We start from the raw sequence: 144,179 nt of genomic DNA, 5'->3' as shown, positions 1-144,179 counted from the left end.
GCATCCAAAGTTAAATCTGGTAAAACTTATTCAATTTATATAAAACTACTCCTTGAGGTAGAATTGATAATTATATCCACTTTTGTTAAGTACAATATTATAAGTTTATAGAATTATTTTAAATTATGAAAAAGAATAATTGATCCATATCATCAAAAATATAATCTCCAAAAAAAGATACATTTTCAGTATATTTCACTATATCACATGAATTGCACAACAACAACAACGGCAAAACAGCAGATCTCTACTTACCAAATTAGTCACCGCTTCATTGCCGAAATCCAAGAGTGACTCTCTGAAATAAGCAAAGTGAACATGGTGAACATGTTATCAAATTGTCATATTGTAAATTGTGAATTTACATGATGTTACTAAGTATACGTAAAAATATCAATAATATGACATATTCAAGATGAAGAGAAACATATATTACTATTAAGTAATTACATGTATTATAAAATTTATAATACTAGAACACTTATCAACACTCTGTTAGTGTTAGTGTCAGTGTTACCTTGGTACTTCCTTCCATTCTTCGGTGAATGTCTTCACTTTGGATTCGTTCTTCTTTTTATCCTCTAATGCTGGTACTTTGACTTCCTAGAAAAGGGATTAAGAAAATAATAGCTTACGTCGTTTTTTGATAGATCTTTAATGTTATGAAGCATACCCTTACCACAAATAAATGTTTATTTATCTTCTTTTTTCACACTTAAAAAGATTATATATTTAATGAAATGCATTATTATGATTACATTCAAAGAGAATTTACGTGTGAAATTGTCAGAATTGTAGCCTGTGTTATTGTATCATTATTACACAACCATACTAAGATATCTCTATGGATCTAAGCGAGGTATATATGTACCTTCATTAGTATTTCTTGTTTTTCTACTTCTTCTGCCCAATTGTAGCTAAATTTTAAGATTCCCAGCTTTGTATCCTAAAAAAAAAAACAACATCAAGAATGTATTTTAGGAAACCTTAAAAAAAAATTAAAAAGCCATTTTTGGAGATAACCTTTTTCTAATGTCAATCCTATTTGATACACTCCAACATTATGGTCTAGTTATTCAATGAATTTGTATAGCAGAGAAAGATTTTTTTAAAAAAGTGTACTTTTTGAAGCATTTCCTCGACATTTTTACACAAGATGTGTAACTTTTGCCAAACTACTTACCACGTCATTAACGACTTCGTCCCCGAAATCTAACATAACATCCATGATTTTCTACAAACAAAACGACATATCTTTAAAAACATTGCACTTACAGTAGAGAAAAACATGCAAGAAAAGCAAAAATTTTAAGCCGTGATTTTTACCTCTAATATGTCTGACATCTGCATCCACTTTTGTTGTGGCGATAATTGTTACGTCACATCGATTATTACGTTCAAGTTGTGTGTGTTTTTATGACGTCATACACAATTTTTGTGCAAATATTTTTCACGTTGAAATCATGAATAAAAGCAAATATTTATTGATACTGTATTTTTTGATTTAAAGCGACTTCTTCATATGTCAATAGTGTCATTTTGAAATCTGAAAAGGGCAGCAGAGGACATTTTACTTGTGCGGCTTCTTTTTAAGCATCGAAAAAAATCTGATGATAACCAGCATTTATGATTTTTAAAAATGAAAAATTATTCCTTAGAAAGGAAATTAATTGACCTCCCAAAAGCTACTGTTAAAAGTAGATCCAAAAATTAGGATAAATTAGTAAAAAAAAAAAATAAAAATTCTCCGCAATTTTAAACTAGGATAAATGGATAAGTAGTATCGATAAATATTTTCATACGCCAAAGGGCTGAAGAATTAATGTGCAATGCTAAAGAACATGAGGAAATTTTGGAGAAATTCTATGTATAGCGTAGGGACTTTTTGGTAAAATTGTGGACATGTAGACAGGTGGACAGGTTGACAGGATGACAAGTCGACGGGTTGACAGAATATTATATATGCAAAGAAATTTTATATACTCACTCTTTACACGGTCCTTTTGTTTGGTTGATCTTTCTTTGGTTGGTAAGATAATGTAATTGTTTCGTTGTAGCCATGACGTCACAATGCAAGGCTACTTACATGCAGTTACGTCAATCTCCTGTGAAGAGTATTCGTTCTTTAATAGATATTAGTGTCAATGTGAATGATTTATTTTGATAGGGATGCCATATCATATCCGTTCAACATTTTTTTGTGATGATACCAATCAAATCGTACTTTGCATAGATAATGAAAACTGACTACCAATGGATTTCCAAAGAAAACGACAGATCTGAAGACAATCAAAGGAAAAAGGGTTCCATTGTCTTAAGGAGTCTCTTAGAACTTAAGAAAAATGTTTTGGGATATTGAGAAAATTATAATGTATAAAGTGGAAATAACTAATTACTGGGTTTATCTAATATTTCATTTTCAACATACGGTAGCAGCAATTTTTCCTTAGGAATAATGCTCAAAGACAACGAAGTATTGATGAACAGACATCACTGTTTTCTTAATTCATAGGAAAATACATATAATAAAGAGTTCAATTAATTGGTCATTGCGATATAAATTGTTACATGGCCGTAGGAACCGGGGGCACTGGAGGCCGTGCCCCCCCCCCCCAATAATTTTGCCGATATATAAAAAAAAATATATAGAAAACTTAGCTACTATATTCTTGTGTCCCTAAATGATAACGTTTGATGACCTTTTTTTTATTCATTTATTTATTTATTTATTTCATTTTTTATTGATTTATTGATTTATTTATTTATTTTGCTTGTCAAGAAATTTTGGTAGTGAATAGTACCCCCCTCCCCAACCGAAAATGTATGGTTGTGCCCCCTCAAAGTGAAATTGCTTCCTACAGGCCTGTGTTAAGAATTCTTAAATTGATCCCAAATTGAGTAATACCTGTAAATTTCAATTTCTTTTATCTAAGATCTAAGGGCAGATCACTCATAACTGAATAAATTTGGATCATTTTGTGTTTAGTGTAGTCCTCTCTCTCTCTCTCTCTCTCTCTCTCTCTCTCTCTCTCTCTCTCTCTCTCTCTCATCCTCACCAGGGCTCTAATTGGCGACTAATTTAGTCGCCATGGCGCCTAAAAATTATGATTGGCGCCTAATTTTTTTCTATAAGTCGGCAAATTGACTTGGTGATAGACAAATTACTGAACTATAAACATTTTGAATTTTTATATATAAAGAGCAGAAAAGAAGTTTAAAAGTTAGAAATTGACATGTCTCTATATAATGACTAATATCAGTTTTTAAATTGGTACCTAAAAAAAAATTTACCTGGCGACTAAAAAATTTCATTGGCGACTATTTTTGTTATTAGAAGCCAGTTGGCGCCTAAATTTTAGAGGTTACATCATGTACATAGAGGCCTGCCCACAATGTCAAGGTTTTGTGATTTCGGGACTCCACAAAACAGGGTTTGTGTGGAGTTCCCGAATCGCAAAACCTTGACATTTTGAGGATCTCTCTCTCTCTCTACTGCTGTATGATTATATTATTGAGGAAAATTCTTCGAATAGGGTTCCATAAAAATATGTTCAAAGTCTAATTTTTGTGGAAAAAAATATATAGTGAGGTACTGTATGTTTATACCACAATATATGTACATGTACCACAATCAGATTGCGTCAGGGACCTGCTGTATCTGTTAAGAATATTCTGGGATTCTCTTGAATGGAGTATGCATTAGTTTTAAAAAATTTATTTCTTTATGGTATGTACATTCCTTATCTATCATTTTCATGCATCACTTTTTCTGAAAACGATATATAAGTTGTACTTTGATTAATTTCATTCATCATCTACATTTTTATTTTATTTTCTCTGAGTGGAGTCCCACCACAGAGACTTTTACTTAATGATTACTCCTTGCGGATATGACGTCAGTGTACCTATAAATAGCGATGTTAAATCAAACAGCATAGTCATTGGTCACCATTTAGTACTCGTCTAAGGAAAGTGGAAAAGCTTGTGTATTATAGAAGATGGAGTTTCCAGACTTAGGCCAAAATTGCCATGAGAAAACTTGTAAACAACTGGGTATGTTATTTGAAAGCAATTTGTCCCATTTGTACGGGAAAATGCAAAACGTTACGTAGATATATACACACTATACGGATATGCCAAACACAGCCACTAACACACTGTAACAGACTAATATATCAAGATATATAGTCCATTAAGTATGTATACAAGAATGTTGGAAATCATACAACAGCATCTAAACATTGATATTACTGAACTGACAGTGTGTACATGAAAATGACTAGAGTCTATCTTTCCTTTCAGATTTCCTACCCATGAAATGTGATGCTTGTTCTCAGATATTTTGGTAAGTAATTTAACAATGTTATTTAAATGACTTGTTGTCCATTTTTGGGTCCAGTCAATTGATTATGTTATATATAATCCTACAAAGGTCCACCTTTCCTTAAAATTTTGCCAGAATTTCTCAAAGTTACTGTAGTAAGTCTTAATCAGTATGAACATGGTGAAAGACAAATGATACATACAGACTTATATGGTTGCATAAGTATTTGAATCTATTTTATAATCACAATGGAAACTGTATACACAGTTCCCCTTTTTGATTTGTAAGTAAGACTATCTTCTGTCATAACCATATTTTATTTTATCAATATCAAAATGATAATTATAAGCACTGTCAATCAAAATTAATTTTGCTTGGTATTCATATGTCTTGTATTCTTTTGTAGCAGAGACCACATACACTACAACACACACAACTGTCCAGAATCATACAAAAAGGTGAGTGATAATGCCTCATTTAAATGAAGAAATATCAGTCCAGCTCCATGCACTTCTAAACTTAAAAAATTAAAAAAAATAGTGCTCTTCAACATTTGTTTATATATTTTGAATTAGGATAACCAAGTACCTGTTTGTCCATTATGTAACACTCCAATCCCTGTGAAGAAGGGGGAGATGCCAGATGTGGTAGTAGGCCAACATATAGACCGAGATTGTCAATCTGATCCCGCCCGCAAGAGGAGAAAGGTATGATGTGTCTCCATAGAGTCAGCTAGTATCCCATGTGTAGTTTTAGTATAAAATAAGGCTTAGATAGTTAAGTTATCGTTGACATTTGGCAGTCGCAGATAGGAAAAATCTAGCAGCTAAATTAAGGGTTATCAAAATAATCCAGGCTATGTTCAGTTTATGAGAACTTAAGGCTTTTGGGTGAAGAGCTTCAATCTGAGAATTGTTGTGATTTTGTTAACTTTTATGTTTTAATTAACTAGCTTTGGCAGAAAAAGTTGCATCAAGTACAATTGTATTTGTATACTTGGCATTCAAGAACTACAACCATAATATTCTTTGAGATTGAATTCATACTGTATGCCTATAGTGACTCTATCCTTAACCACTAATTTCTATGTGAATAAGTGTCTTTAATTTGAATTTTAGGTATACACTAACAAATGCTCATACAAAGGCTGCAAACAGAAAGAGGTATGGAAAAACTAAAGCTTACACCTACATAGCACTTTATCAATATCTATCCTAAATCTATAAGATTTGTTAAAGTACATGTACTTGAAAAAAGGAAAATACAATGTGTACCTGAAGTTTATGAAGTAAACTTAAAAAAAAATTCATTCTAAATATGTTATACTTTTCATGCTATTTACAGTTGGTTCCAGTTTTATGTGAAAAATGTCAACAGAACTTTTGTCTGAAGCATCGCTTTGAGTCGGATCACAACTGTAAAGGATTCCAGGACACGGGGAGGGGGATGTCTAGGACGGGGTAAGGGGAATAGCAAAAGTTGATATGTAATGTTAACGTATTTGTCGCAGCGACATAACAAAATACGGGAGCGTAAAGGATCTAATTTTAATTAGATTGTGCAAATGAAGTGAAAACATTTATATGTATATGTTTCTCTGAAATTTTCAGTACATTATTTTGTAATGGAGCAAATTTACAGGTGTATTCTACTCTTGATATATCTTCAGTAACTGTCATACATCTTTTTCTGTACGAATTTAGAACAAACAATAATAATGAAATGCATTTTTTTCAGTGCTGCGGCTATATTTAGAAATATGCAGTCTTCCAGTAAGCCGACGACAAGTGGTGCTAGTAAACCGATGACAAAACCTCAGACCACATCCTTATCACAACTGGGCAGGGAACTAGACAGGTGGAAATCTATAAAAAGTTTCTTTAGTAGTGTGTGTATGAAAAAATAGCAGTAGAATAAGAATTTCATTGTAAATTATATATTTTCAGTGAGAGAAGACAGAGGCAAGCCGCAACAGCTCAGTCTGTTCAGGGGGGAATGGTAAGTACATTACATTCTATTATTGAGAATGATTTTTTTTTAAAAATTCTAAAGATCACATTCCCTTCCTATAGCTCCATTTGTAGTTATTCCATGTAGCAAAATAGGATCTTTATATTACATATAATATTACATTTAAGATTGTGAACAATTTGTTAATCTATCTTAGAATGTAATTTTCTACAATTGATGTTTTTTTTTTAATGAACTCTGCATTTCCATATACCAGACAGAAGATGAGGCATTAGCACAGGCAATTCAACAGTCTTTGGCCAATTCATCTCAGCCACAGCCACCCTCAAAACCGTAAGGACAAAAAAACATTGCAGTTTTTCTGTTAAACCAAATTTATCCCCTCTCAATGAAGTGGAGGGGATATATAGTGAAACTTGTCTAATTCGGATGTTGTGTAATATGAAATCTTGCCTAATATGATTTTAACTTTAAGTCATTTTCAGTTAATGCAATTTTTAAAAATGTTGTCTAATCTGCCTTTTTTCTTTGGAATCAATGGTGTCTGGATAAGACAAGTTTTACTGTAGTAACATGCCTGTGTGTGTGTGTGGGGGGGGGGGTGCATAATGGAAGTTACACAAGTAATGATTTACATGTATTTTGGGGGTCGATGTGCTCCGTTTTCCTAGGGAATGCTCTGTTTTCACTTTACAGTGCGCTTCTTATAAATAAATTTGAAAAATTCAAATTCTATTATTAAAGTGATTCTGATTATACATAATGCTACATGTAATTCAAAGTCTATTTCACTTTGTTTTGCAGACTAACACAGCAGGAGAAAGAGGACCTACTTTTAGCTCAGGCCATAGCAGCTAGTCAGGAAGAGAACCAGCGAGAGCAAAGGAGAAGGGTAAGTCTAAATGGTCCCTAACTGGACACAGAAGTCTATATAGCTGCATCTTTCTCTGCAATTCTTTTTAGTAGACTGTAGTGATAAATTTTAAAATATAACAATTTTAATAATTGTTTCACACATAAAAGTGGAAGGTCAGAGACATTGTTTGCAGAGAGTACAAACATTCCCTTTTCATTATTTACATGAAAACAAACAAAATCCATAAATCAGCTAATGCTTTATACATGTTATTTGTGAATCATGTGTGAAAAGATGTATATTTTCCTTTCCTTTTTACAACAGATGCTGTTGGCAGCAAGATAGAAAACAGGTTAGAATTCAGCCTTGTCTGTTTTCTATTGTAGCAAGAAGCCGCTCAGCGTAGAGAAGCAAATAAAACATCATGTCAGCTATCTTGACGACTACAACATTTTATTCAGGAAAACTGTGTTCTCTTTTTATTATGATTGTTAACATATTTAATATTTTATATTATATTATTTTATTGTAATATTTAGGTGGTCATCTTGAATAGAAATTGTGAAAGTATTCTTGTATTTTAAAAATGCATACTTTTTATTATGGTAAGCTATTATTGCACTAGTGTGAAGAATAATAATTTTTAAAGATACATGTACATACATGTACCAAAAACAATTTTCTTATCTTGCACACGGAAGAATTTATACATGGCATTTTTTTATATTTCATTCATCTTAAATCCATTAAATTAGGAAATTTTAGTGGTGTAAGAAATAGAGACTTGAATATGTTCCCAGAAACTTTACAGTTAAAAAAAACTTCATGTATTCCTAAAACTTCTCATAAATTATTGACTGTAAAGTTACATTTACCCACTTTTCAGCAAATTATTTGGCTTCATCAAACAGAGAGTTGTTTAACCAACCAGATACATGTATCACTTCTTTAGTGAGAGGGGCACCTACATGTATTTAAGCGCAGACATTTGAATTTTGGAAGAAAAAAATTGTTATATTTATCCTCTGGGATTTACATGTATCTTCTCCATTATTTTTTACGCTTATGCAAATGGTTATCAGACATTGTTGCATTAGCATCAAAGGTTTTTAATCCACTTTTTTTGTTAAAAAGGCAAGATGACAGAATTATATTTATTAAGAGTCTTCATTTTCATGAGCCTTTGCATTATTAACAGATCAATTTCAACCTGAAGGTGGTGATTTCAAGTTTTTCTTTGTTTTGTATTTTTAAAAAGATCAGCAAGATATGAGCTTAATATAGTATGTGTTATATTAACACAAAGGTGGAAATTATAGTTCATAAACATTACTATGATTGGTTTTGATTAAAAAAATGTCAGTATATTGACTTATCAAAATATTGTATTGTACGCCTTCTAAAAATTTATTTCAATTTTTTGTCCTATTTCAATACCTAATATACATTTTAATTGTTGAATACATCTGGGTTAAGAGCTATGTATGTTCATGACATTGTTTTTATTGTTGACTAAATAAACTATTTTAAAGTGTTTAATTTTTGGTTTCTTAGCATTTAAATGTACCTAAAGGAAAAACTTTGAAGGTGGTTGAATAAAAAGGGAGATTATTTTAAGGTAGAGGATTGCATAATTTAAAGATATAACTTTTCACAAGCATGGGGAATTGTGCCAATTTATTATGTCATACATAGATAATGTCTTCATCAAAACAAGATATTGACTTGCACTTGCTAAAGCATTTTTATAATGTGATCAACAAGACAAACCTGGTTTATAATATGTATTTCTTTTGTATATATAACTCTACAGGTAGAGCAAAAAGGGAGTCCTATCATACCTACCGGTACTTCTTTCTCCAGATTAGTACCTTAAGTGTGATAATCTTTAGCATTGGTGATCATCCTCATTTCATTATAAAGATCATACTTGGAGATCAGAGTTTAAATGGGAAGGCATCATAAATTTATCTTCCATACTGACAAGATTTTGGTGCCTGCTATCATTAAACTTAAGGATATATGCAACGTAGTTTGAACTATATTGTCTTTTCCCCTGGAGTTGAAGAGTTCCGATACTTAAAGGAACCATGTGCTACATATTAATGTCTATATATGCTGTTCTACACTTCTTCTAAAACAAGTTTGGATAAACAAAACATCTAGAATATGCCTTTCGTAAATTTGGTATATTTGAATTACCGGTATACAAAAATTTCCATCAATTGATATCTTTTCAAAACCCCTGGTAATGCATGCTGATTTCTTGTCTATGAACATCTGATGGCACTATAATCTTAAATTAAGAATATCTTGAAAAATTCTCAGTAGGCAAGGTACGTTGCGTATGTCCTTAACAGAGTTAACTACCGGTATATGTTAGTAAATTCAACTGCAAAGTCCAATCAGATGGTTTTTTGCAATTAATTAGAATTAAAATGCCTCATGAATTGATTTTTATATCAACATCTTCAAAGTGATTCTGAGGTGAGCATTGTTGCCAACAGTCTAACCTCCAAAACTTAAGAAGACACAATTTCCTCTGTTACTGGAAATGTATGTTAAGTTTGTAATTTACTACAAAAGGATTCTTTATGATAATATTTTCAGTATTTCCATGGACTTCTAATGCATATTGTACTCATACTTAATATACAGTCAAACCTTGTTATCTTGAACTCAATGGGACTAGGATTAAATTTTGAGATATCTGAGGATTTGCAATAAGATGTTAAAAACATAGTGAAGTTCAGCTGTATGTGCAATACATTTAACTCAACGACAGACACCACCGAGAACACCATTAATGTTATTAACAATATTTATTATCCAATAGTTTTTATCACATAACATTTTTTTATAACTGATTTTAACAACCATCCTCTTTCATTCACAAAAACCTTTACAAAATGAGATTGATGCATGACAAATTGCATACAATTCTTGTCTGGTCGTTGACTTTTTTTTTTGTTTAAGTTGACCAGAAGTTACAGATTCACATATTAATTAAATGAAAATTGCAATCATTTCAGAAATATACAATATGAAACTTCATGTCAAACAATTTTATAAATTAACCCCCCCCCCCCCAAAAAAAAAAACCCAAAACTTTTTTTGAAAAAAATCAAAAATACAATGTACTTATTATTAGTGCAACTGTCTGTATGAAAGTTAGCACAATAATTAATGCAAGAAATATGATCTGTTCTTTAAAAACATCTGCCTACAGATAAATCAGAACATATAAAAAATGTATTGCACAGAGACTACATGTACAAAAGTAACAGAAACATAAATACAAGTGTACGAAAAGTCTTGATTAACCATTCCAATTTAATATAAAAATGAAAAGCTTGAATTATTTCAAATTGTACGATTAAATTTTTAAAAAAATAATGTTTGATTTCTTTCTCTTCAAGAGTATTGTTTTAAAGTTACATTTTTTGTGTATCTACTGGACTGATTAAGATGAAAATGGGCGGAAAGACAACAAACATATTTATATGATAAACAATGTTGGACGCTCAGAATCCCTTTATGTAGATAAATGTACAGTAAGACATGGTTACAGCAAACATGCTTATAAAGAATTCATGCTTACAGTGAAGTATTTTCATTCCCCATAGTTTTAAAGCATATTATAAACTTAAAAAGATAGAACAAATTATGTTTATAACGAATCAAAATTGTTTAATGTCCCTAGCATTTTGCTATAAGCGTGTTTTACTGTATCTCATGATATAAAATCAATTGAGATTAAACCCTGTTTAAAGCTTTTCTGAAGAATTATTTTGGAACATTCCTAAATTTTTTTCATTCATAATGGATGCATCTGTGAACATTTTCATGTGACTACAAGAACTGATTTCCACCATGAATTCAGGACCAGTTTAGGAACATGGAACCAGTTTATGAACCTCAGGACCAATTTAAGAACTCTCACACAGTCAGTTTTTCAGCTCCTATATCCATGTTGTAGTATTATTTGAGTTAATTTTTCATCCTTTGACCTTCTGGCATGACACAACTAGAATGAAAAAAAAAATTAAATGACTTAAAGATAAATATAAATTAATGGGGTGATACCTTCAGCAGATCACCATGGTTATCCATAACTTTGTTTTTCTTGTATTTCATTGTAATTCTAGTATATACATGCATGTACAATTTGTTATTTCTTTGAATAGGATAAAAAGGTTTGTTAAACTGTATACAGCTGAATTTCGTTATCCCGAACGTCTCAAATAATGTATATCACTTTTTATTTGCTAGAACTTAATATTTTTGTCTAATTATGTGAGTCTGTCTGCTTGTGAAATTTTGTTCTCATGCTTATTTTTATTAGCAAAGATTATAATATAAGCAATAACAAGAATTCGTGAAAATTTTGTCTTGCTTCTAAGTACCAAGTACCCTATCTCACAAAAATTTGAAGATCTACAGTACCTAGGATATGTCAAAGAGACTTTAAAGCCCCAACCACTTTTTCTTTACATATTTTAACCTTTATATCTCAAATCATTGGATATCTCAAAGTTTTAGGTCAGTCTCATAAGGTTTGAGATAAAGAGGTTTGACTCTATAAACCATCGTCGGATAACCACGGGTGATCTTGTCTTTTACTCATCACTGATGAGTAAAGAACTAGATCACCCATGGGTATCCAACAACGTCTATAAACATGTTACTACTGTAATCGCTACATGTGTGTTCAATCATATATTACATCAAATTAATTTTATGTATGTAAATGTATGAAATTTTCATTTAATTACATATATAATATATCAGTGAATATAACTGCATCAAAGACTACATGTCTTATCACACAGTTTAATGAATACATGATACTTACACTTCTTGTTTGAATAAATCTCTGTTTAAATTCCTCTACGTCCATTTTTTCTACAAAAAAATATTTTGATATGCAAACATAAATTACATGTACTAGCTCTTATCATTAGTCAATGGAAGCTAAAATATTTTAACAGTCTTTCCAAGTTTGGACTTTTCCAGCCCTTTGCACTGCCATGCTTTTTTGATTCAAATTAAAATCTGCCTGTGATAAGTATGAATTCACTAACTGTCTAAAGAAGTGAGTTGATGAATTTCATGCACATACTATGCCTGACATTTTCTTTTATTAATTGTTGAAACTAGAATTAGGATTCAAAATTTTAAATAATAATGTTTATATAGATTTGTCTAGGAACATCAAGACTAGAATTTTGTCTACTACTCGTATGTTATCATCAATATATAAACTCTATGTGACTTAGTTTGGGGTACCATGAAATGGGGAAGAAATGCAAATCAGATGATGCTCTGGCCCATGAGTCCCCTTTCACATTTTTAAAATCTAAATCTTTTAAGTCTTTAATTACTAAATGCAACTCACTTTCCAGGAACTGATCCACAATGCTTTCAGATTCCTCTTCTGCTTCCATTAGTGCCACCTTGAGGTTATTCTGGATCACGGAGGGGTGAAAATCCTCAGATTTGGTCATTAGTCTCCTCTGATGTTGCTCAAACTCTTCTTGTGTTTTTTCATAAAGGTTGTTCTACAAATTATAATTCATATGCAAAGATGAACACACACAAACACAAGTCATTCTCTCTCTCTAAAAAAGGAAATATTCTGGTTTCCAATGCCCTGAAAAGGCTACTATCAAATAAAAAGACATATACCCCAGTAGACTAATTTGTAATGCCCTAAAAAAGAATAACTTCACCAAGTATTATATGGGCACAATACCTTTTCTGAAATCCATTGCCTGAGTTGTTCCAGTACTGGTTTATAACTTAAATTGCTTCCTGTAAGAAACATAGTATCATGTTTTAAGACATCTATATTTTCATAGTGATCCTCATATTTTTCCAACATATTCTTATTTTTCACAAAAAAAACAATGGACAATGGCAAATTGAACAAGCACTCTGAGAGTATTGCATTAGCAATACTAGTCCCCTACCGGCAAGTGTAATCTGGTTCCCGTTAAGAATTGAAAATGCCATAATTCCGTCAAAAATTAATGAAGCGGGACGAAATGCAAACTTGATCTATAACTAATCAAGGTAAAGCCACATACCAAAAATCAGCTCAATATCTACAAGCGTTTAGAAGAAAATTGCGGAAAACCCGTAAAAATTGAAAAGGCCGTAATTCCGTCAAAAATCAATGAAGCAGAACGAAATGCAAACTCGATCTGTAACTCATCAAGATACACTCACATACCAAAAATCAGTTCAATATCTGCAAGCGTTTAAGAAAAAAGTGCGGAAAACCAAGTGGGACAGACTGACAGACAGACAGACAGACGGACGGACGGACAGACGGATGGACAGACTCAGAGGAAACTTATAGTCCCCTCCAGTTTCACCGGTAGGGGACTAAAAATACATGTATATGCAAATACAGTAAAAAAAAATAAAGCCCTTGCTTCTTTATATTTATCAAGGTATCTGAATGCCTTTTGACTACTCACTAAATAAACTGTACAAAGCAACTTACTAGCCAATTCAATGCATTCACTGGAAATTTTCTCTCTTTCCTCCGCAAATTTTCCCACTTCTGGTAGTGTCTGGATCATTTCCAAAATTTTGTCTTCTTCATCTTGTAGTTCATATAATTGTGTAAGGCTGGAAATAAATGTTAATTAATAATGCATTTATGCTAATGACCAAATGATATTTTTTTTTATTATCACAGTGGTAGCTACAATAAAATTAACAAAGGTGAAAAAAAATATCAACTTCAAGGTCAAAGACAACCCACTCCCCCATCCTTAATCTGTGCCCCACTATTGACATCATCTATTTGTCAGTAGGTCAGATTGACATCATCTAGTTGTCCAAAGATCAGGTTGACAAAATCAAACTGTCAGTAGGTCAGGTTGACATCATCTAGTTATCAGATTGCCAGGATGATATAATCAAGTTGTCACTAGGTTAGGTTGTCATCTTCCTTGTCAGCAAGTCAGGTTGAGATTAAGTAGATGTCAGCAGGTCAAATTGACATCACCTAGTTGTCAGTAGGTCAGATTGACATCATCTAGTGATCCAAAGATCAGGTTGACAAAATCAAGCTGTCAATAGGTCAGGTTGACATCATCTAGTTGTCAGATGTATAATCAAGTTGTCAGTAGGTTAGGTTGTCATCTTCTGCTTGTAAGCAAGTCAGGTTGAGATTAATTAGATGTCAGTAGGTCAGATTGATATCACCTAGTTGTCAGTAGGTCAGATTGACATCATCTAGTTGTCCGAAGGTCAAGTTAACATAATCAAGATGTAAGTAACTCAGGTTGTCATCATCTAGTTGTCAGTAGGTCAGGTTGACATCATCTACTTGTCAGTAGGTCAAGTTGATGTTTTCTAGTTGTCAGTAGGTCAGGTTGCCATCATCGAGCTTCAGTAGGTCAGATTGATGTTATCTAGTTGTCAGTAGGTGGGGTTGATATCAAAAAGTTGTCAGTAGGTAAGATTATCATCATCGAAACGTCAGGTTGACATCATCTAGTTGTCAGTTGGTCAGGTTGTCATCATCTAGTTGTCAAAAGATCAGGATGTCATCATCTACTTGTCAGTAGGTTAAGCTGACATCATCTACTTGTCAGACAGTGATACATGAAAGTAAAGACTATCAGTGAAAATGTTCCATGAGAGGTAAATGTAACTGACAAACCTTTTAGTTTTAAGATCTGGAAAGGCTGTAAATACATCAGGAACTCTACCTAAAGATACTCCATCCTGCTAGAAAGCAAACAAATAAAACTTGTCAAATTCTGTCCATGAACAATGCTGCAACATTTTTGTTTATGATGGAAATTATTATCTTTCATTGTACCTCTGAAGAATTTTCAGTGCCTTGCATTGGTTCTGGTTGGCTGGTTCCATACTGAGCACCTGGTGGCTGGTAGTAACCCGCCAAACCCCCTGAACTAGAATAACTAGACATTGAGGAAGTGGACGGGGGAAATGGAGGAGGTCCCACTACACCACTGAAAATAATTAAAGTAGGGATGTCCTTCATTTATTCTTTAAGTGTACAATAGAAAATAAGCTAATGAGCTATAAATGAAAACAAAATATTTGAACTGTTAACCTGATTTATTAGTTTCCTTTGAGATATTTAATTAGAAATAAATTACTCCTTTGAAAATACTTTTCAGACTTTCTTTCTGCTTTGAGCCTATCAAAAATTGTGCAAATATTCAATTCAAACCCATTTTTGACCAAACAGCACATTTATTCCACAAGTTTTCTCATAAATATTTTGTAAATATGGGACATGTACAATAGACAAATTGAGTTTTTTTTTTTTTAATTGACAAATATTGTAAAAAAAAAAAAAAAAAACAAAAAAAAAAAAAAAAACATCATAATAATTAGTAATTAATCTGAATCAAACTTCTTTCAGGGTTAACATGGCATGAAAACTGTTGAAACTTATGACAAAGTATTGTATCTATGTGTTCATAAGACAGGAAAAATATTTTTGAAAAATTTTCTAGCTGTTGGAATGTTCAAGAAGAACTGGTACTGTTGAAACTTAAGGTAAAATGTTGTACCTCTGTGTTCATAACACTGTAAAAATATTTTTAAAAATTTTCAAGTTATTGGAACGTTCAAGAACTGGCACTGTCTGAGGATAAGTTGCAAACAAGTGTAAATATATTGGCATAATATAGCAAGACCTGATGCTTACAAATTATTTGACTGTAGTTGAGGAGGATGTGACTTAAATTCATCAATGATGGACTGAACTACTGCAGCTAGACTGGAATGCATGGAAAACTGAAAAAACACATTAATGCTGATTACAATGCTAGTACAGAAATTGATTACAAGGCACTTTTCTTTTTTTCTTTCAATAAAATCAATAAATAATTATTTCATCCTCTCATGAAAGAATACCTGTTAAATGAACTTACCGATGAGAGATTTGGACAGTTGATAATTTTTGATGTTGAGTCGACCCATGAGTGATATACAGGGGGATGAACAGATATTGAGGGTGGATCTTGTGGAAAAAGGGGAGGAAGAGATCTAAAATATAAGAAAACATGACAGTTATCTCCTATTTTGCTCAATGTACATGCACCTCATTTATGACATCAGTTTCAAATGTATAATAGTGCAGATATACATATCAGTCTGACATGTAGAGTTTATTCAATTAATAATTTTATCCTTCAGTCTAAATTGAGGGCATTTTATTGATTGTTCTTTCATTAACCTGCTTTTCTCCTATGGACCTGGTTTAACAATAATATATCCCATGTCTTTGCCAGTGGAAAATAATCTAAAGGTTTTTTTATGAATGCTAAAGATGGACCTGAATGTGAACATAGTGGATAAATTGAATGTTGATTAAATGTGTTTAATATGTCCTTAACTTATGCAAGATTATTTCAAACAATTAAAAGTGTTATTTCCACCCTACCACACTTGCAAACAATTCTGCATCATTATAAATTTGCCCAAAGACAAATGTGCATGTTAAAAGACAGATAGCTCTGTCTCTTTTGAATTTGCCAAATGATAACAAGGGCCATTGGGCAAAAATAAAATAGACAAAAATCTCCCTTTATAGAGTAATTTTTTGATTGGAATGTGGTAGTGTGTGATACACAGCTTCCTACTAGCTTGGGCTAGTGGGTTATCCCTTTAACTCAATTGATTGAGAACTGGACTGGCATGCCAAAGGGCCTGGGTTCAATCCCAAGTGGAGCACAAACTTATCCCTTTTACATTTGGCACCTATGTTAGGATGGTATTCTCAGGCAGGCAGAAGTGTTTGCCCCACAGGCACTGGCACTCCAAAGAAGATAAGGACATCTCTATCTCTGGAGGGGGACAAACCTGTCCTGGTTACAGGAAGTCTTATATGAATTCAAAAAGTTTTTAATAATTAATTTAGCACATTCATATAAGGACTTCTCTATCTCTGGAGAGGGACAAAGCTGTGCCTGTACAGGAAGTCTCTTGAGAACTCAATAAAGTTATTTTTTAATTTATCGCTTTCATATACAGTTGAACTTCAGTTTCTCGAACACATATCTTGAATACCATGGATATCTCGAAGTCAGTTAAAAGTCCCAGCTACTTTTCCTTTGTGTATTTTAATCTCAGTATCTTGAATGCCTGGATATCTCGAAATTTTTTCTTGGTCCCATCGAGTTCAAGATAATGAGATTTGAGTCATTTGACTGTAGATGTGTATTTCCTTCAACTTCTGTTTATCACTTTATGATTGCCAAAATCAAAATGAAGTTAGGTACCTTACAATATTTACATTTGAAAATATTTTTGCTTTAATAATTAAGACACTATTTTAGCATGTGTATCTATCACTGTAGAGACACAGTTTGTCTCAGCTAAGACCTCAACTTTACTATAAAGTCCTAAAAAGTCGATGTAATTTTTCAGTGATATCATAAAATAAATGGGCTGATGTGTTCGGGATTCAACTTATATCATTTTGAAAAAATATTAAGATATTTTAGAAGATTATAAATCAACAATTTTATTATAAATAGTCACAAATGTAAGTATCAGTAATAAGGTATCATTTTTAAACATCTATTGGGATATCGATACGGGTTGGTACTTGGTACCTGATTAAATCTTCCATTCAGCCCTTATGACTTTATGGGATTTTGCAGTACCACACGACTTACTTGTACTTATATACCAAGAAATATGTTTTAATTAAAATGATACCTTATTCTTACTTGCAAGTATATGTATCATAATCTAACTGTAGCACTTGAGGGCCTGTTTTGATCGAAACACAGACTATTCTATGCTGCTTGAGGGTGACTCCAGTGGAATATTTCAAAATAAGTAGAGTGAAATATGATTATGTTTTCGGAATTAAACATCATGCACATATAATGAAAATGTTTAAGTAAATTCTACCAGGGACCTATATACTAGTATTGGTATGTAGGTCCCTGATTCTACTTACACAACTAGAGTTATGTTGTTGTTTCCTGAAACGAATGTTATTCTGTATTCTGTATTTGGTAGAACTTCAATTGGACTACAACAAAAGATTTATTGTTAGTACATTTTTAAAATAAAAAAAAAAACAATGACATGTTTTTTGAAGAGTACGTGTTTCGTCATTTTTATTGTATTCCATACTATGAAAGTATGAGTCATGAAATATTTACAAATTATTGGTTACTTACTTCAGATTTGCTTTCTTTAGAGAATCAATCTGTTTTGTCCTGTGGGCCTGTAGATTTGTTTGTGATGAAGATGTGTTTTTGTTTTTATTTCCAAAGATCCAACTCATTTTGTATATTTTGACAGCTTCCCTACGTCTACGACACAACTTTTCAGTTTATTTTTCAGTCTGCCAAAATGAAAACAGGAAGTCTATGAACGTCATCAAATTCTGTGATAGTCTGATTTCCGTTTGAAAGAGCATGCGTGAAATTTGCACCTTGAAGACTTGACCATTATAGAAAGAAATGTAGACGCCTCAGCACTACTCACTGATTATTTAATTGCTCCTGCAGTTAAGCACAATATCTCGAATATAGATAAGTGTAAGTAATATAAACTGTGAACATTAAATCCAGTGTCCATTCAAGAAAAAAATCGTTTTTTGTATTGCATGCATGTTGTGTTTGGTGTCGGGTGGTTACGTTCCGATTCCGTGTTCGACCCGCGTGGTTACGACCCAAGTGGTTTCGACCTACTCTAATATATATCCCTACATGTCAATACCTGAGTACAGGGGTATACACTGTGCGGTAAACAAATGGATATCCGGTAGTTGTATAGTATATGGCTTCAGAGATGTGCGTGTCAATAGGTAGTTGTTTCCGTACAGTATGTGTAACGTTAGTCAACATGCAGGTTTCCTAACATTTTTTTCTACTATCGCGGAGCATGAATGTTGATAAATTTGATTTAGTAATGAATTGTATTTGAACAGTTTTCCATAAAAATTAATCAAATACTTCTTCAAAAATACCGTGATCACATATGCACTGTCTAAACAATGTACGTTTCTCCAAATTAAATTACATACGATAATTAACACAAATATACGTGGTCAATATAAAAAAAAAAGGTAGACGAAAAAATAAAATGTAAAACTTTTGAAAGTGTTAATTAATTTCGTTCCGAAACAATTAATTGTTAATTAATTGCTTTGGAACGAAACCACGCGGGTCGAACATGGATTCGTGTCGAAACCACGCGGGTCGAACAAGTCATCGGAACGTAACCACCCGCATTCTTGTGTTTTACTGAGCGTGATGAAATTTAAAAACATGTAATGTTCACTGGTTAGGCCTACACAGAAACAAAATTTATCAAATAGTCAAAGAATATTATTGCTGCAAATGGTTGTGATATTACATTGTTTTTATATTGCTAGAATTAATATTTATCAATACAGAAGAACCAATACTAAGTACAGTACTCAGCAGTTTTTGTTTGTAATAATGAATGATTTCCATCAAGAAGTAAGGTATCAATTTTAAACATAATAGAAATGTAAATACAGGTTAGTCATGTGATCAAATTTTATTAATCTGATGATTATATCTAACCCATATTCATATGCCTATATGGATGGTTAAAATTAATTGTTTATACCATACCTGCCAACCTCCAACATGGAAAAAGAGAGTCATATGACCCTCTTTAAAAAGTAAAAATTCAGGTCATAATGTACTGTCACTACATATTTATCATGATTATATATTTATCTTTGCATGTATACAATAAGCACTTGTGTATTTAAACTTATTTTATTGAAAAGAAGTAAATTACAATGGCAAAATTTGAGTATCATGAATTTAATTCATTGATTAAATTTACATGATAAAAGGGCATTGAAGGTCTCATTGTTTAGTGTTGACCTGAAATAACTGTGTATTTCTGAATGCCCTTTCAGTATCTGCATTGCTATTTGAAAGAGCAAGGGAAGTTCTAGCTAATTGTGAATGTATTCAAAATCGGGGACCTTTAAATGTCACTGTTCAAATCTTGGTTTTGGACTTCAAGATAATTTTTTATCTCGAGACGTAAAAAACATTTTAGATATTTATATGCACGGTCTCGTACTATCGTCAGTCACTTTACTTCATTTTCCAAGATTCTTTGATATGTACAATTTTTGTACATAAATATTAATTTTCTTTCTATTGTTGTTGTTTCTGCTGGCCCTGATAACAATCTTGTTCTACCAGAAGCCATTTTATAATGACTTTAAACTTCAATTTGTCAAAATGTCTCCCAGATAATTGTTAACACCTGTTCTGGTAATCTACAGATACATAGCCTACTGTATTTTTATAATCATTGACATTGTTTACATATAGAGCCAAGTTTGGTTGATAACTGGAAATGACATGTGCAAACTAAATTACAAATCAAACCCAGAAATTTTATACAGAGATTTTCGGGTTGCTCAGCAAAAATCGGGTGAAAAGCATGACCCGCCAAGTCATATAAAATATTTGGGTTAAAGGTCGGAAAATTGGGTGTAACCAAATGACATCGGGTATGTACACATGCAGCTGAGTTAACAAATACTTGTATTGTTACAATTATCTTAATCATAATTTTTCAAATCTCAGTTGGACACAAGTTGAATCTGTAAACACATTGACCTTTTGTATCCACTGTGAGATCGTGTAAACTGTTTATAACTTCACAGTTATGAAGAATTTGACAAGCTGATTATACCCAACAAAATTATGGTTCAAAAAATTGAAAAAATTATTAAAAAAAAAAGTAATGCCATCTACCACAAACTCGTTCCATCCCTAGTGATACTTTACCCAACTGTTGTCATAGGTCTATTCTAAAATAACCCACAGAACCCCACCAATAAATATTATCTATTCAACACTTTTAAAATTCTTGGGGACAAAAGATTGAATCTTGGCCAATGGATTTCCAAATTAATGTTTTGCAAGCACTAGGTTGTATAACTGTTCCGTCAATGTTCTGTTTCTCCTTTTTTATGAAGGATTTCTTGCATCTTTTAGGAATACAAAATACTGGACCTACAATACCTTTGTTGTGGATGACGAATAAATTTTAATTTTAGAACCACTTTGAAGCATAAAAAATTTAAAACTTATGTTTTTATGGATGCTATTACTGTAATTACATATGAATTTGGATATTATATAGCCCTAATGATCATGACTGAACAGACAGAACTCCTGTTTCGGTGGCTGCTATCTCTAAAGATGTGTACCAGCATTGCATTCCTGAATTAGTTTTTCTAAAGTACTTTGCCAAAATGTTTTATCTTTGTCTTACTAATGTCTGAAATCTAATGTTTTCAGTCATAGTTAAAGGCATCTCTGATATTCAGCAATATTCCTTACGTCAGAAAGTCAGAGGTTTACGTGTTTGCTTTATGATTGAAACAGGAGTTGGAGGGCAGATTTTAAGGTATTTACAAAAGAAAAAAATGTTTAAATCTCATTTCATTGTTTAGGAGAGGCGTAAAAGTAATCTAGAAGTGTTGGAAGGCGGGGTTTGGTAGGAGCAGATATGCTGATATGCCTTCGGTAGCACAGACTGAGTATGGCATCAAGGATGTCTGGAACAGCAATCTGGAAGAAGAGTTTAAAAAGATCCGCCATGTCATTCAACGATACAGATTTGTTGCCATGGTTTGTTTTCTTTAACCTTTTATTATAATATAGAAGTTTTTAGTACTTTCCAGTCCAAAAATCAAAAATAGCTAGTCAATAAAACTTACAGTAATGCTCAGATCTTCATGTATGATAGTACATTTGACTACTTTGTATAATGTAGTATGATTTTCTTTTTGTCATTGTTGGGTGCACCCAGTTTAGAATTGGAGTAATTATGAAAATGATTAGACTGGGATTCTACTCAAATTTGTTGTCATCTATGGTCAAAAATCACTATTACTGCTTTGTATTAATATAGTATACAAACTTGATAATTATGCAGTGTAAGGTTGATGGGCAGGGCTCGACGTTAACGCTTGTCCGCTTCAAGCGGCTTGTCCGGTACCAGTGAATAAAAAATACGGACAAGTGAATATTGCTGGGCACTTGTCCGATTGGACAAGTGCATTTATATGTAAAGAAATCTCTTAATATTGAAAAGAACGACTGTTGAAAGTTTACCGGTACTTTAAGACGGAAACAGTACATAAAAATTGAACTTCGATCCCGATATAGATCGCTATGTAATTGAGAACACTCAATCGGGATCGAAGTTCACTAATTGCATACTACTGCAAAGGCATGGAACTGATGAAGTTTGGATTCTGTTTTATGTTGACAGCATTTATGTTGTCATGACAGAAAGTCTAGATAAAATTTTGTTTTATGTGTTTGTTGTATATATAAATAACATCATGCACATGTAATGGACTTTATTTTTAGTTTTTCAGTTAAGTATTAGACCTTTATTGAAAATTGACAAGTGAAGTTGAAGTTCGGACAAGTAAATGTCTTGGTCACTTGTCCGAATGGACAAGTAGCAAAAAAAGTTAATGTTGAGCCCTGATGGGAAAGCAGCAGTTTATTTGGCTACCAAGGGGAGGTAGAGTAGAGGCATTTGATAATTTGGGGTGAAGTTTAAATACCAGAGAACATCTTGATGTGATTTATTTTTCCACAGGATACAGAATTTCCGGGAGTTGTAGCACGGCCTATAGGAGAGTTTAGAAGCACATCAGACTATCAGTATCAACTTCTTCGATGCAATGTAGACTTACTAAAAATTATCCAGGTGGGCCTTACTTTTATGGATGAAAATGGACAGACGCCATCCCCTATATCTACATGGCAGTTCAATTTCAGATACAATTTAACGTAAGTATTAGAAGACTAAAGGGATATGGTGATGATACATAATTAGAGAGGGCAATAGAAATGAAATCAAAGCATAGATTTAGATAAATATTACATTGATAAATATGAAACTATTATTATAATATTTCAGAGAAGAAATGTATGCTCAGGAGTCAATAGACTTGCTACAACATTCAGGCATTCAGTTCAAGAAGCATGAGGAAGAAGGCATAGATGTGAACGACTTTGCTGAATTGTTAATGACATCAGGAATAGTGCTAAGTGACCAAGTCAAATGGCTTTCATTTCACAGGTAAAAAAATTAATTTATGTGAAAAAAATATTCCTGAACAAACTACGTCAGGGTTTTTAAATTAACTTGAAATCTTTACTAGCAATGTGGGCTACTAAACCTACAATTCAAGGGGCACACATCAAAATTTATTTGCACATAAATTATCACACCTTTTGTTTTTTAATTCATAGGCTTCATGTTGAACTTTTCTATCTCTTTTAAGATTCATGCACAACTTATATAAGTTTGAAATGGAACTCTTCTATTACTGAAGTTGATATGGTTAGTCAATAATAGATGTAGAGCACATAGCATGCTTTCATTCATAAACAACATCGGTAATTTTTGGTTTTCTTGGGCTTACTGATCCCATAGATGCCATGGCACATTGTGTCTATCACAATCACCAAGATGCTTTAAGTAGAAGTGCTTCTTACTGGAAATTATAAAGTGCTTTACTGATTTCGATATTTTTCAAAAGAAAAATACAAAACATTTGGTCAAAAATTGGATAACTCGTAGATCGTAAAATTTCTTATCACCGTGTGGGCAACTTGATTGTAATTTAAGTAGCAAACATGAAAAATTAGTCACAAATGGCAAGTGGGGGACATGTAATTTCAAACCCTGTGGTTGAGAGGTTTGGGTTGGGATTAGGATGGTACTATGATAGTGTTTTTCAGGTTAGTAGATGATATCAAAGCTTTGTTGAATAATATTTGAATTGGACTGTTTGTCTCCAATATTTCATTTCATATTTGACAGATCCCTTTTTATAAGTTCTTTAGGTTGTTAATGCATTGATAATGTGTTCAATCTGTCTGTAAACAGTTTATCAATTATGCAATAACTCCTTCAGTTTTTGCCATTTCAATAAAACTTGAAACACACCTATGTAGGTACATCAAAATAAACAATCCTGATAACAAATGTATGAGTATGGAGCCATCCTTAATGAAGTTTGGTTAAATTGTTAAAAATTGCCCCAAAACCTGGTAATGTATTTCTTCAGACATGTCTGAACACACTTCTGAATACACTTAATTTAAGATGTGGGTAAATGAAGCATATTACCATTCAAAAGACACATGTACCTTTAGTATGACATGTTTGTTTTTTGCCAAATAAAGAAAAAAAATTACCTCTAGGAAAACTGAATTTTTTTCCCCTCTTGTACTAAAATTGTTAGATTGGTTAAATTATTTTTGATGTGATTTTTCAGTGGTTATGACTTTGGTTACCTCTTGAAGATTTTAACCAATACACAGTTACCAGCGGAGGAGGTCGATTTCTTTGAATATCTGAGAATTTACTTTCCGAACATCTATGATGTCAAGTATCTGATGAAGAGTTGTAAAAATTTAAAAGGAGGTTTACAGGAAGTTGCAGAACAGTTAGAGGTAACATACATCACAATTATTAATTAAAAATTTAAGGTAATTAAGGGGGTTGAAAGTAAATTATAGATGTATTACAGTACCATTGTTGTGACTTTGTAGATTACAAGGATCGGCCCTCAACATCAGGCTGGAAGTGATAGTTTACTAACAGGAGCTGCTTTCTTCAAAATGAGAGAGGTAAAGTTTTTTTGTTTTCTTTATTTCTGTTACCTATTTAAACAAACTTTAATATTTGATTTGCTTGGAGCTCTTTTATTTGTTAATATAAAAAAATTTCATAGTGAAGAAGTATATTTTGTATTTTTATTGTTGGAGAATTTATATTAAACCCTACCTCTTGCAAAAAAATAATTGTGCTTGCATGTTTGTTTTAAAACCATTGCAATATGATTATTATTTTCAATATTGATACATGTATTGTGGATTTACTGTGCCCATGATCTTTATATACTTACATTCTAAATTCTTTCAGATGTTCTTTGAGGACAATATTGATGATGCCAAATATTGTGGACACCTTTATGGACTTGGTACTTCTTATGTTCAGAATGGCTCAGGATATGAAAGTTTGACAAGTTATCAAAACCACAATTCCACGCCCACAGTGGAAGATTCCAACTCAGTGTCAGCAAGTTCATAGAGCAATCAGAACATTCTTCTGCACTTTGCAGTCAGCACCCAGGAAAAGAAAATGGCAGCATTTTCATGGATCACAACACTTTGTGGCAGCTAGAAGGAGGAAAGATTCAATATTTTAGTCCTTGATCTTCAAGTCTTCTCTTAAATCAGCGACAGTGTTTCTGTGAGAGAGTCAGTGTCAGCTGAATGAATTGTTTTAATTAGTATCTCGATTTACTTCATTGGTTTTGAATCTCTGTACATGCAGTGCAAGGTGAAATGATTGACTTTTTTTTTTTTTCAAAATAATTGGTAACTTAAGATACTGTTTGCCTTAAAGCATTTTATAGCAGAGTATTTATGGTTTTCCATTTCAACATGAAAAATTAAGAGTATTTATTAAAGCATAAAGTGTCTCAGGCTCTCATTTGGAAAGGCTGGCAACCCTACAAAAATGAATGGACAAAAATTTAGAATGACTTTTTAAAATTTTAAGACTGGTTCCTCAATGTTTAAAAGATATTTTTTTTTACCACAAAAGATATTTAAAAGCTCATTTTAAGATTGACTTTCCTATGCCTTTTCTAGTAATCCTGGCAAGTGATGCCATTTTCTTTGCTTTGGTAGAGGGCTGCCAATTTTGCCAATTTTTAATAAGGTTTTTTCTCCATTTTTGATATTCTTTGTGAACAAGAGAACTAAAACTGTGTTAACAAGTTTGTATATAAATCTTTTGGTAATTTTTTACAAAGAGTATTCAAAATTTGAGAAAAGCCATTACACCTGTGCTCCTGTCTATCTGTATAAAGGCATGAGGTTCATTGTCAGAAATCTACTGTATACATGTTCAAATGGGGCCACAAATACATGTATCCTATTTTGTCCTTTCTTTTGCATTGAAAAAAATATATATATTTCCAAGAATTTTCTACATTTTGCTTGTACCCTTCTCTTGCATTGCAGCACTGTATTTAATGAAATTGATTAATAATGCCATGAAAACATGTAATGTGTGGATAATGAATTTTTCTTTGGAAAGTTAATAATCTAAAATTCCATTTGATAGTCAATGTTTGACATATAAAGGGAATGTGATATTACATGACTTTGCTTTTAATTATCTTTGTTAGTATCTTTTTAACAGTAGAATCTGTGATCTGTCATTGTGCAATTTTCATATACAATGTTAAATCTGATGTTACTCTTTATTTTTTATGAAGAAAAGATGGACACAAACATTGCAGGTGAAAATTTAAAGTTAAAAGAGTCAGATTTATATTTTTTTTTTCTTTTTCACTGACAAATTGATTTTTATTATTTTGTATCTTGTCCATGACGATATTGAGACAGACTGGAGATTGAAAAAAGTAGTATGATGTTTGGAACATTCATTCTCAACTGGAATTTTAGAGAAGCAGTCTGTCATAATATAATCATTGTAGTCCAAAAATTTCAAAAGGAAATCAAAAGGAAAATATTGACATGTTTTACATATTTCAAAGAAAAACATAACAACACTTTTAATGCATACATTCTCTACTTTTTTGTTGTTTTTAATTTTATAAGACATCAGCCAAACTTGTGGTTGTCAGTTAAAAGCCATTAATGGATTTAGCTGTCAAACCAGAGAAAGATTTTTAAATGTTTTTTAAACAACAGTTTTAATTACCAGCATCAAATGTCAAGGTACTTTTTCAAATATTAGTATCGAAGATGCTGTACGTGAAAATTTAGCTTGTCAAAGATGGTGCGTATTGTGAGTAATGCTTTGGAGACAGTTATTTGCTCAGTGTGTTTAAGTCATGTAATTTGGTTTCTATTGTGTTATTCTCAAAATGGATATGGTCAGAGTTTTCCTATTTTAGAATCCAAAGGGCTTTCATTACATATTTTGTCATTAAAATAGACAGCTTTGATCATATCCTTCATTCAGAATTAATTTTTATTTTTCGAAAGTCAACACATCTATAGGTCATTGTATACAGTTGTTTTTTAATTGAATTTTTATTTTAACATTTTCCCAACTATCTGTGTAGTTTTCATATTTTGTTACCATAGAAACCCTGAAACTTGATCTCAATGTAATACAAGTTTATAGTTTGCTTTTATTTCATCATATTAAAATCCATAAAAAATAATACAGGTTAACTTCTTTGTTTTAAGTCTTTTTTTTAAACATGTCTCTTGCATTCATGTTTGTTTTATTGACATACATAATTGATTTTTTTTGTCCTTATATACAATTTATGTGATGTGTTGGTAATTTTCAATCTCTTGTTGGATGTAGAGAACTGATTTCATTAATAAGTAAATGATTTTTTCCCTCTTGATTAATTTGAGACTGTGATCTATTTTAAGTTTCAAAATGTGTTGAAAGTTTTAATGGGTTGTCAGGCTGAAATTGTACATTGAAATGATGCTAGAATGTTCAATACTAAGGACAGTTTTACATGCATTATGGATGAAAGTGCTATTTTAATTGTCAATGTATAATTCACCACAAAACTCTGACATCCAAAGTTAGAACTGTTGTTTATATTAGGTACTGTTACACTGGAATGGCTCCCCCTCCAACCAGCCACTTGATATTTGTTTGGTGTCAGAAGTCTTTTTTATCATGATGCATTATATGCAAAATTTTATCATAAATTCATGTATGTATGTTCTTAGTGTTTTCGTACCATCTCTATCTTTTGATTTTTATTGTGAATCAAATTGACTATGTGTACTTTTTTTGTATTCAAAGTCTGTTAAAATTAGAAATTAATTTTTTTAAATCAAATTCTAAAAATAGTGTACACATTTTCAAAGTATTTATTTATTTACTTTGGAAATTAATAAAAAGAGAAGTTGAAAGATTTCTAAAGTTTGGATACCTGCAGTAGGTGTGATGAGTGTTTTCAAATTTTAGAAAGGACCATTGTAAAAATATTGCTGGCAAATATTTTGCAAAGTGAAGTAAGGATTTATTTCACACATAACTATTTTGATCAAATTGAAATGATGTTTTAAGGTATGTTTCATTGTTAGATTCTGAAATTTTTCCATTATAAACTCAACGTATGTTTAAATTAGCTTAATTTAGTAACTGTTTTCTCAAACTTGAATTTAGATCTCAGTGATCACTTTTTTTGGTTTGTTTGTGTTGACAATTACATTGGTGTGTTCTTTGTTTTCATTGGAGGGGGAGGGATATGATGTATGTTGGGCTGATGTCTTGCTGTACATTTTGTGTGTGGCCCCTTATTATTTTACTGTCGTCTAGATGTAATGGAACTGGTTGTCTTTTTATGAATTGTAAATAAATATGTCATGGGGATGACCAGTCCAATGATAGCATAAATCAGAGTTTTGTTATTTTAATATGTTGACGGTGCTACCGTTAGGGCGAGCGCAGATACCTTTCAGTTTTAATTAAGATCGGGCTCGTCAAACTGCACGTGATATTTGCTACGTCTAGACTCTGACGTCGTATAACGTCGTATGAATGTTGCATTACCAAAAACCGAGTCTATCCAGTGCTATAATTTTAATCAAGAAAGTTTAATCTACTATTTATCTACTATATATCCATTAAACCAAGGTGATTTTATTTTTTGTTGAATTTTTGTTGCTACCACGAGAACGTAATTTGCGACGAGATGCAATTCGCTAAGCATTATGGGACCACAGGTAACTGCGGAAAATAATTCATTTGGATCAATGTGCAAAGTCCGAATTTTTCTCTTCACCCAGGCGTTGCTTTAAGAGCTCGCAGTGACGAGCGGCGCTTTGCGCCGCTCGCTGCGCTCGCTATTAAAATTACTCTATATCCCCAGACTGCTCTAGAAAAGCAGTATGCTATACAAAATATGAATTTGGCCATGGATATGAAGTCAAATTGGAAATGATTTACTAACAATCTTGACCAAAGGTCAGCATGGTAAAGTGTAGATGTATTCAGTAAGGAAACTAGTTATGCCCAACATTCAAGATTTCCTCAAAAATGTAGTTTACTAATGTCATAAAATAGGAATAGGGCTAGGAAACACCTATAACTTGAATCATACGAAAACTGAAAAAAATCAAATTGAATTTGAGAATATAGTATTTAGAGCAATTCCATAGGTATAAAATATGCTATACGACATGAAATGAAGAAAATGCATAGGTGTTTCTACAGGGATTCATCATTGATCCCAAACAATAAAAAATTCCTCAGTTTTGTCACGAAGCCATGTATCTCATAACAAGTATTGCCGTTTAAATCTTGATTGTGATTTGACCCTTGAAATATTTTCACAAAATATACGTATTTTGTCTCGGAAAATGCATTTTTAAAGTATAGTGGGTCCTTGCTCCATGTTTTATATACCAAAGAGTCAGTATATTCCACTTTCTCATAAAATGAGCCCACTCGTTAGGACATTCTAAAATTATGCGATTTCCCTCCTACTTGGTGGTTGCATGGGTTTTGTTTTTTGAAGGGGAGGGGAGGTTAGGACGAATGATATTTCAATGTGTTGCACATGGAATTGCAGCATATTGTATAAAATTTTGCAGCAAGCATGTATTTATTAAAGAAAAGTTTGCTTTGTTCCAGTTTTAATTTTGTCCCAACACAGGCGCGGATCTAGAAATTTTTCAAGGGGGGGGGGGGGGGACTTAAAGTATCGTATTTGAAAGTAGGGGGATCAGCATCCTCGCATTGCCAGGGGTCCTGAGTCAACACGTTGCCGTTGGACACGTGTTGTCTCAGGACCCCTGGCATTGCAAGGGTGGGGGATTAGTCAGGGGAAAAAAAGTCTGGATTACGTGAACCCCCCCCCCCAAAAAAAAAAGTCTCCGAACCCGAAAATCCCTTTTTATGGTGGGGGTTGAGGTAGGCTTCATTTTTTTCACAAACGAATTTTTTCGATACATTACTATATAGCCTTTCTCTGAACATTTCCTATAGTACAACACAACAAATGTTCGGGACTCCCCTCTTTCTATTTTTTTTTAGCGAATCTAAAGGGGGGGGGGTGCAACCCCTGTAACCAACACCCCCCTCCCTCCCCTAGATCCGCCACTGCAACATAAGCATTTTTTCTCATCTTTATTTTTTAATCACCCGTGTTATTAAATTATTTTTTAATTACCTTTATCTTGCTGAAGGTCACCTTATATTCATGTACTTTGATTCGAAAAAGATATATGTATTCCAAATTTCCAATATAAGAACGCCTAACTTAACTTTATTATTAGGATTCAAAAGAAGCTTTAATTGACACAGATTTCACAATAATTACTCAGACGTACATCCAGGAAACTCGGTCACATATTCAGAACTAGTTACTGATAAGAATAATTTTGTTACCATTGCATCCACCCCTTTCAATGAAAACTGATACAAGTATGCGTGTTGGTGTTATTTCTAAAATTTGCAGCTAAAATAAATCATTATAGTCGTTTATAATAATGCAATGCTTCTGATGTTCCCTCACTAATGGTATAATAACCACTCCCATTAGCTTCCCAGCAAACAGATTCTCCTTGATGTTCATTGATGTATGGGACCTGTGTCGGGGTGTGCATTAAAGCGCTCATATAGTTGCGACTATGCCCAACATTCCAGTAGTAAATTTTGTGATATGTCTTGATTAGAACCTCCTGTCCGTTGGGGGAAATGTCACCCGCTACGGGGCCTCTCCCGTGATCGGGAGTTGGTATCTCCCGCCCTCCGGTCAGGTGATAGCGATGGGATGATTCCACCCACGCTTCTTTGGGGATATGATACAATTTTCCTCTTCCTCCGTCAACTTTTGAGATAATATAAAGTTCTCCTTGTGGATCTACCATTAATGTTTCTGCATTATGTTCATCCCATCTGGCCAAAATGGAAAATCCAAGAGATTAACGGAACAAGTATGAAAAATGACATAAAGCAATGAAGAACACTGAACTTGAAGATATTTCTGTCCATTATCAACCAGTACTTACGTAAATCTTAGTGTTTCTAATACGTGTAGAGTTTTGTCATGGATACTAGGCGGTTCCCTCACCATAAAGATCTTATTTTCTCCACCACCTCCGGTATTTCCGCCAATGTCACCAATATAGACACACCATCCTGAGTGTCCAAACACGCAAGGACCTGTATAAGACAACGTACAGGAACATTTAATTGCATTTCATAATTTATAAATTAGTTTTAATTTTCCTAGTGTAAGGATATTAATGAATTTCATGAATGACTGAAATTTTGGCTTAAGTCTAAGACTGCTATCCTGAGGCAAGGAGTATTTTAAAAAGAGAAGACATAGATATATTAATTTCATAAAATGTAATAACTCTATCAATAAATAGTCAGCCAAAAATCTCAAACTGTCTGGAAAGCATTGCAAAGAAAACTGTTCATACAAAATTTTATTTTGAATCATGATAGCATTTTGAAGGTGTTATCAAATAAAAATACTTCACCAAAGGAATTTACAAAATTTTGATTATCGTCCAATTAATTGCACCGTGAATTTTACATTGAAGTCTGTGGGCAGCATATGTATAATTAAGATATTATAAAAAGTAATTCGAACTTCATATACTAATGTCTTGGTGAAAATATGCATAAATTCGAACTTCATATACTAATCTCTTGGTGAAAATATGCATAAACTCACTCTTTATTAAAATATGAAATAAAATGAATCATTTACCATAGATCTTCTGAAAAAATTAAAATTTTCTTCTTTTCATCAAGGGCAGATAACTCTTCAAAAAAGTTTATGGTGCAAAATGACCTGCTTCTTATTTGTTATCAGTTGTGTGAATTTGGTTCATTTCATTTTCATCATTATTCAGCAATGCATATATAACTAGTTTAAAATGATTCAAAATTGTTCAATATCCCTTCATTATCCATTGAATACCTTAATACCAATGTTCAGTGAAGAGTTTGGTTTTTTTTATTTTAACTCACCACATGCTATATCCTCCCAGTCGTGACTTGTGGCTCCCTCCACGGTAAGTGTGCCCCTTAATTCGGCTGTTGTGGCGTCAAGGGCATAAAATCGAGCACTATCGCCAGAGTCGTTATGCGTGTACAGGATGTTGGTGTGTCGTCTGCTGGCACACAGACCCGATTCCTCTCGCACAGAATGGCTGTTCACGTGACCAATGGTGTGGCCATGGTCGAAACGAGGACCTGAGCGGAAAATAAGAGTTTCTGTCTTAAAAATTATTATAAACACATTTTAATATGGACATGTATTATCATAGATCATTTTTTTGGAGTCGTACAGTGACGTTCTTGAGCTGGCGAGGATTGTAGTGATTGTAGTTAATGATATCCTTAACAGGACATATTGTAGCTTGTACGACGAATGCAAGATTCGAATCTGGGAGCGAATTCCAAAAACAGAGAAAAGGCGTAAAAACGTGTAGTGAAAGGCGTTATATAACGTACGCCAATAAAGGTGTAATTACGCGAAAAAAGGCGTAATAACACGGAATGAAAAGGCATAATTACGCCTTTTAAAAAGGCGTCATTACGCAAATCGTCTGGATTAATGAAGCGTCCAGATTATTGACATCTGGATTAAGGAGGCTTCTCTGTATTTTCTTTCCTCTTACTTGCAAAAAAGAAGCAGGCAAACAGTTTACATGGGTATAATGAGAAAGTAGAAACTTTCCATTAAAATTGTGAAATCCATGACTCTTGGTCCAGATGTCTGGCATCAGAGAAGGACCAAAACTTACATAAAAATTAAGATGGGTCAGAATCGGATATTATTACTGTATTATGCCTCCAAAAAGGATAAAATTATCAGGATTGATTTAAGATCATCTGTCGTACAGCTACATGTATGTGTAAGTGAACTGTTTATTTCGTTTTGAAAACTTTGTAAATACAAGTGCCATTTGGAAAGGGAGAAAGAGAGATATCATGTATTCTTCTATACATGCATGACATTGTTATGCTAAAGTCTAATTTTAGATTCTTCTAATAGATCCACCTCTCATGCATGTTTATCAACCTTATCTTGAGATCAAGGGCAGGTAAATATAAATTCTCGCGATTTGCAAAGCAGTAAGGATAAAAAAAAAAATCAATTATTTTAATTGTATCACAGTCTAAAATCATTTTTGACATTCAAAGTCGGATTTAAATCTCTTTGACAAATTAACAGAAGTAAAATGAGGTAGGTTATGAAAGTAACAGAAGCTACCGACGAATGACCCCAAACCCGGTGTTAAGTGCAGTCATCCTTTATTTCACATTTAAAAATACAGTGGAGCCTAGTTAATCCGACGCTTGTGTTCCCAAGCAAATCGTCCGGATTAATGAAGCGTCTGGACGACTGAAACAGACATTTTATCATTGGTAAATAGAAATATTAATTCTGTTCCCCCAAAGGTTCACCCGGAAGATGAGACGTCCGGATTAAGGAGGCTTCACTGTATTTTCTTCCCTCTTGCAAAGAAAGCAGGCAAACTATTTCCATTGGTATAATGAGAAGGTAGTAATTTTCCATTAAAATTGTGAAATCCATGACTCCTGGTCCAGGTGCATTAGAGAAGGACCAAAAATTATATAAAAGTTAATTAGGATGGGTCAGATTCGGATATCCGTGCACATGAAACATGTTTTGAACAACGAAAATGTTTAAAACTTTAAATGATTCATTGTACTAACTTGCCCGTTTTTCGAGCACAGCTCCCCACGTCCCCGACAGCAGAAGTACAACGCCAATTCCGTACATTTTAATGTGAACACTAGGGGTTATCTTATCATATGTCAAGGTTTTGTACTGTATTATGGTAATGTTAATCGCCATACATTCTAGAAGTGGTAATCTTTGCGAGTTTTAAAATTGGACAATTTATATACTACCATAAAATTATCAAAATAATGTAAAAGCAAACGTAATGTACATGCAAGATGGGGTACATTTGACTTACCGTATGATACTTATCGAGACATGATTTATTTTTCATCGAATAAAGTACTAGTACACGAAGCAGACCAGTAGGAAGCAATTTCATTTGGGGTGGGGGCACAACCAAACACTTTCAGTTTGGGGGGGGGGGGCACTACCAAACATTCAAATTTCCTTGACAAGCAAAAAAAAAAGGTCATCAGATGTTGTTATTAGTGAGGGGGCACAAGCATATATACTATTTATAGTAGCTATGTTTTCTATGGTATTCTATATATCGGCCAATCTGATTAAAATCAGATCCTCGATGCTCCTTTTTTAACGATATGTCGCTCGATGCTCCTTTTTTAACGATATAGCGACATATCGTTAAAAAAGGAGCATCGAGGATCTGATTTTAATCAGATTGTATATCGGCAAAATTATTGGAATCTAATGCAGTTGGTCCCATGTCTCTACGATTTATCGTTTTGAAATTTTTTCATTATTCGAAAACATCAAAAACCTTCAAGATAAAGAGTTAAGATTATACTATCATATACAACTTCATCGTCAAAGGTCAAACTGAAGTCATCTGTAGATATGTAATTGTAAACATCTTATCTTTATTTACCTCACTAAAAATAATTTAATTAGATTTAAAAGCTTTTTAAATGATTTACTCCATAATAACTGGAGCGAAACTGTGTTTCAGGGTGTGGAGCGTACTTTAAAACAGCTGATAAAATCTGATTGTGACGACATGATAAACTATAATCAGCTGTCCAAACAGATGGAGTGACGCAATAAAATAATAAAAAGGTCGTAAAAATTAAGTTACCAGAAATCTTGAAACAGCTTTTTGTGTCTTAGTACTACGGAAGCTTGTTAGCGTATAGTGTCACGTGGTTACTTTTTTTATTTATTGTTAATCTGTAAACTTTACAATTTAATCTGTCAATTTTAAACTTTAATCCATAAAATTTACACATTAATCCGACATTTCTACAATTTACACCTATAATTAAAATTTAAACATTAATCTGTAAAATTTACTCTTTAATCTGTAAATTCTACACTTATTAATCTATAGTTTTTTTACCCTTTAATCTGTAAAATTTACTTTTTAATCTGTGTAATATACCATATTAATTCGACAACCTCATATATGAAATATGGAGATAATGAACAGTTATCATGGTCAAATTTAACCAATAGACCATGAAACCTACATGCTTTAATTTAAGTTTAAATTTTAGTCTAACAACTGAGATGAAAAATAAGTACTTATCAGATGTTGGATTCATGGATATACTACAAATAATCAATCCATATGATATAAATAATAGTATGCCTATCATGAAATATATACATGTATCTGAAAATATAAATCCAATTATCTTCTCAAAGAATAGGTTATCTTGAATTTTGAATAATTACATGCATTCATTAATTTAACTAATACATGTGTATACACATCAACCATTACATGTATTTGAATCGAAGAGAGCAAAATTAAGGAAAAAAAATCCTCGTAAAGTATTGGTCGATCTCGTTGATTAAAATTTTTGTTATCATTAATACACATTTAATGGTTTTAGTTAGAAGTATTAAAGTATTTGATTTTCTTTTAGTTTAGGAACGTCATAGAAAATACTAAATAGTATAATAAATTCACAAACTGATTATAATTTTTTATACTGGAATTTGGAAGCTATAGGCATTTCTCACTCCTTGTTCAACCATGTTCTTTTATCTTCATCTTCTGATGGATTTTTTTTTTTTTTTTTTTTTTTTTTTTTTTTTTTTTGATAGTGTTACTTTTTTCTTTGAAATGTACTTGTATTTTTTTAAATGAATTCTTGTCGGATTAAAAGACGTTAGGAATAATGGAATATCTGAAAATTTAGTACTGATGATATGCCCTCGATACACAAAGATAATCAACCAAGCTAATTCTTTTCTCTTCGGTGTTTTATTGAAAAAAGAAAAGGAAAAACCAAACTTAATTAACAGTGCCTAGAATATTCACAATAAACATAAAGATAGCAGGAAATCACAATAAATATGTAACATCTCATTTGTCTGTATAAATGTATAAATATAAACTTCTTTACACAAACACAACTTTTAACAATAAAGAATACAAAAACACATGCATGAAATGTAAAACAAAAAAATACAAAATATTAAATCATAGTTAGACTGCAAAAATAACAATGAAAATTGAACAGGAAAAAACTTATTTACATAATCGTGTGGAAGAGCGCAGCTGCAAGAAGACACAAGACGCTGAACACCGGAAGGCCCGCTCCAGAACCTAAAAAATAAAAATAAAAATTTATTTATTGCACCTACTAGGAAGATGTGTAATTCAATAAATTTCTTTTAACAACGATGAATTGTCATGATTAAAATCCACTTGTGACGTCACCCTTTTGTTTGAGCTCTCCGTTATTTTTCAGGAATTGAGAGTCGCAAATTACATTGAAAACGGTATTTTCTATGTTCAAATTCTCCTTATTAAGAAAAAACGTGTAGGTAGCGCTGAGAATCGATCCCGGTACCCTCACCATGGTAGTAAGACACTAATCTCACTACGGTTTCGAAGCTGTTGAAGGAAGTTGGATTTATATAATTTCATAACACTTTCCTCGCCTTACTCTCTCTCTCTCTCTCTACATATATATTATAATTTAAATACTACTTATATGTTAAATGTATATTTTCAGTGTATCTTTTTATCCCCTCGCAAAGAACTTGGAGGGGATATAGTAACTCAATCGTGTGTGTGGGTTTGTGGGTGAGTGAGCTAATTCTGTGCGAAACGGAAGTGACGTAACTTGCATCAGAATCGATGTCGAATGCTGCATTGATTTATAGATATGCTCTTTGCGAGGGGATGCTCCGCCTTGCGGTGCCCTTGTATATATTGAATTTCTTTATTATATATTAACTAGAAATATGTCCATAGGACATGAATGCCCCGCTGAGGGTATATTAGTAATGCAACATGAGAGTGTATGAAATTTGATGAGAATATCTTGAATAGTTTCTCTAAAATTGAAATCTAAAAAGTTAGATATAGATGATAAATTCTCCTCAAATTATGCATAAGTGCATAAGCTTACATAAAAATATCTTAAATAGTTTCTTTAAAACTAAACAAAATGCAAATTTAAGAAGTGAGGTCAAGGTCACAGAAAAGTTCAAGGTCAAACGATTTTGATGCAGTTGAATAACTCTCACTTATACATATCAGCATATTAAAGGACTTATAATATCGCATGATCTTTCAAAAATCGTAATTTTATGAAAAATATTATCTATAACCTTATTTATTAAAATACTGAATACAATAAACGTTGTTGAAAGCATATTTTAAGAGATATTGAGAGTTGAAATTCAAATACGACAATATGCATATTTCAGTCGGATTTCGGCGAAATACTGCTCTGACGTCATAGGCGACAATTAGGTGATAGAGAGATGAGAATATGCACACTATTAACGGAGTTATCAACGACAAATGCAGCTAAATTACGAAAAATGCTGAAAAAATTAATTCCTTATATGCTTTACAATTACTATAGAAACATTAATTAGTTCTAAGGTATAAGGCTTTTAAGATATTTTCGTTTTTTATTCAAAACATTTAGAACCTGTAGCTCTAATTACGGCAATGCTTCGTGATCGGGAAATTATTTTTCAAGATCGCCATCCTTTAAAAAACATATGAAGATTTGCATAGATTAATATTATATACAAAACGAAGAATAACAAAGTTATATAATGTTTAATTTGTGAATCAAATAAGTTAATACATGTGATAAGATGACAAATCAAATTGTATTGTTGTGGCGAGTTTCTTCGTCTTCGCTGCGTCTCCCTCGCTATCGTCGCTGCTATTTTTACAATGTTAACAGATTTTTCAGGTTTTCTCTTGCTGACAATTCTAACATATAAGGTTGAATATTTAATTTTATATCGATAAAATAAGTGATTTGGTCGTCCAAAACGCAGAAAATCCAGATTGTATCGCGTATATTTTAGTAAGATTAATGAAGAGCTGATCAGCCATTGTCGCCTTTGACGTCACAGGGACACGTGATCGCTATCTAATTAACTTAGATTTTTAATTTAGGGGTTTTCATTTGAGTCAATAATTGGTTAATTACCGCGATTTATCCACAGTAAAAACAAAGAATTTATAAATTATGGTCATAAGAAACGTAACACGCTTTTAATTTCAAATAATTTAGAAACATGCGATAAGTCCTTTAAGTTTAATAAAAATATTTTGAATGGTTTATTTAAAATTTAGCTAAACACTAATTTAAGAAAAATGAAGTCAAGGTCAAAGGAAATGTCAAGGTGAAATAATGTTGATGCAGTTGAATATCTTACATCAGTATGTATTAGCATATGAATTTTGATAAAAAAAAAAAAGACATGAATGGTTTCTCTATAACTGAGCTAAACACTAATTTAAGAAAAATGAGGTCAATGTCAAAGGAAAGGGCAAGGTAAAAAAAATGTTGATGCAGTTGAATAGTTCTCATCAATACGTATCAGCATATGAAGTTTGATAAAATATCTTGAATATTTCTTTGAAACTTAGCTTTGAACTGAGCTAAAAGCAAAGCAGGACGGAAGGACAGACGGAGGAATGGAAGACGGACATGACAAACTCTATATGCCCCGGCCATATTAATGGCGAGGCATAACAAACAGTAATTACAGGCATTTAAGGCTGGCTTTTAAGCGGGTTAATCTATACTTGTAGAGCTCCATTCCTTAAAAGCAATGGGCCCGGCCTCTTCAGGGCCTCGGCTTCATTACTTTTAAGGAATGAAGCGCTACCCGTGCATTAACCCTAACCTATTGTAGTAAGAAATAATTGTTTTTCATGTATTGTGACATTTAATTATCTTTTTACATATTTATAGAAGAAAACGGCAAAATCAGTAAAAGTGATATTGATGTACAATGTATAAGCCTAATAAATGCTAGCAAACAAAGTGCTATTGTAATAATTGAAAATAATTTGTTAGTTTAAGCGAATGAGCATCCAGGATACGTGTCCTCAACTTGTTATTCCCCTTATCTCAGTACCCCTGTCTGCCATATGGGAAAAGGAGGGGGAGAGGATAGCACATGTGCAGTCGTGAAGTTTCCTGTTCAGTTGGGAAACGACGCTAGTCAGTCAGTCCTGGCCCACCGAATTAACCACATTAGCTTGCCAACAATTTGGGCTCAACTGGTTACCTAGGAACTTGAAGAACAGCGGCAGGATAATAGATGGATCGAGTAAGCCTTGGTTTAAGGATCTCAGATATGGTGGGCAGTAGAGCTGGAATGCATTCCTGCACAGGTTTGTGAAGTTGCCTCGTAGCCAGCAGTAGACCGCGGAGCAGCATGACCAGTTTTGTTTATCTCTTGAAGGGCAACAAGTGAATATTACACCCTTTTGTTACAAAACGAACAGTCATCTCCGCCTTGGCGGCATTTTGCAGAGATTTAAGAAGCGCTCAAATAGTTCCTCTGCACCAGACCTCACCCATCAGCTGAATTTCCAGTCAGCCAGCAAAAATTCTGGGAATTACTTCGACAATAGGCTAATAGGATGTTGACTACGGCTGTACTAGCTGTGCCTAGTGTGCACACGTATACATACCACGTCTGTATTAAGGGACCGAGAATCTGGCCTGTATGATCTTCAATTGATGTCCGTCTCCAGACTGCTGAGGAAGCCATAGAGCGGTTGCAGTACTATTTTGGTCTATTAGGGGGATGAGAGAGTTCGCTACTGGTGAGTATTAGAAATTAAATGATCTTGTACTGAACAAGTTACTTGAAGCTTTAAGTCGTCCTGAGCAGGTTGGAGATGTTGGGGGATGCCCTGAAGCAGAAAGGAAACTGACCCCTTCTGAAATCTAAGAAAGCTGGTACCATACCAACCAGGTGGAAGGGGCGATATCAGAAGTCTGCTGTGTGTTTTAGTGTAAAGAGGTAGGGCATTTCCGCAGAAATTGGCATATCAGGGCCACAGGGAAGTCAGTGGCTTCTATTGGACCGGGAAAAGGCCAAAGTTCAAAGGATTCAATGGTGATAAGCTACGGAGGTCGGTTTCTAAGGAGAAAGAAACACAGACGAGTAGACACAGATCCCAGGAAGTACCATTTCAGACCATGTATGTGTAGACCCCGGAACATCCGCCTAAGGGGACAGACTCGGAATCCAGGAGCTGGGGCTAGCTCTTCCGCTTTTGTATGTAGCGTAGGTGCTAGCAGTGCAGGTTTAGTGTCCATTTTGAATCGCCATTTTGACCCGCCAGCACGTTTCTTGGCTGAGTATTAAATGGACACCATGGAAGAGAAAGAGAGGAACCCCCCCCCCCCCCACTCTGGGGCAAGTGAGCCATGTGGCAAGCCAGACTTGGAACAAAAATATCCAAGGCCTTTGGGTGATTGAATACTTGTACTTTTGACTTTGTCTGAGGAGAAGGAACCCTTTAAAGGGGCCTGGCCCCAGGATCACGAAACATCTTAAGCTTAAGTCAAAATCTTTATGTTGTACTAAAATGTTGTAAAAGTCAAGCAGACCAAAATTAAAATATTTTTCAATGTTGCTATACAAAAGTGTTGTTATCTGCAAATTTAGAGATCAATTCAATAATTGATAAATATTTTAGAGGCAATTGAAAATTTGACTTAAGTCTAAGTCTGTTTCATGATCCTGGGGCCTGGACACAGATTTGAAGTTAATATTTTCTTAAATTTTCTGTATAATATCATGTCTTATAGCATTTCACATGGAAATATAATTAAAGCGTGTTCAGAAACTTATTTCATCTGGAAATTATTGAAACTACGAATTTTGGAGGCGTTTGATTGACACACCCTTGCACTTTCACAAAGTAAACTTTATCCTGAATACTTAAGAAAAGTAGAAAGGATGACTGCACTTAAGGACATGCGAAATTTGCCACAAAATAAACTTTCAAAACATGCATTTTTCTTTTCATTGTAAGAATGGTCAACATCTAATTTACGAAGTTCGAATCTGTTTTCAAAGGCAGGGGTCATCACAATTTCTTGGATCTCCGTTCGATAATTAGGACGCCCACTTTTTTACTGACTTCATACATAGTCAGCGCATGTTTGTCTATTGTTCTACGTTTAATAGTAGTTGTATATTTGCAAAAATAATAATGTGTTTACAGGAGATTAATAAACAAACATGCGCTTATGGTTAAAAAGAGAAAAAACTGCTTCGTCTTACATTCGTTCTCTGTATTGTAACCAAGGGTTGTGACATGTTGAATATTGATTTCTTTGTGAATACTAAATTCCGTCACGTGACTTGTAAGGCACCGGGTGTGTATCAATTTTTTAAACTCTGCACACATCACTAAGCACGGACTGACAATACTGGTGAGCTGGTTTTGTTTTCTCACAATTTTACTCTGAATTTTCTGGATGATACATTTAATATTTTTCATTAATACACAACAAAATTTCTACTTTTCTTAAGTACCCGCGTCCCGATATTCGTAGTTTCAATAATTTCCAGATAAAATAAGTTTCTGAACACGCTTTTATTATATTTCCGTGTGAAATGCTATGTCATGATATTATACAGAAAATTTACGAAAATATTAACTTCAAATCTGTGTAGGTCCCCTTAAACCCATTGGGCAGTTACGCCTTTCTCTAGCTTTACTGTTAGTCTTTAAGTGCAAGGTATTGGGATGAGGGAAGAAGTGTCGACCCAGCTGTATCACCAGCTGGATCCGGAGATATGCCACATGATACAAGCCGAATAAAGCGTCAATTTAAAGGGATTTTTTTTTTATGTTGTCCCAGAGCTCACGTATTGGCAGGCAGTTGCATAAGATAGAAGACAGAACTCTATGGTTACCCTTTACAGGACCTAATGCTGCTGGACATGGAGTTTCCCCGTGCTCTGAAAACACAGGTTGACTTTGAAGATGAAACCAGAATTCGGGGGGGGGGGGGGGGCTTAAGGAGGGGAATTAGGTCTGCTGAGATTCTGGAGGTGACAGTGACTTTGACAGGAGGCACAGCAATCGACGTAAATTTTCATAAATATATGCCTTTCTTGGTAAGGGAAATAGGCTGTGTAGGGTCCTTGGTCTGTCCCGGAAGTAGGATTTTAAATTTTATATTTCTTGTTAATATCAGGGAGAAGGGGGGGGGGGGTTCCAGATTCCCTAACCCCCTTCTTAGATTCCCTTACGGATATCTTATTTGTCCCCTTACCAATCTCTAAATTGTCCGAAGAAAAAAAATAATATGCCCCCTCCAAGGCATCCCAGATCATTAACGTATAAAGCTAAAATTTTCAACATCTTTTTAACCTTTGTTGTTTTAAAAAGTTTTAAGCATTGATATCAGTGTACCAGCTTTTTGATAACTCCTCTAACCTCCATCCCTGGCCCATTATATAAAACATTGGTTACAATTCACGACTTTTGTCATTTTCGACGAAAATATTATTGAATAGTCTTGCCTATTTTTTAAACTCGCATTCCATTCAAGTTTTGAACAAAAGTGGTTTTGCTGTTAGACGAACATGTACTGTACAGTAGTGTAGCTCTGTTGGAGAAGTTTGTGGCTCAGTTGATGAACAATGGATTTACTTTTAGCTTTATATTATCAACTTACATCCACGATCCATCATTCTTTTCTTGATATCGTCCAGTACACTTTGGCCGTCTTCTTTGCAATCATTGTATGCGTTAGTTCTACAAAACAGCTCCGAAAGCAGATTTCTGAAAAAAGAAATAGTTTTTTTTACGAAGCATCATCATGAATGAATAAGTAATATAATAATATTCTATAATTATTGCTGGTTTTGAGGTCAATACGAATGAGGCTCTATCATAGAAAAAGTGAAAATTTACGCGGAAAAAACTTGAACTATCCACCCCAAAAAGAAGAGAATTCTCCAAACTCGAAATTTTATTTTCGAAGGGGGGATGGGAGATTGAGGTGTTAAGGTTCAAAAACTTTGAGAACCAGCCTCATTAAACATGTTATTTACCAGATTGAAATGTAAAAATTTACGTTTAAAAAAGTGTAGGGAGGGAGCAGGCCCCATGCACCCCCACACCCCACCCTAGATTTTATATGCCTAAATATTAATAGCGATTCTCTGTAACCACTTAAACTTCTTTGCCACGCATGGTCACCGATTTTGATGAAACTTTGCCCACTATTACAACTTGACACCAGAAACATATATCAAATAAAATTTCGTTGCTATGTGTCTTGGTTGCCATGGTAACAGCCAGAAAAGTTGAAAAAATTGAGATTTTCAGCTATTTTGAATCTTTATTAAGCCTTAATAAAGACTAAGAAAAACAAACAAACCATTCTCACAAAAACATGACACCTTGTTGCCACTTATACTATAAAGAAACTATTTAAAATTTATATCTAAGTAAGTGGTAACCATGGGTACATATGGAATACATTTTAGATGCTGAAAAATGCTGAAAAACGCTCAATATTCACAAATGATAGATGTTACATGATCAAACTCAATCAACAACTTCAGAAAAACAATAAAAAATACCTGACCTTAAGTAATTAGGTATTGGCAATATTATTCAAAAAATAACTTTTATGGTTGCCATGGTAACACAGTGTTACCATGCAAAATCTGTTGCTATGATTGGGTTAATGCTACTATCTTGAGGAAAAACAATAAAATTCATGACTGGCACATATACATCCTTAGGACCTTGCAACACCAACAACATAAGAAAAATTGAGATTAATTGTTTTTCTGCAGTGTAACCATGGAAACAACTTACTAGTTGTTTAAAGTGATATGTTTTTTGCTGCTTTCTGAATTTACTTACCTTTTAATCAAGAAACATATTATTTGACTAACCTTGAATAGTACTTATCTGGTAGAACTAAAGTTGAATATCATATATTGATAAAGTTTGTTGAAAAATACAACACTGTTGCTATGGTTACCAAGAAGTGAAAATGTTCGATTTTGTTAATTTTATATCAATATTAAACCCTATGTGCCAGCTTTTTGCATCCAGTTAGAGATTGGGTGGTAGTCAAAATTGAAAGTCAGGTTAGTTATTCATAAATATCAATCATAAAAGTTTTGGGAATCTACATACAAGGGTACGTATCCAAGGAAACATAATATTTTTCACATTTTTAAGCATATTTTTTCGGCTAATTTCCATAGCAACGCTCTATTTAAAGAATTAAATTTGAAATTTTTGAAATGTGAAAATTAGGGTCACACCAACGCCTTTAAAAATTGATCATCAGTTATATAGAAATATGTTTTTTAAAAAGATAGGATAAGATTGAAACACTAAGAGAACAAATTCAAAATCCCTTCGTGGTATTAAAACCATGGCAACCATTGCCAACCCATAAGAAATATCATATTTCGTCCTTGGCATATGTTTCAAGGATCTTTTGTCTATTATTTGCTTGCTTTTCAACCTATAATTGTTTTTATTCTGATGTGTATGACTTTTTAAAATTAAATGAACAAAATTATTACTTTTGAATACTTTGTTTCCATAGTAACGTATATAATGGTTGGTTTACCAAACAAGTTTATCAAATATTTAAGACACCAGACCTTCAATTTTCAGAAACAGTCATTACCACTTGTTTTCTTTGCCGCAAACGTTAATTGTGGGACTCTGAACATGTTGAAAAATGCCATTTTTCAAACTTTAGGACGTGTTGCTATGGAAACCATGACACGTAGCAACCAATTTTTGCCTGATTTGAGTTTAAGGTATCAAAGACTTTTATCATAGAGAGTTTGGAGAAATTCTGAGACTATGTGTGCCGCTCTTATATAAAAGTTCAAGTCATTACAGAGAATGGCTCTTAAAAGTTCACTGTATTCTTGACACAGCTTTGCCAGAGCTACTGCAAATCATCAGTAATTTGCAGAATACCGAGCAAATGTTACGAAGGTTAATGCAAGGACTATAAGTTTACTTGGGCGACACTAAGGTTTATATTGAAACGTGATCTTTGACAACTGAGAAAAGACATTGCATGTCTCATTAGCATTAATGCAAGAAACTGAGAGCAGTTAAGACTGGAAATGTCCCCCTCCCTCAAATATCTAAGGAGAGAAAGTTAAATTAATTATAACAGTTCATTAGTTGCATTGACAGTACCAATTACCTGTTTTGTTAGCAGAAATTTTTCAAACAATACCTTTTTTCTACCAAATTTTTAGACCAAAGAAAAAATTTCATCCTTACTTAAAAATTATTTTTATTGCGTTTGTTCATTTTATTTTTAGTTTTCTAACCCACTGCTTGCATTTATTTTTATTTGTATTTCTAACCCCCCTCCTCCCCCCCCCCCCACCCCCGATCAGTGTTTCTGAGGAAGATGAAAGTATTCACTAGTATTAGTAGATCAATAATTTTCGCCACACCTAATTTTCGCTAGATAGTCATTGACTCTTTATTAGCTGCAGATCAGTAGCTCGCTGGTCTGAAAAAAAATTGGGATGAACGACCAGAGAGCTACAGTGCCACCCATTGAAAAGAGTGTATATTTAGTGCGCTGTTTCTCAATTTATTTCTCAGTATATTTAAATTACCATCTCAAAATATTAAGAAACATGTGATCCTTAGATATTTTTTTCATTACTTTCTCAATAAAACATTCCTCAAAACCGTTGTAAATAGCCCTCCTGGACCTGAAATTGAGACCATCGAAAATTTCGATTATTTATACTTCCATCTTGGGTGGCATGACAAGTCGGTCCAACGCGCTTCGTACATGACTTTGACATACAGTTTTGTTGTGGAAATAGTCAAAGAATATGTTAGGAACACACAGTTATTAATATTTTTATATATATACTGAGAAATAAATCCAGAAACAGTGTTCTTTTTGTGTGCGCAATAAACACACTTTTTTCACTGTAGCTCTCTGGTCGTCCATCCTGATTTTTTTCAGACCAGCAAGCTACAGATCTGCAGCTAACACTTTATTAGCGAGACAAAATTTTCACCAATTGTGGTTAATGCTCTATATAAATTTTAGAGATACTAATATACGCAAGAATAAATTTTTTGCGAGCACACTGTCTCGCGTAATTACGCGAAAATAAAGTTCTCGCGAATAAAAAGTGATTTACAGTAGTTCACAAATTGCAAACTGTTGGGTGCCGGTGTAAAGACGAATAATGACCCCCATAGAATAATGACCGGGGGTCATTTTTCGACGTCGAATATTAACCCCCGGTCATTATTCAACGGCGAAAAATGACCCCCGGTCATTATTCGACGTCGAAAAATGACCCTTTTGCCCGTAGAAAAAGTGTCATAACCCTAAAAACCTGCATACCCTACGTGAAGAAAAATGACCCCCGTAGAATAATGACCCCTTGTGAATTAGAACGGATTAAAGTTGAAACTTTTAGGGGGCAAAATAAAAATAATAAATCAAGGGCCAAAATGCTCACTTGAGCTTCATTGGGAATAAATCGATGATATATTGATCTCATTACATTATACAATCATTGCTGTTTTTAAGGTCAATTTAATGATTCAGAATCAAGTGGAGTTAAAGATTTATTGAGTACAAAAGGCGAGGAGAGCATTTGTGACGGTACATATTGTCGTTTTGTACATATTGTCGTCGGCGACAATATGTACCTATCCTCACTGCACATATTGTCGTCCATCGGTAAATATTGTCGCCGGCTGAAAAGTAACACATGTACATATTGTCGCTGGCGACATTATGTGCCTCACCCTCACTGTACATATTGTCGCCCCACAGATATTGTTGCTTAAAGACTTCTTTTGTTGTTTTTTGGTAGTTTTGTGAATGTAATTGGGGTGTATATCACACTGACGTGTCTCGTATGCTATTTCATGCAGCGTGATTTTGACGGTACATTTTGTCGTCTTGTTCATATTGTCGCCGGCGACAATGTGTACCTACCCTCACTGTGCATATTGTCATCCATCAGAACATGTCGCATCACAATGCACGGCAATGATCCATATAAATATGGCCAGAGAAACTATAAACTTCAAAAATGGCCATATACACTAAATGTTCTCGTCAAAATATGGCTGAAATATTGCCAACTCGGTGTTAAACAACAATATACAGTTAAGGTATATCATTGAGGGAGTTAGCAAGATTTCAGTTCCCCAAGGCCAGGACTATTTTCCGAGGCGAAGCCTCAATGATTTACTTTTAACTGTTTTATTAACCGATACAAACGTAAAATTTAGAGGATTCAGATAGCGCGATTTCAAAGCAGGGATTAGGTCAATGAACTAACACACGGGGATTAGTCCATTCACATATAATACCAACTTTAATGTAAAACCTAGAGGATTACGGATAACCGGGAATTAGCTTTCGAAGCGGGGATTAGCTCACTTGACTTACGTACGGGGATTAGTCCATTCTTTTAAAATGATTTCTAGGGAAATTGTCACATCTAGCGATCTAATGTTATATAGGGAAAAATTCAGTAGAGGTATAATAATAATAATCAATCAATCAACAATCCATATAAATATGACTAACCATTGCTTTGTTTTGCTCTGTTGCATTGCCTTAATCTCTTTTTGAGAAGATAATTATTAAAGAATTATATTCCTATGTAAAAAATTGATCGCTTATTGTGGCCCAAACCTAGGCCCGGTTTGATATGAAGATGCTTGAATCTGCGCTACCTGAGGAAACTTCCATATACCTATCACTATTCACGGGCTTACTGCTGTTCTCAGTGGTGGATCCAGACAAAAGAGAGGGTGGTTCAGAATTTTTTTTGACAAGCTAAAAATTTTTTAAAAAGTCATTTGCATGTAAAAGTGTGTTACTGTATATGTTAAGTAAATTATTGAAATATGAAATTTTATCTGTGGACTAAATTGAGAGTATATACAATTTAAACAAACAGAATTTACCAAAGCAGACAAAAAATTAAACCGGGGGGGGGGGGGGGGGGAGGGGGGGATGCGCCGGTCCTATATCTGTCTGGTTTATGAGATTTTTAAATATTTTCTGTATATATTCCTATGTAAGACTTTAATCACCCATTGTGATCCCAACCTATTCCATGGGGTCATAATTTGAACAAAAATGATTTTGTCTTTGTTTTTATAATGACCATCTAGAGATTTTTTTTTATTCGTAGACGTCACCACTTGCCGATGGAGGGCTGCAAAGAACTGCAAACTATAGTATTGTTCTCCCTCCTACCTCCAAGTCATTTTTCAAAAGTTAACATATTTGAATGATTTTTCATATCTATATAGATATTCATATGAATTTTCATAAGACATTACGTCTTTGGGAAAACAATGAGAGATAACTCTAAAATTTTGGTAAAACTTGTGATTTTTCACTATAGAAAACAACGGAACCCCCCCCCCCCCCCCGTGAAACAAAATTCCTTTTTACAGGTAATATGGACTGTCCTTTCACAAATTCATACCAAAGCTTTTGTTGTTTCACGGGGGAAACATATGTTTACAGACAAAAAATTACCAAAAATGGTTTGTTTTTTTTTACCAATATCATTTGGGTTTACAACTAAAACATTGTATTTTATTAATAATATATGTTTAATTTAATATGAGTACTACATAAGAAAAGATCTGAGGAAAATTTATTCATATCCAAGAATATTTTAAAACGTGGTGATGCTTTAAAGCCCGATTTCAATGAAAAATATCGTCTACCCCCCTTATTCAAAGAGCTGGAATTAGGGGTAAATAACTATTTAACACTGGAATTAAAATTACTATTGAACTGTTCTTTGCATTCAACAAAGATTTTACGGCCAAATTGTCATTAGTATTGAATTAAATGGGTGTAAAATGTAGGCGGGAATCGAGAGCTAGCGTGTGTAGTTCTTTAGATCTATGCTTGGCACTCATGGTCATTGAGCAGTTAGGGATTTTTTTTCGTGCCAGCTATAAAACGCTATAAAACGAAGCTTTCACATAAGTATCATCTCTTCTGACCCAGCACAAAAAATGAAGGATTTTTTTTTCTAAATATTCTTTGAAAAAAATTTGATCACCTATTGTAGCCTCGAGGGACATGATCTGAATACATCTAAAACTGAATCTACAAGTCATAATGAAGCTTTCACGTAAGTTTCATCATTTCTGACACAGTGGTGTTTGAGATTTTTAAAAGATGTCACTAAATTTTTACTAATCCTTAACTTCTTCCCTTGAAAGAGGGCCTGGCCCTTCATTTGAACAAACTTGAATCCCTTTTATCCACTGATGCTTTGTGGCAAGTTTGGTTGAAATTAACCCAGTAGTTCTTGGGAAGAAGCTGAAATTGTGAAAAGTTTACAGACAGAGGCACGGTCAGACAAAATGCGATCAGAAAAGCTCACTTGAACTCTAGCTCAGGTGATCTAAAAATGTGAACCTCAACACCAATTATTCTGCATATGATTGTATATAAGAAAAACGCAAAATTAATTTCCAAAAAAATCATTACTACTGAACAAAAAAACTAATACGTGTATTCAATCTCCCAAGTATATTTTACAAGAAAAAAGAATAGGCTGATTTATCAGATGTCTCAAAGAATTACGGTATTTTGACATATCATAGTGATGTACATCAATCCTGGACACAATTTTCTGCCCAGAAAGTTTTCTCCCTACAGTATTGTTAGAAATGGTGTTTGTCTCCCTCCGTGCGCGCGTGTGTGTGTGTTTGTAAATCTCTCTTTCCTTTCTCAATTAAATACTAGTATTCGTGAAAACAATATATCGACGACAATATATGCCGACCTTGACTGTACATATTGTCGCCGACGACAATATGTGCTGGTGCTTGACTGTACATTTTGTCGTCCATTATGCAGGAAGAAAATAAGGCTCGTCTCGGTACATATTGTCGCCGGCGACAATATATACCGATGGACGACAATATGTGCAGTGAGGGTAGGTACATATTGTCGCCGACGACAATATGTGCAAAACGACAATATGTACCGTCACAGCATTGTTTTTCGATGGTGGAAAATCACTGATCGTCCTGACAGAAAAATAGCAATAATTGTTTTATTATATGATTCAACGATTAAATTGATACAAACTGATTACGCAGACATGTCAAGTTTCTTTACATTTGCTCAAGTCTAACCAAACACAGTGAAAGAATAGGAGTTAACATAAGCATAACCAGTATTATTTTTGCATTTGAAATGTAGTTTTGGTGCAATGTAGAAAAAATAAATGTCGGGCATAGCATCGAAAGGGGAAATGGCGCATTATAAAAGTCAAAAAATACTTTTAGTTAAAAATATCTTTGATGAACCCCTCAAAAAGTTTATTGATGTAAGTGGAATTTTCTTTTACTCTATTGTATCAAAAAGTTGGGGGTAGGACAACCAGACTTGCAATGACCATTTTCAAGCGAAAAAATAAAAAAGAATACCTTCATGGAAATGGAAGGGGGTGGACACCCCATCCCTGATTCTATATGCCTGAATGTAATGTTCATCTTGTTCACCCAAGTAGGAGAGATTTTTTAACTATACTGTATAAGAAAGAGGGGGTGGTTACAAGACTTTTAATGAACATTTTCAAATTAGAAATTGCTAAAACAATCCCTCCCTCTTCTCCGATTCTTTGTGCCTGAATATTATGTTCACTTGAGTAGAATTCAGATGCAGGTGAAATAACTTTTCAGAATTGTTTTCAATCTATTTTTAGTTTAATGTAGGAAAAATAAATCCTTATACATGTATTCCCCTTGAAGGTCAATAATATAGTCTTGTCTTTAATTATAAATTGAAAACATTAATCTACTTCAATATATACTGTATTGAAAATGTTTCCATATTGATTTGACAAATGTATCACTGTTTTAAAATTGATTAAAAAATATTCCTCTTACATGTATGTATCATATTCTCAGACGACCATGTTAACAGACTTGATTCTCCTGTATTACTTCTATATACTTGAAAAGAAATTCCCATAGAGTAGACCACTGTTTATAAATAAAATTGAATGCACATTTTAAGATTGTATATATTTCAGACATGCAGAAATTTTATGTCCTTCTTATGATTGCCACGTCTGCTTCATATTTGGACGTTCTACTGACTATAGACCATAAAGACCAACTAACAACTAAATTGTCTGAATGGGATGACTTCAGCCTTTTCTATTGTCAATTTTCCTTATTTATGAAGTAATATTCTGCAATCATTTGCATATAATGTTTACGTCTACCAACTTATTCGATACCCAAGAAAACGATTAATTTTTAAATCGAGACAGGCTACTGACAGATACATGTAAATTGATGTTACAGGGGTTTCAACAACCTCGTTTAAAGTCAGCATTTCGTAGATTTAATGGTCGTATCAATGACCCTGTCAACAAATAAAACCTATAATTAGGTCAATTGTTTGGCCCTTGTTTTTATACTAAATTCGACAACGGAATGTCCCTTTACCTGATTTATTCAGAGCTCTCACGGCGGGTGTGACGGGAAAACAGGAAATGCTTACTCTTTCTAGGCACCTGATCCCACCTCTGCAATTTTCGGGGGTCCTTTTTTATGCCCTGTTAACAAATTTGTACTCATTGTGGATATTTTAAAATCATCACTGTTCGTTATCTTCACCACTTTTTATTAAGAAATATATATATCCACAGTATGTCGTTCGCACGAGTTATTACGTCATTTTCGATACATTCTACCTCATTTGCACGACTTTTTATGTCATTCAAAATTTACATATATAATACATTGCATAACTTTCCGTATTTATTTCTGAAAACTTATCTCATTCTTTTTTTCCCTTCATTTTTTTTTTAAAAAAAAGGTTGATCCTACTCAAAGCATGCTGATTACTTTGGGAGACATGTTTACCAATGAAAAGCCAGAACATCCCGCTTGTCTGTTATTTAGCTATGAATGTCTATAATCAGTCAAATATCCAAATATGAAACAAATGGAAGACAGTCATAAAGGGAAATTACGTTATCAGTTATAGCCATTTTGCGATTTTCAATATGTGCTGAGAACACAATAGGCTTAAAAGATAGAAATATGCAGGTAAATGTAATGCGGTTTTATTGCATTTTAATTGCGCGTTCGTCCAGTGTTGGTCAAAAAAGGCATAAAGAAGAATATCAAACATTGAGGTTCAAACCTTGGCATCAGTCACCGTTATAAATTTTGTACATGCACTCTGTTGGAAAGGGGGTCATTTTTCAACGGGAGTCAATTTTTTATAGGACGCACACATAAAAAATTGACCCCTAGGTCGCTTTTTCTACAAAAAATTATTTTTTTCTACGGGTGGGGGGTCATTTTTTGTCGTTGAAATATGACCCCCGGTCATTATTCTATGGGGGTCATTATTCGTCTTTACACCGGACGTACTACAAGTGACACTCTTTGCATGTAGCTACTTTAATGAACCATATATACTTTTAAATATACCTGCACTCAGAGTTACTGAAGGGATTGAGTTTTTTGATTTCATCAGATATTCCATTTACCAAACCACCATTCGAGGGAGAAGAGCCACAGTTCTTGGAAGAAACACATGGGCTATCTTGAGTCAGAGTACCTGGAGAAAACAAATGAAAATAGTCTACAAATGTTTAAACAAGAAGTCAATGAACCATAAAGTAACCTAACTCACTCAACCCAACCAATTTTTTTCAATAACATCAATCAAATTTAGTGTCCTGGTTTGTCTGTGTGTTTAGTTGAAACTGACCCGGTTCTGGAGCAGAAGATGAAATATTGAAAACTTTACAACGACGACACACAACGGACAAATTTCGATCAGAAAAGCTCACCTGAGCCTTAGGCTCAAATGAGCTAAGAGCGGTAGAGTGATATCAATATTTCCAGTACAGATATAACATACTTGAGTATATATATATATATATATATATATATATATATATATATATATATATATATATATATATATATATATATATATATATATATATATATATATATATATATATATATATATATATTTAGATTTAGATTACTTTATTTTGTAAACTTAAAAATAACTCTGAAAACCCTAGGGGGCGGAACACCTCCCTCTAGATTCCGAATATGAAGGTTTTACTTACTCTCGTGCATGTTTGCTGAAAAATTGACTTCTATTCTTAACATCTGAAGATTTACACGATATGTAAAAATTCCAAAAAAATTAAGGTAATTCAAGACAAATGGTCCATGGGCCAATACGTTCACCTGTGTAAATTTGGCCCTCCATTTTTTTTTATTCACAAAATTAAAGGAAAATATTTTCCACCTTTATTCACATGAAAACATTTTTATCCATGTTGTGGTCCCTCCATAGCCCCAAAGGGACTTGACGTAACCTACATTACATGCAAATCATCACATCTTGAGGATACTTCGATTCAATATTATTATGACTTGTATGGCCTTGTTCTTTAGCAGAAGAAATAGTAAGTCGTTAGGTAAAAACTGCTTCCTGATTTTCAAAATTTCATTATGTCTTAATTATCTCTCCTTGGAAGAGTATTCAGCCCTTAAAGAAAAATTATACAAACAAGTTAAATTGATGCATGCAAACATCAAATCGGCCGCAAAAATGTATTAATTTAAGTATTTTAAGAAGAGCCCAAAACAAAAATTCAAAGTAGAGAAAGTATCTGGTACATTTTTTTTTATCTGCAAAATAGTCACTTGCTTCACCTTTTCTGTTCATTTTTTATGCTTAACTTTCAGTGATAAAATCAAATTAAATTAATTTTATGGAAATAAAAATCAGACAGGGATGTCTTACCATCAAATTATTTGATTCAAAGATAAATTCTGCAAATATCTAAAATAATTAATAATGAATTTCTGAATGCTGACAAAAAAGTACGTTCAAACTTCAATTAATGATATATGTACCACATGTACAATAAATATGAAGTGTATAAAAAATCATCGTTTCTTTTAAAACTTGGTGTATTCAAACTAAAGTCACTTCTTAAAATTTTTACAATTTATTAATTATTTAATGTACTTCATATCCAGAAAATTAATACGTTTTGGTTTTTATATCTTACGCGCCCGTGTTGGGGAGCAGTTCATGTAACAACTTGTTAATAAAATCATAAATAAATAAACAAGAAAACATTGATGTTCATGCAGTTGCCATCGCCCTGGAAAAAAAATGAAGTAAAATTCCTATATTCTTAAATTTAGTCTTGAGGTTAGGTACCAACGCCATCATTTTTTTTTTTTTTTTTTTGTGATGATAAAACTGAAGTGAATGGTCTTTTTTCATTTATAGTCCTAGAGTTTAGACTGTCAACACCCGTTAATCAAGCAAATTGATCTCCCAGATCAGATTGAAATCAATTGATTTTATATAGTCCTGTATTTATAACTAAGAAATTACTATTACTACTTTATACGTGCATGGACATACCCTTGACCTTTAGACCTCAAAATCACTCATGAGTTGAGTGTGGAAAATCAAAATATTTAACAATGGAAATAAGTCTTGATCATCAAACCACTTCGATTTGTGTGTTAAAATGCACTTGTGACGTCACTCTTTTGTTTGAGCGCTCCATTATTTTTCAGGAATGGAGAGTTGCAAATTACATTGAAAACGGTATTTGCTATGTTCAAATTCTCCTTCCCGTGCCTCTAGAACTTAGAAAATTTCATAGAGTTTATTTTCATTTTAAGAAAAAAAATCATATTGGTACCGCTGAGAATCGATCTAGATACCCTCACCTTAGTCATGATGGTAGGTAGACATTCATCTCACTACGCTATCGACGTTGTTGACAGGTGGCGGATTTAAATTTCATTATTATACTTCACTCGCCTTACTCTCTCTCTATATGTATTTATTAAATACTACTTATATGGAACGTTACTTATACATTAACCCTAAAATAATGTATCAGTGCATAAGCTTACATGAAAAATATCAAGAATACTTTGTTTGAAACTGAACTTAGCAAAAATGTGAGGGCCATTTTTTTTTAAGGACAAAAAATTTGGTGAAGTTGAACTGATTTCTTCAATATGTATAATCAAATGGGGTTTGATAAAAATATCTTAATTTACTTCTATAAAAACTAAGCTAAACACAACTTTAAGAAAAGTGAAGTTGATGCCATTGAATAGCTCTCATATGCATAATCATATAAAGTTTGATCAGATTAGCGTTCCACTGAATTTATACAATCGGCTGACAATATCAATTTGACTGTACCTTTGAAGCTGCTGATCAGAATGGCCATAAAGAATAATGCATCAACATAGAATCTACCTAAAATCGCCATCGTTTTTTCTTTGCAACTGGTCGGGGCCTCCTTATACAACAGAATGAGTTATTCGGAAACTCTAAATCAAGGTGGTGTTCGAAAAGCACGCATGAGTACTTCTCATCAAAAGCGTGGCGTTATTGTTCACTGAAATCGGAATAACTAATAAAGCAAGCCAAGGTGTGACAACGTGTTTATCCTCTTGATTTTTTTACACGGTCGTTATTTTGTCACGAAGTTTTCTGTACTCTCTCTCTCTCTAAATATATGTCACAGTAAATATGTGTATAATCAGTAATTTCACGTATTTCTTAAATTTTAGGAAATTTTATCAAGTGAAATACCCATTCTGCACAGGAATAATTGTTTCATTAGATATGAAGTAAAGCATTTGCTAAAATTAATTTTCCAATACTTTTAACTGCCGGTAAAGTGCGAACCAAGAAAATATAAGATTCGGAAACTCTTAACTATATAAGCACCTGTCTGTAAATTTTAAGGTTAAAAAAATTATATTTTTTAAAAAGTCAAATTAAAATCAATTTACATAGAGCAAATAGTTCAGGGAATAAAATTGCTTTCACCAGACACGTAGTATCGTTATAGAAAGGGGGAGGGGAGTAAAAAATTTCAAAACTCAAAAATCCAATGGGGGGGGGGGGTAAGGGGGTGTTAAGATCTAACTTCTGTGCACAACCATATTTTCATACATTATTTATCGATTACATGATTTAACGATGCTACAACAAAAAGTGATGCACCAACCTGCCTTTTAATGTTCATTTCAATAGTAAAAAAAACTATGCTTGAAAAAAAGTGGGGGGCAGCTCCCCCCCCCCCCCACCTCACACACGATACTACATGCCTGTTCATAACCGAAAACAGCTCGACATCGAAACATTACATGTAAAACGCTGTTAAGCTCGTATTTTTCTTATACTCGCATCCGAATGACACGTATAGGGCTAGAAGACTTACTGAGTATTGTGCAAGTTTGTGGACAAATGAAATTTAATTAATATGATATAAACCTTATTCAAAATACTAAGGGGACCAACATTGTGCTTTGAGTAAACAATTTCGAAGGAATTCTGCAATACCTAGCAAAGTCATTTTGTAGGTGCTACAACTGGTTTCTGTAAAACATTGATCATACAAGCCATTATTTATTTGTGCAGGCACTTAGTATATGGGGGAGGAAAAGGACGCCCCCCCCCCGCTATTTTCTAAACAGAACATTTTACTGTTGAAAATGTTTCCTTAATGTCTCCTCCATTTAATGACCCCTCCATATTTTGTTGCAGTATAGTAAAATCAAAGTTATAGGAACTAAGATTGTCAAGATTGGGCAATTTTCCTTTGTTTTGTTTTGCTTGACAAATTTTTTTCTTAAAAAAACCCCTCCCAACGGAGTTGGAGGGGATATTATATCGCGCTTGTGTGTGTGTGTTGGGGGGGGGGGGGTATTAGTTTGTCCTTTGTGCGAAAAGGAGTGACGTAATTTTTTCAGGAAAGTTGTCTGCTCTCCCCTTTCTAAACGATACTGTAAATGCAATACTAGTAACTGGTTTATGTCTCTGAGATTTGGTTTATGTAAATTAACGTGAAAAAAATGAAATTATTAATACTTGCTTGATAAAGGATCATAGTTTTTATAGTTTATATCATTTTGATTCAAGCAATACAAAGCGTTCAATTCTTTTTAAAGATATTGTGTTTTTAACTAAATTATTTTAATTCCAAATGGATATACGGTATATGACACCAAATAATCCAAAATGCACTAGTGCTTATATACAAATATTGTGATGACTTAATTTTTCGTCCAAATGACTATAAAGATTTAAAAAAAAAAATAAACGAATGCATAATGGAAATATTTTTCATTTGCAATATTTGTTATTTCAGAGCACACTCTTTGCTTCTTTAGTATTAAATTGCGTTTAATTAAAGCTAGTTTTATTCACTAACATGTCCAATAAGTAGTCCGTTTTACGTCCCTCTCGAGAATTTTTCACTCATATGGAGACGCCACCACTTGCCGGTGGAGAGCTGCAAATTTTGACCTATGCTCGGCACTCAGGGTCATTGAGCGTCATAGAGCAGTGAGGGATCTTTTCCGTGCCAGCACCTACTGCGACACGGGACCTCGGTTTATATGGTTATTTGAAAGACCGGTCTCCACGTCCCACAGTGGGATTTGAACCGCGACGTAAGGATCAACTCTTTACTCCGCGACTCTAGAGCAATCGAGAGCAACCACTGCCCCACGCGGGCGACCACTTACATGGCATGATATTATGATATTCACCAGTTGTACATAAAGAGTTCATCCTGATAAGTATAAAGCCAGTGCTTGTTTTCTTGAACATTAAGAGCAAAAATTGGCAAATAAACAACATGAGTATTATTAACAATCCACTTTTAACACCGACAACCCAGGGCGTTATTAAGAGAAATGTTGATCAGATAGTCCTTCTGAAGTGGCAGATCATGTGGATGCTCCTAGACCACAGAGCAGAGAGGAAGAAATTATGTTGACAGTCTCAATTTCTATCCATAAAGGCAGTGTAACATCAATGGTACAGTCACAATAGGGTATCGTGGAACCTTCCATATGGTCATATGCTTAATGCAATGATCTGTACTGATGTTCTATGTTGTCAGACCAGCAATCCTTGAGATGTTCTTTTACTTCTATGGATGTTCAACACCACAACAATACTCAATTCTTAAACTCTACGAAGGTATAAATTTATATTCTTCATCCGTGGACAACAATGAAAGAATATTGAGGATGAACAAAATAGGGTAACCTATGTATAAGGCGGTGAACTATGGGAAGAAAGTTCTGGCCACATAACTGACAAAATTCGATATAAATACATGGAACATACACTGTCTGTAACAATCACAGACTGGAAATGGTACTGAAATTTTGGCCAGGGGCGTAACTGAAAACATCTCTGTTCCGAAATACTAGTACAAGACCTTTTCAAATCTGATGCAAGATTGTAGCTGCAAATGTGTTACTCACTGGTCTGAAAAATTGGGAATGGTTTACCAATGAGCCACAGATCTGCAATTGGTACGACTGGAGAATCTTAACGAAATTTTAAGATGTACACCATATTACCAAATTTGCTGCAACTTCACCTTGTATTCTAGGTCCCTGTAGTTGTAAAAGCAGTGGGAAAAATGAAAAATCAGCAGCTCAGATTCGATCATTAATATTTATTCTTAATAGACAAATCTGTCTCTGGCAGCTCATTGAACGCCACCCATCCATGGAAGTCTGAAGCTCATTTATTAAAGCACCAAAACGAGGGAAAACGGAAGGAAATTCCATGCGGTGTTTCTATAGCGCCACAAGATACATCCAAAATCTCCTCGGACTTGAGATTTAATTATTAAACACAAACTGCCTCTAAATGTATGATTAAAAGTTTTATTGGGTTTTGAATATGTTTACATTATGAAAATTCATATAACTTCAATAAGACACAGCAAGCATTATTTCTATTTAGCACTTTTTGCAAATGGACAATTTTCTACAACACAAAAAGTTACATATATATTGCTATTACCTTGACATGTTTGACTAGAAACAAATCAACTGGCATTTAATTTTCATTTTAAATATTATGCAACAAATCTCTTATTATACATATGATAAATTTCCATGAATTCTTTCTAAGGGGACGACTATTTGATTCTTGGAAAGGGGGGGGGGGGTGAGATTATTTACAAAGAAAGATTATTTTCAAGAAAATCGATGAAATATTAATTTTCTTCATTGAAAAAAGTTTGTTGACAAAAAAAGGAAGAAAAGAAGGAAACTGCAAAACTCTAAAACTCTATTTATTTATTTATTTTGGGGGGGGGGGTAGTATCACCATACAAGGACAGATTATTCATTTTCTTGCCAGTTCAGGACAGATTATGTGTTTCAATATTTTCAAGGACAGATAATTTATTTCCAAAATCTACTAACGCCCCTCCCCCGCTTCAGAATCAAATAGTCGTTCCCTAAGTTTCCCTGTCGTTCCACTAGGCATGGTGCACTGCAGATGTAAGCCGGGAAACACAGCTTGTTTTCTTATTTCTAGAAGGTACTACACCAAGAGAACATGTACAACAGCACCAAACTTTCTAAACATAGACAAATGGTCAAGCATTGAAAAAGTCACACATGTAAATAACTTTCTTTAAATCACATTATCTTGTATATTATTAACTGAATAAAATCTGTATTAGTTCTTAATAAATCTGAGGGTGGTCACATAAAATTAAGCTTGGTCACTGTATACCAACTATAATACGCGACATTCTTTTTTCGCGAACCGCAAATCAAAAAACGGTCCGCGATGAATAATAGGTTTCCTACATTGTATTTTATAAACGTTTTAAAGTCTAAAATTATTTAACAACCATAGGAATCTCGATGACATTTCGTGCACGCGTATAAATGTCGATTTAGAGTATTTCTGGGATCCTAAGCTGTGGATGTGTTTACATTTATATACATTTAAATCACATTTACAACAGTTTTTATTATTATTATTAATAAATAAGTATTCTGGGGAAATAATACATAACAGATTGGATAAAATGAATAACAGCAATTTTGGCTGATGATGGATGTTGGAATTCGTTGTGACTATTCTGACTCAGAATACTGATCTGTTTCCAGCGGATCAGAATACACAATTTAACAAATATAATAGTTAATATAAGTATATAAAATAACCAAGTTGTAATATACAGTTAATGTACTTAAATTACAAAACCCAGTCACAAAATAAACAATACAACATTCTACACCCACTATCATTTTAAACCCTTTTATATGTTTATCCTTTTGGGGGTGGGGAGTGGGCCGGGGGGGGGGGGGGGTCCTTTATAAGTACCAGAGAGCTGCTATGTCTTAATATTAACAGGGTAAACATTAAGGGTATTATTTTTGTAAGGATAATACAGGGCTCTAATTGGCGACTAATTTAGTTGCCATGGCGCCTAAAAATTTTGTTTGGCGCCTAAAATTCCTCTATAAGTCGCCAAATGGCGACCATTTTAAATTGACTTGGCGATCGTCAAATTTTTGAACTATCAATTTAAAATTTTCAACATTTTTTTTTTCTTAAGAGGAGGAAAGAATTTTAAAAGTTAGCAATGGACAGGTGTTTTTTCAATGGCTTGAGACGATGGAGTTTTACATGCATGCTAAAGTTAAAACCTTTTGGAATTTAGCTGGCTTATATTTTTTCTTTACAATTGCAATATAACCCCCCCCCCCCGTGAATTACCCAATGGTTTCGTATATTGCTTTTAAAGTTGGCGCTTAAAAAAAATTTGCCGGCGACTAAAAATTTACATTGCCGACTAAAATTTTTTTTGATTAGGAGCCAGCTTTAGAGGTCACTTAGAGGCTTGTTTAATAATTTCTACACATGAATTTCTGGAAGCGAGTCAACATCTTGAATATGCTACACATAGCTCATTATACTACTTTAAAGAGTAAGTAATTGTGTAACTGTAAATCTATATAATCTATCATGTACCAAGAAACCGCTTTATCTACAAGTTCGCTCATGAGAAAAGGGCATATTTTCAGTGTGCAAACACCCCCCTTTCCCACTTTTGGGTAATTAAGACATTAATGTATAATAAAAGATCTCCACAGATATGAATGGTATGGTTTGCCATTTAGTGATATTCTGATAAATGATATTTTATATTGATTTTCATATTGAGTATGTGATATCACATATTTGTATTGTTATTCCTGTCAAGCAATATTTAGTTAAAAGATATTTCAAATATACCAAAGATATCACACATTTTTTTTTATTTCACTTAAAAAGAAAAAAAAAACTCCAAGAAACTGAAAAAATTTCTACTGCTAGGCCACTGACTCTGATAAACAATAACCAATAACATTCTGGTTAAAAAAAAACAAAAAAAAAAATTATGAATTGTATGCAGCATTTTGTAATCAAAGGAGTGGCTATTAATTCAAATATAATTGAAATAACTGATGTCATCTATTAAATTAAGTAATATCACTAAATTCTATGCAAATCTGTGATATTACCTATTTGAATTAGTGAAATAACTTTTTAATTTCTAATAGAGGAAATTAATAGATGAAACTGGTTATAAATATGTATATCACTTATTTGAATATGGATTGAATGAATCACATATTGAGATATCACATATTAAATAGATGATATCACCTAGGTACCTGAATTGTGATATCACTAAATGGCAATAAATTCCAAGAAAGCACCTCAAAATTTTGCACATTTTAAAATACATGTACTTATAATACATACTGTGTCATGACATTTCAAATATTAACAGTACTACAGGTATATTGATTACATTACATGTATATAAAAAAAAATCTGATTACATAAACATATATCTGGAAAAAAATAAAATACTCAATTGAATCTTAAATACATGTATTTTACATCAAACAAATAGATGTCTGTAAACATACAGGTATACTGCATGTTCTGTAAACATATTTTTATAAAATATCAACAAAGGAAAATACCTGGTTCTCAGATCCAACTGAGGTTATAACAACATGTGTAAACTTAAAAAAAAAATAAATTTTTAAGTCTGGTATTATGTTTTGTAGTGCCTATATCAGGCTATATGCCTGGAAAGTACAAAATGTTTAAACAGATTAATAAAAAGGGAAAAAAGAAAAGTATAACGAAAGCTATATACATGTGATATTATCAAAGATTTCACAGCTCACTTCAACAAATCTCTCTCAAAGTCTCACATACTATTAATCTTTAGTGATTGGGGCTAAACACAGTTGTGTATGAAAATGGAAAAGTTTGTTTGGCAGTACATGTATATTCAACTTTTTCTGTATCCATGGGCTTGGACCAATGTAGAATCACTAACCCAAGATTGCCTCGGCTAATGGTATAGTATATAACCCTGACCTCATTGAGGTGAATTAAAAAAAAATCACTAAATCATCTACATAATAACTAACATTTACATGTAAGTAGGTTAAGCAATCCATTTCTCCATGTGTGATTTGACATAATATCAATGCAAGAACAAATTAGTAACAAGTGTAAAAGATTTACATTGATTTAAAGAAAGGTGTTCAAATAATTACATGATTTACAATTTTACATATACAGTAAAAAAAAAAAGGGGGGACCCTTACATCACATGTCATCTCTTAAATAAGTCTAAATGAAACAAGCTGAAATCTATGTCATAGTTTCAGATGCGCCACTTCAAAACAAATTCACTGTATGGGATTAGGAATTTGATATCCTTGTACAGGGAAACTTGTCTAATCTGGATGATGTGTATTCAGAAATCATGCCTAATACAATGTGAACTTTAAAGTCCCTTTCAATAAATTCAATTGTTTAAATTATTGTCTTTTCTGGAATGTTGTATAATCCAGCCAATTTCCATGCAACCAATGGTATTAGACAAGTTTTACTGTAAATCCCTCATTATAAATATACCTTTACCTGTCATTTTTATGCTTGTGAAGTGATAAAAGCTTAATAAATGAACTGTTAGAGTATGTGGAAAGGGAAGAGACAGACAGATAATATCCATGAGAGATCCTGATTTCATAATAACTGTCGGATACATGTTTAAAAAAAGTATAAACGGAATAAGGACTTAACTGTCTGAAAATACACTAACAAAATAAATCCATTTGAAAAGTGTAAGACTAAAATAAAGAGATCCTCTTCATTCAAAGGAATAATGAAAGGTCTGGAAATTGTTGCAGTTGGTCACTTTAACAATAAAAATGAATCATTAAACATCATCTTCATATGAGAACTATACATTTTTTTTTTCATATCCACTCTTCACGAAAAGCAGTTCACTCATCCTCACATACATGTACATATCACATGCTAAACTTATCACAGAAAAAAAATCTCTCCGCCTTTCACTCCTGAACACATCATATCTCTGTTTTTCTTCTGTTAGAGTGTGTCAGTCGGGTTCAGATGCTAAAATCAGACACAATTTCACACGCCCTTGAAATTCCATTTGATTTTACTAGTATCTTCTTCATGTTTATCCTTCTTTCGACTGAATAAAAGAGAAAAGACAAATGATTAAATTAATTATCTAAATTTACAAAAAAAAAACTGACACACTTTTGCTGTTATGTGGATCTGAGAGGTGCTGCTATCTACCCATAGTAATTTGATATCTAGACATTTAATAATCTACCTATATACAGTCAAACCTTGTTATCTCGAACTCAATGGGACCAAGAAAAAACTTAGAGATATCTGAGGATTCAAGATATCCAGGGTAAATTACTTAGAGAATATGGAGTTGGGACTTCAAAATCACTTTGACATATCCATGGTATTCAAGATTTCAGTGGTTGAGATAATGAAGTTCAACTGTATCAATAAGCACTTTACTCACTACAAAACTGAAGAAGCTTTTTGAAGCAAAAGGCTTTTAAAGCAGCTCTCATCTTAACAGACAGTCAGCACCATACTCATCAAAATTACATTACCCTTACATCCATTGTCATGATGATTGATATGAATTGACAAAACATTAAATAGTTTATTTTTCATCTGTGTCAAATCAATATTAAACATTATGGGATTTTTTAAACAAATTTCTTTACAAATTTTGATTCTGTGTCATGAAAAAAAACAAAAACAATATGGAAAATTAGCAGAAGTAGAGTTATTTTCAGACTTTATTAAATAAGAAGGTAGAAATTGTAAATATTTCATGCAGACAGAATAGAACAGGCCTACCGGGTCCAATAAACGCAAGAGTGCAGAGGATCGTCGAGTTCGTAGCGATGCTGAGCTTTTACTGGAAAATGAAAATGAGTACTTAATTGATCACAACAATCAGAGCTGGATGATGCTATATAAGTAGAAGTTATAATTAAAGCACACTTTTCTAATCACTGCCACTTCTATACAAACAACATCAAAAAAAGTTAAAGCTGGGCAAGCAAACTAGAGATGAGGTAATTGAAATAAAAAAGTCATTGTAATTTACTTAATTAATTTGGTATATAATTAACCTCATCCCTAAGGCAAACTATATTATGTATGTAACATCCAAAACACAATATTCAACCAATAACACTCATGGCTTTACATGCTATGTTAATTTGCAGCTATGGGTAATAAAAACATTATTATGAGACAATAAATGGTAAACACATACCAACTCTAAAGTTATTACATGAAAGGGTAACACCAAGCACAAAATCTGAGAGTTTCTATAAGTTGTGTTCAATAAGATTCTATTCAATTGATAAGAATTTATTTTTTTTCAGTTTCGAAGAAAAGTTTTCTGACTTGAAGCTTCAGATTAGAATACAAACAAAACATTCTACATTTACAACACGGAATGAATTTAAACCTACTTTTATACAAGAAAAAAATAAACCTAACATCAAGATACAAGTATTATTGAAACAATTTGGCTACTTCACTTGGAAATTGAACCTAACAATGATCAACAGCTAGATCTACAAGGGCCTACCTTCAGGCTTTTGGTTTAGGGGCTATTACCCAACTACAATGTATATATGAAGATCAGTGCATGCAAGTACATGTAAACATGCTCGCAACCTTAACAAAAAGAAATCTTTTTAGAGTATTTGTATGTGCCAAAAAGATCTGCAAAAATTGTCACATTTTTCTCACTTTCAATGATGGAATATCCTGCAATTAACTTCTGTGAAGTGTATCAAATCTTATAAACTATATGTACATGCATGTACAGCATGGGCTCTACGAACATACAATCATATCCCAAAACATTGAAAGTATCCGCTGACCTAAACATAATTACATATACATGTACTTTGTGATACTAGTATATTATGCATACATTTCCATCATTAAAGCAATAACTTGAAGAAAACTGTCTCATGTAGATTTTAAAATGCAGTAAAGCTTGACCTTTGGATAACTTCAAGCAAACACTTTTAAGGTAAATCAATTTTTTTTTATCACTGATGCTAAAAATAATATGACCACAAATGCATTTGGCTGCAGAACCAAGGATTTGCTAAAAATTAGTACCATACATTGCAATGCTTGTCATGTCCTGTAAGCATACAACAGAGATTTCTGTTATTTTGAAATAAAGCATGCTTTTCATGCTTCATTTTATAGATAACCGTACCTCCTTCTGTGATGACTGGAAGAAAAATTCGTCAATATACAAATTTGGCATTTTACTACCCATACCTTATTAGATTATTATTTTACTTGCCATACCTTATCAGGCCAGTCCAAAATTTACAGATTTACAAACTACCCATACAAGAATTATTTCAAAATTAGATTTTCGATTACTGTAAACCAACTATAATTCGCGTCAGCTTTTATTCGCGTCAACTTTTATTTGCGACTCCTCAGTTTGAAATCAGTCTGCAACAATTAATTTTCGTGACTAAGGAAACATTCTCTACAAATACAAACCAAAATAAATGGTTCGCAGCAATTAATATTCGTGAGTTAAAGTAGGTTGCGAAACTTGAGAATATTTCTCGCATGCGTATAAAAGTTGGTTTACAGCATAGGTTAACATTTTAATAACACAAAAAGAAAAAAACCACATACACACTAAAAAATCTGTTAAAAGAAAGATAGAGCATAATTTCTCACTAAAAGAAAAATATATAACCAAGCTGTATCTCCCAGAACCTGTAAAAATCTAACCTTGAGAGTAATTTTCGTTTCTCGCTACGATACGTAAACACTCCGTCATCCTCATCCATCATCTCTTCCAGCTGATTCTGGTCGCTAGAATCAATCGGCGCTATAGAAATGTCCCGCACAGCTCGGAACTGTCCACAGTTGTTAAGATGCTCATTTTCCAATCGGAAAAAATTCCACACAAATCTCCTGTTTAATTAGAATTTTTCTGTTTGAAACATACATGTTGTGCTGAGCAAGTGTACATCTTTCAATTAACATGTATTTTTGAATGACTCGCTTGTTCTGGTATACTGGTAACCTAACATATACATTTCTATTTTGGTACACATAGAAAGTTTTGCCCCTTGTCATTTATCAACAAATGGCTTTTAAAAATATGTAAGCTTAATCCAAAGCCATTTGGCTTATTTTGTTCAAATATTTTGTTTAAATTTGCCCACAGTAAATGAGAGAAAGAAGAAAAGAAAAAGAGAGTAATCAATACCAATTATAGTAGCATGAGCCAAGAGTAACCAATCTCAAACAACCTAGACAAGCTCCTGCTAGACTTACCTAAAAACTTCAAAAGATGCCAATATTGTTACTAATGCCTCCTTCTGATTAAAAAGAATCCCTTCTCCTAATGAGACATGTAGAGTCCACACAAATCTTAGAATGGAGTCTTCAATAATAGCAAAGTAATAATAGGCCTGGAATATAAAACAATATATCATCAGTCTTATGATCCCTACTCATGCAAGATGTACCAATACATAAGCAGTGTCACTCATTTCATTTGCATCTATTTAAAGGCTTCCAAAACGCAAGATGAAATAACAATATGTATACTTTACCTACGAAAATGTTTCATCCCTTTTCTTTTTCATCCAAGGACATTAAATTACGAGTATTTTACCCCATTTTACGTTTCCCTACATTTATATATCAACATAGCTACATAATAATTTAGTTTAATTGGTACATTTTAAAATCTGCCCCCCCCCCCTCCCGAGAATTACATAAATGGGATAAAATAAGCAAAATGTTTACAGGGTATAGTTTATTTACAAACAAAGGTAAAGAAGGTAAAAAAAAAAAAAGTAAAGAGCTCCCTGAGTAAGAAAGCATACACAAGAGCATACAGGCAAGGAGTACTGGTGTTACCTTGTAGGCATACACAATCTCCTCCCGAAGAAATCGGTTTTCCCCTGCATTGGAGTCTAGTAAACCCCAATCCATTTTGAGGTCCCAGGTTAAAGTGTAACAGGAACTTATGGTGGCAAATGTTATCCATAGATAAAAGAAAGAATGATTCTGGATGGAATCTTTGTTATTATTTACCACTGAAATACAAATGTACATTTGTCACTACTTCTATGACATGCATACGCAGAGAAATATTTACTTTTAAAATACAGTGAAGCCTGTCTAATCTAATCTGACATGCACTGGTACACAAATTTTTGTGTCAGAATAGACAGGGTGTTGGATTGTACAGTGTAAAATCATGGAAAATAGCACAGTGTAAAAATCATGGAAAAAAAGTAAATTAGAAATGAAAATGAAGATAGTGTTGTACAGGTGTTGGATCAGACAGTTTTACAGTATATGTACACATATACTGGGATGTTTTCTTTTTAATATCAGGCTTTCTAATGTTTCCCAATTTCAAAGTCAAGACCTAGAAGATATTTAATATATATAACAAATACTCAGACAAAAGAGGAAAAGATAATGACTCATAACCCCCCCCCCCCCCCCCCTTACGCACATACAAAGTTCAGAGAGAGTAATAACTGACCTGTTTCTACTTTATAGAGTGTTGCAAACAAAACATTGAAGAATGTCGTGGAATATTTCCCAGCATTAACTAAATGAGGAAATGCTAGTCTGGTATCACGATAACGTCGTAAACACTGGGCAAATCGCCACCATGCTGGCAGACAGCTGATCACAGCACGAATGGCAACCGCATAAACATTTCTAGAACAAATCTTTGATTCTGGAATAAAAAATGAATAATACAGAGATCTTGATGAATACTATGTGTATACATTTACTAATGAATCTACAACTAAGATACTGTTAGAATCATCCAATACTTAGCACAGTCTTGAACTAACAGATTACACATATTGTACTAATATTCTATTTCATACTTTGGTAATGATTATGAACTAATTACCACAATAACAACTGTGCCAAAGACACCAGAACATGAATTCTGCTAAAATAAATACAAGTCAAGTATATGTATATGCATTAATTTTGTCAGATATTTTCCAACTTTAGTTTCATACATGCACATCATGCAAGTGTGAACCAAGTAGAATTTCCCCCTTATAATTTATGTTTACTAGAGTCTAAATGGAGTTCTTTGTTGAAACAACTTGTCAGAGATCTTGTTTATACAGAAATACATACTATCAGGATTTGGCAACCAGTCCACTTCAAAACCATAGAAACAAATCATGTACTCAAAGTCCAGTAACACTGTGCTAAGACTGTTTAATTGGTCAGCCAGCCAGAAATCAGCAAAGCCCACATGGTGAAATGGAGCAGTTAAAATATGAAACTACAACAAGAAAACAGCGCTAAATTCCATGTTTACTTACATGTATTAATAAATGTACATGTAGGTACATGTACATACATGCAAAAATCAAAATATTATTGTTCATTAACCAACATGAAACTCCTCAGAATAATACCAAAATTTTCAATTTACAGCCAGTTATTTTTTACAGCAAGTTATTTTTCAATTTACAGCCAGTCATTTTTCAATTTACAGTCAGTTATGTTGGAAAAATTAGTACATGTATTTGTTAAGACTACATAATACCCCAAGGATTGCTTACAACTTACCAGTATTTTCAGCAGCCACATCCGTGAACTGTAGTGGAGAATTCGGAATGGATTGATGAGATACAGAATAAGGAATACAACCAGGGCCAGGGGACAGGCGTAGGGAGGGATATGGAGGAATTTACTGTACAGGAATGCTAAGACATTTAAGGCCCACAACACTGCTAAAAATGCTGCCAGCTGTAAAAAAAAAGGGGGGCATTTTTCTGATAATACCTCTCATGTGTATCAGGCAATGTATTTCATGTTTCCTGAGTAGCTCAGAACCCAATATTCAAGCTGCCCTTTAATCATTATACATGCATTTTTCTAGAACACAAAACTTATTGTGTTTTAGTCTTTGAAAACTTTTGAGACATTTGATTGTTGTTTTTTTTTAAAGATCATATAAGAAAAATAAAATGTTAATTTTGTGAACTTTCATTGCAGGATCTCTGAGAGTAGAGTTAAAACTTGTCTAATCAGGATGTTGTGTATTCCGAAATCTTGCCTATTATGACTTTTAGGCTCTTTTGGTAAATTCCATTGTTTACAATATATTATAATCTGGAATTTTGTCAGGAGCTGTGTTGTCCAGATTACACATTCTACTTCATTTACACATGTACCTCTAATAACTGTTGGTGTGATAAGTGATGTCTTGGGTCAATCTCAAATATGAGTACATGGTTGACCCCTGATGACCTCCAGCCATAAGTATTAATGCCTAGGAGGAATATCATGAGGATGACCAGGAACAGTCCTCGGTACATATGTACTGATGTGTCCCACTGTATGCTGGTGTCAATTGGAAAAACAGCTGTAAATGAAAGGAAAAAATTAGGACATAATATCTTATTGGTTTGATCTGAATTTTTCTTAAATTTTTTGCAATATTTTAAATGCAAAACATATACTATTAATTTTATGGCAATTTAATTCAGACTTACCAGTTAGAACAATACAGACGATTAATACCAGGAAACAACCTGAGAAAAGGCCAACTCGGAATGTAGTCCATGGATTTTGCTGAAAAATCACAAGAGGTTTAAAATGTGCATAGTTTTAATGTTTCTCAGTTTGTTTTATATTTCCTTTAAAAAATTAGTAGAACTTAGTAAACTTTTTTTCAATTTCAATAAACACTGCACCCCATGTTTACTTTTCACCATTTTCAGAGCATGCTTCTATAACCATCTAAACCCATTTAGTAGAAACTATTCTAATCATTGATTACAAATATACATGTATATCTATATACATGATATATATGTTTATTCATGCTGTCAGAAAATTTATTAAACCCAATTCCTTCTTTGCAAACATAAACTTAAGAAACAAACCTGGGCTTTGAAGATAAATTAATCTGACAAATAAAAGCAGCTATTAGAAGCACAGTCACATATTTGTTACAGAAGCAACTTATAAATTTTGATGCTATATAAGCTCTTAAATTTTTTTCAGCTGGTTCATAGTTGTCTTCTTCTACAGAACCTGGTACCCTGAAGCTTTTTACTGCTTTCTATAACTGGTTCATACCTTTTCCCCTAGTGGAGGCACCCTCAACCTTTTCATTGCTTTACTTCGATTCCCTCCTTCCAAGTCTGTTGTTACAACTTGCTATAAAGAAACACAAATTCAGAGGATATCTCTTTATAAATCAGGAAACACTGACATTACATATATACATCAGTTCTTTGTGTAAAAGTAAAAATTCACTTTACTACATAAACCTTCTACTTGCTTTTTTACAGTTCCTTGTCTGATTTTTATTAACTTTGAACCTTTCCCTCAATCAAACAATAATATCTCTTTCATTAAAATTATACATGAAATAAGCGAATAAACCTCACTTGTCTCTCTAATAGCAAAACAGTTAATGTGAAATGGTATTTATTCAAACTTTGGGGGGGGGGGGGGTTGTTTCCTTTTCGTGTGTATGTTTATGCTTTCTTTATTATATTACTCTACTTTTTTTAATTAATCTGTTATACTGGAGAAGAACCCTGTTTTAGTCTAGTTCCTGCATTACCCACCTCCACCTCTTTGATCAAATGATCCACCTCTTTGTTGGTATAAAATGGGGCAATCTCTACATTTCCCTGACGCCATTCGGCTCCTCTTTGTGTCTGCATTAGCTATATTTACATTGAAAAAAAATATCCATAACAGTCATTCCGAAAAGCAAAGCAATTAAATATGTATGGGACAATCAATTCTCAAGTCTCATAATGAAAAAATCTTATTTTTTTTTTCATTGATTAAGAAAAACCACAACAAAAGAAAAATGAACATTGCATTAAATCAGCTTCACATTCTAGGCAAATACTGACATCGCTAATGTGTTAAGCATAGATCAATGAATGCCAATGTATATGCTCTAAAATGCACACTGATTTGCTAGCTTGTATCAATCACAATTGTTATGAAAATTTCTCACACATGACTGGAAACTTTTTTCCCAGTACATATCTTCATACATTTGAACTTCGGTATCTCAAACACTGTTATCTCGAACACCATGGAGATGTCAAAGTGATTTGGAAGTCCCAACTGCTTATTCTCTTAAGTATTTTACCCTTGATATCTCGAATCCTCAGATATCTCGAAGTTTATTCTTGGTCCCATTGAGTCCGAGATAACGAGGTTTGACTGTATTTTCACTGTACCTTGTCATGTTTCTTTAGAATCTTCCTGAACCCTGTGAAGTTAAGATTTTGGTAGTTCTGTAGCAGGATAAGACTGAGGTAGAATTCACTGAAGGCCAGCTTCAAGTCATTGTGCTTCCGTGCGTGGGACATTCCTTGGTTCTCCTTGTCTTTGAAGAGAGCGTACACCCCGTCTCGCTTCCGTCGGCGTAGGCCTCCCAAACTGGATGTTTTGTGGGCATGCTCATTGTAAGCATCCAGTTCTGCCTTTAAGCTAGCATATTTTCTGTTGGCCTCTGATATTTTTTCTATCAAAAAGGTGTGAAGAAATGAGTTTCCTCTCCTAAACACAATTTTTTTTTTTCAGTCATTAAAAAATTGTCTTTTTCAGATTCACATAGACAGTACCCAAAAAAAAAGGGAATTTCAAAGAAAATTAAAACAAAATTACTTAACTCCTACTCAATTACCAGTAAATATCATATATATATATATATATATATATATATATATATATATATATATATATATACATATATATATATATATATATATATATATATATATATATATATCTCCAAAAATTTATATCTACCATAAAAGAATGTGTTTATCTTGGACAGCTCTTTGTCACAGAACTGGAAAAACCGTTCATCAAACCGTGCAAAAAATCTGTGGATGGTGGCTTCATCTGTCACTGTTACCAAAATTTAGAATTAATATGAACAAAATATTTTTTTTTGATTTGAAATATCTGTATTACAAGGAAACAGTTTGTGGGTAAAGAATGTTAAGACATCAATAAATAAACACCTCAATCAAAAACAAAAACTGTTATGATTCTATCTTTTTAATTTTAAAAAATTAAGTACCCACCTAGCGGTATATTGCAAACATTTAAAGAAATTTTAACATTTGTTCGTTTTACTGTTAATTGATTTTAACATTTGTTTCATAGTCTTCATTTTCATTTTCTCAATGTGTAAATATATATTCATTTAGTGTATTCATTTTCCATAAAAAAACTTAATATTAACCCTACCTTCAGGAGATGGTGCTTGCTCTTGTGCTTCATATAACATTTCTTTCATGGCCTAAAATGTATAAACTTTTTTTTTAACATTTCCTCTTTAGCATACAAGTTTCATGAATTTCAATATACAGTATAATATATTGATATATCAAATCATATTAAGCAGACACAAGTTCACAAGTTATTATATAACACTTCTTCAGGAAACCATTGAAGCTTTCATTACAAAACCACCCCCATTTGCATAATTTGCATAATTTGCTTCCTTTTTTCTGAAATCAATTTAATAATTATTTGAACATTTAAATTCATACATGACAGGTGATTTACATTTATTTATCCATGTCATTTAGTGCATTAAATATATAATTATATGAATTTTTGTATCAGTTAATATAATACATATATACTGTAAATGTGGATATTTACATGTGTGGCTAATTATACAAATTAGAAGCAAAAAACCAGTAAAACGTGTTGTTACTACCGAATAAACTAGAGGTACTGTGAGAAAGATCCCACGCTCTTATATGAGTACAATGGCAAAGTCCATATTTTGCTATGGGAAACCTCAAATAATCTGTCCGATCAGAACTTAAAATAGGAGGTGCACAATAACACTATATGTAAGAGAGGTTCTGTGAAAGTCTCATTAAATTTTATTCAGTGGTATAGGAGGAGTTGTGGATAAGAGATGGGTACTCCCATGTAAAAGAAAGAATGGCAGTGTCCATATTTTGCTAAGGGTAACACTATTTATCTGCCCAATCAAAAAAATAAAATATGAGGTGCACTATGGCACTATGTAATAAAGATTCTGTTAAAGTCTCATTAAATTTTATCAAATGGTATAGGAGAAGTTGCAGATAAGAGATGGATTACCCCCAAGTGTTACAGATGAACAGAAAAACGTACAGAAGGACAGACACCCCTATCACTGTATACCTTCCACTTTTCAAGTGGGGGTATAAATAACATTGGCATTGTTGTACCCGAGAAAATATTTAAGCGGAAGTTTTGTTTTCACATATGTAGCATAAAATTATCATCACACATAAATTTCCAGGTCTACAGTGTGAGGTAAACTTCAGTGTTTTTCATAATCCTTCTAAGAGAAGACACAAATGCAGTCTTTACCCCCTTACCTTAGATAATGACGAAAAAGCCAGACTATATAAACTAAATAACAACTGCTTTTCTTTAAATTCATCAGAATTTCAAATTGTTTCTCATCAATAATTAGCATGTTAAAACAATATATATGACTTACTTTCATTGTATTATTATGCATGAAAATGTAGTTGATTCAGAACAGAACAGAACATTTATTTTCTAATTTAGAGCCCATAACAGACAAGTATGAAATTATTACAATAATAAAAAGATATGCCAATGGATACGTTTTGTTCCCTCTTACCTCATATTGAATATACTGTTTTCTCCACTCTGGGGTAATGTGAGCCCCCAAATGCTCTGCAAACTTCATCCTGAGTCAAATACTATAGACCTACAAAACATTGTACACCTACTTATTAATAAAGCAACAAAGATACATCTCCCTCCAATGAAAAGACAACTTAAGTATAGGAACCACTGTTCCCATGTAGCTGCTACTACAGACTGTCTAAATCGAGAACAGTGGGCCAACATCCTCTTTTGCACTTCACGGTTGGTTTAGACCTAGTATTCTTTACATACCAAGAACAATTAAATAATCTGTTATGAAGGTTGTAGTCCTTGATATGACTGGGTCATTGCCATAAATGACGGTTAAAGTGTTACAAGTCTCCAATTTCCTTTGATGTGCTGCTTGTAACATCTGTGTTTACAAAGAGGAAAACGTCACCAAATCATGTGTATAAAGGGAAGTGGTAAATCTAGAGCTACCATAAATTTGTTTGGGGTGGGGGGAGGAGGACAACCTTACAGAAATTCTTGACACACCAAAAAAAAAACAATAATTAATTAATAAAAATAAATAAATTAATTAAATCACCAGACGTTATTTTTTAGGGGACACAACCACAACTGTAAATAGTTGAATCCACATTTTTCAAAAGTTATGTCCCTTGGCCACCATCTTCGGAGGAAAAAAAGGAGAATTTGTAACTTTCAAATTTTTGACGTAAAAATAATTGTTAAATCTAATATTTTGATTGCCCCAGGATGGGGCTACCAGATATACACTGAAAGAAAAAATAATAAACACAGTGACTTTATTGCAGCATGCCCAAATGATTGGTAGTATTAACTGATTAAGAAGAAAAACAATGCTTTTCTCTCATTGACCTTTTGGTTTACCCCACTGCAAAAAGGGAAACAATTTTGCGAAGTGTGGATTGAACTATTAACTTTGTTTTCTATTGTAAATTATGTGTGTGTGTGTGGGGGGGGGGGGGGTGTTACACTCTGTTCTACTGTTTACCACTGAACTTGGGAATCCCCCTACCCCCTCGCAGGGTTTGCGGACATTCAAGTTGAACATTTAATAATTCAGAACTAATTTAATCAACCACATCAATAATATCTTATTCAATATTAAATGTATCCATGAATTTGAAAATAAAGTATTAAAGCACAGGTTTGGATCATTTTTTTGGGGGGGGGGGAGGGGGGTCTAGCTTGTAAATCAATGTATAAATGGATTTTTTAAAAGTAAAATGTCAGGGATGACTCCGAACCCACTGAGTTGTAGTTAAACATCCCCCCTTCTTACTTAGTCTAAATAAGCGTGGTTTGAGCTCCAAGTTTTGAGTATTGGTAAAAATATTAATAAATTATTAATGTAAATATATCACACACAAAAAATTACATAGGCTAAAATTTAAAGCACAGGTTTGGGTCAATGGGGGGGGGGGGGGGTCTAGCTTGTAAATCAATGTATAGATGGATTTTTTAACGTAAAATGTCAGGGATGATCCCGAACCCACTTTGAATTGTAGTTGACACCCCCCCCCCTTACTTATAGTCTAAATAAGCGTGATTTGATCTCCAAGTTTTGGGTATTGGTCAAGTATTAAAAATGTAAATATATCACAAAACTTACATAGGCTAAAATTTTAAAGCACATATATGATAATAATGTGGAAATTTTGGGGTTGCTGCCATGCCGTTTCATTTGCTGCAGTTGTTCAAAGTCATTACAAAAAAATACACCAAGAAAATAATGTCCACTGTGCAGAATTAAAAAAAATCTTGAATATCATATTTTTTAAAGTACACTGTACATGGTAGTATCAACTTACCCGACTGTTATTAGACCTCAACACTGGAACATGGAATACAATTTGAGTTCACCAAATTCGATCTCAGATTCCAATGAAATAGTGTGTTGATATGGGAGTTATTGAAAATTGATTGAACAGCAGTATATTTCCCCTGAATGATTTCCTACGCCGATTTTAAACTTAAAAGAAATGATTTACCATTATGTAATATATCACAGCTTTCTAAATACTTCCTATTGATTTTCTCAACTCAAACACTCGGGGGCTTGCTTCCGTCCTTTTAAAGAGACATATAGTTATTAGAGTTTTTTTTTAAATAAACATCTTTACACATCTCATTCTGAGTCGATATCATCTTTATTCGGTGTGCTGTGTTCTGTGCCCTGGAAGCACAGGCACTTAATGTTTAAATATTTACCGTAAAAATAAGTAGGGGTGCCCCGTATACGAAATAAGTACCTGTGTGCCTGGAAGTCTAGGTCGGTTTTGTAATACATGTACAGTGGCATCCGTTTATAATGATGTTGTATATAACGAGATAATGCCTACAACGAGGTATCTTCTTGTCCCGGCTATAATGTCCCCCAGATTTCTCTGATCATTTGACAAGATACGCAGATAAAGCGATTTGTCTTACCATGCATAGATAGATCGTTGCACCTGTCTTACATATGTAAATTATTTGTCATTTTATACACTTTCACATGTATAGCTTTTCACATAACAGTAAAATAGTACATTCCATCCTTTGCTTTCTTTACAGTTACCCATGTTATAACTTATAACAGAAATAGTAGTATTTTTCGGAATCCGAAACCTTGCTGCAATTCTCCAAGTTTATAGCATATAACTAATTCCATAATCAGCTGAAATTTTAAAATTGTAGGAAGAGTTCTAATATGACAAAAAAGTTTGAGGAAGAATTAAGTATCGAATTTTCCTTCAAAAGTGTCGAGTGTTATAGCATAGTCTCTGATGTAATGAACAGATAAAAGACCTTGAGTAGTCTTTTCCTTCATTTATATGCTTGTTCTCTCTCTCTCTCTCTCACATAAGTAACAATATTTGTTATCTTGTATTCTATATAATATTTCGCTCAAAAATCGCCAAGGCAATCACTTGTCTTCTGACGACTGATTATCTTTCATTAAATTACAGAAGCTCTGTCAAAGCCAATTTGTGGCAAAGCGAAAGGGACTACATTTACCGCGTGCTTTGTACACAAAAGTCGATGACGTATGAAGGTTACTACACAAAGCTTGCAAAAATGGATAGTGTCGAGTATGGTTGAATGACTTGTGCAGTAAAAATCAATGACTAACGGATAAGTGTCAAACTTGCTGAGTGCTTATTTAAATGAAACGATATGGCACAATATTTTCATTTGTATAATAGATTCAAACAGAAAATTTAAAGACGTATGACGGAATTTATATATCACTTCATCATCTTAGATAGATTTTTCGCGCACCTGTCGTTGATAGCTGTGAAAACTTGAATAACGATGGATCCATTGAGATTAAAAAGTGGGCTTCCTACACAACATTCGTATTACTATAAACTTATTAAGTCTGGTAGAATTACTGGGAAAGCTCGAAACAAGACAGATTACACGCCGTCAACAGAACCGAATGTCCATGATGACATTGAGTGTGAGAATCCATTTATTACCACTTCTGTTTCTCCAGGACTGGAATTACCTGGTGAAAACAGGGAGAAAATCAAGGCCAAAAATTATGCAATGAGATCAAAATCCCTACAGGTATGCATCATTTGAAGTATACAATGCTAATTGTTACATTTTCCTAGAAATATTGACCTATATTTGTATTCAGAAGTGTACATGTATCAGTGTATTATCAACCACCAAGTCACATGATCATTCATTAAATATGATATATATCTTAAAAACTGCAAGATATAATTTTAAGTAAAATGTTCGTATACATGTGTATGCAAGAGAATCAACAATGATCGAATGGCTGGCACAAAGGAAGAGGCATTTTTTAAAAAATAAATTTTATGTAATTGAACTAATGAATGAAAAGGTTTTCTGTTGCAGTGACTCTAAGGAAAATAATTTCTTCAGAGAAGAAATAAGAAATTGGCTCCTATTGTAGTCAAATCAGTGGAAATTTGTGCAGCTTAATTTTTTTTCTTAAGCTTAAGATTTTGATTGTATTCTTCACTATGTTTAATTTGATTTTTATACAAGTGTGAGTCTTGATATTTCCTGCTAAAATGTATAATTGCAGACACCTTTGCAATTCTAATTGTCCCTCATGAGTCATGCTATAGAAACTGTGTGAATGGAATGTTCACAGTATTGGCATTTTTTTTAAAATTGTCATTTGATATTATGACGTTCCATCTTATTAATATTTTATGATGTGCTAATTTAACTGTGAATGGGACTACAGTAATAAAATTTCTGCATGCACTCATTTTTGTGCAGGTCCTCTTTTGGGCTTTGTGAAATAATGATAATCATGATAATTGTAAGCATAATATAATCAGGAAGACATTTATCAGTAATTTACTGTATTCTGGAAAATAAGATTATGTTTATATTAGTGATGCAATTAATCAGTATATTTCATTTGAAGGAACTTAATTCAGTTAAAGCAAAGTAGTATGTCAAGAGAGAGAGAGAGAGAGAGAGAGAGAGAGAGAGAGAGAGAGAGAGACAGATGGACAGACAGCTAGAAAGACAACCAGATAGAGTTTTTTATTCATGTACCCTACATCACTATGTGACTATATGACTAATTAGTGAATATTTTCTCTCTCTTTTTTTTTATTTTACTGTTTTTCTATCTGTGATTAAATAACTCTTGTAGTTCTTCATTGAAACTTTATCACCACATATATGAAAAATGATTAAAGAGAGATAATGATATAGATTTTGGATTTATTTTGGACAAAGGTCAAGATATTTATTGACAGAGGAATAAAGCTACAGAGTAGGCCTTTGATACAAATTGCCAGTTTTCTAGCTTACAAAAATTTACATACATGTACATGTCTAAGCAAGTGCTTCAAGTCACATTCAGGTCTACATTGTTCACATACAAATTATTAGCCTCTGGCAGATACAAGATATATATACACCTTTGTAATTACACCTTGTGCATGTATGTTCACTAAAAGTTGTACTACATAATCCCAGCCAAAGTACATTCATTACATGCCCAGAATTTTGTCAATAGTTTTCAGTATTATTTTAAGCCTTAAAGGTGTACATTGTTGAGATACCTGATCAATGTGTTACTGAATTTAAATGCATGCATTATTTTTTGTTTGATTAGAACATCTAGACAAATAAGATGAATCAAATGACGAAAAAAGAATATGCCTCATATGCAATTACAAATTGATTTTCATAGAAATTTCAGTTAATGAATTTTTGGAAAAGTCTGCTTCAAAAATGCAAAAGTTTATAACTAAGTGTAATTTTTTTTATTTTGAAACAGGTGAATACTATAATTATGAGATGAATGATTGAAAAATTGCACAGAGATTTAATTACATGATTGCATATGTTTCTAACTAAATGTAATGTTTTATTATGAAACAGGTGAATATTATCATTATAAGATGAACAATTGAAAATTTGCACAGAGAAATTACATGATTTTGTTAATTTGCTTATTTTCTCACTTCACGTTATTCATATTTTGGTTACAGGATTTAAAAAATGCCAGACGAGAAACTGGACACATCAGCCATCATGGAAATGGAATGGACTCTGAATATCTCCAAAACCTTTACAAGAAATATCCACACACTTTCCAGAGAAGAAACCCAAAAGATTCAAGGAGACCCTCAAGGCAAATGTTCAATTCTCGTCTTCATGTTCATTTTGATGATGAAGTTCATTATGATGATGATGTTCGCAGTGTTAGTTCAGAGAGACCAGCAGTAACCAAATATGACAGAGAAATGGAGAGGATTTTTGGGCACCATAGACATCCTCGTTCATGTTTAACAAGTCCCACTCCTTCTTTAATTCTTGACTCAACAGAGAGGCACCGAGAACATGTTAGATTGCCTCCAAAAACCAAGTCTTATACTCTGCCAAATCGTCCTATGCACCATGAAGGCAATGGAGAGGTATCTGGACCACTGAAATTTCAAAGAGCCAGCCAATCAGAAAGTGATTATGGCTCAGATCGTATAAAATTGTTAGAACTAGAACTTGAAAGGAAAGAAAAGCAGATACAGAGTTACAGACGTAGACTGGAGTTCCAGCAACATATTCCTCACAGTACCAATGGTACCTTATCTGACTCCTCACATTGGAGAGTTCTTAGTCCAGATTCCCCTCCTGATAGTGCCATTGATGTTGACTCCTCCTCTGTACAGTCCTCCAACTTGGGCCCCTCACACCTGTCACCCAGAAATGATCATCTACCTTACCACACTGGTCAGCTGAATCAAGAATTCTCCCCTAAAGAGAGAAAATATGGCTCCACTGATCATCTGAATCAGATGTCCATTGGTGGTTACCTGCAGCATAGACACATGCAGAATGGAAACCTGGTGCAAAACAACAATAAAGGTAATGCACTTAAGTAGAAAGGCCTCCCGCCTACTACATGTCTATTGTCTTTCATAGATCCAGTTTATTTATCAAATTTATCTAGATTTTTTTTTTTTCAATATTAGAGTGAAATTTTATTTTCTGAGATTTTTTGTTTGTTTGTTTTTTTTATTTGGTAATTTATAATGACCCTTTATTAATTTGTTTGCTATTTCAATATTACACACAATCACATGAAAATATTCATGCCTTTAGATATTTTAGGAGGTTTCTTTTATATTGTCAGGGTTGTCCTAAGACCCGGGGGCAGGGGAATTTCCCCACCTATAATGACATTATTCCAGCTCCTCTGGTATTCCACCTCAAACCCTTGTTAGGGGAGAAACCCCAGACCCCCTTTCTATTTTTTTATGTCCCATCCTATTTCAATTCTTAGGAACAACCCTGATTGTGCATCAAAGTGGCATGAAGACAATACCCTTAACATGTTTGTAGATGAATATGTTCAGATTTGTAAAATCTTTGAATAGAATACAAAAACTTCACATGGATCCAAGAGCTTGTAGTGTACATAAGAGCTTAGAATATTCATATAAACAGTACGGACTTGACCGCATTACATACATTGTCTATGAGGGGTGTTGTTCTAGGGGCTTGGCCTTGTTTGGTTAGCCGGCAGGTAAATAATCTTATTGATATATTTACTCATAAATGGCATATTTTAGAGGGAGGCTTATCATAGGGAATATTAGGGTATTGTCATGCCCATCAATAATGGCCTCTCAATCGATAATATAAGCCTGAGTTTTTATCTATCCCAACACCAGGTATCTCTTTGTTTTTGGGGACCCATTTTCTCACATGATTTAAATGTAACAACATATGGTATGAATAGGCTTGTTTGACCTATTGATCCTTAGAAGACCTGACAGAGATTTTTTTCTCATTGCTTTATGTATATATATGCATTTTTTCAAAATTTGTGCATATATATTTTTCTAATTAGCTGTGATTTTGTTTATTTTCATCATGTTTAAGAAGGACAAATTAAGATTGTTACTTAATTAAGAATGATCAGTACAATGTATTTTCTAACACATCAAATTTGTAAATACTCGGCAAAGGGATTTTTAAAAAAGAAATTTGCTCTTCTATATTTATTTTAATAAAAAGGTTTATTGTTCATGTTGTAAATCGTATGAAAATCGTTGCACTGAGGTCACACAAAGCACACCTTTCTTTCCATATTTTAGACAATGTGCCCTTCATAGGAAATTAAGAACAAATATTTTTATATCCACTTGTTCAGAAGTTCAAAAGATGAATTAACAATTGTAAAAGGCCATTCCTTAAACAATTTTAAAAGAAAATGTTACCCTTTAAAGCCCTTACTGCAATGAAATTTTGGTTAAAAATCGATGTCCTTTGAACTTGAATTTAAAGTTTACCTTCATACTTTATTTAAAGGCAATAAATTAAAAAATATATTAAATGAAAACATTTTGGTTCAAATGTTTTGTTTTTTCTCCCTTTTTCCCTATGTGTGTTTTTACTGATGAACATGGCAACTCAGAAATTAAAATAAATACATGTACTAGAAATTACACAGTCTCTCTCTCTCTCTCTCTCTTTCTCTTTCAGAGATCAAGATGAGTCATAAAACATTATATTTAACCTAAATATCATTTTTATCACTGAACGGTTGAGGCATTTAATTCGATCCCACTATAAATCAAGGTTTTGATAACTATAATTTTTTGAGAATTTCATTGAAGGGTTTGAGATGTATCTTCCATTTTGTATTCTAATCCATCAGCACAGTTTCTACATGTCAGGCAATTGTAAACCGTCTTTATCAATTTCTAGAAATTACCATAATAGCATGGAGTGTTAAAAGTAGTATCTTTTGTATGACTCAGAAAATTAACGATGCAGCAAATTAAAATGATTAATCAGCTGTATAAGCCTGTTTACTCAATTTCAATATTAATTGGTTGGAAATTTACGTCACAGTGTGTTTGGGAAATCAGTTAATGCTTTCAAAAACAAAAAAAATCTAACTTAGTTTGGTACTGTGTGCGTATTATGGTACTTTAAAAAATTATTTCATTTGTCAGAAGTGCAGAAAATATTTGCCATCCAGAGTAATATGTTTTGATGGTTAAAAAAAAAATTATGTCATAAATAATTATTGATTACACACAGAAGATTGATGTGAAATGTCTATACCTAACAAATAGACCTATTGGTAAGATTGAGGGACACACATGTGTAGTTTTATTTTATTTTCATAATGTTCCTTAATTCTACAGATTCTGATGTGGATTCCGGTATAGCGCAATCATTAACAAGGATGAGATTTGATAAAGGAATTAGAGACCTCCGTAATGGGTAAGTGTTACATCTGTATCAGTCATGCATCACTATCAACACAGCATTCAAGTTTAAAGAGCAGAAGCTTACAACTGATATACATGTATACGTATTTGCCCTTTCCACCAGCTTGTCTTTGTTTGCTCCCCTTGTTGCTTTTTTTTCTATCTTTTTTTTTTTTTTGCCTAGAATGTGTGTTGTATGTTCATAATTTTTTTTTAAACAATATTAGAAAAAAGATAATAACTTCTGTTAAGTGTTAACATATTGGTTGTGTGAACTTTTTAAATATATATTCAGAGACAAGTACCAGCTTGCATTTTTAGCTATTTTTTGGTACCTAATATCGAAGGAAATAATTAATGTACACATTATCATAATATATATTAAATTTTTCATTGTCTTTCAGTAGCCACTCTTAAATTCAATATTTTCCAGCAACATCATTTCTTTCTGGGGCAAATAGTATAGCTGTAAATTTTTTCGCAGTCCTGAATGCAGATCTTTAGTTTTAGATACATCTTTTAGATATACATGTGTTTTAAATGCTTCAGCTGTTTTGTCAAGTTACAGTATATCAAGTTTAATTACATTATAATTAGCTAGAAGATCTGGCAATGCCACACACATTAAATTTGTAAAGACCAACCATGCACATGACGTACATGTTTATAGCTAGCTCTGTGCAATTATTCCAATACCATGGTCTTTCTATTTAATGTTTATTTTATTGTTGAAATTTTTATTTGTAAGTTCATCATATCCACAAACTTAAAATTTTAATTTCAAAAAGTTAATTTAATTCACTTCTTTAGCCTAGTTGTAATAAACCTGAACATGGATAATAATGTTATTGTCTAATGGTGAATATATTTGAAGGTAATCTGCTTCCTGCAAGTCTTTAATTTTTTGTTGTATATGGGAAAATAAGAGGTCCGATCTAAGCTTTTATGTACCGGTATATTTATGGAACAACTATTTAAGAGATTTTAATAGTTTTGGTAGCTGCAGAACTGTAGCTCTCTGGTTGAGAAAATTTGGACAGACAAACCAGAGAGTGTTAAAATAAGTCTATCAAATAACATACACATGCCAAAAAAATCTAAATAAAATTAGGGGGAGGGGGGTCACATATCTATAAAAGAAGGCAAAATACATAAAAAAAAAAAAAAAAAAGATGTAAACTCAGATTTTATTTTTACCATGACCCCAACATGGATGTCAGAATGTGAACTTAAAAATTGACCCTCTAAGGCCATATAGGGCTGTTTAGAACCATTGAAAGGTAAATAAAGTAACAAGATTATGAGTAAAATATATGATTAAACAAGGGACACCATGCTTTAGGCAACGGAAATGCATAGAATACAAGATATGGTACCTGAAGCAAGCAACAAAAAAGTGGCCCCATAAATCAAAGATTATTACAGTGCTTGGATCTTTAGCTCTTGTTTTTCTGGCTGTTTTTCTCAACCAGAGAGTTACAGTTCTGCAGTATAGTTTTGGTTGCTTTCCTCAGAATTACAGTTGCATTTGCAACTACAATATGCATCTTTCTTTTGAATGATTTTCATTTTTTTCTCTCATCTTATGTATGTATGGTAAAATGAAGTCTTTACATATTTATTGCAAATTGAACATACATCCATTGAAGATCCGATATTCTATATATTACATACAGTTTGTTCTGTATTTATTTTTAAAGGACATCTGTGTGGGATTCTACCCATCTGCACCACAGACCAATGTCAGCGGTGGAGTTTGGTCATACAAGACATGCTTTAGACAAGTTTGAATTCCTAAAAGACTCCAGAACATCAAGGTACCCAACAACTTTCATGAATACAAGGAATTTGATTGGCCGATTTTTTTCTTCAAAATAGTTCAAATAAATTTTATGCATATTTCAAAACATAATTTTCAAATCTGTATAGCATATGGTTATTAACTATTGAGTTAAAAATTAAAAAAAAAAAAAAAAAAAGATTAACGTTTTATCACACATTGCAGGAGGAAAGATAGTGATGATGATTCTATCATTCAAGAAATACAACATCACCCTGTGATGACTGAATACCAGTTTAGGGCTGTGAACCAGCAACAAGAGGAGGAGGTGGATGACTCTGATCCTAGCTTTGGGCTTCCAACCATTACAGAGGATGATACATTTGTTCGAGAAATCTACCAACAAAGAAAGAAGCCCACTCCTTACAAAATAGTGCAGCGGTGTCTGACAGCAAGGCCAAATAGTGCTCCCACGTGGAAGAACTGTGCAAGTGAAAGCCATGTGTCTGTGCTGTGTACACCAAGAAGAAATGAGAAATCGTGGAAATTTTCTGCAATAAGTCCTAGGGAAGAAGAGACAGAAAATGTCCAAACATTCAAGAGCAAATCAGAGAGTCATCTACATGGAAAATCAGATGCCAGGTCTTTTTTCCATGATGATGATCAATTCAAGTTTAGTCCTAAGATTGAGGAGAAGATACAAAGACACTCCAGAAAGTTGTCTCAGTTGAGTGATTCTGACCTGTCAGAGACAACTCTCATCTCCTCCCAAATAGCTCTCAGTGAAAATCACCTCATTGGTGCACATTATGGTGATCATAAAGAAATACCCCTCTCTCTGGAAACTCCTCATAACTTTAACCCAAAGGAAAGAGTAACTGATAACTCTTTTGCAAAACCAGGATTTAAGGAGCCATTATCAAAAGTGCAATTCAGAAAGGATCTGAAGTTGACAGATTTGAATGATGACATTTTAGGACACATGGGGGATAGTGATACAACTAACTCAGGCCTTTCAGAACCTGAGAGACTGACACCATATGAAGCTTCTGTGATAAAAATGGACCAACAAGGTTTAGATGTAGAGGATCTGATTGAAAGTGACTCAGACAATGTATTTGCTAAGCCTCTAGTGTTAAACAAAATTCCGAAGTCAGAACATCGAGAAAAGGAGCTTAGGACTAAATCTCCAGAGAGAGTGATTAGTTCCCATGTTACAGTTAGCAGGGAATCATCAGCTTCAGTGCCAGAGTCTGAGAATACAGATCCTGCTTCTGGCTCCTCAGAGCTTTCTGCAGAATCGGACAACAATCAAGGAGATGGAAATGCAGCATCACCATCCGCAGAAGACATGTACGATCCCCAGGACCCAGACTATGCAACTGTTATGTGTTCTCCTGTTGATGGAATGAATCAACTCACCATATCAGGTGTGTGTTGTATATATTACAGGGTCTCATGACTTTCTATTTCTTTGGGGAAAAAATGCCAAACTCTGGTGGTTTTCTTTTGCATGTTCTTTTACAATGTTTATTTTAACTTGTCTCTTCTTTAGATCCTGTACAAGAAATGACGAAAGAAAAACCCGATACCTCCCATCATATCTATGCCAAAGTGAAACATGTTAACAGAAAAACAGATACATCTGACTCAGAACAAGAGAAGGGTAAATTTAGTAGCCCAGATGAAGAAATTAGACTCCATGGTAATGGAACTAACAATTCTGAGAGTTATGTAGTGGGACCGGGTACTAAGCTTAGTAGAAAAGTGTCACAGAGTACCCCAAATGTGGCAGAGACCTCTACTTACAACTCTAACCAGGAAGTTCCTCCATTACCGGACAGGAATTATGGGTAATTAATTATAACAATACCTTTTTTAAAGATAAGATCATGTATATATAAGGCAAATGTTACAAAATGTTTTGTTATTTTCAGAAAAGAATAGTCTCTATATTCTCTAAATAGACTGTAAAGATTGGTGCCGGTATGTCCTTGTCTTGTTTCTATATATACATTTTCAGCCAAAATATCTACAAGTCATAGGAAATGAAGATACAATAACGTATATAATACAAAAACTATATGAAATAAGTGTGTTTTGGAGAAATATTATGGTGAAAAATTATTTAGGTTCCTTTTATCAACATTTTACATAGGAAATGCATTGAGAATTGCAAAAACACTGATTTGACAAAATCTAAAAAAGAAGGCTGGCTTGGTAGGTTAAACAATCCAGAATATAGCCTGTTTAGTACAATTAAACCTATTTAAGAGTTCTTGAAAAATTCTATACAATAACCAGGAACCTTGCCAATGTCCTTAATTCTGTATATAGCGTTATTTTCACCCCATGTTATTTTCACTCTTTCATGCTTTCAGAAAATTTTGCCCTGTTTTAAATTCACCCTGACACAGTTGTGTTAAAGAGATAATGCTGTTTACTTTGAATTCGCAGCTTTTAAATTCGCCCACTTGTGATGAGGGTGAAAGGGGTGAAATTAAAACGGAAGCCAAAATTTCCCTGTATATAGTAGTCATCTATACATGGCTTGTTCGATTCATGTATTTTCAATTATTATAAATGCAATCATTTTTCACTAAAAATAAAATATCTTATGATAAATAATCACACACATAAAGGAAATTGGTATTGTAAGCTACAACTTCTTATATATTTTAATTTTCGTCTGATCAGACTGGATTTAAATTGCATACCATATTTTAGTGGGGTTTTTTTTAATTTATTATACAACATATTAATTTGCTGATAGAATTTGATATCCAATTGTAAGTATAAGTAGTATCATTTTATAAATATGTAGATTTTTTTTTTAGAAAGGAGTATTGATAGGCATATGATTTGCAACCAATTTTTTCTTTTATGTTACCTCCCTAAATTCAAAAATTATTATATAAAATAAGTACACATATTTTAATTTATTATAGCAAAAGTTAGTACTAAAATTAACTATATGATCATTAGTTTTGTTGATATATGTAGAACTTGAAGATTAATAGTAAAATGTGTAAAACTGTTCAGGAATCTTGATTATAAATCTTTCCTGTATCCTATTCTTAAGTGTTTGAATTATGTATTATATTACTTTAGTACAATGTTTTGTTTATTTTTTATGAAAAAAAAATTAAATGAAGGTTTTAGAGAAAAAATAATACCTGTAATGGAATACTTTGTATAATTGTAGAGTTCATTTTTTGATCACATGATTAAAGGGGACAGGTAACATTACATTTAGAACAGGAAAAATTTTCATTGGAAGATTTTTTTCATGAATAATTTCTAGGCATGCAAAAATCGATTACCTTATAAATTGCAGATAAACATAGGTACATGTATAAGCTATTGAAGTCTGTTATCTGCACATGTCTTTGCATAGACCATCAGCCATAATGTAGTGCACTGAAGTTTGATAGCAGTAATGATTAGCTGTATACAGTATTTAATCCTGTTCTGTCTCTAAAAGCCTGGAAAAAAATGATTGAATATTAAAAACTGGATATAAAGCTTATTAGAGTAAATATAGATATTTTTTAACAACCTTCAAAACAGGAGTACCACCAACTTGGCCAAGAGTAAGGAACTGAGTGGATCCAGGATTTCTCTGTCAAATAAGATGAGCAACCTTCGGGCAGCAGCAAAGAGCAAGTTCAAGACTCTGCGAAAGGCCGTAAGTCTGGATAAAGGGATCAATAAGACGCAGGGGGAGTTCCGGCCAGAGGACCTCTCAGCAGACATGCCTCCTCAGGGAAAACCCCCAAAAGCCAAGAAGGGGAGATCTCTCAAGAAATTATTTGGGAGGAAAAGTTCCAAACACAGATCCACAGAGATCTCTAATCATGGGTATGTGTTAATACTGTAATGATAAATGCAGGGTTTGGGAAACATAGAAGTTCTTTTAAATTTTACAAAACACACAGTTTTGAATAATTCATCATATGATTTTATGCCCACAGAACTCAATCTTGTTACAATAAAAATAATTAATATCATTCTAAATATGTATAGAAAGATGGCGTAGTCCCCCTCTAATACTTGTATTTTATGGATATATTTCCTTTCAGAAGCACAGAGACTTCAGATAAGGTGATGGTGACTGGACATTGTAGTTCAATAGAGTCCAGGAAATCAGAAGACGAGATCTCGATCAGTCAGCTGAGGGAAGTCCTTCCTGATGGGACACAGATCGTAGAACTGAACAGACGACACAAGGGACCAATCGGATTCTACATAGCAAGAGGGAGCACACAATTCAAACATGGTTAGTGTTATATTGAAAGAATAAGACACTTTTCAATTAAAAATTATAAAAATTAAAATTAAATTCCATGTAAACTTGAATCACAGACCAAACAACTGTATTTGCTTGCCTTGTTAGATTTTTTTTCAAAATTGGATTGAAAATGGTCATAATCTGCTCTGAAAGGGAAGAATGTCTGAGTTGTAATTTCTTAGTAATTTCTGTACTAAGGTAATATGGTTATTCACACTTCTAATTTAAATTAAAATTTTGAAGGAAATTAAGATTTGAGATGGTAAGTAAATCTGGTGTGACAGATTTTCTTGATGTACAGGTTCTTTTTGGTTGGTAATTTGGCATCTTTTTATTTTTTATTAACAGACTATTTATACACACTACACTTGTTCTGTATCATGTAATGTATTTCTAATCACATTATGGTATTGCAGTCTCACTTTTTTGGGTGATTCAGATTGTGTTTTTTATTTGAGACAAAAGATACAGTTTACCAACCGTTCATTGTCTCATGTACAATATATATTCTTTTCAACAGTATGGAGTGCCCTATGGCACTAGTTTTCATCAGATAAACTATTCTCTTACCATTGTGCTCTACACATATTAGAATGCAGTGATTAATGTATTCTCTTTATAGCTATCATAATGTATTCAAAGACATTAGTACATCAACTTGCTTGATTTTACTTTTAGTTATCAGATCCTAGCATTCCTGTGCTTTAGAATGGAAATGAAGATATTTTTAAAAATTCAGAAAATGGGAAATGGTATGACCCCCCCCCCCCCCCCCTTCTCCCACCAACATCCCTTTTTAATTGGATTGACCCTTTACTTTGAAAAATGCTGCTGTGGCTTCACATTCAAGAAAGCTGAGTAACTGTGAAATCTCTTCTTAACCCACAATTACTTTTTCACTTTTTTTTGTTGAAACAAGCCATAGATGAGTAGAGGCCCTGTAGAATATCCTCTATAGTTAAGAGTTTTTTCCCCTTAATTAGTGATATTCTTTTGAAATGGAAAATTGCTTTTGCCAAGCTTATAGAAGAAATGGGGACATTTACATGACCAGCAGAAATTACTGAATCAATTAATACATTATAACCTTTCATTATTCCTTTGAAGTTTCTTATAGAAATAAATATACATGTACATATAAACTATTTTTCATTCTTGAAATGATATTCTTGCTCTTTCTTCCTTAATGAGAAATCTAATAATAATTTAAAAAAATAAAACAAACAAACAAAAATGTTAGAATTTCTGCAAATTTTCTCCAAATAGTGTTTTAAAAACAAGACTTTAGTTTATACAAAGAATGAAATAATTTAAGTTTATCTTGTTTTTCTGTTGCTCTTTTACATTGTTTATTTTTAAACTGACAGGAATTGTTTATGTTTGAATTGACAGGAATCTTTGTGTCTCGATTCTCAGAAGAGGTAGATGCTGATGAACGATTTGCTGGACTGTTAAATGTAGGAGATGAGATATTAGAAGTAAATGGACACAATATCAGTGATGCGTCACTGGACGATGTGTACGACCTCATGGCTGACCAGTCTCTAGAGGTCAAGATTTTACCACTGTTGTCTCGTAAGGATATTCATGAACAGTCCACGTGCTGAATTTCTTGGGAGATGTTACATATTCATATTGAATTGCAATAATTAATCTACAGTTATTTGCATTTGCATGGTATAAAGATATCTATCAAAAAGGATTTTTTTTGCAATAGAAGTATGCAATTATTGTCCACTTCATTGCACTGTTTTACAATATTTACCATAAAGAAATGTATCCTCCCAATTATATTGTGTTACACAATTTACATAATATACTAATAGGAGTATACCAGAACTTAAATGAAAGGTGTGGTGGATCTTACATTTTTTTCAAACCATATTTATTTAACGAGTTAAATTTTGACATTTAATTGCCAGAAACCAATGATAAAGAAGCTATGTTCTATTGTGATGGAGATTATGTATTCACCTCTGTGTTATGAAAATGAAATGTTGATTTCAACTATTGTGTGTGATTAATTTAAAACCAGTTTTGTGACATTCTAAAACATATCATTTCCAAAACTGTAAATTTTTGTAATGTTTCATGAAGTTAACAAACAAGTCAATTTTAAATACAAATGTGATGAAATATTCTGTTAAACACTTGTTGAGTCTTCCGCTAAATGTTTGAACCACCTGTTCAAATTTTGATCATGCCAACTTTCATGTTGAATGTGTAAATGTTAAATGTTCTCTTTAATTAGAATTATTGTACTTTATATACAATTTTCAAGTGTAGAGTATTTTATACAAATGTTCAAGATTGATTCTCATTCAAGATCCCAAAAAGAAACTACTGGTAGATAACTTTAAAGATTTAAAAGTTATTGGATTCTGCATATTTTAGTTATTTTGAATTCATTTTTGGTGCACTACTTAATGCCCATAAATTAGTAACCACAGCAAACTATTTTATGACATTAAATACTGGTGCATACATAATTTTATATGTGCAACTTCACAACCCCATCATATTTTCATCCCAACTAAACAGAAAATTCATCAGTCAAAAAGTGTCAAGTTCCCAGTAAACTTAAATGACTTGTTGTAAGGAGATGGGTGAACATGATGAGCGATAAGCCTATAGTGTGACAAACATGAAGATGAAAAATTAAATTTCAAATCTCTACAATTTGCAAAAATCCCTCAAAGATTGAAATTATTTGCCTGTGAAATATTAGACACACACTAAAGCGGGCAAAAAGAGTCATTTTCTCATACTATAACACTATTTTTCGATATGAGTGGGTCTTCGCTCCACCTTTTTGAAAGATAATCCTCAAAGTTTGCATACAAATGTACATTTTTTGGTTACCAAAAATATGGAGCAATGACCCACTATACCTTAAAAATATACTTTTATGACATAACATTCGCATCTTTTCAAAAAATAGTTGAAGTCCATTAAGTCAAGGGTCATATCACAAACATGATTTAAATGCCACTATTCATCAGGACTTGTGTAGTCTAGTGGTTAGCGTGCTAGTCTCGAAAGAAAATGATACTCAGGATTTTTATTGCTAGGGTTCAAACCCCACGAATACCACATTAATTTTTTTAATAAAAGAATAAATTTTGCGGAGAAAATTTTCCTCAGAAAAGTTTTGTATATCACAATTTCATAAATTTCAATAATGAGAACTTTACTCTAAATATTAAATTCACAAACTGAACATGATTTTTGTATTTCTGAAGCTATAGGCTTTCTGCACGCTATGTTCGCCCGTCTCCTTTGTCTTAAACACAGTCAAGTTTTAATTCATTTATGGAATTTCATTAAAAGGTCCTCTTTTACCAAGGACATAAAAAAAAGCTTTTTTTGAAGTTGAAGACACTAAATATGTATGATTTCACCATAAATATTATCAAAGCTCCTCTTTATTTCCATGAACTCTCATCTTTAATTAAAGTCCCCACAATTAAAAGGCCTGGGGTTTATAAATTTTCTTAGACTTTAAAGTTGAAAAAAATAATCTAAAATAATACAGTAGATGTGAATTTGCATATTTTTCTATAGACACATTGTAAAAGGTACAGAATATGAGGCTGTAACCTCTACGCAGATTTAACAATCTTGCCATGTCTTTTGTGATTTTAACATTTGATATTACAGCATTATTTATTACATTGTATTTATTTTGGTACTTCATATTTATTGCATGTATTTTACATCTATATGTGTATTTATAATACAGAAAATGATATTAACAATGACTGTTTTGTCAATTTTCTTTATCTAGTGAAAGGTATTATTTCTAAACGTACAAAAATTCCACAAAATTTTCAATGTCTTTTTTAGGTTAATAGGGGTGTCAAGATTGAATTAATTATCCACCAAAACTTTGACACAGTGCCTTGGCTGCAACCAGGATTTGTTTTTAAGTGGCAAAAGGATGGAATTTTTTAATGGAATTAAATATCCACAATTTTTGTTTATAAGGAGTGGGTTCCATTGATCAATCTGTTAAAAAAATGAAAGGACAAAGAAAGATAACTTTTGATATCTTTGAAAAAGGGAGATAATTGTATTTAGTCAACAAAAGAGAGGTAAATTCTACCTTGCTTCAGAGAGATTTAGAGCTTAATCAGTTATATGAACACCATTAATGTAAAAAGTGATGTCTGCTTTGAAGTTGTAGAATATACACAGGTACATGTATTACTAAGCCATGTCAACATGTATGCCGTCTCTGAACTTCTTGATTTAACAATTCGGTAAAGATGAGTACATTCAAATGCTGGACAACAAACTCCGACACATCTTTTATATAAGAACTGGTCCACATGAGACTAATCTTCTGGAAGTCTATTTCTCGACTTTAGCAGACACATATGCATGTGATGATACTGATCAAGCCTTTACCAAAATTGTGCATGAACACAAACAGCAAGGCATTCAGCTCCAGGATGAGGCTTAGCCCAATATTTTGCAAATACATGAAACTGTTTTATTCCTGTCAGTGTTTAGGAGACACAATGTGTTCATGATTTATATAAAGAATAATGAGGTCAATACAAGATAACCCAGTCTGCTTGAAGTCCTTGTTCAGCTAGGACAAAGAATTGATAATGATTGGCAATGACTTTTGAATGTAATGTGCTTTTAATTAAATTGGTGAAATTCAATTGTAAAGGTCTAGGCTTTAACTAAGGTGACCATAAATTGAAAATAAATAACATTAATTTGTAAAGGTTCTCTTTTTTTATTTCTGGTCATGACATCATGAAAAGCTTCTGCAATCCATAAAATTAAAAAGTTATGGTCTCAATGAAAACTTTACTTTCTATCTTTGCATTTTGAATCTACAGCCCTCATAAAAAATACAATTTGAATGACAGGACACACTACTGGTTCTATATCAACCTTTAATTGTGCCAAGTGTGAGGAAACATCTCTTCATATAAGATATACATGTAGCCTTACCAACATTGGAACAGAGGGACACATGGACAGACAGATGAACACTGCAATTCCAATATACCCTCACCCCCCCCCCCCCCCCCCAATTTTTTTTTCTCATGGAGTAAAATTATATTGAGAGGGAACACTTGGTTTCATAGCACACAAACTTGAAAGAATAATGTCTTGTTAATCTACCAGATGCCAATATTTTAATTACATAATCTTCTGGAAAATATTGTTTAGGAGCCAATCATGACAAATTCCTCTATAGAAGAGGAAATTTTCCTGGGGATAAAATTCATTGATTTGTGATCAAATATGATTTTGTGGAAATTTTAATTTTCTTGTTTAAAAAAATAAATTTATAAAAATTTATTTCTGGGTAATGATATCAAATGAAGTACCGGTAAAGAAAATTTTTAAACTCTAATGAATATTTCTGGTTTTACAATATACAGGAAAGTTTAATTAAACCAAGATTAACATAGGCAAAGTATTCCAAACTACAATTTAATTGCTCATTCAGTGTTTTGGATAGATACATGTAAGTCAAGTAATTTACAGATCTGCACTCGAACATAATTATCTGGTAATGCAGATCATAAAATTTTTAAGAATTTTTGACAAACATATACATATTACCTTATAATTAGAGTACATGTGTATTTTGAGAACTAATAGAATAATTTAATGTATTTCATTAAAAATTGCCACTGATTTAGTCGATCTTGAAAGATGCCTTTCCAAGTAACTGCAGTCTGAGTACATGTACTATGAATATAGTTCACATTGATTCTGTTAGATACTTTATGGATTTCTGTTTACAATGTCAGATTTTGATATCCTTATTCACCTAATATGTTGCTTTTCATCAGGTCTGAGATTTTTCAAAATTTTCAAACAGTTTAGCCACCTCCATTGCTGTCTGAATCAGATTAACAGACATCATGTTCACTATGACCACCACTACCACTCCTTTTGGTGGATGATCCACCATTTTGGTGGATGTGGGCAGAATCAAAAGAACACTGCTTCCACCAACAGCAGCACCTGTGTGAGAGGCACAAAATCTTGTCTGCTTTCCCTGTCCATATTTCTGACCCTCTTCATCAACAAACCATCCCATGCCATAGAATGCATCTTTTTCTTTACTTGCTTTAAACAAAGGTGTCCAAATTGATTTCATAGTCTCTTGCTTCAGAAAACCTTGTTTTAGAGAATCACTAAGACTAGTGTTTGAGGAATTGTTGTTTTTGTTTGTGGAATTACTTGGACACTGGTAGCTGTACAACATGGCGTTTCCAAACTTCAGAAGATCAGGGATGTTGGACAATAGACCTCCTCCTGCCCACTTATATGACAAGTCTACGTACGGAGCATTACGCAGCTGACTTTTATTGTTCATGACATAATGCCTGTAATAGAAATATATTGCATGTCATTAAATGACAATAACTGCAATTCAAGATGGGACAAAAATGGATAAATTTAAGAAAATTTGAAAATGTTCATGACATAAGCGTGAATGTATAACTTTGCAAAAGTTTCTTTTGATTTAAACATCCTATACCAAACAATATCCAAAGGAATATTACATGCTTTGAAGTTTCATATTTGCTAAATAAACCATTATGTGTTGCCTTGTGATTTCTAATTAATTCTATAAAGGTAACCAAAAAAACCTGTTACCTTCCACGGTTATAAATAAGAGGAGAATGCTCATCTAGAAATGTGTTTTCCATGCCAAGTTCCCTCACCATTTTGATAATATGTTTCTCAAATGGTTCTTTGGTTACAGCTTCTAGAACAGCACTGATCAAAGTCCACCCATGTGTTGTGTACAAAAACTTACTTCCTGTAAAACATAGTAAAACCCATAAAACAAATTCTGTACTACAACTTCTCAATGAAAAAATCATAATTAGATAACATGGTGCTGATCATTTATGGGAAAAATTAACAGGTTGTAAATGTGTGTTTGAGGGAAGGGGCAGAAAAAGGGTGGAGTTTGTCAGTGGGTACTTCCTCTCCCAAAAAAAATCCATCAAAATGATTAACAAGTATGAAAAGTACACTGAAAAACATACCTTGCAATTTGTCGCTTTGTTATTTGGATATATACCCTCTGGAGAAAAAAATTCTTGAATAGGACCCCCAACCCTACCCAAATCTAGTCAATTGACACAAACCTGCAGTATCTGTAATACTTCAGACTCCCTCCCTGTGACAGTATTACTTACCTAGACTGTGGTCCACCAGATCATCCTAAAATGAGGTCAGACATACCTAGACTGTGATCAAGTGGGTATCCTGAACAAGATCTGACTTACCAAGACTGTGGACCAGTGGGTCATCATGAAATAAGGTCAAACTTATTAGGACACTGGATCAGTGGGTCATCTTGAAATAAGGTCAGACATACCTGAACTGTGGACCAGTGGGTCATCCTGAAATAAAGTCAGACCTTCCTTGACTGTGGGTCAGTGGCTCATCCTAAAATAAGATCAGACTTACGGGGAGTGTGGACCAGTGGGTCATCCTGAAATAAGGTCAAACATACCTGGACTGTGGACCAGTGGGTCATCCTGAAACAAGGTCAAACTCTCTGCCACACTTTTGTACTTTCTGGTGATATAATATTCCTCTAGCTCCATTTCACTCTGTTGTGACTCTTGCTTGTTGTTACTACTTTTACCCTGTTCCTTTGGATTCTTTTTTTCATTCTTCTCATCTGTTCAATTTAATAAAATATTATGAACAGATAAAGAATTTGTCCATGTATAAAGAAATATTATACATGTATTTCTGTTATTCACTGACATTGAGAATAATGAAACTTACTTAGATTTGCCTTTTCTTCTTTTTCCTAGAGTAAATTGATATAAATTATATAAATTAATGAATAAATGAGCAACCTGCATGTACTAGGATGTAAATCACAAAATCAAAAACATTTTGTCCCTCGTGCCTAAATATATAATGTTCTATCACAGGTCTGAGTTTTTTCGGTTTTACTGGTGCGAGTTAGTTTTCGGTTTTACTCCAACTTGAGTTCCTTGAATATTTTTACAATGTATTAATGAATGAGAGTTGGAGAAAAACAAGCAACTAATGAGCAAATAAATGAAAGCCTTTGCAGAACTTTTAAGAATTAAAGTATGTGTACATTATTACTTTGCAGATCAAGACAACTTATCGCATCTGCTGAGATCATGGCAACTAATTAAATTAGGGGTTGAAATATATGGTACCCGACGCCCGGGCTAGTCATTTTAAGACTCGGGCTAGCTAATTTAAATGTAATGATAAGCCATCGGACTAGCAGAATGGAAAAAAAAATTTCGTCAGTTTACTTTTGCTTATCTATGTAGACTGGTTTCTTTTGAATAAGAACTACATTGTAGTTTAATTTGTTTCTGACACCACAGCGCATTTAAAACTTTAATTTAACTTGTTATGTTTTCATTTTGCATAAAATTTTTTTGGGGCTAGTTAGTTAGAGGTTTGGGCTAGTAAATTTTTACTGATCAGTAGACCCTGGGCTAGTGGGTTTTCCAGGAAAATTTCAACCATTGTAAATGCACTCTAGAGTTACTCTAACAGCATCTATGAGCATACTGACCTCTTTTTTCTTGATGTAGTCTTTACGGTAGTGACGAATTCCTCCCATCTGCGACACCAGCTGGCGTGTTGTTAACTGGACCTACCAAATATAAGAAAAGGAGGTCCATTCATTCACTTTGCTCTTATTGAGAATAAATTTCCCAATAAAATGTGCACCTCTCTTACCCATCAAAGGTCATTACAGTCAAACCTTGATATCTTGAACTCAATTGGACCAAGAAAAAAATCAGAGATATCTGAGGGTTTGAGATATTGAGGGTTAAATACTTAAAGAAAAAGTGCTTGGGACTTTTAAATCACTTCAAAATATCCATGGTATTTGAGATATCTGTGTTCGAGATACCGAGTCTCAACAGACTCCTCACATGTAAAGATGATTTGGAAATGTGTAAATTTAGTCAGTGAGATTCCACAGAGTGATAATACATAATCATTAAAAATTTTTGCAAATGAAATTAAATCATTTTAAAAAGGCTTTTCAACACCTTTTTAATAGGAAAGGAGAAAATGCATGACTAGGTCGTGAATCGAACCCAAAATCCCTTCATCTCTAGTCAGGTGCTATACAAAATGAGTTACCTATGCCCGTATCTATGACCCAAACCAATACATTCCTCCCTCTTTAAATTGTCTTCACCCTTGAAAACACAATCCAAGTTCTTATTTGCCCCTGGCAGGACTTTCACCAGCAAGTCCAGGGGTGGTCAACAGCACCAAATTATTTAAGAGGAAAGGAGAAAATGTATAAGTGGACCAGGAATCGAACCTGGAACCCCTGCATCTCTAGTCAGGTGCTCTACCAACTGAGCTACCCAGGAGGATGTCCAAGACCCAAACCATTACATACTAATGTATTTCATGTTGTTAGTATCCAATGGAATGTACAAATTTGGAGTTCCTGACTCCTTAATGAATAAAATGCTCTTGGGTCATTATACTCACCCGAGTCACATTGCTCGGTTTCCGTGAAATAAACATGTACTAATAACCCTAACTAAGCTGAAGGTCACATATATATATTCTTTAGAAAATCTAATGTATCTACTGCAACGGTATACTTGCAGATCAATATGACTTGACTTCATCCTTACTGTTCTGTACAAAAGCACTCTAACTTGTAGAAATTTACCGGTACTCTACGTTTATCAGTAAAACTTCGAACATCATTCTGACCCTAACATTATAACTCTCTCAAGTTTGAATCTACACTACTGTAATTAAATGAAGAATGAGTGCCCTTTTCACTGTTATGTATTCTGCAAAGTTTACATACTGTTACATCATTGACTTTCTTCTCTGGGAATGAAGGCACATAGTACTGCACAGATTTGTCAAGGTCTAGTTTTCCTATTTCCCACTGCTTAGCAACAGCTGCCATGGTGATAGGTTTACTGATGCTGGCTATTCTAAGAACAGTCTCTGGCCTCATTCTTGTTCTGTTTTCCACATCAGCATACCCCAATCCTGCAGAGAAAAAGTTTGTTATTGGGAGTCAGCTACCTCGTTTTGAATTTGAAATACACATACACATACCTGGCACAAGTGAAATATGTATGTGCTGAAAATAATGTCTGCACAGAAGGCAATCTCCGAACACAGTACATAGCAAACCATATTTAAAAATCAAAGTATTACAAGGGTGTAAAGAATTTGCATTTGTTTTCACACATCTCAAAACTGATCAAGTATCATCAATTTTTTAATAAAATATCATTTCCTTAATAGCAGGCCTCTAAGTGGCCTCTAAAATTTAGGCACCAGCTGGCACCTTATCAATAAAATTTAGTCACCAGTGCAAATTTTTAGTCGCCAGGAAATTTTTCTACGGTGCCAACTTTAAAAGTTAACGGAATATAGAGACCATTGACATGTCTAAGAAAACACGAAATGTCCATTGCTAAAAATAATTTCCTCTTCTTTTAAATTTCTTTTCACTTTTTCAGAAAAATTGTTAAAAATGTGAAAATTTCCAGAATTCAACGATCGTTAAGTCAATTTAAAATGGTCGCCAATTTGGCGACTTATGGAAAAATTTTAGGCGCCATGGCAACTAAATTAGTTGTCAATTAGAGTCCTGAAGAGTCAAAAAGAAATTACAATCATGTACTTGTAAATGTGAAGACATTTGAAAAACTGATCAACAGCAGCATTTAGAATAAGAGCTGAATTTCATAATATGGTAATGTAAGAGTGGTCCATGTTTAACTGATGCTGACACTGACCTTCTGTCCATACTGTTTGACCATCCACACTGACCCCAACAACCAGACCTGGACTTCCACACTCATCCTGCAGACATAATTAAAAAAAAAACTGTGTCATTCTGAAATCTACATGCAGCTTGTTTTATTTCCATTTTATTTTTGCTAGATGTACAGCTGAAGAGATACCAATCAGTGTACATTGCATACAGAGTGACAAAATGCAGTAAATGATTCAAGACTATTTTATTATGTGTATATAGATCTGTTGATGACATTTTGGTCATATAATATAAATTCTAATTACTTTCTTAATAAATATATTTGAAATGACATTTTGGCCATAATATATTTAGTTTCTTACTATTGTACTTAGTAGAATTAGATTAAGTGCACATAAACTTGCAATAGAAAGTGGTAGATATATATCCACACGAAGAAAGGAAAGATGTTGTAATGCTTGCAATACTGGTGTGATTGAGGATGAAATTCATTTTCTTTTTCACTGTAAATCTTATTCTGAGCTAAGAAACACATACCTTAGAAATGTTTGTAATATAACAAAGAAAAATATTAATCTGGACAATGAAAGATACATGTTACAATTATATGTAAACAGTGATACACTAAAATCTTAAAAGTTACTGTGAAATTTATAAGAGACTGTTTTGAACATAGAAGTCAATTACTTAATACTGCATAAATTTTGTAAACATTATCTAATGATGTTCAATGGGCCTTTGCCAATTATTGTAATTGTGTTTGTGCCAATAAATACATGTATTTGTATTTGTATAATATGATTAGTTTCTTTCATTTGTAAATCTAAGGATTATTGTATTTTAAAACCATCTGCAGTGTACTGTGTTTTTAAAAAACAAAACATACAAGTGTTATTAATGTGTATCACTTACCTTAATTTGTTGAACAATATCCCGTGCTTTTTCAATAATTTCCTCCTGTGATAGCTGCCTTGGTTTAACTGACACCCCTGTGTCTATATCCTCTTTCTGGGTAGAAGTCTTGCACTCAGCAATAAAACCATTTACATTGTAGATATACACGACACCAACACTTATTCCTGCTACTGCAATATAACGACTCAAAACATTAAAATAAGCATACAATACAAGAAATTATATGTTTAGTTCTAGGAAAACAAATGCATTACATGTATGTTTACTGAATTGTTGTATCTGTATGTTAGTTTTCTTATTGCATACATTTTTTTGCCTACTATAACTTCAGTGTACTTTTCTTGTTGCATACAGCATATATCTGTATCTTTTTTTTTTTTAATATGAAAAGGCATAATGGGGGGGGGGGGGGGTGCATTTGAGTAACATAATTAATCAAGCTATTTTCACTAAATAGCTTATATTATACCAGAGGCATAAACAATAATAAATAACATTCTATCATTGTCTCTGGTTATATAGATACCTGTATACATGGTAAACTACATGTAAATGATTAGACTAAATGTTTAAGAGTACAACAATTTGTAGGATAAATATGCTGAAATACCAATGCCTAAAGTAACTGCTGTTTTATTGTTTGAATCTATCCATCCTCTCCCATCGTTATGAAATGACCGAGTCCCTCTCGAGATCGGGATCGAACACTGTCTTCTTCCGGAAAGACCTCTCACCTTTTTTGCATTCCGACAAATATGTTTTACTACATGCATTTTAAATACTTATGGCTCAGTTTTAATATCCTTTTACAAAAAGTGTTGCCCTCTACATCACAATTGCAGAACTTGCTAAAGCTGTCATTCAACCGAATCAACGACTAGACTACTTGCCAGCTGATCTCCATCTCCAGGGAAGAAAGACCGATCCCGATGTATTTGATCCTTTTTTTCCTAGGCACAGAAGAAAAAATCACACATGTGAAAATGTAAATTATAAGCACTTTTGAGGAGATTCTGTCAAAATACAGCTTTCACATTGCATATTTTTATTTTACTATTTTTTATTGTTGTTATTTTATATTTCTAAAGGGGATAATATGCACGACCATTTCCCGATTTATGACGTCATACCGCGTTCAGCGTATTTTTTTTTTTATCAACACATAATGACAGAGTATATGCAGGTGCAGACATTTTACATATTGCAAATGAACAGGAAGATTAACTAAAGGTAAGCAAAATGAATAATATTCACCTACGTTTCTTTTTTAAACTTATTTCATGCGTTGCTATTACAGATGACGTCATGCTAGGTAACTGCTAAGGAGCTTTGCGTTGTAGTTACCGTTGTTAGTTACTTACTTCGATCGATAGCGAGTAGACGTGTTTTTCTCACAGCAACAAAAATCGCAAATATTGCAATGAAAAGACAAAGATCTTCAGAGAGAAAAAGCAGAAATGTGTCTAAGAGGGTAACGCATCAAGAAATTAAATTTTACTGTTCAAAACTTGTTTTTATTGTAAAACACAACACAGCTTACAATTAGGGGGGGGGGGGGCTGACTGATTTATCTGTACATATTTTTACACATTTTATGCAGCAGTCACTGGCTATCCGATGTACAGTAAAGAACGCCCATTTAAAATGCGACCATGCATATTTCATTTTAAAGGCATATTAGTAAATACATGTAAGCAGGAGTTAGGAAGGAACGGGGGGGGGGGGGTAAAGCAGTAATTTCTTATTAATATGTAAACAGACTGTTTAGACATTTTAAAAGAGATGACAAGTTAAGTGCAGTGTACAAATGATTTGGAATTGTATGTTAAGATATTAGCTTGCATTTCTATCATTACCAGTTTTCCAACACTTTAAACGTGTCATGATATGGGGAAAAAATCCACTGGTAAAAGGGAGTGGGGGCGGGGGTTGTAGCTGGGTTTATCCTTTTTAATAAATATATAATATTTTTTACTAGTGACTGAGAGCCAGCATGCAAATACATATTGTATTATATTAGGGCCAACATAATCATACATTAAGTAGATATGGATTTGTCAAACTTCTTATTGAATTTTTTGATGGAAATGATAATTAGACAGATACGTTAAATAACAAGTATAACCATTTCTAGAAGCGATTTTCTTCTTTGAATAAATGTTACAAGAGCCTCTTATCTGATTTAGCGCCGTCTAGAGCCCTCATCAGATGACAAGCAGTGGTACGAGGTGATGCTAAGTCTGGCGGCTAAATCTGCTGTAAGTCTGTCTGTCTGTCCGTCTTCTCTCTCTCTCTCTCTCTCTCCAAATCTTCAGTCGTAACCTTTGTCATTTCTCTCCAGTGCAAGCCAGTGTCCTTTCTGACATATTTCATTTTGTCAAATAAAATCTGCAACATGACTATTTTGTTATGATTAAAGATAAAATTTCACTTTGAATTTTAGTCAATTAATATTTCAATTTGGGTTAAGATTAATGTATGTGGATATTTTAACATAACATTTTGGGTATTCTCGTTTTATAGGAATTATATAGTAAAGTCTTTATTTTATTTCCTGTTACAATTTCAGATATATGTATAGAAATTTGGTAATAGTATTTTATTTGATGAAAAAGAAGGAATGTCTTTGAAGAAAAAAATAAGTACAGGTAATTGTCTAAAATAAATAATATGTGTTACTCAGAAGATTTGGCATGAGGGATTAGTAAACTGTTTAAGCCTTTAGCCATACAATTATGTAATTTTGCTGGAAAAAGAGAACAGCAGTAATTTGTAGATAGGTGATGTGTTTTTTTTGTATATTTATTTATGGGTTCTTTTATCTTTTTTATCTAGTGTCAAAAACACTATCAAACGAAGTAGAATCCATTAACCTATTGTTAGGGGATTAACTTGTTAAGTGGCAGGTCAAATACTCAGGTAATGGTCAGTTCATGTCATGTGATTTTTCAAAATACGATATTTTGGCTATTATTGATACAAATTAACAAAGAAAAACTAATTTGATTGGACAAAATGATTCACGGCAAGCGTGGGTCTCCGAATGGAATTGTGCCCGCAACTCGGCCATTCTATTCGGAGACGTGAATAAAGTAACATCGTTTTTAATTTGATCCACGCTTTGCTTTTCCTTATTACAGGTATGGTAAAAATGTTTTATTTGGTTAAGTTATTTTTCTAGAACTTATAAAGAAAAGATTAATTAATTATTTATTAACATTTGCAATTAATTTCTGGAGTTTACAAAAATTTGAGCTTTAGTTTACAAAATTTGAGCTTTCATTAAAATAGAAATCTATTATAAAAGTATTATATTGAGATCAGGGCATTTATATTTGATGTGTGTTCTTATGATTTTTCTTGTATTTTGGTAGCTGTAGTCCTATGTAGAGTGTAGTTTTATAGTTAGACACGTTTTACTTTTTATCGGTTTTATACCGGAAATATAATGCCTTTCTTTGTTTGGCTCTATTATTATTATCAAACTCTCCAGTCGAGGGAGGTAAATTTAAATGTATCCAGTGTAAACAAAAGTACGAGCTTTAGTATTTCAGTTGGAAATTACATTGTCTAGATTTTTTATTATATAGAGTGAGTCTTTTAATATTGTTTAATCACTCTATGAGTCACCAGATGTTAGGTAGGTTAAGGCACACTTGTTTGTAATGCTACGAGCAACTCATAATGATTTATTTTATTGTGCCTGGTGACTTTTTGTTGTGCATTCTATTCGGAGACGTGAATAAAGTAACATCGTTTTTAATTTGATCCACGCTTTGCTTTTCCTTATTACAGTGCACCCAAACCTAATCTGGACCTGGTGGCTGAAAAGCAGAATCATTATAAATAAGGGTCTCTCACAAGCGAGCGAGCTAGACAAATTCCCAAGATAAGTGCGGTCACCCAATAGGGCGACACGACAACTGGTGGGGTATCCGAAACCCGGATGAACCATATTGTGGAGTTGAAAGAAAATACAGCCTTTCACCGATATAACTTAAGAAAGTACAGCAAAATGCCTGCTCCATCTAATGCTTCAGCACCGGAAAACTCCGACACCATCGAGGAAGATTACAACCAGGAAGAAGTGAGTTCGTTACAGAGAGAGTTACGAAGTCAACAAGAGGAGATACAACGTCTCCAAGACCGCAGAAACCGAGAGTTAGACGAAAAAGAAGAAGAAATCGAATCCCTAAGGAGACAGTTGAGGGAAGTGTCAACCAGACAACCCCCAATCCCACTCACTTTTGATCCACCCTCTTCTTTAACCAACAGGAATTATCCAACCAACTCTCAGGGAAGCTCATCTTTTCCCAAAGTTAGACTTGAAAAATTCAATGGGAAGGTGTCTGTGGTACAATGGTGGTACAAGTTCATAACCTTTATTAACCTCCAAAAGCTCACAGAGGAAGTCGCCATCAACACCCTCCCTTTTTATCTGGAAGGGGCTGCCGAAAGCTGGTTCTACGCTTTGGACCGCACGGTAAAATCGTCACTAGAGTCTATTCGCAGGGCCTTACATAATCGATTCCAGCCGTCCTCAAGACATAATTTACAACTGATGGATGTTAAACAAAAGGACCAAGAAAGTGTAGAGGACTTTATACACCGAGTGACTAGTATGACCAATGACCGAAGTGTAGACCAGGACTGGCTAATTACAGTCATAATTAATGGACTGAAGCCAGACATAAGTGCGGATGTGGTAAAGGATGACCCTCATTCTTTAGAACAACTGAGGAACTGTGCATGCCGAGCCGAACTTGCCAACAAAATCAGACAGAAAACCTCATCAGTGCAGGACTCAACCAATTTAGCCTTGCTGAATGCTCTACAGGAAGTGAGGACTGACATAAACGCCATACAGGAGTCAGTGAACGATGCCCAATTTTCTCAGCAGGCCCCACCGAGAGAGTCCCAGCCATGGAGGAATAATGGTGGACCCCGTAGGCCTTACCAACAAGGAAATGGTGGAAACCGCTTTCAACAGGGAAATGGTGGAAACCGCTTTCAACAGGGAAATGGTGGCTATCAGCATTCCCAACGGCAGGCTAGACAGGAGACACAATATCAGGGACCCAGATCCAGACATCCTCAGAATAGGCCAAGCAATGGGAGAGGTTCCTGTCACAACTGTTCTGGTGAGTTATGCGATTCTTTCAATTGCAATGCTAAAAAGGTTAATATGTCAAGCTGTTATTTTTGTGGTAAATTGGGTCATTTTAAGAAAACTTGCTCTTCTTACGCACAGCACTTACAGCAACGTTCACGCACAGTAACACACTCAAAATACCACAAGCACACTTCCTCGTTTCAAAACAGTAAACAATAGGGGTGCGCGCCTGTCTTTAGAAAACATTCTAGAGATGGGCACCATGACAACCAGCCACAAGTCAATCTAGTGGCACACATGACAAAGAACACAATTCCACTGCAAGTCGGTGGAAGAAAAACTAGTGCTTTAGTGGATTCTGGTGCTTCTGTTACAATTATGAATTTAGAGTTCTTTAGAAAGACTATTTATGCTCATGATAGGTTGACATCACCTGATTTCCGATCAGTTAAGGGTGCTAGTGGCAAATTGTTACCTGTGGCAGGTAAGTTAGAGATGAAGTTAGATATCAATGGTCAGGATTATAACTTCTCAGTTCATGTGGTAGATGGTTTACACCATGCTTTCATTTTAGGAGTAGATTTCTTGTGTGCAAACAACACAACTCTTAGGTTTTCTGAGACCAATACACTACACATTCCAGATCACAATGGTGATACAAATGTTTGTTCAATTTCGATCAACAATGGGTATGCCCGTGTAAAATGTGCTATGAAAATTCCCCAAAGGTGTGAAATTAATGTCCCTGTACATATTTCAAGACAAAAATTAGGTGAGCAAGTACTGTTAGAACCTCATGAAGAGTTGCAATCTTTACAATTATCTGGTGCTAAATGCTTGGTAAGTATCAGAGATGATGTGGTTATGAGGTTGATTAATCCTACATTTGAGGATGTGTACTTACCAAAGAATTTTGTAGTAGCTAATGTGTGTGAGGTGCAAACTCGAGAAGTGTATGCCTTAGAAAATGAGACAATGAGTATCAGTGCGTTGAATCCAGACAATTCCAAAGGTCAAAAACCAAGTGAAATTGCATTTGATTTAGAGAATTCCGATTTAGATCCAAATCAAAAAGAGGTTTTACTGAAATTTTTAGCAAAACATCGAAGTAACTTTGCTGTTGACCTCAGTGAACTGGGAAGGACAAGTGCTTACAAACATAAAATTGAAATAAAACCAAATTCAAAGCCTGTTCGCCAACAGTTTTACAGAACATCATCTCAAGCTTCAAAAGAAATTCAAAAACAAATTTCAGAAATGTTAAATCATGGTATTATACAACCATCAAATTCAGAATGGCATTCGCCAGTGGTTTTAGTAAAGAAAAAGAATGGTCAATTTCGGTTTGCTTGTGATTATCGTGCTTTAAACAAAATTACAGTACCCATGTCCTTCCCACTTCCCCATTTGGAAAGTGTTTTTGATGCTATAGGTGAGGCACGAGCAAACTATTTTACTAATTTAGATCTCATGTCTGGATTCTGGCAAATGGAACTGGATGAGGAAAGTAGAGAGAAAGCAGCTTTCATAACAAGAGAAGGAGTGTATGAGTGGAAACGTATGCCATTTGGCCTTACTAATTCCCCCATTTCATTTCAAACACTTATGTCAAATGTGCTGAGAGGGTTAAATTGGAAATCGGTACTTGTCTACGTGGATGATATTTTAATCTTTTCGCGATCCTTTGATGAACATCTGCAACACTTAGAACAAGTGTTTGATCGTCTGAGAGAGGCAAATTTGAAACTGCAGCCATCAAAATGTCACTTTGCCGTCAAAGAAGTTAAGTTCTTAGGGCCCATTATATCACGTAAGGGAGTACAAGTAGACCCTGACAAGACCCGTGCGGTCAGTGAGTTTCCCATTCCCAAGACACAGAAACAGGTACGTAGCTTTCTGGGTATGGCAAACTATTATCGGAAATTTATCCAAGATTTTGCTAAAATTGCTACCCCACTTAATGCCTTGTTATGTAAAGAGAGAAAATTTCAATGGTCTGAATCTTGCCAAAATGCCTTTGATACCCTCAAAGACAAGTTATTATCTGCCCCAATTTTGTCATACCCAGACACATCTAGATCTTTCATACTGACATGTGACGCCTCTGACAATGCCATTGGGTATGTGTTGGGCCAAGTAGATGATGATAATCGAGAATATGTAGTATCCTATGGAGGTAAGTCTCTCAGTCAAGATCAGAGGAAGTTCAATACCACCGAAAAGGAATGCTTGGCAGTGCTGGAAGGCATTGCCGCATTTCGACCTTATCTGGTACACAGTAGGTTTACAGTAATTACTGATCACAAAGCACTTGTTTGGTTGCAAACAGCCAAACACACTGGTCGTTTAGAAAGATGGGCTCTCCAGCTACAAGAATACAACTTCCAAATCATACACAGACCAGGTAAGAGCAATTTAGTAGCAGATGCTCTCAGTAGACGAGAATATCAACCTGGGGTAAGACAAGCAACAAGTATTGTCAGAATTTCAGCAGAAAAGGGCTCGAACAACTCACTGGAGGAGGAAAAAGCAGAGATAGTACAGTTAGAAGTAAGTGACACCCAAGTCAGATCCGTGGGTATCCAAACCTCAAATATTAATTTCTCAGACACAGAGAGTGAAGATGAGGGAGACGAACACCCAGAAAAGTTGCCAAGTATAAATTCAGTCAGTATTCAAACAGAGAATCTTCCAGATACATTAGTGGATGAACAGGATTCCCTAGAAGAAGCTTGTTGTGTAGAGGTAAGTTTCACATATGCAAATGAGGAACCCGAGACCTTAGCTATAGAGGAGGAGGATGAACCTGAAGAACATCAGCAAATTCCTCTGGATGTAGCAACTATTGGACAACTCCAATCCCAGTGCCAAGATTTTCAAGATATTTATACATATCTTAAAGATGGAACATTGCCAGCAGAAGTCAAAACGAGAGATGCAGTGATAGCAGAAGCCAAACATTATAGCATGGTAGGGGATGTGTTGTATCACTGGTTTCAGAAAAGATGTCGTAAACCTCAAGGAGAATTCAACTTTATCAAGCAAATTGCATTACCTCGAGTGCTTAGAAAAGATGCATTATTGTCTTATCATGACAGTCTGGCAGGAGGAGGACATCTAGGCATTGAAAAGGTAAGGACCGCTATCTACCGCAAATACTATTGGCCGCGTATGCATAGTGACATCATCGAATACGTGAAATCTTGTGATCGCTGTCAACGCGCAAAACGTGACTACAATCCGTCAAAACCTCCAATGAACCCTCTCCCAATGGTGCACAAATTTGATCGATGGCACATTGATATTTTGGGTCCCCTTTACAAAACAAAAGAGGGACATGAACACATTTTACTCTGTGTAGATTCATACACTAGATGGGTGGAAGGTTTCCCTATGAGAACTCAAACAGCAGAGGAAACTGCAAATGTACTGTTCAGAGAAATTTTCTCTCGATTTGGTGCTCCAAAAGTTCTTGTTTCAGACAGAGGCACAAATTTCATGTCTAAATTGGTAAAGGCATTATGTGAAATTTTTGAAATTACTAAACATCAAACTTCAGCTTATCATCCAAAAACAAATGGCTTAGTGGAAAGACAAAACAGTACACTTGCACAATCCTTGAGGGCATATTGTGGGAAAGCTCAAAATGATTGGCCAAAATTAATTGCAAGTATTTTAATGGCTTACAGAAAAGCACCCTCAATGCATTCCACAGAGTTCTCCCCCTTCTTTTTAATGTTTGGGGAAGAAATGCGCCTCCCATATGATGTTGCGCTAGAACCACTTGAAAACATGAGTAGGGACACAAAAGCCTACATCAATGAGTTTCTAGAAAATCTTAAAGTCCATGACGAAATTGCTAAAGAGAACATAAAATGGCATCAAGAGCAAAACAAAACTAGGCATGACTTAAATGTGAAAATCCCAGATTTCAAACTTGGCGATCAAGTACTGATAAAAATTAACAAGGTTCCAAAGGGGTTATCTAGCAAACTGTATGATAAATCTGAGGGACCTTATGAAATTGTTGAAATTGGTCCCAACTTCACTTATAAACTGAAGAGAAAATCGGACAACAAACTTCACATGTCAATGATGAATGCATCAAACTTAAAACATTACTATGATGAAGATGAAAGACCAAACTTTGAGCAACCCGAGCAACAAATTCAGATTCAGAATGGTCAAGGTCAGGATCCAGTTGATCCACCCCAAGGTCGACAGAATGATGACACTGTACAAAATGATCAAAGTCAATCTCAAAATGACACAGATGCAAATACAGGTAATGATCAAGGTGAAGGAACAGTTGTTCCAAATGATGCAAACATTGACCAAGGTCAAGGGAATGAAGATGAATCAGACTTGTTAGATGAAGAAATACATGATCCACATAGAAAATGGAAATTTAAAAAGTTTCTAAGGGGCAGATTTAAAAATGGAAGAAGAGAAATAAGAGTAGAGTGGGAGGATGGTTCCAAAACATGGGAACCTGATCACTGTTTTGATGATGAAGTTATGGAACTCATAAACAAAAAGTTCACAAAATTAGGAACAATTAGGAAAACTTGTTTTAAGAGAAAATATTAAGAAGTACTAACATTTAACAAAGGAAATCATTAAGAAAAATATTTATGCCAAAACATTTGTGTACTGCATAAAGTATGTTAATGCCAAAGCTTAAAGCACCTGCATTATTAAAGAAAAAAAGGTTGATTAGAGGTGAAAAGTTAGATAAAGAAAGTGTGAATGGAAAACTCATAAATTAGCAAGGGTAATAGAGTGAATTTGTCTCATTTTTATTTCTAAAGGTTTTAGATATGTATTTGCAAGTTATTATGGGTTATTGCATTTGGTCAACAGTAAAATCCCCTTATAAATGGCTAGCCATTCATTTTTGTTTAGTTAAAATTCAGAAATTTCACTTACCATTTAACACCTTAAATTTTACACATAAATAAAGAAAAAGAATTATTGCTGTGGTATGGTCAGATAATCAATGTAGTTAACTCTGCAGTTTTTTATAGTGCTAGAAAACACGAATAACGATCGGTTCTTGTTTTCATGACAAATGTACCACAACCTTAAATTTTTTTTCTATAAATATATTTGTAGGAAAATTTGGGGGATTCCACAATACCATGTTCCTTGTGTTAGCAGTAATGACTGTGATAACCATTCCAGCCCAAGCTAGACCTGAGAAAACTGAAGACAAAATCGTACAGAGAATCAATTATGGGGTAGTTTTTAAAGAACAATCAAGCATTATTTTATCTCAGGAGTATTGGCTCCATACCTTTCATGTGAAACTTCCAAAAAGAATTCATGTATCTAGAATACCTTTTTGCAATGTTCATACTTTTCGACAAGGATGTGTTTTGTTAAACAATCTTGCAAATTTTGTCCAGGGATTACATAAAGAAACCTTAATTCATTTCAATGAAACCATGCGCCAAATCAAAACTTTAGTTCCTCAAACAAACATTTTAAAACAAGGTAGACAACTCCGAGCTTTACTTCCATTTATTGGGTCACTCTCAAAAAGTATTTTTGGCACCGCAACTATAGATGATGTCAATATTTTAGCTGGACACATCAATGCATTAAATAGGAAAACAGAAAATATTGCAAAAGCACTGCAACAACATGGATCTCATTTGTCATCTTTCATTACTGTAAGCAATCACAGAATGGACAACTTAGCTGCTGGTATTAAAGAAAATTCAGAGTACATTTCAAAAATTGCAACTGCTTTTAATAACAAATTATATGATTTGGAAAAATCTTTTGTTAATGTGTCAAAAATTCTAATGTCACAAGTTAACAGAGCTACTCTTTTGAGAACCCAGTTTGATAAACTGTCAGCTGCAGTCCAGAGTTTATTAGAAGGAAAGATAACTCCATTTTTAATTCCAAAATTTTTAATCACCAGAGCCATTTCCAATATCAATTTCAAACTTAGAAAATCATACAAGAATTTTTATTTAATTCATACAGATTATTCATTTTATTATTCTCATGGAAAATTTTTGTATGCAAGGGATAAATCATCATTATTCATTACTGTGAAATTTCCCATCTCAACACAGAAACAACCTTTACAATTGTTCAAGGTCATTAGTTTACCTGTTCCTACCTCAACCAATGTAACCTCAGACATGCATGCTACACAGCTCCTGTCCACACCAGATTATTTTGCAATCACAAGTCACCATGATTATTTTGTCTCGTTATCAGCAGAAGATTTAGTTAATTGTGATCATAGACCCACCATACTATGTAATTCCAATAGGGCCTTGACCCCTATAACTGAACCTGATTGTACAATGGCTTTATACTCAAATGATGTTAAACAAGTTCAAAAATTGTGTGACTTTAGATTTATTCCTTCTTTACTGAAAGCAAACATTTTTGAAATCACATTAACCTCAGTTTTGTTGTATAATACACCAACTTTGGTCTTAGATTGTCCAAAGGAACAAAAAGTTTTAAAGGGATGTGCTTTTTGCATCATTCATATTCCTTGTAGATGCTCATTGTCAACCCAATCTCTGTTTTATGCACCAAGATTAGTGGATTGTTACAACTCTTCTTCAAATTTTTCAGTGATCCATCCTGTAAATTTGGCCTTATTACAAGAATTTTTTGATGATTCTAAATTAGAACATGTGTTTGGGGACAGTTTATTTCCTACACCAATAAATATGTCCATTCCTGAACTGAAATTTTATAATCATTCCTTAAATGAGATATTAGTAAATGATCAAAAAGCCCATTTAAGTTTAAAGAAAATTGCTAAAGCAGCCAAAAAGGATGAGAAAATTTTCAAAACTCTGGCAGAACCTTTAATAGATGGCAAAATTGATATTCAAGATGATTGGTTAGGTACTTCCAACATTTTAACATATGTAGCTTTAAGTATTGCAGCACTGTGTTTAGGATGTTGTATTGTGTTGGTCTTGAAATTCAGAAAACTGTCAACATCACTTTTAGTTCTACAACAAGTACAAAATGCCACATCTGACAAAGTCCCTTCTTTCATTTATGAAAAACTTGAAACTTCAACTCCTAATCCAACAGACATAAGCTCAACTTGGTTTTCAGAATTTACTTGGATTCATGCATCAGTTATTTTAAGTACAGTTGTACTGGTCATCTTGGGACTTCTCTTATACTGGATGTACAAATCAAAGTCATACAAAGGATCCATTTTGGCACTAGAATTAACTACAGGTGGTGATTGTGTTATGGTGTTTATAACTAGATTGTCCTTGTGTCCTTCATATTACACTATTTCAACACCTCAAATTGCAGATATTTCAATTACTCCTTTTCCATCATGCAAATTATTAGCTACGTGGACAAATTTCAAAGTCACTGACACTCGAACCAACATGACCATTACCATTCCATCAACCATTACCATCAACCCATTTACCCACCATAAACTCAAAAGAATTTTAAAACAACCATTCAGTGCCTATGTCATCTTATTACACAACAATTATGCTTTCCATCTAAATAACCCACACAAAAACATGCTGGTTACCCTTTAAATGACCCAGTGCAGAAAAGATTAACAATATTTTCAATTCCTTTTGTATGGTTTTAATTTTTTTCTATGTTCCGTTGTCAACATTGCATTGAATCGCACAACTCAATAATTTTTTTTTCTTTTTCCATTTATTGTATGAATTCTTATTACAGGGACCTCATTGGTTTTTTTTACTCTTTAATATTGGATGACTATTTTATGATATTTGTTTGTTCATTTTTCCCACTTATAAGTAATAAAGTATTGAAAAATCTCAGGGATTCAAAATGAACACATATATGGGTATCAATATTGCCTTTATGTATATACATGTATATATATATTTTTTTTATATAAATATTTTTTTATCCATAGGTTTAATTGTAGTTTTTAAACATGTGATATATTGCATAAAACAAAAAACAAAAAAAGAAGAAAAACAATGTATTAATTTTTTTGTCGAGGGTATGTAATTGATGCCTTGGATATCTTTCAAATTAAATATTTTTCATTATCCATGAGGAAAATTTGAGCTTTCAGGGACGAAAGCAATGGTAGCAAGGGGGAAAATAGTCATGTTGCAGATTTTATTTGACAAAATGAAATATGTCAGAAAGGACAGTTATGATTAAAGATAAAATTTCACTTTGAATTTTAGTCAATTAATATTTCAATTTGGGTTAAGATTAATGTATGTGGATATTTTAACATAACATTTTGGGTATTCTCGTTTTATAGGAATTATATAGTAAAGTCTTTATTTTATTTCCTGTTACAATTTCAGATATATGTATAGAAATTTGGTAATAGTATTTTATTTGATGAAAAAGAAGGAATGTCTTTGAAGAAAAAAATAAGTACAGGTAATTGTCTAAAATAAATAATATGTGTTACTCAGAAGATTTGGCATGAGGGATTAGTAAACTGTTTAAGCCTTTAGCCATACAATTATGTAATTTTGCTGGAAAAAGAGAACAGCAGTAATTTGTAGATAGGTGATGTGTTTTTTTTGTATATTTATTTATGGGTTCTTTTATCTTTTTTATCTAGTGTCAAAAACACTATCAAACGAAGTAGAATCCATTAACCTATTGTTAGGGGATTAACTTGTTAAGTGGCAGGTCAAATACTCAGGTAATGGTCAGTTCATGTCATGTGATTTTTCAAAATACGATATTTTGGCTATTATTGATACAAATTAACAAAGAAAAACTAATTTGATTGGACAAAATGATTCACGGCAAGCGTGGGTCTCCGAATGGAATTGTGCCCGCAACTCGGCCATTCTATTCGGAGACGTGAATAAAGTAACATCGTTTTTAATTTGATCCACGCTTTGCTTTTCCTTATTACAGGTATGGTAAAAATGTTTTATTTGGTTAAGTTATTTTTCTAGAACTTATAAAGAAAAGATTAATTAATTATTTATTAACATTTGCAATTAATTTCTGGAGTTTACAAAAATTTGAGCTTTAGTTTACAAAATTTGAGCTTTCATTAAAATAGAAATCTATTATAAAAGTATTATATTGAGATCAGGGCATTTATATTTGATGTGTGTTCTTATGATTTTTCTTGTATTTTGGTAGCTGTAGTCCTATGTAGAGTGTAGTTTTATAGTTAGACACGTTTTACTTTTTATCGGTTTTATACCGGAAATATAATGCCTTTCTTTGTTTGGCTCTATTATTATTATCAAACTCTCCAGTCGAGGGAGGTAAATTTAAATGTATCCAGTGTAAACAAAAGTACGAGCTTTAGTATTTCAGTTGGAAATTACATTGTCTAGATTTTTTATTATATAGAGTGAGTCTTTTAATATTGTTTAATCACTCTATGAGTCACCAGATGTTAGGTAGGTTAAGGCACACTTGTTTGTAATGCTACGAGCAACTCATAATGATTTATTTTATTGTGCCTGGTGACTTTTTGTTGTGCATTCTATTCGGAGACGTGAATAAAGTAACATCGTTTTTAATTTGATCCACGCTTTGCTTTTCCTTATTACAGTGCACCCAAACCTAATCTGGACCTGGTGGCTGAAAAGCAGAATCATTATAAATAAGGGTCTCTCACAAGCGAGCGAGCTAGACAAATTCCCAAGATAAGTGCGGTCACCCAATAGGGCGACACGACACCAGTCTATGCTTCTGCTGCTCATGGATGGGTAGAGCATATTGAAGACTGGGTAAGAGTCTGAGTGGGAACCTTAAATAATATACTCACAAAATGCATATTAATATTGTATCCAATGAATGATGGTGTTTTGTTGGCTGCAGATACGTTTTATACGATCTGTATTTTTGCTTGAAATTAAACCTTTTTATTATTTTTTTTATTTAGCGTGAATTGACCAGTGCCATCAACAAGTCTGAGGAGCGTAGGGAACTTCCCACCATACCACAACCCACGCACCAGGTTAGCACCGCTTATTTTTAATATCAAAGCCATATGAAATGGGCACACTCCTTATGATACTTTTTTACAGGCTCGTAAGAAACAATTTCAGTGGGGGAGGGGGGGGGGGGGCAACCAAACATTTTCAGTTGGGGGGGGGGGGCTACCAAAAATTTCTTGATAAACAAAAAACAACAACAACAAAAATCATCAGACGCTATTATTGATAGAGCACAAGCATATAGTAGCTATGCTTTCTATAGTATAGTTTCTATGTCAGACTATATGTCGGCAAAATTATTTGGGGGAGGGGGGGCACTCCCTGTGCCCCCGGTTCCTACGGCCATGTTTTAAATGACTATACCATGTCACTTGTAAATCACAGTTACAGTAAGAATCCCAATAAACGGTCAAATATATTCTGTAAACACATACATATGATATATGATGACTTTAATTTCGTTTTTGAATAAAATATACATTTATATTTATCAAAGAGAATGCATTTGATTTTTATTTTTGGAAAATTTTATTGTTATTTATAAACAATAACTGAAAGAAAATAAGCATAATAGAAACATTAACCATGTATAACCTGTAACCCCCCCCCCCCCTCCCACAAAAAGTGATTATAAATAAATAACAAATGTAGATAAATTTAAAAAAAAATATTCGCAAAAACCGTGGCCCATAAAAATTGCTTCATGTGTAAATGTGTAGCTGGATGGTAATATTTGTTGTCTGTTAGAGTAAAAAAAGTGAAGGATGAGGGAGAGTTAAAATAGCTAGATAAGCTTTGTACACTTTTTGGGGGTTAATTTTAAAAATTAAAACTGCGAATTTCAGCGATTTTTGTTATAATCAGTATATTTAGACAGACATAGAAAAACATACCATCCTGAAACCGAACCCCTGTGCCTCCAGCTGGATCTGCCCTTGACACTCATATTAGATCCCCGTTTTCAAAATCATGATTCTGTTTATTAATTGATCTAACTTTTATCCAACTGAAATTTCACTTTTATGGTCAATTTATACAGATTGAGTGGCTGGCTAGAGTCAATTTTAAGCACAGGGCAGTGCGCCGTGACGTACCAAAACAGAGACAACACAAAGTCTCCAAGACTCAGGACTTGAACACCTCCTTTTATGTTTACTAAAGAGGGCAGTGGTTTTGGAAAGTAGAACTGAAGACAGCTAGGGCGCTGGGCGCATGTTTCTGTAACCGGCTTCTGCTTTTTTTTTTTTTTTGCTTTTTTTTTTTTTAAATTTTCTTTTCAGTTTGATTTATAGTCGGTATAATTCTGCTATTTTACATTTACAAGAAACTATTTCCTTATATCTGTCACTGTAGGTGTTTCATCAACAAAGATGCTAAATATGTCTGTGGCAAGATCATCATATGAACAAATGGCAGTACTTCTTCTATTTTGAGACACACCTCTTTAACTGGCAATTTTATGGAGCGTACGTTGTGAATGACTGTACAAGGGTAGACAGTGCTGTATTCAACACAGTGCTGCATGCTTTGCAGGGACATTTTTATTGTCCTGTTACAAGAAAGCCATGGTAACCACTGTGCTGCCAGTTTGAGTTATTCCCCTTAATTCGGGCATTGTGAACTACTAGTGTTCTGCATGAACAGTTTTACTCAAAATTTAACGTCCCTGCATTCTTTCAGTTTGCAGTTGATTGTTTATATCTGGCAACTTACAATTGCCATTCATTTGTATGGTGGACAGAATCCTCCAATCTGGCAATTATTATTTTTTTGAGTTATGCCCCTTTAATTTGTTACTGCTAATGCTTACTGACTCATTAACATTGACAAATACGTCTCTGATATAATGAAAATTTTGAATGCATACTTAATAATTTTTCCCCAATTGAAAATAACACAGGAAACCATGGAGACTTCTTACCCGAATGCATTTAATGTCCCCATTTCAGTGTGACAGATTGCTTTATGGGTTGGTTTTTTTTTTGTTTGTGTTTGGGTTTTTTTGCTGTTGCATATATGCATGTATTTTTGTACATATTTTGTACGTATTTTTCGACAATCTGAGTCGCCCCAAATTCAAATATCATCTTTTCGAGAAAAAAACGCCATTTTCATAAAGGTTAACTATCAAATGACAGAAAGCAGAAATATTAATACAATTTTTATTATATATAAGTAAATGATGCTGACATTTTTATTCTATCTTTCATTATTTGGATTATGTAACTGTTATTTACAAACTGTGGTCATTCATACGTGTTTTTGAATATATTATTTGCATGGTGTTTAATTTTTGTAATAAAATATTTAAAACAAAACTTTATTGTTTTATTTTTAAATGTTCAAACTCTTTTACCTTCATGATGTAAAGTGTCAACTATAATACTATGTCTTCTGGTGTTCAAGATACCAGCATCTAGGGTCATAAAACTTAAAATAATGGGCTAACTTTTGATCTCAGTCTCACTTTCCCATGATAAATTCCTTTTGTAAAAGTGAGGCCAAAAAATGACTTCGTCTTAGTTTTAAGGCTCCAAGCCTGGGCACGTTAAAGTTTTATACATAACAAAAACTATTGTGCAATTTAGATAACATTACAATGTTGATTTACACCAAGTTGACACTCGGGTCGGCAGCAGAGATTCGATTTGAGAGCTAAGGGGCCAAAGGGGCCAGCGAAAAGATGTGTGTGTGGGGGGGGGGGGGGGTGTCAAGCCATACTCATTACTCAACTAGTATATAATATTATATCGCATGTAACTAAAAAAAATTCCAGGATGGAGAAAAAAGAATGCTGTTGATATTAGATGGTTGATATTATAGGTGTAGAGCGTATTAAGAAATTAATCCTTGCATGATGGTGATGATCATTTAAGTTGCCATTTTTGAGTTTAATAATGCACGTCTACTTACCATTTATGATTAAGATTATGAAATTGAGAATGATTTTAGAAGAGTAACTGAAACAAAACAATTTACGGTGGAATGTGAATATAAAGATTAAAAAATGTCCAGATTATAAATTAAAACTTCTGGATCAACCCTCGTATTTGTATAATTTGTTTTATGGACCTGTTCCAAAAATGGTTACCTGATCATCTGGAAAGTGTAGGTCAGATACAGCATCAACTCTTTGATGCATATGTTGGAAGTGTTATTTCGTATGGAAGCGAAATCTGGGATTTTCATAAATCTCCGGAAATTGAAAGACTGCATTTATCCTTTTGTAAAATTACCGTCGGTATTAGGAGCAATGTATGCATTATATGATTTATAGAGAATTGGGGCGATATCCACTTATTATACAAAGGAAATTGAAAATTATGAAATTCTGGTGTAAATTATTAAAAACAGAAAACTGCATTTTAAAATCTTCTTATGAATACCTGCGATATGATGCAGAGAATGGGCCGGGAACGAGTATAAACTGGGCGCGTGATGTAAAACTTGAACTATTCAGATTGGGTCTGGGAGAATTTTGGATAAAACAACAAGCAATAAACTTTGCTCATTTTATAAACGTGTATAAAAACAGAATCCTAGATATATACCTCCAAGAGTGCACTGCATTTCTGGATAATTCGTCAAAATCCTTTCTATATAAACACTTTGTCCAATCTGACTTCCGTAAAATGCAATCCTACTTAACAAAACCTTTTCAGAGTAATTTAAAAAAACATATTTCCCACATTAGACTTTCGTCTCACTATCTTAACATAGAATGCGGAAGGTATCAAGGCAAAAGTATGCGATGTTTGTAATACTCGTCAAATCGAAGACGAATTCCATTTCATTCTTCAATGCCCTAGATATCTAAATTTAAGAAAAAAATATATAAATGAATATTATTACAAATCGCCAAGTACTTTTAAATTAATCCAATTGTTGGGGGTACAAACCGCATATCTATACCTTGGTTGGTTTAGGGGAATATATATCCATCACGTAACGAAGATCTATCAGGTTAACCTAATTTATATCTGTGTAAGGTTTATATTTTCAGATGTCTGTACATTAAACAGCATTGCTATATATTGCATTTTAACTTTGAATTATGTATTGTATTGCTTTATTCAATATATTACTTTATTCCATTTTCAACAGTGAAATACTGTGATTTATTTATTGAAAAAAAGTGATATTCTCTCACAGTGTGAAAGGATACCAAAAATGATATTCTCTCACAGTGTGAAAGGATAACAAAGTAAGTATAAAATAATTCCTGGCCTGTCATAAGATAGAGATAGTAACTAAGCATCTTGATAGAGCTAAAACTGCAAATTTCTTCCCAAATATGTTGCTAAAATCCATGCTATGTAATGTTTTCAATCACACATATGACGTCTCAACCGCTCAACTATGACGTCAAGCCTATGACACTGTGTTAAGAAAATACAGAGGCAAAGGGAAAATCAAAGAAAATGTAATAAACAGAAAATTCAATGTTTTGTAGATGAATATGGAATTTATTTCACTCGTGGGACAGGATTTTTTGATATTTTCACTCGTGCTTCGCACTCGTGAAAATATCAAAAATTTTCATCTACAAAACATTAAATATCTACGAAAGCCTATTAGGATCAAACTACGGTAAAAAAAATAATTCAAAAGGCGTTATAACGCCTTTTTAAAAGGCATAACGTTATAACGCGAAAAAAGGCGTAATTACGCCTTTCCAAAAGGCGTTATAACGCGAAAAAAAGCGTAATAACGCCTTTTCAAAAGGCGTAATAACAAAAAGGCGTTATTACGCCTTTCTAAAAGGCGTTATTACGCCTTTCCAAAAGGCGTTATTACGCCTTTTAAAAAGGCGTTATTACGCCTTTCCAAAAGGTGTTTTTACGCCTTTCCAAAAGGCATTATTACGCCTTTTAAAAATCTAGGTGATCTAGGTCAAATTTGACATGAATTTTTAATACATGGCTAGCAGAACCCAAAGTTGGTTCTGCCTATATCCTGGATTTTCAAAAGTAGAGTGTTGACTTCTCTTAATATGCATGCAAAATGCAAACAACTGTCTGCGAGATGTGCAGGAATGTAGAAAATACTATAATTTATAATATTAAAAATATAATCTAAATATTGCATAAATAAAGATGGCTTTGGTTCAATCTTTCATATATTTACTATTTTAAAATAACGCCTTTCCATTTTTGGATATAACTCCTTTTCAAACAGGCCGGTAGTACGAATGCGAGTGGGGGGGGGGGGCTCCCCCACCTCACTTTTTGGGAGAATAGTCTTGCTATAGTTTAAATAGAAAAAATCATTTATTGATTGCTTGGTCCCTTAACATTTTGTTGCAGTATGGTTAAACTCGGGCAAGTCATTGCATTTAAAAAAAGTTTTACCGAAAAATTAGAAAAAGTTTCCCCTCAAGTTTAGGCAGTTTATTTTTTGGGGGGGGGGGGGGGGTTCTTGTTTTTTTGTTTGCTTGTCAATTTTATGCCCCCCCCCCCACACTTTAAAAGTACGGGCCTGTCAAAGACATAATAATGGCCCTTCAAAAGGCATAATAACGCTTTTTTGAAAGGCGTATTAATGCCTTTTAGAAGGGCGTTATAAGTCTTTTAAAAAGGCGTAATAACGCCTTTTAAAAGGCGTAATAACGCCTTTTGGAAAGGCGTAATAACGCCTTTTTTCGCGTTATAACGCCTTTTGGAAAGGCGTTATAACGCCTTTTAAATTTTTTTTATCGTAGTTTGATCCTAGTAGGCTTTCGTAGAATATCCTCTATGTATACTATAAATGAATGGAACTGTGGGACTGAGGAACACTTGACCAGGGGTTTTACCCCCCCCCCCCCAATTTAGGCTCATTGAGAGTCATAAATTTTGTAATATAAGTTATTAATTATATATTTTATTTATGTAAACTGATGGGCTGTATTGCCCAAAGTTATATATCCTAAATAAACTTAATATATACCGATCTAAAGCATGTCTAAGGGTGTGCATCCCTAGAGGAATTACCCAGGCAAGTTTGGTTACCATTGGGCTTATAGTTACTTAGGAATAGACCCCTCCAAAAACTAAAGTTAATGATATAAAACTTTCTTAAGGGGAGATGAATAAGAAAAAGAATTTTCTTAAAAACTGTTAAAGCTCTTTAATGAGTGTAGATTCAAATCTGTGGCCTCCTTGACTAATTTAAATGTAAATCCACAAAAGGGTTGTGGCTCTCCATTTCAACAAACCTGAATATCCTTCTACCAAGGATGTTTTGTAACAAGTTTTTTGTAACAAAATTGTCATGTTCACATTATGTGAGAAAGGCAATGTACAAAAATATCAATGAATGTTAGTAGAACGTATTGATTGCACATATTTAAATACTCTACTAGACCTTGAAGAGTAAAAAAAGACATGCTAATAATACAAGAACCCAGTTAGTAGGCTAAGAGATCAATGCATGATGTAGACTTCCATACTGGTTGCCAAAACAAACGCCATTATAGTCTCGCCACAGCCAGGTAAATTATACCAATACTTATGATAAAATTGATCTTTCTTGATTTATGTCTTTTTCTAGATTTTTAATTTATCATCAGGAATACATATTCGTATAAAACTATTGTTTATATTAAGCCCTTTTAATATACAGTTATTGACTGGGTATGAGGGCAACATATGATTTGTTGGACCTGAAGTTGAAAATGCTACCCGAGGATGCAGGCTAAGGGCAACAATTTCACCTTCAGGTCCAACAAATCATATGTTACCAGAATCCCAGTCTATAACTGTTTATACCCTTCACTTATGATAGAACACTAAAATTAAAACCTTTAAACATATTTACTTATATAATTAAACAATTTCTTTTTAAGTAAATAAATAGTCTGGCTTTTTAAATAAAAATGACAACAACGAAAAATGAAAAAAATCTTTAAATTATCACAAAACATTCTTTTTCCCGTGACCCAATCTTTCAAATAATATACGCGGTAACTCTTGAAACTTCGGCTATTTCCGTGTCCAAATATAAAATCCAAATACCTGTGGTACAAAATAAAACTTTCTGTTGCAATGTATTTGCTTTCTTCGGCATACACATGCAGATCTAATTATAACTGATATATATTTTCTAGGTACAGGTGACTCTCGATGGCTCGAACTCCGATCTCTCGAAGTTCTCAATCTCTCGAAGTGAACCTCCGGTCCCGTTTTTTCCCTCTATATAACTAGGCAAATTTACTTCGATCTCTCGAACTCCCTATCTCTCGAAGTTCTCTATCTCTCGAACCAAGACATGGGTAACGTTACACACATTTCATTGTTTTATACTCTCTATCTCTCGAAGTTTTGATTGCGTGTGTGTACACGCCAATCAAGCGTAAAATTAATGCAGCTTGGACTTACATGTGAACGCCTGGGGCTGGCATGGAGGTGTTCATTGGGTGTTTACATAGATGACACTATACCTGTGAGCATCCGAGTGTTGATAGCGAGCGCAGCGAGCGGCGCGAAGCGCCGCTCGTCACTGCGAGCTCTAACGACAACGCCTGGGCGAAGAGGAAATTCGGACTACTGCACATTCATTCAATAGAATTTTTTTCCGCAGTAATTCTGACCCACAATGCATCGCTTCTTGTTCTCGCTGCTAACTTCGTTCACGCGGTGACAACAACTAAAAATTCACACAAAATAAACTCACCTTAATTTAATGGATATTGCATGCAGATAGTAGATTAAACGTTCTTTGTTTAAATATTTGCACTTTTTAAACTTTGTTTATGGAAATGCAGCTAACATACGGCGTCATGTGACGTCACAGTCTAGACGTGCGGTTTGAAGAGGCGGATCATAATAATGAAGTGAACACTGCGCTCGCCCCAACGGTCGCACCGTCAACATATTATAAATAATTAATTGGTTATAATTGGTAAATTATAAATTGCTTCACAACTTATTTTGACTTGACAGCGAGAAGAAAATTTTTAGAAAATAATTAAAGAGGCGTCGTGTTATGAAGTTTTATTAGAGTGTACATAATTCCAGTATGACAAACATTGCACAAGAAATCCTATCTCAAGAATTAATACCGATTTAATACGAGAAATCTGGTAAAGGACCCGATCAAGCCCGGGGGGTAGCCACACCGACGATTGCTATTCAGATTTTATGTAATCATGAAATGAGAACAAATAAATATTAAAACTTAAAGAGATCGTTTTATTTATTCAAAATACGATCATTGTTGTTGAAATCAAGTGAATTACCTGTAAAATACGAATGAAAATGTACAATGATATTTTCAACTTATACTTCCGGTATTTATAAACGTAGAACAATGATGATCGGAACTGAAAAATCAGGATTTTATTCACTTTCTATCTCTCGAACCCCTCGATCTCTCGAACTTTTCTTGCGGTCCCTTGAACTTCGAGAGATCGAGAGTCACCTGTATTTGTGACATTTTTTTTATTTGAAATTATTTTGGATTAGAAAGCTAGGGACAGCCTTTCCCTATGGACGTAATGACAATGTCAATAGTGTTGGAAATCTTTCCAGTCCACAGTGTAACAATGTAAATGTGATGGGACTTTTTAACCATACACAGAGACGTAAGCGTAGTCATGGGCATTGGTCTTACAATAAATCTTTAATACACGATGTCTCTTTTGATTCATTACTACCTTACGTAAATCAACAGTTAGGTCTACATCATATTCGCACCAAACTTTACTCTGTCCCTTTGAGACTTTTAAATAGTCTTCTTGAAAAGGTCAAGGAAAGTCCATTTTTTGATTCCTCGACACCAGAATATAGGCTCGGATCTGTGATTATGGATATTGCAAACCATAGGCTTTTTAAACCCTTGCGTTTTACTGACGAAAATGCAGCTAAAACAATCCGTTTTTTCCTTAAAATTCAATATGCCAACAAAGGGATTGACGCGGTTAATATAAGTAATATTCTTAATCACAAAAGGGTCCAGTCTTGTATTCCACCATATTTCAAGTTAAAGACTACACCTTGTATTTCCTACAAATATACATCGACTATTGCTTCCAAACTTTTTAATTACAAGATAACTTTACAGGGCCTGGATATCGAATATCTGAAACATAATCCTCCATCGTCTTCATGTTCTTCTTCGCCCTATAACTATAGTCCTGCTGGACACGTTATTACTGGTGACGTAAATATAGTTAATAATGAGGACCTTAGATCAGTAATTTTAAAAGGTCCTAAATTTAGGGAACCCCGATCCTTCAACTGGCGTCGGAATTTCATAAGTATTATGGATTCTGTAGAGGACTACGCCAGGCGATGGGCCAGGCATGAAAAAGAAGACCTTGACACCTATGTCAGAATGGATTAAATGTATCAGATGTATGTTAAAATCACGTATTAAAAGATTGAGGGGCAATATGAGAACCATCTATCCTTCTGTATTCAATAATCCAGAAATGAAACAGAATTAGATAGATTACATGATCAGTACGTACTGGTCCCTGCTGACAAAGGAGGTAACAACATTGTCTTTGTTTGTAAGGCTCATTATATTAAATGTATTTTAGAGGAACTTGGATTTAATTGGTAATCCAACTTATATTCGTAGTTCCCTTTCTAAGGAAGAAATTCTTCAAAATCATATGTCAGTTTTCAATATTTTTTAATATTCCAAACAATCAAAATGAATTTGAATTACCATATCTATATTGGATTCCGAAACTTCATAAAAATCCTTACAAACAGAGATGCATAGCGGGCTCCAGTAAATGTTCTACCAAGCCTCTTTCTTTACTCCTCACTAAGATATTAACAGTGGTGAAGTGGTGAAGGAGAAGCTTCAAGAGTACTGTGCAACAATATATTCGAGAAGTGGTGTAAATCAGATGTGGATACTTAAAAATTCCAAGGAACTTTTTGGAAAATTTGAAATCACAAGATTTTACCAAAATCAACAGCTTAAAAACTTACGACTTTTCTACTTTATACACAACCATTCCCCACGATAAATTAAAGTCCAGGCTTTTTGATATAATTGACAGCTGCTTTTTCAATAGAAATGGAACTCGTAAATATTCTTACCTTGTCATTGGTCATTTGCAAAATTATTTTGTTAAAAAACATTCTGATTGTACACACAAGTACTCTGAGGTTGACATTAAAAAGATGCTTGAGTTTCTGATTGACAATATTTATGTGGTTTTTGGAGACCAGGTCTTCCAACAATCTATTGGAATTCCCATGGGTACCAATTGCGCCCCGTTATTAGCAGACCTTTTTTTGTATTCATATGAAGCAGAATTTGTCCAAAATCTTGTACGTGAAAAGAAGAAAACACTTGCTGTGGCCTTCAACTCGACATTTAGATATATCGACGATGTATTGTCAATTAACAATGGCTATTTCCATTCTTCTGTCGATACGATATATCCTGGTGAGCTTGAGATAAAAGATACCACAGAGTCTGACACATTTGTTTCATATTTGGATATTTTACTTGAAAAAGACGTTAATGGTAATCTAACAACCAAGCTTTATGATAAACGTGATGACTTTAACTTTTCAATCGTCAAATTCCCTTACTTATGCAGCAATATACCTTCTTCACCTGCATACGGGGTATATATCTCTCAGTTGATTCGATACGCAAGAGCATGCTCTACGTATGTACAATTTCTAAAACGAGGTAAATTATTGACAAACAAGTTGATGAAACAAGAATATCAGCTGTCTCGTTTAAAGTCATCATTTCGTAAGTTCTATGGTCGATACGATGACCTTGTCAGCAAATACAATTTATCATTGAGTCAAATGCTGACTGACGTTTTGCATACTAATAGTTAGGTCATTATTTACACACTGAATTGTCAACGGATTTTCCCGTTATTTCCCAATCACGACAAGGAGCACACGGCGGGTGTGACCGGTCGGCAGGGGATGCTCACTCCTCCATGGCACCTGATCCCACCTCTGATGTTTAGAGGTCCGTGTTTGCTCTGCTCCTATTTTGTATTATTTAATGGACTTTTGAGCTTGAATACTGTTCGTTATCTCCATATATTTCATTCCAATGCCTCACATTGAGCATGAATATACTTAATTATTATCCATGGACTTATATTTAGAAATATTTTACTCTTTTATTCCTTCATAATAAAAAAAAATCTTGATTTTTTTTTCTTTACTTAAGAGCCAGAAATTTTAACTCTTATCATGGACCCAGACAAACCTGCTAAGAAGTTGATACAATGTAACCTGTGTGAGACTGAAACGGTACAGGTTTACTGTGATACATGTCATGTCAAACTGTGCAATTCCTGTATTGGAGAACACATGGCATCTGATGCATCCAAGAATAAACATGAAATTGTCAGATTTACATTTCAAAAATCAATTCCACTTTACCCCCTATGTGCATTTCATGACAAAGAACACTGTGAAATGTACTGTGACGATTGTAATATTCCTGTCTGCATTACTTGCATTACATCTTATCAACATTCAGGTCATAAATTTTTGAAACTTTTGCAAGTTCTGGAAAGAAAAAAACAGATTGTCAAAGAACAAAATGAATTAAATAAAGTAATATATCCAAAATATCATGAAATTGCTTCTAATGTAGAATACATAGTAAAGGACGCGTGACCTTGACATTGACGATAAAAACAAAGCGATATAGATACAACATTTGTTTTTCCGGCACTTATACTTTGCAGTTTTTTTCTTGCTTTACAGTGCAGTTGAATTGTCAAAACTTTGCTATATTCATATTTCACAGAAATCTTTTGTTTTGTGATACAATTTTCTTAAAAGAAACACATGGTTTTGACTCATTATGCAACTTTAAGATAATGGGCTCACTTTTGATCTCAGTCTCACTTTCTCATGATAAATTTCTTTTGTAAAAGTGAGGCCAAGATAAAAAAAAAAAAAACTCATCTAAGTTTTAAGGCCCCAAGCCTGGGCACGTTAAAGTTTTAAAAATAACAGATACTATACTATGCAATTTAGATAACATTACATGTTGATTTACACCAAGTTGACACTCGGGTCGGCAGCAGAGATTCGATCTGAGAGCGAAGAGGCCAGCGAAAAGGTGGGGGGGGGGGAGGGGGTGACAAGCCATACTCATTACTCAACTAGTATATAATATTATTTCGCATGTAATTAAAAAAAAATCCCAGGATGGAGAAAAAAGAGTGCTGTTGATATTACATGAGAAGTTTTTATTATGTAGAACGTATTAAGAAATTAATCCCTGCATGATGGTGATGATGATTAGTTGCCATTTTTGAGTTGAATAATGCACGTCTACTTATCATTTATGATTAAGATTATGAAACTGAAAATGATTTAAGAAGAGAAATTGAAACAAAACAATTTACGGTGGAATGTGAATATAAAGATTAAAATATGTCCAGATTATAAATTACTAGTAAACTGCTGGATTAACCCCCGTATTTGTATAATTTGTAATATGGACCTGTTCCAAAAATGGTTACCTGGTCATCTGGAAAGTGTAGGTCAGATACAGCATCAAAGCATGTCTAAGGGTGTGAATCCCTAGAGGTATTACCCATGCAAGTTTGGTTACCATAGGGCTTATAGTTACTTAGGAATAGACCTCCTCCAAAAACTTTAATCAAGCTTTCTTTAGGGGAGATGAATAAGAAATTTAAGAATTTTCTTAAAAACTGTTAAAGCTCTCTTAATGAGAGCAGTTTATTTGTGGCCTCCTTGACTAATTTGAATGTAAATCCACAAAGGGGTGTGGCTCTCCATTTATTGCTTTGTAACAAGTTTGTTGTAACAAAATTGTCATGTTCACATCATGCGAGAAAGGCAATGCATGTACAAAAATATCAATGAATGTTAGTAGAACGTACTGATTGCACATATATTTAAATACTCTAGCTACTAGACCATGAAGAATAAAAAAAAATGACATGCTAATAATACAGGAACCCAGTTAGTAGGCTATGAGATCAATGCATGAAGTAGACTTCGATACTGGTTGCTAAAACAAACGCCATTATAGTCTAGCTACAGCCAGGTAAATTATACCAATAAGAATCTTTTAAAACTTCTGAAAAAATTGATCTTTCGCGATTTAAGTATTTATCTAGATTTTTAATTTATCCATATTCATATAAAACTTTTGTTTATAAGCTCTTTTAAATATTTATTATACGTATATAAAATCTAGGGATGGCAACGAATATTCGAACATTCGAATATTCATTCGATGAGTTGATATTCGAATATGAATTTAAGATTCGAATATTCGGTGTTTTTCAGATTTCATAAAAAGAAGTACTGTGATTAACAAATTTTGATTAGAACAGTGTTGGAATTATCCCTGTTTAATTTACTAGCGATCAATTTCGATCGCCTGATTTCTTTCACTACTTTCTTATCTTATAAAGCTACTAAATTACATGTATTTTGTTTTGAGTAAGGTGTTAAAGAATTGTACAATAATGCTTTATGTATAATACAAAATGTACTTTCATAGTTTTTATTAGTTAGATACGATCGGATCTAGAATCGAGGACAACAAATGAAATCTAAGAATGTCTAAAAGGCGTGAAGAGTATACTTATCAAAATAAAATTAATGGATCATTGAATGAATGTCCGATAGAAGTAATCTGTAATTAATATTGTAAAGGGCTTAATTTCAGAATAAATATGTAAATTACTTGATTGTTTCGGCTTGTACATAATCCTGAATTTTATATTCATTATCGGGAAATTAGTTAATTACCTAGGAAAATTGTCTATGGAAATATTTGTTTACATTGTATCAAAGGTTATAATCATATTAATTTTCTTATCAGGCAGATAATTGTAATTCATTACACGTATTGAAATCTGAACAGTATACCGTTACGACTATCTTGCCTTTTGTAAGACGACTGGTTCCTCAGTTGGAGCTACTATAAATACACGTTTCATTTGTTAAAATGATACTTTTCTACATTTAAATCAATTTTTTTTATTTCAAACATTGACAAATATCAAATGGAATTTCTTATTGTACACCTACAAAAGTCTTCATACAATTTTACTTCCAATATAAGTATACCTACGCTAAAACTTTCATGAGAGTAGGACGATGCATATTTAAATTAAAACAGATTTTTTTTATCGAATATTCGAATATATTCGAATACTTTCATTGAATATTCAAATATGAATTTTTGACAAAATTGACATCCCTAATAAAATCCAAATACCTGTGGTACACAAAATAAAACTTTCTGTTGCAAAATATTTGCTTTCTTCGGCATCCACATGCAGATCTAATGATATTTCTACTTGATTATTATCTATGGACTTATATTTAGAATATTTTCTTTTTTTATTCCTTTATAATAAACAAACTGTTGAAATTTTTTTCTTTACTTCAGAGCCAGATATTTTAACTCTAATCATGGACCCAGACAAACATGCCAAGAATTTGATACGATGTGACCTGTGTGAGACTGAAACGGTACAGGTTAACTGTGAAACATGTCATGTCAGACTGTGCAATTCCTGCATTGGAGAGCACATGACATCTGATGCATCCAAGAATAAACATGAAATTGTCAGATTTACATTTCAAAAATCAATTCCACTTTACCCCCTATGTGCATTTCATGACAAAGAACATTGTGAAATGTACTGTGACGATTGTAATATTCCTGTCTGCATTACTTGCATTACATCTTATCAACATTCAGGTCATAAATTTTTGAAACTTTTGCAAGTTCTGGATGAAAGAAAAAAACAGATTGTCAAAGAACAAAATGAATTAAATAAAGTAATATATCCAAAATATCATGAAATTGCTTCTAATGTAGAATACATGATAAAGGAAGTAAAAAAGAAATATGATGATGTTTCAATAACCATAACAAAACATGGAAAAGAATGGCACAGAGAAATTGACAAAGTTGTTACAAAACTAACATCTGAAGTTGATGAGATGAAAACTAAACAGTTAAAAATTTTGCGGAGGCATCTGGATGAAATTCATGTGAAAATTTCTGAAATAAGAAATGAAATTGATTCAAATGATGTTGATGTAACCACCATGGATGTTTCAGAACTTTTAAGTTTTAAACTTAATGTAGAAAAATTTAGAAATCCTCCACAAAAACTTATGCTGCCTTTACCGAAATTCACTCCAGGAAAAATCCAAGACCTTTGTAGCATGTTTGGAACTCTATCATCAGGTAAACTTTCTTCAGAAATCATTACTACCATAAACACTGAGTATGAGAGATGCCTAAATAATGTGGCCTGTCTGAGTGATAAAAAAATCTGGACAAGCGGTGATGAGAACACCATAAAACTTTACAGTATCAATCAGGGCTCATTACTCAAGTCAATCACAACCAAGTCAAGATGCACACCCTATGATATAGCAGTAACAAAACATGGTTATCTTGTTTATACCGATCCTAGTGACAGAACTGTGAATATTGTGAAGAATGAAGAGATAAAGACTATCATAAAACTACAGCACTGGAGCCCTGGCAATATCTGCAGCACCTCCTCTGGTGACTTCCTGGTTATTATGACTAATATTATGATACCCTCAATATCAAAGATTGTTCGTTACTCTGGCTCTACAGAGAAACAAACCATTAATTCCGATAAGAAAAGTCTTCTCTTCTTATCTACAGATACTAAATATATCTGTGAGAACAGGAACCTGGATATCTGTGTGGCTGACTATGGAGCTAAAGCAGTACTCGTGTTCAGTAAGGCTGGATTACTGAGATTCAGGTACACTGGTCCAAAGGACCAATTATGCAGACCAAGAGGAATCACCACAGACAGCCAGAGTCACATCCTTACAACTGATTCATACCATGATTCTGTCCACATCCTAGATCAGGATGGACAGTTCCTTCATTATATAGAATGTGGATTGAGTATACCCAGTGCATTATGTATAGATGCAAATAATAGTCTGTTTGTTGTTCAACAGAAAAACAACCAAGTGAAGAAACTCAAATATCTGCAGTGAACACAGAGGTGCATTGAAATATGAGATTGTTCGTTAACTGCATCTAAAACATGACCATGATCACTGAGTCTGTTTTATGATTTTGACACATTATAATGGAACGCCAAATTAACATTCAAATATTTGAACCTATCTTCAAATGAATTGAATATAGATATAATTGAATTAAAGAAAGGTCTATTTGAATTAAAGATATTAAAGTGTAAATAATTAAACCTATCTTTAAATAATTGATCCTAAGTTTAAATAAATTAAACCTGTCTTTAATTTCATTAAAGATAGATTCAATTCAATTACAGATTGAATTTAACATTAATTACTTAAATGTAGGAGAGAATGATATAATTTAGATTCATAATTTGCTATAATGTATGGAATGTGCCAAATTAACATATATTCAAATTATAATATCTGTACCTATCTTCATATATATGTACCTATCCTCAAATCAATTTTACCATGGCCTAAAGAAAACCCCTTTTGATTTTAAGATCCAAATATCAAGGTCATAAATCCATACATTCTGTTTGCGTGTAACTATCATTTCCAGCAGATGTCTCAAAAAGCCTTTGAGCTTTTGCAATGGAATTTTATACACAACTCCCTATGGCCTAAAAAGATCTATTGATTTTGAGGTCAAAAGGTTAGGGTCATAAATCCATTCATTCTGTTTGTGTGTATAAACACTTTCGTTTCCGATGTGAAGACGAATAATGACCCCCATAGAATAATGACGGGGGGGGGGGGTCATTTTTCAACGACAAAAAATGACCCCCCAGTGGTAGAAAAAATTGATTTTTTGTAGAAAAAGAATCCTAGGGGTCATTTTTTTTATATGTGGGTCCTATAAAAAAATTGACCCCCGTTGAAAAATGACCCCTTTTCCAACAGAGTGCATGATACAAAATTTATAACAGGTTATTGATGCCATGGTTTGAACCTCAATGTTTAATATTCTTCTTTATGCCCTTTTTTTGACCAACACTGGATCAAGCGCGCGATTAAAATGCAATATTTACATTTGCAAATGTTTTCTTTTATATAACACTATTAAAAGCAACGCGTATCTATATCCGTATAAACACGGGTTCCTCGCGTCATAAACGTTCGACGTAATTTCTCAGTGACGTCATAAAGGGTCGACGCGCAATCAGAGGATCAAACACGTGCCGTTGGGTTTGAAAAGTAAAACGTTTCACGTTTTGAAGATTATAATCAGGCAAATATAAACTATGAATAAGTCACAAATGTAAATATATGTAATAAGGTATCATTTTAAAACATCTATCGGGCTATAAATATGGGTTGGTACGAGATCAAATTTACCATAAAGCCCTTCGGGTTTTATGGAATTTGATCTCGTGACCAACCCGTATTTATCTCCCGATAGATGTTTAAAAATGATACCTTATTTCTTAAGGTAGGTCGCGGGTTTGCTTTTGTCATCAATTTCGGTACACAATTTCGATGATTCGAGCTGTTGTTTTGTGCACATTTGATTATGACGTCAGTTACGTCACAAACGCGACGTTGCATTGCTTCCCGTTTATTTCTCTGAAAATTACTTTATCAATAGAATCCAGTTCGTACAAAGCGTAGAAAGTACATGTTATTGTCCGTAATTGTATTGTTGTATTTGTATGAATCCAGAGAATTATAAGTTTGAATTCTGCTCTGATTATATGTGTAATGTATAAGAACAAACTAATAAAACATAATAAATGCGATGCAAAATGCAAGGAATAATTTTTATCCCATGTTTACCCCTTTATCCCGTGGATATGACTCATTGGATAATTTTTTCATAATCCACAGTTGTGACGTCACAATGGTTTTTGCGTTAGCGCGATGAAGTAAAATAAAGTGGAGTCCTATGTAAAACATTGGTTGTGAAGTATTTAACATGGGATAAAAAGAATCTCCCATGATTTGTAGTTGGATATGACTTTTATCCAACTCGTTGTGTGTTTTTATCCCCTCGCCAAGGCTCGGGGATAAAAAACACACAACTCGTTGGATAAAAGTCATATCCAACTACAAATCATGGGAGATCCTATATATATTGCAAATGATACTAAACTGCTCAAGGTCAATCAAAACGAGTTAGTGTTAAATTAAAGATATTGCATGCAAAATGAAAGTTACCGTAAATTCCTCGGCCAAAAAAATTGAAAGGCTGTATGTATGCACGTAATTTGCAACGAAGGAAAGGTGCGTAATGCACCATGTTTGCTCTCACAGCCGAAAAAAACAAACAAACAAATTTGTTATTTTTAGGATAAAATCAATCCTCAACACTAAAAAGGATGAAATTTAACTACATGCATTTTCCTCTTTTTTTAAAAAATCAATTAGTATTTGAATCTGATAAAGTCGTTCTCTATATGCAGGCTAGCAAGGAATTGATTTATCATAGTGAAATGAATTAAACATGTTAAAATAAATTTAAACAGACACCCGGCATATCGGACCTTTATGACACTCAGAACAGATATTAATATACTACATGTATTACGAAATACAAGAATTAAGTACAATATTTTCTATAACAAAATTAACCAAAATGCAAGTATTTTACATTTTGCCGATGAAAAATCAATAAAGAAAAAAAAACAAGAAAGAATAAATGTTTGAGAGTTCGGGCTATATACTGAGTTGCGATTGATATAAAAAATACATTGCCGGTAACCCCCCCCCCCCCCCTTCCTCAGTAGTGGGGTGTTTTTTTTTTTTGTTGTTGTTGTTGTTTTTTTTGCTTTTTTTTTTTTTTACCGATTTCAAATGAAGTGATAAAATTCACGTGTTATACTTGAAATCCTAATAATGAACTTGAACATCCTAACAATACTTGTATTAATTTATTATCAATCGCAGTGTTGTCACTGCATATTAATTCTAATGCACGAAGAATGTTTATATCAATATACCGTTCATTCTGACTTCGTGGACAGAATATGTATTTCATAATACTAGAGTAGATAAATTGCTGTTCTTCCTAACACGTTTCCGCAATGAGTGAAATGCTGAATAAAAATTACAGTGTGCATCTAATACCCCATTCATACGACACGATTTGCATATCTTAGTATATTTTACACATATGTAAATTTACTTACTTGTGCAATTTTTGTCGTATGAACTGATTTGCTCATATGCAAATTCTGCACAGTTGAGTAAATTTACACCTGGTCAGGACAAGGTGCAAATTTACTTTTGCATACACGTCGTCGCAAATTATTCGCTCCCGTGTATAAAGTTTGTCGTATGAACACGCAGCAAATTTACTTATGTAGTTTTTCCGTCACGTGTATTGCATCAATCTCCATTTTAAGTGTTGTATATGCGTTGGCATGTAAAATATCAGTCGGTAAACATGGCGGCTCTAAAAAACGCCGATTTTCAAGGGTAATTCTTGCGCTACGTAAACAAACTTTGAAAGTGAATTGAGTTTCTGTAAGGGTAGATCTGTTGATGTATGGCTTCCAAAGCCAAGTCTTCAAAGTATATACGCTGGGTCGCCGAGATGTACTACTAGCATAGTACTTTCTTTAAATTGCTTTCTCCACTCTGGAAACAAGGAGCCATTTTCTCCTCTGAAATTTTTCAAATTTTCAAAAACGCCGGCATTGTGCACCCTTCTTGGCAAACTCATGTTTATGTCTCTAAAGATATAGCTGTGGTCGCAAACGCTCTGCAGATTCAATAAGAAGAACTTCTTCCTGTTCAAGTATTCTCCGTGTGAATGCTTAGGACCTATGATAGGAATATGCGTGCCATCAATCGCTCCACAACCGTTAAGCCCTTGATAACTTTCTTCATCCTTTCTCAGTTTTTAAACTGGGGCAGACTACTGGCAGATAAGTTGATGTTACAGGGATTTCAACAATCTCGTTTCAAGTCAGCAATTAGTAAATAGATTTCATATGACGCATTTTCCCTTCGAGTTATTTCCCTTGGCCGCCATCTTGGAGAGCAAACTGGTATTTGAGCAGAAATATAAGGGCAAAAATCTTACATGTAAAATTACAAACCTTTGAACTAAAGGAACCCTTTGTTAACATATATTCGTAAGAAAAACTGTGCTATCTATGACTTGTCCGCTGAAGACGCTAACCAGATGGTAACATCCACCTTCTTCACATCCAACGGCTCTTCTACAGTCTTTGGGCCGGGAACAAAGCATTTTCCAATTTCTCGCAAAATATTACGAAATTTTCCATAATCATTCGAAAATTCTCATACCAATCGTCGTCCTTTAAGTCATTAAGAACTGTTCTGTCGTACCAATCATTTGATCGGAATTCTCTTCTAGTTTCTTTGAGGAACATCCTAAAATTACTCCTATACCCAAATAGTAATGAAACACCCTTATTCTGTGAAAATTCACGTCTGAAGCGGTCCTTCTCCTTATTTTAAATGACAATTTAAGGATTTACTTATGGTACATAAATCTCGTCTGAACGCATAGCAAATTAACTTTTACTTATGTGTGTAAATTTACTCATCTGTAAATATGCACACATAAGCAAATTTTCGTCGTATGAATGGGGTAATATACCTTTTAGATCTTGTATATTCCAAATATAAAGATACTTATATGTAAACGCGATTACGTTCAATATATGACGTTTTAGTCATAAATAACACCCATAAACGCAATATTTTGGCAATATAAAAGCAAACTTTAAAATTATTTAGCAAAAAACTAGCGAGAAGACATATTGATTTTTTTACCTCAATAGTTTTAATTTTACCTCATCTTGATATTTTGAAATTTCTGAGTAATTCGTCTACGTCTTTAAAAAGTTATCCGACCTTTTCTGAAGAAACTCTTTCGGTAAAATTGTTTTAAAAACGTCATTTTCCTATATATTTCTATAGTAAAGCGTAAAAATAGTACCGAAAACTATACCGCGTTTACATTAATATAGCATTAAAACCACGTAGGCAAATTTAATAAAAAATTCAGATAAAATGCCGCAAATTCTAAGGAACATTATATCAAATTTTCAGGATATGTTTTCTCGTAAGAATTTTTATGCAGTAAACCAGCGACCTACCTTAAATAAAACAGCATTACATTTACATGCATATTTCTATCTTTTAAGCCTATTGTGTTCTCAGCACATATTGAAAATCGCAAAATTACTACGACTGGTTATAACTCTTAACATAATATCCCTTTATGACTGTCTTCCATTTGTTTCATATTTGGATATTTGACTGATTATAGACATTCATACATGTAGCTAAATAACAGACAAGCGGCATGTTCTGGTTTTTCATTGGTAAACATGTCTCCCAAAGTAAACAGCATACTTTTATTAGGATCAACTTTTTAAAAAAAAAAATTAAAAAATTTTTTAAAAATTTTTAAATTTTTTTTTTAATTTAAAAAAAAAAATGAAGGAAAAAAAGGAATGAGATAAGTTTTCATTAATTAAATTTCAGAAATAAATACGGAAAGTTATGCAATGTAATATATATGTATATTTTGAATGACATCAAAAGTCGTGCAAATGAAGTAGAGTGTATCGAAAATGACATAATATCTCGTGCAAACTGTGGATATATATATATATATATATATATATATATATATATATATATATATATATATGTGTGTGTGTGTGTGTGTGTGTGTGTGTGTGTGTGTGTGTGTGTGTGTGTGTGTGAGGGTGTGTGTGTGTGTGTGTGTGTGAGAGTGTGTGTGTTTCCTAATGAAAAAAAAAGTGAAAATAACGAACAGTTATGATTTTAAAATAATTGACCCAATTATTGGTTATATTTGTTGACAGGGTCATTGATACGACCATTGAATTTACAAAATCCTGACTTTAAACGAGGTTGTTGAAACCCCCTGTAACATCAACTTACACTATGTGTCTGTCAGTAGCCTGCCTCAATTAAAAAATTAATCGTGCTCTTGGGTATCGAATAAGTTGGTAGACGTAAACATTGCAAATGATAGCGGAATATTTAAGGAATAACTGTCTAATTTTTTGGATTCATGATGTGATCAATCGAGTGGCTTGCGTGATAAATTGCATAAACGCCGAAGGCGTTTATGCATAAAATTATCACGCAAGCCAATCGATTGATCATCGTCATGAATCCAAAAAATCTGACAGTTTTTCCTTATATTTACATGCTCCTGATGCTGCAAATTCCCGTGCTAATAGCCCCGCCTCTGTCTCTATTTGTCCCGCCCCGCACGTGATTTTTTTTTAACCGTGCCTATCGATGAACCAGCAGATTTATGTAGAAATAAAGTATTTTTACAATTTTATAATTTTGTCTCGGACAAAGACATTGGAAATGTAAATATTACTTCATAAATAAGGAAAGTTGACGCTAGAAAAAGCTGAAGTCATCCCGTTAAAGTTGTTAGTTGGTCTTTATCGTTTCTAGTCAGTAGAACGTCCAAATACGAAGCAGACGTGGCAAACATAAGAAGGACAGAAAATTCTGCATGTCTGAAAAATATACAATCGTATAATGTGCTTTCAATTTTATTTTTAAAGAGCGGTCTACTCTATGGGAATTTCTTTTCAAATACATGTACATAGAAGTAATAAAGAAGAATCCCAGTATAATGTACATTCAAGTCTGTTAACATGGTCGCCTGAGAATAGGATACCTCATACATACATGTCAGAGGAATTTTTTTTTTTAATCCACTTTAAAACAGTGAAACATTTGTCAAATCAATATGAAAACATTTCAACACAGTGTATATTGAAGTATAGATTAATGTTTTCAGTTAATAATTAAAGACAGACCATTTTATTGACCTTCCAGGTGAATATAAGGATTTATTTTTCCTACATTGAACTAAAAATAGATTAAAAACAATTCTGAAAAGTTACTTCACCTGCATCTGAATTCCACTCAAGTAAACATAATATTCAGGCACAACAAATCGGAAAAGAAGGAGAGATTATTTTCCCCCTTTTCTGAATGTAAATTTTTGCAATTTCTAGTTTGATAATGTTCATTGAAAATCTCGTAGCCACCCCCTCTTTCTTATACAGTATAGTAAAAATAAATCTCTCCTTCTTGAGTGGACAAGATGAACATAACATTCAGGCACACAGAATCAGGGGTGGGATGTCCTCCCCCTTCCATTTCCATGAACGTATTTTTTTATTATTATTTTTTCGCTCGAAAATGGTCATTGCAAGTCTGGTTGTCCTACCCCAAACTTTTTGATACAGTAGAGTAAAAGGAAATCCCCCCTACATCAATAAACTTTTTGAGGGGTTCATCAAAGATATTTCTAGGTTAATTTGTCATTTTGCCTCTTAGAATGCGCCATTTCTCCTTTCGATGCTAAGCCTGACATTTATTTTTTCTACATTGCACCCATCTTCGCTAGCCAAGGGTTTCTGATACGCTACTCTCCTCATAAGCCCTTGGCATACGGTGTTAAAAAAAGTTGGGATTTTTTTCTCAAGCTGTGATTGGAGTTGATCGACATCATTCGACCAATCAGCAATTGTTTTTTTGTAAATGACGATATTTGCGTTCGGGATATATCTTGACTCTTTAATATCAGGAATGAAAAACGCAAGTAAACAACGATCCGTAAGATAACAAGCCATTCTATGAATAGCTATATGGTGTCATCCAATATCTTAAGCTACGTGCAAAATATGTGATTAAGAATCTATACTGAAGATGTAGATTTGCATTTTAACATGTTTAAATAACAAATTAACATAACTCAATACCTTCTTGTTAATTATTCTTTAAAAACATTATATTTTTAAATACGCTTTTTATTTCTGTCGATGACGCAATCTGTGCGTACCTGGTAAGAAGCGTGATCACGTGACAAAAACAATCCCGTCTTTTGTCAGCACCGTATGCCAAGGGTTTATGAGGAGAGTAGCGTATCAGAAACCCTTGGCTAGCGAAGATGCATTGCACCAAGACTAGATTTCTAATGCAAAATTAATACAGGTTATGCTTACTTTCATCGTGTTTGGCTAGGACTTGCAAATGTAAACAAAACACTTGACATGTCTGCTTAATCAATTGTATCAATTTAATCGTTGAATCATATAATAAAACAATTATTGCTGTTTTTTTCTGTCAGGACGATCAGAAATTTTCCACCATCGAAAAACAATGCTTTCCTCGCCCTTTCGGCTCGATAAATCTTTAAGTCCTCTAGATTCTGAATCATCGCATTGACCTTAAAAACAGCAATAATTGTATAATGTAACTAGAGCCGAGCTCGTTGCAATGCAACGAATAGGTCTTCCGTCGGAGCTCCGGACAGAACAAAGCGACCTTGAGTCAAGGTCATTCAACATTTAAAGGTTATAAACAATCCTGTAAGGAGCATCAACTTGCAATGTTTCAACAGTAGAAAGACAGTAAAGGAATGTAAAATTCCCCTATCAGTGAACTTGAACTTGTCCAAATAACCTTGCGTCAAGCCATGACACATTCTGCAGCTGGTTAAGAGCAAACACCATCTGTATGTCACCGACATAAAAAAAATCACAGTTACGTATTTTTTCAGACTATTCATCCAAAACATCATATTCTCTAATTGACCTCGAATTTAAGCCAAGGCCATAACACACTCTGGATGATATATTTATCAACTTTTCAGTGAAATGCTTATGCATGCAATTTTTTCTATTACAAAATTATGGACCTTTTTGTTTGTTCGTATGTTGTTAAACATCCCTCTCGAGAATTTTTCAATCATATGGAGAAGACACCATTTGCCGACGGAGATCTGCAAATTTTGACCTATACTCGGCACTCATGGCCATTGAGCATTGAGGGATCTTTTTCGTGCCAGCACCTACTGCCAGACGGGACCTCAGTTTATACGGCCTCATCCGAAGGACCGGTCTCTGCGTCCCACAGTGAGATTCGAACCTGCAGCGTAAGGATCAACTCCTTACTCCATGAGCAGACACTCTTGTCACTGCGCCAAGTGGACGACTAGATCTTTTTGAATTTTACACTTATTATATCAGTGACCTTGAACTTGCCTAAATGACCTATGTTAAGGTCAAAAACAACCTTTGAACAAATTATGAGCTTCCAGTGACACTCAATGACAAAGCTATACCTCGTAAAGAATATTGCACTTTTTTGTCAGTGACCTTGAACTTGCCAGAAAGACTTTGGATCAAGGTCAAAACACATCCTTGGATCATAAGCAATCTCCGTATCAAGTAAACAAACCCATCTCAAGCAATCCGAGAAAAAGTTTCCTGTGTTCCTCCGATCCCTTATAAATTTATAATCTAGGCACGAATTTTGCAACTTCTTCTGCCAGTCTAGTACAATGTTATCTCAAACCGGTGGATCATAGGCAATCTTTGTTCCAAGTATGAGCTTCCAAAATTATAGCCCATACAGTAATCTTACACTTTTCTGTCAGTGACCTTGAACTTACAGAAATGACCTTGGATGAAGGTCGTGGCAAACCCTTTTGTCATAAGCAATTCCTGTATCAAGTATGAGCTTCCAGTGACTCTATTACTTTAGGAATGACTCTTATTCTTGGGCAAATTATTCCAGTATAACCTGGTTTGGGTCAGTTAACGTTTTATAATCCGCTTGGCGGATTATAAAACAGCGTAAACTGACCCAAACCAGGTTATATTCGAATAATTTGCCCAAGAATTAGAGTCATTCCTTATAATCTAATTTTAAAATCATTAAATAACTATGGGTGTAAAATTTCGTTGCTTTTTATTAGTTCAAATTTGCCGCTCAGTAATACAACCGTAGTAACGGAAGTAACAGAAGTGATGGGAAGCGAGGGGAGGTAAAAACTTATACATACGCCTTGTTTGTTTACGTGTGGTAAGATCGAATTATTGTTTGAAGTAAAAGATACATTTATTAAATCTGGAATTTTCCATGAATCCCGAGGACTGGAAATGAAAGGATTGTATGGATACAGATGATTCAGCTGGTTGTCAAGAGGGTGTGTCCCCATACCAAACCAGGTTATACAGAAATAATTTGTGTTCCTTTTTGGATATTAACCAATCAGAGGCTAGAATACAAACAAAATTAAATTATAAATAAATGGGTGGGACAAAACTTTGCTATTTTTTCCAGTGACCTTGAACTTGCCGGAATGATGTTGGATCAAAACCATGACACACCCTCAGATCATTAGTAATCTTTGTACCAAGTATGACCTTCCAGGTTCTTCATAACAAAGTTATATCCTGGGCAAAATCTCACGTACAGACGGACAGCTAGGCAGACGGACAGTGTGATTCCTAAAGACTCAAAACACCCCCACCCAAAACCTACACACTTCGTTTGGGGGGATATATAAATTCCTATGTTAATTACGAACACTCTTTCCGGCCCAAACCTTCTCCCTGGAATCAAAAATTGAATGTATACTATGTTGGAAATTTTCTCATTCTAGTCTAGGGGTTCTTGAGAATACTATTTTCAAATTACCCCATGCGCGGATCTAGAGGGGGTTGGGGGCAGTTAAATGTATATAATAAACCAAGTAAAAGTGACCATGGACCCTCCCCCCCCCCCCTCCCCCCGCCCCTAGAAAACGCGGACCCTTCCTCGAAAACGCGGATCTGTGTTAAAATGGTATGAAAAGTTTTAGTTATGAAGCTTTAAGTCAACGACCCCCCCCCTCCCGCAAACACACACGAAACAGGTTTTTCGCGTTTGGGAAAAAGTTTCTTTTTCTTTTGGCTCGTCAAGGATTTTCTGGGTTGAAATATTTATTTTTAATTGGGATCCCATCCCCCTCCCCCCCCCCCCCCTCGTGGAAAATTTTCCTTGATCCGCGCCTGGACCCCATCTAATTTTTACTACATGTATCTGTTTAAAGAGGATGTGACCCTTCATTTAAACAAAACTTTACCAAAAATATTCTGTGCTAATTTTCGTTGTTATGACCCAGTGGTTCATGATAAGATAAAAATGAGAAAAATTTACAAGTAGCATTAGAACGACAACGACGATAACGCTTATATACACCAAGAAAGCAAACCAAGATGAAGATTTATGAACAGAAAAGCTTACTTGGGCCTTTGGCTTAGGAGATGAGATACTTATTAAAAATTTGAAATTATTTTGTCATTTTTATTTTTTTACGATCGATTGGCCTGCATTTCAGAGAGAGAGAGAGAATTTCTAGCTATAGGTCTTTGAATAATAGTGACATCACCGATCGGTGCAGAAAACCAGGTCCCTAGGAATGTATATAAAATAGGCAGTGCCTTTCTCTCGGAATTCATCACCTGCTTGTGTAAAGCTCCATCCTCACTTGTACTTATACATGTACCTGGTAAAACCAACCGACTGCGAAGGAAAACATTCTATTTATTTCGGGGATGGGGGTATACGTATAGTGATGAGAGGAAATTTATTCACCTATACGTTCATTACATATGAAAGATTGCACCTGAGTATTTGTGTACGATCGCACGACTTTCGTGTTAATTTATAAAAGTTAGATTGTGTAAGCAAATAACTAAACTAACATTTGTTAGATGAATTAAATAATTATTTAGCCGTTTATAAGGGTTTTTTTTAATATGTAAGAACCACTTTATTTTAAAAAACAAATAATCGTCTTATTATGGGCGCCCATGATATATTAAACAGGATGTTTAATTAAAATATAATTCAGATATCGACATCCAACGGAACAAAATATTCTTTTTCAGTGGCGGATACAGGAATCTTTAAAAGGGGGCCCGACCAGTTTTGGGACGGGGTAGGAGCCCAAAGCCATAGAAAAAAAATTGATTTATTAAATCGTGTGTATATTTTGGATACAAAAGGGGGCAGGCCCCCTGAACCTCCTCTAAATCTGCCAGTGTTTTTTCGCCATTATAAAAGACTTGCACAATAAGCGAAATACTCCAGACATTTAATAAAAATCTCGACCGCGATCTGAAACGCGTTGACAAAGTCAAACCAGACGGTTTTAGTTTTTAGTGCATTTTTACAGTGATATGAGAAAAGTCTGATAATTGCTGTTAATTTTAAGAAATAAAGTTCGGCATTTTCCAACTTCGTTCAGTATAATTTAATTTACTGATAATTTTTTCCGTTTAGGAGGAACACATGGACGAAGGATAAAAAAGCGGTATTCTGCATGTACATGTACACATCATTGCTATTGTGTACTCGGATTAAACCCAAAATCCTTTGTTACATTGTATTTGGGTATAACTTTCACATGTTCTCTGGCGGATAATCATTTATTTTTATCTGCTTAAAGACAATAATTTCAGTTAATAGAGAAATGTTTTTATTTCTTCGTTTTTTTCCCATCCTTTTGATTAATTTACAGGTTTGCTTTGTACACAAAATCGTGTGTTCATGTAACGCTGTTTCTTCGCGCTATCGATGTGCTCAGGGAGAACATATCAGGTGAAACCCGTTAGTATCTTAGTACCTTAGTATCTACCTGTTTAATTGCAATGTCACCAACCGTAACGATCGCTGGCCAGGACTTGGATATAATTTATTACCGTAATTAAAACAAC

General features: G+C 33.6%; 10 protein-coding genes across 15 annotated transcripts; 5 read left to right on the top strand and 5 right to left on the bottom strand.

Annotated features, from left to right (window-relative positions):
• Positions 1 to 3,909: 3,909 nt before the first annotated feature.
• LOC133192712 (AN1-type zinc finger protein 2A-like) lies at positions 3,910 to 8,639 on the top strand. Of its 2 annotated transcripts, none has more exons than XM_061328712.1 (11): positions 3,910 to 4,053; positions 4,303 to 4,345; positions 4,731 to 4,782; positions 4,900 to 5,031; positions 5,443 to 5,487; positions 5,669 to 5,784; positions 6,062 to 6,181; positions 6,271 to 6,322; positions 6,552 to 6,628; positions 7,100 to 7,187; positions 7,538 to 8,639. In XM_061328712.1, the coding sequence occupies exons 1-11, from the start codon at positions 3,999 to 4,001 to the stop codon at positions 7,589 to 7,591; spliced, it is 834 nt and encodes a 277-aa protein (XP_061184696.1). In that variant the 5' UTR covers positions 3,910 to 3,998; the 3' UTR covers positions 7,592 to 8,639. The 2 variants fall into 2 exon arrangements, with proteins under 2 accessions (XP_061184696.1, XP_061184698.1); XM_061328714.1 differs by having other exon boundaries at positions 7,476 to 8,639.
• A 1,807-nt stretch (positions 8,640 to 10,446) lies between these two features.
• On the bottom strand, positions 10,447 to 18,492 carry LOC133192179 (vacuolar protein sorting-associated protein 37A-like). 2 transcript variants are annotated; one of them, XM_061328132.1, is made up of 11 exons: positions 18,347 to 18,492; positions 18,121 to 18,195; positions 16,082 to 16,196; positions 15,856 to 15,944; positions 14,995 to 15,148; positions 14,833 to 14,900; positions 13,663 to 13,790; positions 12,907 to 12,965; positions 12,550 to 12,712; positions 12,007 to 12,056; positions 10,447 to 11,178 (listed from the first exon to the last, which is right to left on the bottom strand). In XM_061328132.1, the coding sequence occupies exons 1-11, from the start codon at positions 18,451 to 18,453 to the stop codon at positions 11,107 to 11,109; spliced, it is 1,080 nt and encodes a 359-aa protein (XP_061184116.1). In that variant the 5' UTR covers positions 18,454 to 18,492; the 3' UTR covers positions 10,447 to 11,106. The 2 variants fall into 2 exon arrangements, with proteins under 2 accessions (XP_061184116.1, XP_061184117.1); XM_061328133.1 differs by having other exon boundaries at positions 14,833 to 14,897.
• Positions 18,493 to 18,599: 107 nt separating this feature from the next.
• On the top strand, positions 18,600 to 28,622 carry LOC133192180 (CCR4-NOT transcription complex subunit 7-like). Its single transcript, XM_061328134.1, has 7 exons — positions 18,600 to 18,709; positions 21,631 to 21,808; positions 22,794 to 22,987; positions 23,118 to 23,279; positions 24,484 to 24,661; positions 24,761 to 24,838; positions 25,134 to 28,622. The coding sequence occupies exons 2-7, from the start codon at positions 21,695 to 21,697 to the stop codon at positions 25,299 to 25,301; spliced, it is 894 nt and encodes a 297-aa protein (XP_061184118.1). The 5' UTR covers positions 18,600 to 18,709; positions 21,631 to 21,694; the 3' UTR covers positions 25,302 to 28,622.
• A 2,000-nt stretch (positions 28,623 to 30,622) lies between these two features.
• Positions 30,623 to 34,007, bottom strand: LOC133192711 (uncharacterized). Its single transcript, XM_061328711.1, has 4 exons — positions 33,933 to 34,007; positions 32,217 to 32,441; positions 31,241 to 31,394; positions 30,623 to 31,127 (listed from the first exon to the last, which is right to left on the bottom strand). Exons 1-4 carry the CDS (start codon positions 33,997 to 33,999, stop codon positions 30,701 to 30,703), a joined length of 873 nt encoding a protein of 290 aa, XP_061184695.1. The 5' UTR covers positions 34,000 to 34,007; the 3' UTR covers positions 30,623 to 30,700.
• Positions 34,008 to 36,111: 2,104 nt separating this feature from the next.
• On the bottom strand, positions 36,112 to 55,566 carry LOC133192710 (uncharacterized). The gene is made up of 4 exons (XM_061328710.1): positions 55,440 to 55,566; positions 52,661 to 52,790; positions 42,846 to 42,952; positions 36,112 to 36,475 (listed from the first exon to the last, which is right to left on the bottom strand). Exons 1-4 carry the CDS (start codon positions 55,507 to 55,509, stop codon positions 36,402 to 36,404), a joined length of 381 nt encoding a protein of 126 aa, XP_061184694.1. The 5' UTR covers positions 55,510 to 55,566; the 3' UTR covers positions 36,112 to 36,401.
• Positions 55,567 to 60,791: 5,225 nt separating this feature from the next.
• On the bottom strand, positions 60,792 to 74,552 carry LOC133192178 (solute carrier family 53 member 1-like). The gene is made up of 18 exons (XM_061328131.1): positions 74,424 to 74,552; positions 74,143 to 74,232; positions 72,735 to 72,786; positions 72,288 to 72,389; positions 71,714 to 72,000; positions 71,081 to 71,182; positions 70,584 to 70,664; positions 69,995 to 70,073; positions 69,674 to 69,864; positions 69,066 to 69,245; positions 68,625 to 68,775; positions 68,002 to 68,202; positions 67,365 to 67,543; positions 66,774 to 66,910; positions 66,222 to 66,407; positions 65,683 to 65,697; positions 64,290 to 64,350; positions 60,792 to 63,594 (listed from the first exon to the last, which is right to left on the bottom strand). Exons 2-18 carry the CDS (start codon positions 74,209 to 74,211, stop codon positions 63,580 to 63,582), a joined length of 2,088 nt encoding a protein of 695 aa, XP_061184115.1. The 5' UTR covers positions 74,212 to 74,232; positions 74,424 to 74,552; the 3' UTR covers positions 60,792 to 63,579.
• Positions 74,553 to 77,201: 2,649 nt separating this feature from the next.
• On the top strand, positions 77,202 to 92,696 carry LOC133192174 (uncharacterized). 3 transcript variants are annotated; one of them, XM_061328124.1, is made up of 10 exons: positions 77,202 to 77,714; positions 79,640 to 80,513; positions 82,808 to 82,886; positions 84,574 to 84,690; positions 84,879 to 86,083; positions 86,209 to 86,506; positions 88,224 to 88,514; positions 88,736 to 88,932; positions 89,188 to 89,206; positions 90,337 to 90,458. In XM_061328124.1, exons 1-9 carry the CDS (start codon positions 77,457 to 77,459, stop codon positions 89,193 to 89,195), a joined length of 3,327 nt encoding a protein of 1,108 aa, XP_061184108.1. In that variant the 5' UTR covers positions 77,202 to 77,456; the 3' UTR covers positions 89,196 to 89,206; positions 90,337 to 90,458. The 3 variants fall into 3 exon arrangements, with proteins under 3 accessions (XP_061184108.1, XP_061184107.1, XP_061184106.1); XM_061328123.1 differs by lacking the exon at positions 89,188 to 89,206 and having other exon boundaries at positions 88,739 to 88,932; positions 90,337 to 92,696; XM_061328122.1 differs by lacking the exon at positions 89,188 to 89,206 and having other exon boundaries at positions 90,337 to 92,696.
• Positions 92,697 to 94,385: 1,689 nt separating this feature from the next.
• LOC133192175 (serine beta-lactamase-like protein LACTB, mitochondrial) lies at positions 94,386 to 101,551 on the bottom strand. Of its 2 annotated transcripts, XM_061328126.1 has the most exons (10): positions 101,247 to 101,551; positions 100,634 to 100,806; positions 99,741 to 99,807; positions 98,792 to 98,982; positions 97,517 to 97,597; positions 96,736 to 96,760; positions 96,497 to 96,625; positions 96,317 to 96,358; positions 95,584 to 95,749; positions 94,386 to 95,309 (listed from the first exon to the last, which is right to left on the bottom strand). In XM_061328126.1, the coding sequence occupies exons 1-10, from the start codon at positions 101,407 to 101,409 to the stop codon at positions 94,766 to 94,768; spliced, it is 1,581 nt and encodes a 526-aa protein (XP_061184110.1). In that variant the 5' UTR covers positions 101,410 to 101,551; the 3' UTR covers positions 94,386 to 94,765. The 2 variants fall into 2 exon arrangements, with proteins under 2 accessions (XP_061184110.1, XP_061184109.1); XM_061328125.1 differs by lacking the exon at positions 96,317 to 96,358 and having other exon boundaries at positions 96,455 to 96,625; positions 101,247 to 101,550.
• Positions 101,552 to 101,958: 407 nt separating this feature from the next.
• LOC133192172 (uncharacterized) lies at positions 101,959 to 116,981 on the top strand. The gene is made up of 4 exons (XM_061328121.1): positions 101,959 to 102,107; positions 102,823 to 102,894; positions 115,627 to 115,701; positions 116,721 to 116,981. The coding sequence occupies exons 1-4, from the start codon at positions 102,057 to 102,059 to the stop codon at positions 116,838 to 116,840; spliced, it is 318 nt and encodes a 105-aa protein (XP_061184105.1). The 5' UTR covers positions 101,959 to 102,056; the 3' UTR covers positions 116,841 to 116,981.
• A 13,089-nt stretch (positions 116,982 to 130,070) lies between these two features.
• Positions 130,071 to 131,658, top strand: LOC133192357 (uncharacterized). The gene has a single exon (XM_061328373.1). It carries the CDS (start codon positions 130,072 to 130,074, stop codon positions 131,656 to 131,658), a length of 1,587 nt encoding a protein of 528 aa, XP_061184357.1. The 5' UTR covers position 130,071.
• The last annotated feature ends 12,521 nt before the right edge of the window (positions 131,659 to 144,179 follow it).

This window comes from Saccostrea echinata, unplaced genomic scaffold (assembly GCF_033153115.1).
Source record: "Saccostrea echinata isolate AGI-Se365-2 ecotype Australia unplaced genomic scaffold, CSIRO_AGI_Sech_v1 ptg000025l, whole genome shotgun sequence".
NCBI classification, from domain to species: Eukaryota; Metazoa; Mollusca; class Bivalvia; order Ostreida; family Ostreidae; genus Saccostrea; species Saccostrea echinata.
Note: the sequence above shows the minus strand (reverse complement) of the source record. Positions and strands in the feature narration are given on the sequence as shown.

Excerpts from the sequence above, each read along its gene's own strand:
- LOC133192178 (XM_061328131.1), bottom strand. The coding sequence starts at position 74,211 with ATGAAGTTTGCAGAGCATTTGGGGGCTCACATTACCCCAGAGTGGAGA. Across the intron at positions 71,183-71,713 it reads TTCTAAAGAAACATGACAAG|CTAATGCAGACACAAAGAGG; the intron begins GTACAGTGAAAA and ends ATGTAAATATAG. Across the intron at positions 69,865-69,994 it reads CGTCTGTATTGTTCTAACTG|CTGTTTTTCCAATTGACACC; the intron begins GTAAGTCTGAAT and ends TTTCATTTACAG.
- LOC133192179 (XM_061328132.1), bottom strand. The coding sequence starts at position 18,453 with ATGAGTTGGATCTTTGGAAATAAAAACAAAAACACATCTTCATCACAA. Across the intron at positions 12,057-12,549 it reads TGTGGATCAGTTCCTGGAAA|AAAAAATGGACGTAGAGGAA; the intron begins GTGAGTTGCATT and ends ATTTTTTTGTAG. Across the intron at positions 11,179-12,006 it reads GATTTATTCAAACAAGAAGT|TTGTGTCATGCCAGAAGGTC; the intron begins GTAAGTATCATG and ends TTTTCATTCTAG.
- LOC133192172 (XM_061328121.1), top strand. The coding sequence starts at position 102,057 with ATGAAAAGACAAAGATCTTCAGAGAGAAAAAGCAGAAATGTGTCTAAG. Across the intron at positions 102,895-115,626 it reads GTCTGGCGGCTAAATCTGCT|CGTGAATTGACCAGTGCCAT; the intron begins GTAAGTCTGTCT and ends TTTTTTATTTAG. Across the intron at positions 115,702-116,720 it reads TACCACAACCCACGCACCAG|ATTGAGTGGCTGGCTAGAGT; the intron begins GTTAGCACCGCT and ends CAATTTATACAG.
- LOC133192710 (XM_061328710.1), bottom strand. The coding sequence starts at position 55,509 with ATGGCGATTTTAGGTAGATTCTATGTTGATGCATTATTCTTTATGGCC. Across the intron at positions 52,791-55,439 it reads TCTGATCAGCAGCTTCAAAG|GTACTCTGACTCAAGATAGC; the intron begins GTACAGTCAAAT and ends TGTTTTCTCCAG. Across the intron at positions 36,476-42,845 it reads AAGAATGATGGATCGTGGAT|GTTCTGGAGCGGGCCTTCCG; the intron begins GTAAGTTGATAA and ends TTTATTTTTTAG.
- LOC133192357 (XM_061328373.1), top strand. The coding sequence starts at position 130,072 with ATGGACCCAGACAAACATGCCAAGAATTTGATACGATGTGACCTGTGT.
- LOC133192175 (XM_061328126.1), bottom strand. The coding sequence starts at position 101,409 with ATGCATGTAGTAAAACATATTTGTCGGAATGCAAAAAAGGTGAGAGGT. Across the intron at positions 96,359-96,496 it reads GTACAAAAGTGTGGCAGAGA|GTCTGACTTTATTTCAGGAT; the intron begins GTTTGACCTTGT and ends CAGTCAAGGAAG. Across the intron at positions 95,310-95,583 it reads CTTATTTATAACCGTGGAAG|GCATTATGTCATGAACAATA; the intron begins GTAACAGGTTTT and ends TTTCTATTACAG.
- LOC133192180 (XM_061328134.1), top strand. The coding sequence starts at position 21,695 with ATGCCTTCGGTAGCACAGACTGAGTATGGCATCAAGGATGTCTGGAAC. Across the intron at positions 22,988-23,117 it reads AATTTCAGATACAATTTAAC|AGAAGAAATGTATGCTCAGG; the intron begins GTAAGTATTAGA and ends ATAATATTTCAG. Across the intron at positions 24,839-25,133 it reads CTTTCTTCAAAATGAGAGAG|ATGTTCTTTGAGGACAATAT; the intron begins GTAAAGTTTTTT and ends AAATTCTTTCAG.
- LOC133192712 (XM_061328712.1), top strand. The coding sequence starts at position 3,999 with ATGGAGTTTCCAGACTTAGGCCAAAATTGCCATGAGAAAACTTGTAAA. Across the intron at positions 5,785-6,061 it reads AGGGGGATGTCTAGGACGGG|TGCTGCGGCTATATTTAGAA; the intron begins GTAAGGGGAATA and ends CATTTTTTTCAG. Across the intron at positions 6,182-6,270 it reads CTGGGCAGGGAACTAGACAG|TGAGAGAAGACAGAGGCAAG; the intron begins GTGGAAATCTAT and ends ATATATTTTCAG.
- LOC133192711 (XM_061328711.1), bottom strand. The coding sequence starts at position 33,999 with ATGTACGGAATTGGCGTTGTACTTCTGCTGTCGGGGACGTGGGGAGCT. Across the intron at positions 31,395-32,216 it reads CTGGGAGGATATAGCATGTG|GTCCTTGCGTGTTTGGACAC; the intron begins GTGAGTTAAAAT and ends TGTCTTATACAG. Across the intron at positions 31,128-31,240 it reads TTAGAAACACTAAGATTTAC|ATGGGATGAACATAATGCAG; the intron begins GTAAGTACTGGT and ends CATTTTGGCCAG.
- LOC133192174 (XM_061328122.1), top strand. The coding sequence starts at position 77,457 with ATGGATCCATTGAGATTAAAAAGTGGGCTTCCTACACAACATTCGTAT. Across the intron at positions 86,084-86,208 it reads GAATCAACTCACCATATCAG|ATCCTGTACAAGAAATGACG; the intron begins GTGTGTGTTGTA and ends TCTCTTCTTTAG. Across the intron at positions 88,933-90,336 it reads GAGCACACAATTCAAACATG|GAATCTTTGTGTCTCGATTC; the intron begins GTTAGTGTTATA and ends TTGAATTGACAG.